At 36.2% G+C, this 139,544-nt stretch overlaps 1 protein-coding gene across 2 annotated transcripts; it reads right to left on the bottom strand.

Moving 5' to 3' along the window:
* Positions 1-35,521: 35,521 nt before the first annotated feature.
* On the bottom strand, positions 35,522-116,273 carry gfra2a (GDNF family receptor alpha 2a). 2 transcript variants are annotated; one of them, XM_052564176.1, is made up of 9 exons: positions 115,711-116,273; positions 113,663-113,968; positions 84,734-84,820; positions 71,340-71,745; positions 53,103-53,212; positions 51,892-52,032; positions 48,451-48,614; positions 38,858-38,902; positions 35,522-38,049 (listed from the first exon to the last, which is right to left on the bottom strand). In XM_052564176.1, the coding sequence occupies exons 1-9, from the start codon at positions 115,802-115,804 to the stop codon at positions 37,936-37,938; spliced, it is 1,467 nt and encodes a 488-aa protein (XP_052420136.1). In that variant the 5' UTR covers positions 115,805-116,273; the 3' UTR covers positions 35,522-37,935. The 2 variants fall into 2 exon arrangements, with proteins under 2 accessions (XP_052420136.1, XP_052420135.1); XM_052564175.1 differs by lacking the exon at positions 38,858-38,902 and having other exon boundaries at positions 115,711-116,272.
* Positions 116,274-139,544: the final 23,271 nt, after the last annotated feature.

The raw sequence follows: 139,544 nt of genomic DNA, 5'->3' as shown, positions 1-139,544 counted from the left end.
TGTGTCGTTAAGCCTTGGATGTATTTTAAAGAGTTGGCAACTTTTAAATGACTCTTAAAGGGATAGTTCAACCAATCGATGGGGTTTATAGCTTTCATTCCATTTGCACATGTGTGTGTTTTTTCATAGAAGAAAGAAAGACAGTAACTATCATTTTTGGGTGAACTATCCCATTTAAGATTGACCTCTAAAACACTGCCCACCATGAGTAAAGCTTATAAAGTTGATTACAATTTCACTCAAGAAAGCACTAAACATTGGATTGGAGGACGTCACATGTCTGTCTAAGAAAAATGATCTCAATTCATAATGACATCAGCTTCTCACACTCATTCCTCCTGTGAGTGTGAGGCTCAAATTGAAGAGCAGCTATATAAAGACATTCACTCACCTTCAATCTGAGTCCTTCATGCAGTCAGCTCTCCACTTTCCACCGCTGGTATCCATCACCTCTGACAGACTCAAACTGGCTTTCTCCTTTGAAAGACACGCCATGCTCTGCTATCCAGCAATGCTGGATCAAAAAAGGTCACTGCAAGGTCGAGCGCAATAGGATAGTTTTGAGTAAACATAAAAGGAATATTCTCTTTTTGTAAACATAGGAATACTCATTAAAAGTAGAAATTAAAAGAAGCTTCAATGTTACAGGAAAAATTTGTTTTACTATTCAGCAGTCCATGATTATTGATCTAAATATCATAAATTAGCTACAGTTATGTACAATAGTTGGTAAAGAATTTACTCTGTTGAACATTTAAAATTTGTATTATAAATTCAGGGTCGCAAAATGCCAAAGCAGGGTTTGTGGTCCAGTAGCAATGGCCTAGTTTACCCATCATAAGCCTTAATTCACTTAAAAAAAAAAAAAAACTGTTTGTGTAACTTTCATGAGTTGTTGTCTTCTAATTCTGCAAAGTTCCTTGGTTTGAAACATTGCAATACTTTTAGAACATTTTCACAAAGTATTATTCTGAGAGCAAAGGGCAACAAAAACCTAACTAAACTACCATTTAAAAGTTTAACGTCAGCGTTATATTAAGCAATAAATTAAGTAAGAAGTGTCAATATAAACATTTGTATTTTTGTAACTGTCAAACTTTTGAACCAACATGCGGCAGCACTGTGAATAATGTCAATAGTCCAGGTGTAATATTTTGCTTCCGATCCAGCTCATAAGTACATAAAACCAGCTGTGTGACCATGAGAAACAACAAGACATAGATTGTCATGCAGATGGCGAGGACTTTGGCATTTCTAATACAAACAACTAACTTAACTTATACTAATTTCTCTTGTTCTTATCTCACAAATGCATAAGGTTCCCAGTGATCCCCTGATTAACACAATTAATGTGGAAATAAAATGGTGCAGCTTGGAGATGAATCCAAACTGAAGGATACGATATTTTAAGATTGTCTTAGTCAACTGACCAGTTCTTAAAGGCCTTGAAAGCCATCATTGTTTTGAATCAGCTTGATATGATTGACCTTACTGTGGTGTAAAACTCTTATAATCACCAATACGCTGCTTGGTTATATTAACTATTAATATCAATGTAACTAATTGGGTCATTGCTAATGTTGTGAAACACATTACATTTTTGTGGAATGTGGGTAGGCTGACCATAAAAAACATACGTTCAGCTGGGATTTCTGAATGCCAGAATGTCCAGGATTCATCTTTCGGTTTCTACAAATGCCATTCTTCGTCTGCATTTTTGTATTAGCCTGGAAGTGAATGTTTCTTTAATCCCACTCCCACTGAACTTCTGACAATTATCGCCCGCTCCAGCGACATGTATGTAATGCTCCCCCTCGATTTTTTTTGTGTCCAGTCCCGCCCACTCCCTCAAACATTCTAATATTGCATATTATGATTTCCATGCATCAGGCAGCTGCCATCAATATTCAAGTATTTATTTCTCTCTTGAATGATCACTCGCTGTTCACTTTCCCTTTTCAATCATGTGTGCTCTGTGTAAAGGAAAGATCAGATACTGTATTTGTCAATGAGCTCAGGATCTGCTGAGCAGCAAATCCTCCAGTATGGTCTGTCAGCCCTCATCTCTCCTCTCAACCCGTGATCATTTCAATCTGACTCCTGCAGATTGTCAAGTCTCCCCATTTTTATTTATTTTTATGGAATTAGGATACTTTTGAACTGTTGTCATATATTGATTTCCCCCCCTGGGTTAAAACAGGGGTGGGGAACGTTGATCCTGGAGTGCCTGTGTCCCTGCAGAGTTTAGCTCCAACCCTAATCAAACACACCCGAACAAGCTAATCAAGTTCTTCAGGATACAGGTGGTTTTTTTTTTTCAGTGTTGGAGCTAAACTTTGCAGGGACACAGGCCCTCCAGGATCATCGTTTCCCACCCCTGGGTTAAAGGTTTGTTGTTGTATGAGTCACAATTGACTGAAAAGCTTGTATTAAAACATTTTGCATTCTATGATAAAACTGTGCTAGATGTTATGTTTTGTTAAGGAGGGCCACTGGTAGCTTTGTTTATGATCAATGTCACACCCAGGGGCGGCTATGCTTTGACTAAGCCACACCCCTTCTCAACTTCCACCTCGAGGAGGTCCCCAAAGCCAACCCAATGGCCAAACAACACGAGAACAAGCAAGTGATAAAACAATCTTTATTTAAATATTTAAAAATAGCTTGGGGAATAGGGAAAGGGCAATTAAAACTAAACTCTGACTCGGCCCTCCCGATGGGCTATGGCCGGGAAGAGGTCAGGGAGCAAGGGGGCCACGGGGATCCGGGGCGTGGGACTCGGGGCCCGGCCAGAGTCTTAGGTATCCGTAGCGCCCTCCTTCTTCCTCCTCTTCGCTGAATACAACTCACGGTAAGTACTGGTTCACACAGTTCGTTCTCGGGGTGCTCACTCTCTTTCTCTTCCTCCACAAGCAACGGCTGGGACGCAAAGGCACAGTTAATTCGGCTTGGTTTTGCTCTCACCTCTTCGCTGATTGCAGCTCACAGTAAGTACTGGTTCACACAGTTCGTTCCTTGGGTGCTCACTCGCTTTCTCTTTCTCCACAGGCAGCGGCGTAAGTACAGGTTTCCTCGGTCTCTCCTCGTGTTACCCACTCTCTCTCCTTTTCTCTCCACAGGTATCAACTTGGGCACAATAGCACAGTTAGTTTGCTTTGAATGGCTCTCACCTCTGGGCTGGACACAGCGTACTGTAAGTACAGGTTTCGCTCTATTTCTCCTCGCGTTATCCACTCTCTCTCCTCCTCTCTACAGGTATCAACTTGGACACAAAACACAGTTACTCTGCTTTGGATGGCTTTCACCTCTGGGCTGGACACAACGTACTGTAAGTACAGGGTTCGCTCTATTCCTCCTCGTGTTATTCACTCTCTCTCCTTTTCTCTCCACAGGTATCAACTTGGGCACAATAGCACAGTTAGTTTGCTTTGAATGACTCTCACCTCTGGGCTGAACACAGCGTACTGTAAGTACAGGTTTCCTCTGTTTCTCCTTGTGTTACTCACTCTCTCTTTCCTTTTCTCTCCACAGGTATCAGATTGGACACAAAGCACAGTTAGTTTGCTTTGAATAGCTCCCACCTCTGGGCTGAACACAGCGTACCGTGCTATCTCCGGAGATCTGAAGCACGCTCACAACATATACTGTACTGAACTAGGCTAGAACCAGCAGTCTCCTTGTCCTCCCGCGACGGAGTGCGTGAAGGCGGGGGTTTATCTGACAGGACACACGGCAATACACAGCAACCCACAGCAATATACAGCACCACGTCAAAATTATAGGTTTTCACAGCACGAAGACTCACCCACCACACTCAGTGTACAAAAAGGACACCCGTCTTCCTTCACTTCGCTTGGTTCGGATCTGGCGATGGAATATGCGGCCTAGCTAGTGATGTCGTCGTTGTGACTACTTCAATAAGTATTCCTTCGGCTCTCCCACCACGCTATATTAGGGGTAGGGCCGCCCTCCTCCTCCTGGGGAGATCTACACAACGCCAGGTCAATATACAGGGCACTTTCTCAATATACAGGGCACTTTCGGCTTGCTCTTAGTACTCACATCAATGCCGCTTCCAATCCCCTTTTTCACGTCGTCTCAATTCGCCGTATAATCCGTTCACTTCTCAACCTTTAAGGTTCGCGATGTCTTCACAATCATACAATTCCAGCCTGAGGGAGGGAGGGGGGGGGGGGGGAAGAGAGAGAGAGAGAGAGAGAGAGAGAGAGAGAGAGAGAGAGAGAGAGAGAGAGAGAGAGAGAGAGAGAGAGAGAGAGAGAGAGAGAGAGAGAGAGAGAGAGAGAGAGAGAGAGAGAGAGAGAGAGAGAGAGAGAGAGAGAGAGAGAGAGAGAGAGAGAGAGAGAGAGAGAGAGAGAGAGAGAGAGAGAGAGAGAGAGAGAGAGAGAGAGAGAGAGAGAGAGAGTTAGACAGCCACCAGCAGCGCACCAAGACGGGCACGACACAGTGCTTCACACACACCAGAAAGAGCTCCCAGACTGTGAAATAACTTGGCCTTAAGTACTGCCTTGTCCAGCGTATCCTCCAATCACCAACCGCTGTCCCTAACTAGGCACAGGTGCATCGAATTCCCTGATTTTCCCTCTTACGGCGCTACCGGAAGTTCCGGTGTTCTGTTTTTCCGGTCCGGGCAGAAACACTTCCGGGTTTTGGTTCCGCCCCTAAAGATCGTCACCTTGTGACATCAATATGCACAAAAGTGATTTTAATATCCATGTTGATAATGAAAAAGATGCATTGGGATCAGCATTTATAGACATTGTGAACTCTATTGGGGTTAGACAACACGTTTCAGGACCTACTCATTGTTGAAATCATACTCTACATTTAATACTGTCACATGGAATTGATGTTGATAGTGTTAACATTATGCAGCCAAGTGATGATATCTCAGATCATTATTTAGTTTTGTGCAAACTTCATATAGCCAAAATTGTAAATTCTACTTCTTGTTACAAGTATGGTAGAACCATCACTTCTAACACAAAAGACTGCTTTTTAAGTTAACTTCCTGATTTATCCAAATTCCTTAGCATATCCAAAACCTCAGAACAACTTGATGATGTAACAGAAACTATGGACTCTCTCTTTTCTAGCACTTTAAATACAGTTGCTCCTATACGCCTAAGGAAGGTTAAGGTAAACAGTTTGACACCATGGTATAATGAGCGTACTCGCACCCTAAAGAGAGCAGCCCGAAAAATGGAGCGCAGCTGGAGGAAAACAAAACTAGAGGTATTTCGTATTGCTTGGCGGGAAAGTAACCTATCCTACAGAAAAGCATTAAAAACTGCTAGATTCGATTACTTTTCTTCTCTTTTAGAAGAAAACAAACATAACCCCAGGTATTTATTCAATACAGTGGCCAAATTAACAAAAAATAAAGCCTCAACAAGTGTTGACATTTCCCAACACCACAGCAGTAATGACTTTATGAACTACTTTACTTCTAAAATCGATACTATTAGAGATAAAATTGCAACCATTCAGCCGTCAGCTACAGTATCGCATCAGACAGTGCACTATAGACCCCCTGAGGAACAGTTCCATTAATTCTCTACTATAGGAGAGGAAGAACCGTGTAAACTTGTTAAATCATCTAAACCAACAACATGTATGTTAGACCCTATACCGTCTAATCTCCTGAAAGAGGTGCTTCCAGAAGTCATAGATCCTCTTCTGACTATTATTAATTCATCATTGTCATTAGGATATGTACCCAAAACCTTCAAATTGTCTGTTATTAAGCCTGTCATCAAAAAACCACAACTTGACCCCAAAGAACTAGTTAATTATAGACCAATCTCGAATCTCCCTTTTCTGTCCAAGATACTAGAAAAGGTGGTGTCCTCACAATTATGTTCCTTCTTAGAGAAAAATGGTATATGTGAGGATTTCATAGTTTCTATACAGAGGTGTTAATTATAGGACCTAAAAAGTCTGCTTGTAATAACCTATAACACTATCTTAGACTTGGCTGCTCTGTCGATTCTTCGTCATCAGTTAGGAACCTAGGTGTGCTATTTGATCACAATCTTTCCTTAGAAAGCCACGTTTCTAGCATTTGTAAAACTGCATTTTTTTATCTCAAAAATATATCTAAATTACGGCCTATGCTCTCAATGTCAAATGCAGAAAAGCTAATCCATGCATTTATGACCTCAAGGTTAGATTATTGTAATGCTTTATTGGGTGGTTGTTCTGCACGCTTAGTAAACAAACTACAGCTAGTCCAAAATGCAGCAGCAAGAGTTCTTACTAGAACCAGGAAATATGACCATATTAGCCCGGTCCTGTCAACACAGCACTGGCTCCCTATCAAACATCGTATAGATTTTAAAATATTGCTTATTACTTATAAAGCCCTGAATGGTTTAACACCTCAGTATTTGAATGAGCTCCTTTTACATTATAATCCTCTATGTCCGCTACGTTCTCAAAACTCAATTTGATAATACCTAGAATATAAAAATCAACTGCGGGCGGCAGATCCTTTTCCTATTTGGCGCCTAAACTCTGAAATAACCTACCTAACATTGTTTGTGAGGCAGACACACTCTTGCAGTTTAAATCTAGATTAAAGACCCATCTCTTTAACCTGGCTTACACATAACATACTAATATGCTTTTGATATCCATAACCGTTGAAGGATTTTTAGGCTGCATTAATTAGGTAAACCGGAACCGGAAACACTTCCCATAACACCCTATGTACTTGCTACATCGTTAGAAGAATGGCATCTACACTAATATTTGTCTGCTTCTCTCTTATTCCAAGGTCACCGTAGCCACCAGATCCAGTCTGTATCCAGATCAGAGGGTCACTGCAGTCACCCGGATCCAGTACGTATCCAGACATGATGTTGGATCAGCACCTAGAAAGGATCTCTACAGCCCTGAAAGACAGTGGAGTCCAGGACAAGACCACAGGAAACAGTTGATTCTTCTGCACAATCTGACTTTGCTGCAGCCTGGAATTGAACTACTGGTTTCGTCTGGTCAGAGGAGAACTGGCCCCCCAACTGAGCCTGGTTTCTCCCAAGGTTTTTTTCTCCATTCTGTCACCGATGGAGTTTCGGTTCCTTGCCGCTGTCGCCTCTGGCTTGCTTAGTTGGGGTCACTTCATCTACAGCCATCATTGACTTGATTGCAAATAACTGCACAGACACTGTTTAACTGAACAGAGATGACATCACTGAATTCAACAATGAACTGCCTTTAACTATTATTTTGCATTATTGACACACTGTTTTCCTAATGAATGTTGTTCAGTTGCTTTGATGCAATGTATTTTGTTTAAAGCGCTATATAAATAAAGGTGACTTGACTTGACTTGAAAAGTGATTGTAAAATATGTATTTTAGGAATGGAAATGACCTATTACGAATCTTATGAGGGGCCGCACAAGCCATGATTCATTCTGGCACTCTCACACACATACATTCTCCATTCACATACATATATTCTTGCTTTCACACACATACATTCTCTATTCACATACATATATTCTTGCTTTCACACACTTACATTCTCTATTCACAAACATATATTCTTGCTTTCACACACTTACATTCTTCTTACACATGCATACATTTCTACTCTCTCTCACGCACATACATTCTCCTTTCACATACATATATTTCTACTCTCACACACATACATTTTCCTTACACATACATACATTTCTACTCTCTCTCACGCACATACATTCTCCTTTCACATACATATATTTCTACTCTCACACACATACATTTTCCTTTCACATACATACATTTCTACTCTTTCTCACACACATACATTCTCCTTACACATACATTTACTTCTATCTTTTTTGGTATCCATTACTTCCTGTTTAAGCAGGAAGTCATTTTCAGACCAGGAAATACATGTGCAAGACCTGATCAGCTCTTCCTCACAATTTTACAGTTATGCTATTCAAAGTCATCCTTTTTTCTTTTCAAGTACATATTTTAAGTTTTTAACTTGAGCATATCATTATGCAACCTATGTGTTTTACAGATCTGTGTACAAGTGTTAAGACACTGATTTTGATTGTATTAACAGGGCTTAATGCTAAATAAGTTTTCTACTGGTCCGGTTTGGCCAGTGGTAATTTTTTTTTTACTTGCCCTGGAAAAAATTTCACAGGACTTGCCACAATCAATCAATCAATCAATAAGACTTATTTAATTGTTGACTGTAACATTGTATTGTAATAAATAATAAAAATTTTGCACAAATACGTACAATAGTTCAAACATAAAACTAAAATAAACCTTATTTTTCAGGCCTAACTATTCCAGTTAAGGATGCACTGATCAGGATTTTATTTATTTTACAATCAAATGAGCCAATTCCCATTCTCATTGCCGATTTATTTAGTTCTTATTCTTTTTCTCCTTTTTTTCGTTTTTACATTTATTAAATGTTTATTTTGCTCTGTTACTGGCCAAACTAACCTTGAGCAAACAAACAAACACTATATGCAACATGAAGCAAGTGCACAAAACAAAAACATCAGATGGGCTGAATTAATATTTTATTATTACTATTTATTATTATTAGTTTTATTTCCTTAATTATATGTGTGTGTGTGTGTCTGCCCTATGTTTGTACTTTCTGTACTGGAAGCTCCTGACGAAATTTCTTCTGTGTAAACACTTGGCAATAAAGCGCTTTCTGATTCCGATGAAAATGCTAATTCAATCTCTGACAGCAGGTGGCGCTTATAGAACACTGGTCTAGCACTGAGTTATTGCTGCATGCAGAGCTGTGCAATTGAATAAATAAGTAAATAAAAATCGAAAAATAAATAAACCGCAATGAGTCTTGGATTATTTAAATAATATAAAGATATTGCTGTCCCTAACTTGCTGCCTCCCACTTAATTCACTTCCTAAATTAAAAAAAAAAAAAAAAAAAAAAAAAAAAAAATCCTTGGACGCTTATAATACATCTATCTGGCAACATGACTGAGGCTAAGCTCGCGTCCTCAATCACAACTCGCTCAAATGACGAGGCCATGCAACTTTTCACGATGATAATATTTATTTATGTATTTTTTAAAACCCAGATAGCTTGCTGAAATACTTCTGCGGCTGCCTCATCTACCTCAGCCATCCTGATCAAGACCTGTCACTGTGAGTCTGATCGCACCTAACCTGCCTTCCGTTTCCACTACACGCCTTCCGTTTCCACTATACTCTCTCTCGCACATACATACTGTACATACTCTCTCTCGCACATACATACATTCTTCTCTTACATACATTCTATATATGTATGTGTGTATATGTATGTGAAAGGAGAATGTATGTGTGTGAGAGTAGAAATATATGTATTTGTAAGGAGAATGTGTGTGTGTGTGAAAGCAAAAATATATGCATATGAAAGGAGAATGTAAGTGTGTGTAAGAGTAGAAATGTATGCATGTGTAAGAAGAATGTAAGTGTGTGAAAGCAAGAATATATGTATGTGAATGGAGAATGTATGTGTGTGAAAGCAAGAATATATGTATGTGAATGGAGAATGTATGTGTGTGAAAGCAAGAATATATGTATGTGAATGGAGAATGTATGTGTGTGAAAGCAAGAATATATGTATGTGAATGGAGAATGTATGTGTGTGAGAGTGCCAGAATGAATTATGGCTTGTACGGCCCCTCATAGAGTCTTGATATTTGGGATACTTTAACCACCAACCAACAACATATGTCCGAAACAGTCACACATTTTTTTTTTCAGTCTGTGTTGTAAAAAATATGATACACCTCTGTTTATGGCTTAAATGTTTTTGTGTATCAACAATAATAAATAGTCGGCATAAAATTATTCAGCACAGCCGATGTATGTTAACTGAATGTGGAGAAAGTTGCATAAAGTTGCAGACCCAGATGTGTTTGGTTAAAGTAATGACGCAACTTCGTGACACCTGCTGTGTGAAGAAGATAAAGCTGCTGACTTAATCCAGGAGAACATGTTTGATCAGGGAAAGCCAAGCCCACAGAATAATAAAGCCCTGGCATATTGTGATCTTTTTAGCTTGTCGTTGCACCTTACCGAATCTATAGTGTATGTCTGTTTAGGCACATGGTTATAAAGAAGTCATAAAGAAGCAATACGAATAATTCTTTTTTCCCCCCACAGTGAATGTCATCTGCATTTGCATTGCATATTTTCCAGGCAATTTGTGTGTCAGCACAAATGTACACAGTCCAGTCAACTGAAATTCCATCCAGACGGACTCATTTTCACTCGTTTTCATTTCTGCTTGCATGTACACACACACACACACACACACAAAAAGATTCCCCTATAGAAAGCTTTCCTAAAGCTTGTGTTTTTTGCAGGAGAGATTGTAGCCTGCACATAAATCATCAACTCAATGCACAGCTATAATGTGTCTCAGTGGAACCGGTCATCTCTGCAAGCACACAAACACACAAACTCGGGTGGGCTGGGGGTCAGAGGTTAGGAGAGTTCTAGATGTACTGAACTCTGAATAAAAGTGAAGAACACACAAACTCTTGCTGGTACATGGTGTGCCAGAATAAATCTAATGTTATATAGTGTGTCCCATTCAATTTTAAAATACATGTTCTTCAGAAAAATTTTAGAAAGGTCACTGGAGCTGCATCGATTAGGAATACTTCAAAAAGACAGACCATACAGGTGCATCTCAATATATTGGAATGTTGAGAATGTCGAGTAAAAGTTAATTTATTTCAGTAATTCAACTCAAATTGTGAAACTTGTGTATTAAATAAATTCAATGCACACAGACCGAAGTAGTTTAAGTCTTTGGTTCTTTAAATTCTGATGATTTTGGGTCACATTTAACTAAAAACACCAATTCACCACCAATCTCAACAAATTAGAATACTTCATACTACTACTGCTACTAGTACTAATAATAATAAGTAAAATAAAATAATAAAAAATAAAATAATAATCATATTTTTTTGGTGAATTGTTGGCCTTCTGGAAAGTATGTTAATTTACAGTACATGTACTCAATACTTGGTAGGGGCTCCTTTTGTTTTAATTACTGCCTCAATTCAGCGTGGCACCGAGGTGATCAGTTTGTGGCACTGCTGAGGTGGTCTGGAAGCCCAGGTTTCTTTGACAGTGGCCTTCAGCTCATCTGAATTTTTTGTTATGGTCTCTTGTTTCTCAATTTCCTCTTCACAATACCCCATAGATTCTCTATGGGGTTTGGGTCTGGTGAGTTTGTTTGCTGGCCAGTCAAGCACACCGACACCATCTTTACCAACTTTTCGTGCTTTTACAGGCCAATGTGGGCAGGTGCCAAATCCTGCTGGATAATGAATTCAGCATCTTCAAAAAGCTGGTCAGCAGAAGAAAGCATGAAGTTCTCCAGCATTTCTTGGCAAACCTGGTGCAGTGACTTTGGTTTTCAAAAAAACACAATGGACCAACACCAGCAGATGACAAATGATGCAAATCATCACAGACTGTGGAAACTTAGCACTGGACTTTAACCAACTCGGGCTACAGGTATGTCAAATTTGCTATGGCGTTTGCAGATGTTTGCTAAAACTTTAGATTTGGGAAACAAATGCCAAATCCCAAATCCAAATCCTTGAACTTTGTCATTAATGATGGAAGTTAAAGAACTTAAAGTTAAAAAAAGAACTTACCAGATTCAGTGTTACTCTTTCACCTCAAATTACAACAAACTAAAATGTATTTGATGTACTGATTTTGATACTGACCTCTTGATCAGATGGGACCTCAGGAAAACTGAAGAGCGAGACATCGCTCCACATAGAGAAAACCTTGGCCATGCCTCTCCTTGTGTCACTGACATTCAACAGATTCTTTGGAAATGACAGAAGTCTGCATTAATACACAAAGCACCCATTGAAATGTGAGGATAAATGATTTCTGCCAGCATCTACTCATGTTGTTCCACACTTGTATGACTTACTTCCTGCCGTGAAACACACAAGAATTTCTAAAATAAGTTTTATACCAGATGCATACTTCAGCTGGAATAAAGACACCTTTAGGTCTCATGGAAACTGACAAAATGACAGATATATCTTTTTGTATTACATTTTTTCATACATTTTATCCCTCTTGAGGCCATGTTTTTATTAATTAAGAAAGTTTCTTTTTGCAGAATATGTAATTATTTGCCTTTCCAAAGATGAATACAAGATATTCATGTAGCCTTATTAAAAGAGCAACAAATTAGTTGTTATTTTCTAATGTTAAGCACTTAAGTGTATAATCCACCGCTGTTCTGTGCCTTCACTAGATCTGATGTTTCTGCAGTATCTCTGCAGGAATCCCCACAACCTATAAATATAATAAACAGATCCCACCAGCCAAGATAAAATATGTCCTTAATCTGAGATCACGATAATGTGTTTTTACGTACGGTATTCTCTGTGGTTTGGTAACTACTCACTTACTGACACGCACATTTTATTGATGGCTGTCTGGTGAAGAGCAATAGGTCAGAACAGTCATGCATTTAAACTGAAGTCATCAATCTACTTGTTTGATGGAGAGGAAAGCCGGACAGTTTGTCATCAGAGGCCTCTGATGAATGCTAAAGCGAGTCTATACAGAAGACAGACGCAAGCGCATATCAATGAGTTTAGCATTCATGAACCTTCGTAAAGCACCTGTTATTCTTCATTTTAGCATCAGGTTTAAACAACTGCCTTCTTATTACATAATGCATTAGTGTGTTGATATCCGCAGGCAATCACACCAGCAACCAATACACTACATGATTTGTTATTGCACATTGCTATTTCAGATTACTTACCAGACAGCAGTGGAAATGAAGCTCGCTGGAATGAAGACTAGATGAATATTTAATATAACAGGTCAGTATCCGGCACACTTTGGCCCCACTGTGTATCAGCTGAAACCTCAAAGACCCTTTTGGATTTAAACGAGAATATCCGTGCCAGTTTCTCTGTCGGTCTTATACATCTGCTGACACGGAAGAGCTGTCTGTTGTTTGGCACTTAGGTAGTGTGCTGGCCACTAACAAATTCAGTCCTTTTAGGTACACACAATCAGAGACTATTCTTTTTTCCTTCTTTTTGCACTTTGAAAGCATTTGGTTATAGAAGTTGAGAGTTTTGCTTTTCCACTATTTCTGTGACAAATTGCAAAATGCTGCCAGTACTCCAAGCCATGTGCATCCGTATGATAATAGACACTTTTAAAAACACTCCATTTCATCCCCAGACTGAGGTTTTGAAGTTCCTGCACATCTCCTACACCTTTCTTTCCATTATTTTAATTGAATTTCATTGCATGGACAAAAGAGCACCTTGTCAGCACTCCTAATTATGTGGATTTTCAAAAAGAAGAATTTATGCTCCAATGATTGCACATATTATTTGTCATCGTATGCAGTTTATTCATGCGTGCTGTATGATACATTTTTTGAGCTAATTTTCTTCTTTCATCCCCTTTCCAGTTTGAATATTTAGTGTCAAAAGTGTCAAGTGAAAATCAGTACTGCACATTTGATAGCTGATGTTCTACAGCACAGCTATGCACATATGTGATTAATTAAAAGAGTAATTAAAGTGTGAATTGAACCCTCGGGGGAACCATTTTTCCAGGCTCTATTGTCACCGTGTTTAAATCACCAGGAAGGGCAGCCCATCATTTAATCTTTCTGATCCCATTTGGGAAATGGTCTAGGATCCTTTGGTCCCAGCTTAGGTAGAACATATCTAATTACATGCTTATGAGAACAGAGATTTCGGCCTTTTAATAATTGTAGAGTTAAATAAAAAATTATCGTATGGTGCAGCATATGTACTCTAATTGTCTAACTGGAATCTGCTATTCATGTGCCCTTTGCAATATACTAAGATAGGCATATCCATAATAAACAAATACAATATATTTTAGTTTAAATATTAAAGGAATACTATAGTTAAACCAAAAATAAAAAAGTAGGAAACTCACCTTCTGGCCATCCAAGATATAGCTTACCAATAGATCCTCTGCAGTGAATGGGTGCCGTCGGAATGAGAGTCCAAACAGTCGATAAAAACATCACAATAATCAACAAATATTCCACACGACTCCAGTCCATCAATTAATGTCTTGTGAAACAAAACGTTGTGCGTTTGTGAGGGACACATCCTCTATTATGGTGTATTAACATTCAATATCCATAATAACTCTTCTTTCAGTGTAAAATCCATGACCAGTTGTTTTCTCTCATCAGTCTGACATAACTGCTTATAATGGTTTTATTAGAACTTTTCACAAACTTTTCACTTGACAAGATGTTAACTGATGGACTGGAGTCATTGGGGTTATTTGTGGATTATGTTTTAATCTGTTTGGACTCTCATTCTGTCGGCACCCATTTACTGCAGAGAATCCATTGATGAGCAAGTGATGTAATGGAAAGTTAATTAAAATCTGTTCAATGAAGAAACAAAGTTATATACATATTGGATGGCCTGAGGGTGAGGGACTTGTTTTCAACAAATGCACCTTCAGCTAAGTTTATTTATTTGTTTATTTTTCTTGCTTAACTGTAAGCATAAATCAAGCCTTATTAAGAAAGGTTTATGTTTATTCAAGATACATTTTCTAAAATAAGTCTCAAATGAATGTACTGTATCTAGTTTTAATGATTTAACTATCTAAAAAATAAAATGCTTATTACATTTTTTTTTTTTTTTTTTTTTGCACTGAATGTTGATGACTAATATTTTAATCATCTGTATCATCTCCTGGAATCACTCAGTTCTCTCATTTAGGCTCTTAAACAGTGTCTCTCTAGATTTTGATCAGTGACAGAGAAATTTCCATTAGCATGATCCTTTATCCTGTCATCTTTTTCATGCTTATTTGATGCTGACCTTTCCAGGCATATTACAGGAAATGATCTGCAAAATCATTAATGCAAGTGCTTTATGTAACATTTCTGGTACTCCTCAGCTGAAATATGCAGAAAAAGAAAGTAACAAGTAATAGAAAAAAGGTTTGTTCTTTTTAATGGGTTGTCTTCCCAGGCTTTTCTTTGAAAAGAGAAGCTGTCTTAAAACATTCTCCTCAGAGCAAATTAACTTGCTTTAGGGTGATGGACTTTACCTTTATTCAGTGGCATTTGAGGAGAACTTTGAGCTACATTTATTTAGATAAGATTTTTCTTTTTAACTAGAGGCAATCTTCATGTTCCTTTTCTTTTTCATCTTCCTTTATACTCTGCTGTTTGAAAATGCCTACAGAGTGAAATGGCAAAGTTAAAAAGTAATGCAAACTAAAATGAATGTTCAATTTAAAAATGAAGCCAGTTGACTTAAGCATTATATTGTTAATAACATTTATGACTCCTTAGACCGAGTAGCATACCGTCAAGAATGTGCTTGGTTTCCATAGGTTTATAGTAATTCATGCAGGTTTGTGATTGTGTCATTGTTAAGAAAGTAAAAATAAATAAATAAAACTATGATTGCCTTTTGCCATCAGTAAAATCAATAAGAAGCGGTGAGAGAGAATTACCACTTTAACATGCATGAAAGAAGGCTGTGAGTGGGAAGACCACAGCAATTTATCAGCAATTAATGACTGGGATGAAAAAGACTCTCCTCTCTGGACTACAGCAGAAAACATTCAGCCTGCAGCTATCCATTCTCATTAGTGCAAGCAGACATTTCTGCACCACCACCTTCGTTTCAAACATGTTTACGACTTTAGCATGTTGTACAAGAGTTTAAAAGAATAGTAAACCCAATAATTAAAATTTACTGAAAATGTACTCACCCTCAGGTCATTCAAGATGCAGATGAGTTTGATTCTTTATCAGAAAAGATTTGTAGAAATGTAGCATTACATCACTTGCTCACCAATGGATGCTCTGCAGTGAATGGGTGCCGTCAGAATGAGAGTCCAAATGGCTGATAAAAACATCACAATAGTCCACAAATGATCCACACGACTCCAGTCCATCAGTTAACATCTTGTGAAGTGAAAAGCTGCAGAAAAGTCTGTAGGCTTCAAGCTCATTCAGAATGATCAGAGCATCCTTAGATTTTTGAGCCAAACTGATTTTGATTGCAACACACAATAAATAAATAAATAAATAAATAATAAATAAGGAAGCAACCTAAAATACTGCATAAAATATTGCTGCTAATTTTCAAAAAATGTTAAATTGTTAATCAACATTAAGAATGTTGAAATCATAAATAAAACATAATTCAATGAGGTTTGCACTTATATATTCATTGAAAGCAAGACTTATTATTTTATATACTTTGTGAGTGAGTGTATTTTTAAGACATTGTTTGCATTGAAATCATTTTAATACTAATTTCTCATCACTAATGTTTTAATTATTATGATTTTAATTAGTAGTGCTGCCTCTAAAAAGCGATGTTGAATACTGAAGGATTAGTAGTTTGATATTTTTGAGAGTTTACTAAGTATATTTTTGGAAGGGAGTTCAAAGCTGCACTGCTGCATCAACAGTTCAGTCTGTGTATTTCCCACATGTACTTTAAATGTGCGAGCAGAGTTGTCAGTGGGTTATCCTAAGGATGAATATTCAACAAAATAACTTCATAAGGAAAATATTAAACTTCCAGTGATTCTCTATAGGAGAAATAACCTGCAGGCAGACAGATAAATACCACCTCTGTATTGGTCTGTATTAGCACAATGTTTAGTAATTACCAATCTCAAGTGTTCTGTAACAAAACAACTTCTCTAATATTTTGTGAATCCATTGCATTAAATAATATAATTTCTATATGATGGATAGCCAAACTCATACAAGTTTTGAAGCAATGCAATATTCCATTATAAATAAATAAAATAAATATATATATTTCCTTTTTTTTTTATGATCTGGCAGTAGTCATCATGGTGAACAGCAACATTCACTGTATGCATGCTTCTTCCAGTGTTGTATCCTACAGTATGAATTTTTTTTTATCAACAAAGAGGATCATTAGCATATATAATTGTTTGTAATTTGAGTACGTGTCAGAATTATGAAACAGCTGCCTTCAAAAATGCATTTAACTTAAGTAATTAGGAAGTGAGACAGAGTCTAGCCCCTTTCTTTAGCTCAAGAAGAGAGATACAGTACTCAGAACGCAGTGCATACTTCTGTTTCGTTCACCAGGAAAGGCCAACTTCTTCCTGGGAAAGAGGCCAGAATATGGAAACACTGGGCAGCAGTCACAAGGTTAGGCCAGATGAGCTTGTAATTTGTGAATTCATTCTTAAAGGGCAAGTGGAAGGTCAGGCAGGAGAGTGAACTAAGACCTGGAGAAATGTTAACTATTCAAAGCACATGTTGCTATTCTTGCCTCTAAATAAGCTTTTTTTTTTGACAGCACTGTACATTGCCCCCAAAATGTATTTGGACACCTAAGCTGTACTTAAAAATGTATGAATGTCATTATATATAACAATAGCAAGTTAACACCCTACAAAAAAAATGTAATAAAAAAAAAAAAATACAGAGGGGCAGGGGCGATTGGGAAGCGTGCATTTTGCGTGCAGTCACTTTCATAATATTATGTGTGCTGTTTTTCCGCATTCAAAATCGATCAGGGGAGGGAAGAGGAGGAGAAGTGAGGCCAAATAACTCATTTGGGGCAAAGCCCACAAATAGCCCCCTCAGGGTCTTCCCTGGATATTATTGACCTAATGCATCATTAATTATGAGGGCTATTTAAAGGTATCAAAAGAGTTAAATCATTTGTTTACCGCATAAATATATACTTTTTATTGGTGCAGTTGATATTAATTTTTGTCTCTCTGATAAAGTTTGCTCATGGGTTATCACTCATAATAATAATAATAATAATAATAATAATAATAATAATAATAATAATAATAATAATAACATCATGATTGTGAGTTTGTGACAATGATTTTATATAAATTAACAAAAAAGGAAGATAAAAGACACAACATTTTCCTCTGTCTGTTCAACAAATCAGCTGAATGAATGATTCAATAAATCACTTACAAAGTCAGCATTTCTTGAATTAATCATTTGAATTAATCTTTCAATAACTCACAGTCAGTCAGTTGTTTAATTCCTGAATAAATCAGTATTTTATTAAGGAATCATTTGAATAAACGTTTCAATAACTCCCTCGTAATCAGTCAATTATTTAGTTGCTTAATAAATCAGTATTTTTTTCAATGAATCATAGTCTGAAGCTTTCTGTGTAATCTGTAAACTCAAATCTGCAGACAGTAAATAAACTAATGTTAAATTTTCCAGAGTGTAGACTGTGGCTAAAAGGTGACTTTGTATCTTCAGTAGAGCACAAATTAAGATTTTAAACTGAAACCGTCGCAGTCTGTCAGTTTTACCGAATAAGGGAGATGAATGGGAATCACGGCTAAAACACAAAAAAAAAAAAAAAACCTTGCGGCTCGTGGCGATACATTGATGTGTAAATGCACAAAATGATCGGTCTGTGCAAGAAACTGAACAATATATATATATATATATATATATATATATATATATATATATATATATATAATGATATATATATATATAATGATATATATATATATATAATGATATATATTATATATATATAACTTTTTTTTTTTTTTTTTACCTCTGATACACTGCAATGCCTGAACTGTATGAGCGCCTCCCCAAAACACAGTCTGTTAATGAGGTGTCTTCTTCTTCTTGCTTTACGGCGGATTGCAGACTTTTGAGTGCATTACCTCGACCAATTTCTCAAATTGACCATTGACAATCTATCTACAATCTCAATTAGGAGTTGTTTTGTGTCTTTACACATCAATGTATTGTGACGGGGTGAAGAAGTGGCGTAATCCAGGATGACCAGGATGTGTTCGTACCCCCGGGTGGATTTTGGCAGCGGCCCTACCAGATCCATCTTGATCCGCTAGAAGGGCACCTCAATGATGGGCAGCGGTATCAGCGGGCTGGAGGTAGGTGAGAGCGGCAACATCCACTGGCAGGTTGGGCAGGCCTGGCAGAAGTGCTTGACCTCTGCCTCCAGGCCTGGCCAGTGAAAACAGTCGCGGATGCGATGGATAGTGTTCTGGGCCCCCAGGTGGCCCTCCATGGGATGTGCATGGGCCAGCTCCATCACCGCTTCTGACTTGGTCCGAGGAACGACCAGCAGGGTCTTTTCCTCCCCCCTACGCTGCGCGACACAGTAAAGCAGGCCATCTTGCACCACAAAGTGAGGGGCTGGATGGGGTGATGACTGGAGCTCTTTTCCTTCAGCGATCCTCACCTGGGACTTGCAGTGTTTCAAGCGGTTGTCCTCGTGTTGCTCTCTTGCGAATGATAGTTTCTGTGGTTTCTGCTCGCGGGGGAAGGAGGTTGGCTTCATAAGGCTGACTGCGCTGAGAGTTCGGGACACGTGTCACAGCATCATTACCAGCCACGAGGTTTAATTTGGTTTTGTTTGTGTATTTTTTTTTTTTTTTTAATTGTATGTTTTAGCCGTGATTCCCATTCACCTCCATTATAAGACTGGCAGATTGCAATGATTTGAGTTCAAAATCTTTGTTTGAGTTCTACTGAAGAAATAAAGTCACCTACATCTTGGATGCCCTGGGGGTAAGCAGATAAACATCACATTTTCATTTTTGGGTGAACTATCCTTTTAACAGTCTACTCTAGTGTGACAAAGGAAAGTAAAACATTTGTACATGATGTTCAGATATTTACCATATAATAAGTATAAAGCACAAGTAAGTGAAATTTCTAAGTACAGCTGCATGCACCAGGAATAGGAAGCCTATGCAGCTGCAGTCGGAAACTGCACTGAGTGCACTTATATGTGTTTAGTAAGTGCAACGTTGTGTAACACAAAGTCATTTAAAGTGCACTCCAGTCAAACAGCAGGGGGGCAAATGAACTGGGATCATAGCTAGAGTCTTAACGTTTATTATTAAGCCACAGGAAGTAATTATGGTCAAACAGACCATCAGTGATTGGCCTGACAGCAGGATTCCATAAAATCTCCAGGCTCTGGAGGTGCTTATACTGTACTCTGGAGCCAGGGCACAGACAAGGGGTGGTGTCATGTGCACTATAACCAGAGAAGGAATTTGAATCCATTAATGTGGCAATACCAAAATAAACCATGTCTGAAAATCTAGACAACTTAATCATGCAGCTTTCTAAGATGCCACTTTTGGCCAAACTCTTTATGGTAAAGGAAATTACAGAAAGCATTGCAAACAAGCAGTAAAAGCAACATACTAATGTCATCTTCACTGAAAACAGATGCATTTGAGTCTCCAGTGCAGAGTGCTATTAGTGATGTGGGCAGAAATACTTCCCAAGAAGAGACTTAATTTATACAGTAGGACTCAAGGACAGTCAGGATACTTAATTTGAAGACTGCTACTGTACATAGGCTATAGACAGCTTTAAACCAGAACCATACAATTATTATAGAAGATTTTGATGAAGATGCTATAAGACTTTCAGTCAACAATGGTGCTAGGAATGTATTAAACTGGATACGTATTTATGTTGAATTTGAAGACCCAACTTGTTTTTTTGTTTTTTTTTTAATCTATTTATGCATTTTATTAAAGTAGAAAAAAATAAAAATGTGAGTGATGGCAAAGCTTTCTATTTCATTTAAAAATATATTTGTGTGTGTGTGCGTGTGTGTGTGCGTGTGTGTGTTTGTGTGTGTGAGAGAGAAAGAGAGAACATTTTCATTTGTCTTAGACACCGTTTTTTTAATACACGAGAGAAGTAACAATGTCTGATTTTCTGCAAATTATTAAAACAAAACTTTTTTTTAAAATCTGTCTGGGGTGGGTTTCCAAAAAGCATCTATGGTAGCAAGTTTCATCATTACCAATAGAGTTCAGTGGAACTAATGACTATAATTAGTTAACGATGGTTTTGGGAATTGCACCTCTGAGATTGATTCACATGTGACCTGATACAGCTCTTCTGTTCAGCTCAATTGCTTAACTCTTTTCAGAGCTAGATTATCAGTGAAAATATATTTACTTTCATGTAAAGAACAGAGCTTAAAGTTATGGCTTCTAAAGATTACAAAGTCTTCAATATCTTATACACAGTGTTCCCCAGAAGAAAGCAAGTCCAACGGGTTTGGAATGACATGAGGGTGAGTAAATGATGGCAGAAGTTTCATTTTATGGAGAGCTATTGCTTTAAACACACTTCCCTTTTCCTTTAAGACATACAAATGACCCGATTCTCTAGTAATTTTCTGATGTTATCTCTTCATTTTTTTTCTCCCTTGGGTGTGATTGTGACACTTTGATTGGTTGGGGGTTTGAGATTTTCTGACAGTCTCCTACATCAGGTGTACCATTTTTATTACAGAGCCCTCGAACCGCAAGCATCAAGTGCTTAAATGCTTAAACATGGCAGTATTTTTAAAGCCAGGCTCTCTCAAACACATTTCTAAGGTCATGTTTCATTTGTCATTCATTGGGAATGTGTCCTTTAAACAGAAAATCATTAGCAGAATGCTGTCAAATCTGAATAGAAACATTGATGCCTTAATTACTAGATATTGAACTCGTCTGTGATAATCACACACAATTGTGCTTCCACACTTCAGCAACACTAAAACATGCTTAGGATCCCCTTCCCTACAACAATCACCGACACTACACTATAATTTCTGAAGAATGCTTGCCCCAATTAATCAGATTTGGTCTATTATGACTCGGATTCATTTTAACTTCCAAGAGGTTTACAATTTATTAGGCCTCTCAAGTATTTGTTCATCACCACCAAGGTTGTTATTTTTATTTTATTTTTTTGTATAGCAACGTGCCTGATAAGGTTCTAGCAGTTTTTTTCCTATCTACTGCACAAATATAGAACAGGTAATGGGTTCCACCCACTTGTTCTGTAAGAGTAAAAATACAGAGCCTTTGTCATGGGGTGGTGAATGTTTTGTCACATTTGGGTAGTTATTAGTGTGTAATTTGCTTTGACCTGTAAATGGGTTGACAGGAACGTTTTATGCTACTCTCTTTCCCCTCCCCTCTGTCATTCATTTCTCAGAGCCATTCATGATTGTGGCTTTTTATATCCCCACAGGAAATAAACGTTTATCAGACTTCCCGAGGCTCTGTGAATTTAATTAGTAAATTAATTTAATTAAGATTACAGTATATATATATATATATATATTTTTATTGTCCATTTATCAGCATTGTTTTATTGTCTCTCATGCATTACTGCATCTATTCCAATACACATTTAGAAAAAGTACTATGGTGTTACCATGGGATCAGATTGTATCTTTACCATTTCCATGGTACTTTTTATAGATGGCCATGCCTTTTTCCAGTTGATGCAAACGCATTGCATGCATTAAAGGCAGCTATATATAATACATTTGAGGACTTTAAAACCGATGGGACTGAGTCCACCAAAACATTGTCACAATGTCAACTAGCTGATAATGAAAGCTCTCGGCACTGCAGACTTCACAGCAGAAATCACTTACCTTAAATGTACCCATGAAAAGCTGAATCATCTTACATTTCCCAGCAGAACTTTTATAAAGAAAATTAAAGCTTGTTATGAAGTAGTTTGCTCTTTTCTGGCCTCAATAATAAAAACCTGACAATTTTGAAAATTAAGTGTAGACAGTGAAAATTAGAGAGAGAGAGAAGAGAGAGAGAGAAGTCTCATTAATTCTTCCATTTATCCTTGTGATCTATCTTTTTGCGTCTTTTATTTATTTATTTTTCTAGTGAATATATTCACATGCATGTGAGGATAGTTATACTGAGATATATTAAGGGTGTTGACCTGTTGGCAAATCATTGCAAAAAAAAAAAATGTGCGTGTGTGTGTGTGTGTGTGTGTGTGTGTGTGTGTGTGTGTGTGTGTGTTCTGTACTAGACTAACTGAGACTTGTCATGGCACTTGTATACTGTTGTTATTCTCTTGTTGGTCTGATTGCTTCTATTGTTCTCATTTGTAAGTCACTTTGGATAAAAGCATCTGCTAAATGATTAAATGTTAATGTTAAATATTTTTGATTGAAATGTGAAATGTGTCACTGATTTCTGTCAGAGGAATCATCACCTTCACAGCCACCTCCATCATCACTGTCACCTGGTCCCAATCACACCCAATCCCAATCGCCGGAGGACTGATCACCTGCCCTTAATATCCTACTCAGTATAAAGTCACCATCATTTCAGTAGGCCTACTTCAGCATTTGGTCTACTTTTCACTACTCTGAACAGTATCCAGACTATTTTTTTTTTTCTTTTTTTTTTATTGCCAGTACCCCAGATGATCCTCCTGATCTCCCCCTCTAATTCCAGACTCCCGTGCCATTGTCAATGCCTGTCTAACTTCCTGGACCAATATATTTTAGCCTGATCATCGCCAGCCTTCCTATGCATTTCCAATTCCTGCAAATAAGTCTGCATTCCTTAACTCAGCCTTTATATTATTTATATTATTACATTATATTTATGCCGTTATTGATTGTTTAAATAAAAATAAAAAATTTAAACCAACAAAAAATAAAACTTTCATAGTTTCCCTTTTCATCTTAAACTATTGCATTTGGACCAATAATTTTATATCATAAAAATATAAATATTACTATGGAAGCTTGCTTCTGCTACTGAATGACTAAATAAGGTAAATGTGACTTTTTTTTTTTTCTCAGTCTCACACAATACTCAATTCACAATTGCAAGACATAAAGTCGCCATTAACTTTTTTTTTTTTTTCTTCCATTAAATTTAATTTAGAATTTTTCTGAATTGCAAAAAAAAAAAAAAAAAAAAAATCTTCTCTATTGTGGCATGTAGACAGCTTTATTGTGAGATAAGAAGTTACGATTACTTTTTTTTTTTTTTTTACTATTATTATTTTTTTATCTTGTGGTGGAGACAAACTTCCAAAGAGCACTACTCTCATCAAATAAACAAATCAATAAAAAATAGTCTATTTAAGAGAGGTAGAATGATCATTTAAAAACAGTTGAAAACAATTCGCCATCACAACATACACCAGTGTGCTATATGATGCTAACCTAATGACTTGCATTACAATGACATTTAATGAGGCATATACCAATGTTATAAATCTACACATCCATATCCTAGAGGTTTCAAAGTAGGCAAATTGCTGTGATTTTCAGCCCGTGAACAGATCATATCTTTCCTCCTTGGAAGCCCAGTGTCTCAGCAGTATCTTACAATCGTTAACACTTTTAATTTACACCATTATCAGCCCTGCCTGTGAGCTTAGATTACCTACAAAGGCACAAAGTAACATCCGTTTGAATTTGTCCTTTAGTGCTGGCCTGCCCCAGAGCTATTCCTTGCATGCTGAGCGTGTAGAAAAAGCCTTGTGGGTCTTGACACTAAGTGTGGGGGAGTGGATTTGGGTGTAGCGCACCTCTAACCCAGAGTTAATGAGGACCCTCTGGGCTTTTCCTTTCATTGGTGTGGAAGTTTCGGCTCCATGCTACCTATAGGGAGGAAGTGCTGGAGTGTAAAGTAGGTTTTGTATTCTTGCGTGGTTCATGAGGTCATTACTGTGCAGGGCATGTTGATGCAGTTGGTGAGAATATAAACAGATGCTTCTTAATATTAGAATAATAGAAAATATGTGACTGTAATACAAAATAAGGAACCCCAAAAAAGGGCAGAATGGCCATGAATTTTTTTTTTTTAACTGAATAAAACTTAAAATATAAGAAATGTTTTCTATTGTGTTTGAAAGTGAATTATGCATGTGGGAATGTAAAGCAAATATTGACACTCAATGCCTTCCCAGTGTTTCATTTGTCACAGATGTAGAGGCACTGGATTAGTCCAGGCAATTACTCCTGGTAGGCTGCGCCCCAGCTTTGCTCGTTAATTTAGCCTAATTACCTAAACATATTTAATGGAGGGATGGGAAAGTGATAGATGGAGTAAGTGGCTTCAGATCAAATGGGTCTCATTAATTGGTCCTTCCTTAGCCTCCTGTTGCATTGAGGGGTCTGCCGAGTCAAAAGCAGACATCTTTCTGAAAGACTTCATTACACAGAGAACAGCAATGGGAATTATTTGTGTACATTGTGTAAAATAATTAGATTTTTCTTCTTCCCAAGTGAGCACAGGAATGAGTGGTTTTATTTCTGCACTTCCAAATAAATAATTCATTTTATGTCCAATTCTTCAGAAAGGCCCATAAGACACTGTTTGATTTGATTTTAAAGCATACTTTCCCTTCCGAGCAAAGCAGAGTTCCCAAACAGCACTAAAACCACCTATAATATTCCTCAGAAGCACACACACACACACACATATATATATTAAGAAAATGCATAGAGGGATTTTATTTTTATTTTTTTTACCAAAATAATATACATTGTATAATAATATAACAATATCATCATTAGTAATATCTTATTCTATATGGTAATCCTTCAAAATAATTTAATATATACAAAAAAATGTTGAAAAAGTTTAAAAAATTTTTACAGTTTTTGCCCGCTGCTTAAACACATTTTGCTAAACTTCGCTCATTGTGCCAAAACTCTACACACAAGTAAACATGACACAACACTGGGAAAAATACCATTCACATCTGTGTCAAATTGAAGCTCTACTATCAAAACCTAAACTCTGCTATCAAAACCTAACATTCCTTTGTCAAAATGTAACTGATGACAAAAGGACACATACTTGCATCTTATGCATACACTATTAGATCAGGGGGAACACACTAGTCTACTTTATATAAAACACTGCAGTCTTTACTGTAATCTTCACTGTTTATTCAGAAGGCATATTTTCAGGAGGCACATTTTCAAACAACCCAAAAAGCAAATAGGCCTGCTCAATATTGTACATTGCAGCACTATACATTGCAGTAACATGAACTCAGATAAAGCAAAAAAAAAAGCAAAAAAAAAAACATGTTTTATATATATATATATATATATATATATATATATATATATATATATATATATATATATATATATAAACACTATACTGTAAACACAGAAAATCATGGCAATTGTGCATTCGTGGGCTCATGGATCTCGCCGTCTGTTGACCTCATCGACATCGCAAGTAATGTCTTCTCCCGCTAGGCACCAGGGAAAATATCCCCTTGCATGTCGAAACCATCCATGGATTGCTGTCACCTGTCACCAGTTCCATGCATTGCCTGCAGAAGAGACATGTGGCGTGTGGGTGGACTCTCTGCCCAGCTTCCCTCACAGTCAGGCCATGGTTGATGACATGGTCCACCAAAGTTGCTCTTATATCATCAGAAATAGGGGTCCGTGCATGGCCTCTTTGACCTCCTTTTCCTACTCTTCCTCCTCCTCATCCTCCTCCTCCTACTCTTCCTCCTCCTCATCATCATCCTCCTCCTCTTCCTCTTCCTCCTCCTCCTCCTCTTCCACTTGCTCTCCCTCCATTCATGCTTGCAAAGTTCTTGAAATGGCTAAACCGAGGGCTTTTTGTAGCTGGCTGATTGGTGTTCAGTTTTGCAAGTAAGTGCCTTCAGTTGTGTATTTGAGTGGTAGCAATTACCCGATGTGTTTTCCAAATGGCACTCTGAGATTTCACTTTTAAACGAAGTGTCTTATGTATGAAATAGAGTGTAGTATGCAGGACCAAGTGTGTTGCATAAAGGAGTAAGTGTGTTTCAGAATTGCAACTAGAGTGCAAAGCAGCACTTTTGTTTAAGGTATGGGTACATGTGTTTGAGGTATGGTAACAAAAGCTTCAAGTTGTAAATGTTTTCAAAGTATCTTATGCTTACTACAGCTGAATTTATTCAATAAAAATACAGTAATATTGTAAAATATTATTACAATTTAAAAATAAAAAAATGTTTCTGTTTTAATATATACTTTTTTTTACATGTATTTTATTCCTTTGATGGCAAAGCAGAGTTTTCAGCATCATTACTCCAGTCTTCAGTGTCACATGATCCTTAAGAAATCATTCTAATATTCTGATTTACTGTTCAAGAAATATTTATAATTATTAACAGTTTTGGAAACAGTTGCTGTTAATATTTTTTTTTTTTTGGTTTTTTTTTTTTGGAAACTGCAGGCTAAATCGGGATTCTGCCTGTCTATCAATCTATCTAATCTATCTATCATCTAGTATGCAGTTTGTATTTATTCCACACACCTTCCTCATTAGTTTAAGCCATATGCCTTACTAATAGAATGTTATTGTTGTTATTGTTTCAAATGACAGAGTTTGATATGCATCCATTTTGCAGGAACAAGAATGTCATCTGTGATTATGTAAATCTATGCAATATCCAATTTAACGTCATATGTTTGATTTAAACATATTTTTTCATCATGCAAATCGGGCAAAGCTGTACAAAAAACTCCTCACAGCAAGATGAGGAACAGTGTTGCGTGAGGAAGTGCAATATTGTGACTATAATCAGTGTTTATGGAAATGTGCTGACAAGTGTGATTAATGTAGTAGTATTGTGGATAGTGAATGCTGCGGACTAGGCATGTTTTATACAGTATATATCTGAAATGAACACTAAGCACTTCACCTGCCCTCTGAGACCGCAGTGAGTGACACCCTTACACTAACACACACATACACACACACAACACACATGAATATGGGTTTTGATTTTGAAGCAGTTTAATGGTGCTGTCAAAACTGATAAAACAGTTCAGGGCAACTTCAGCCCCCCTGCTGTTCAGGCTGTGTTTGATGACTGCATTTTCACTCTGGCTTTCACTCAACTTTGCATGCAAGCATTTATTATATTTTTTTTTTTTACATTGCTACACTCTTCTTAAAAGAATAGTTCACCCCAAAATAAAAACTAGCAAATAAATAAATAAATAAATAAATAAAATAAAATGTCCAAACAAACCACTGATAAAAGCATCACAATAATCCACAATTAATGCCCTGTGAAGTGAAAAACTGCATGTTTTTTAATGAACAAATTAATCATTAAGATGTTTTATCTTTAAACCGCGCCAAAATACCAGTCTAAAATCTGTAATAATGCTTCCTCCATTGAAAAAGTCCATTCCTTGTTCTCTTCTCAAAAACAAAATCCACTGACAGAACTGTTGACAGCTGTTTTCCCATGTAAACGGTGCTTTGATATGTGCATATTTCTCCCCTGGATCAGAGAAGATTACTTTTTACTGGATTAAGCAATATTACAGATTATGGACTGTTGATGTAATTAATTATCAAAAAAGTGCAGTTTTTCTCTGCACAAAATTTTAAATGATGCATTGGAGTCATGTCGAATCCTTATGGATTATTGTTTTTAGCAGCTATTTGGACTCTCATTCTGACGGTACCTATTCACTACAGAGGACCCATCGAGAGCAAGTAGTAAAATGTCTAAATGTCTCCAAATCCGTTTTGATGAAGAAGCAAACTCATTTACATTTTGGAATGCCTGCGGGTGAATAAATGTTCTTTTTTTGGGGGGGGGGGGGTGAACTATTGCATGTAACAATGATAACAGTGCATATAGGTCTTAATCCCAGTGCCAGTAGCTTTCTATAAAAACTGAAAAATAAGTGCAAAAAAATACATTTCTCCTCTATGTACTGTATTTTTTGTACTTATTTTTCTCTTATTGTTTTATAGATCTCGCCTTTCATATAGGCTAAGGTCAGGGATCTTGGGCTTTAAAAGGTTTTCGAACACTGCAGGAATGGTTTGTCTAACTTGTTTAGCAGACTGAAAAGGTTATATGAGTTCTATATATTAAGTGAAATTGAAGAAACTTTAAACCACACTAATCGCTCTAACAGTGAATTTAAACATATTCTATATTCATTAAATTTTGTGTGTAATGCCAACTTTTTCCACACAGTTAAAGCTTTTCAGGATGTGGGATGCACTTAGTATAAACGCTTACTATGATTTAAGGTTCAAAACAAGGGTCTGTTTGTTTGTTTATTTGTGAAATTATTTATAGCTATATAACAACCTTTCTGTGTATATGTTTCATAAATCTAAGTAAATATTTTCAACAGTGGCATAAAATTGAAATATTTTTAAAATGCAAAACTATAATAACCTTGCCGGTCAAGTGAGTGACTTTGTCTTTGCAAGTTGTTAATTCGTGTTGCAGAGGTGTATTATTGACTAGTGCTGTGCTGTCACCTGCGTCTCTCTGATACTGACAAGCAGTGGGTGGCTGTTCTTACGAATCTGACTTCACTGAGATGTATTACCATCCCAGTCAGGCTCTGCCTTTCTGTGCTCCTGCTCAGTGCCAGCTTACAGGCTTTACAAGCCCTTCCTGTGCCTCTGCTCGATAATTTGCACGTCTTCCACGTTCAGCTCAGTGCTGACACACACACACCAAGCACAGCTCCTTGTGCAGTTAAAGCTAAACGCCCTGGCATGACGCCCACACCAAAATGCCATTAATGCCCGTATCCAGTTCACATAATGGACAGCTGTAGACACAAAATGGCCAAAGTAAGTCACAGGTTGAAACCAAGTGGGAAAATGTCCAACAGCGGTTATGGTGCATGTTTTATAAAACCCTACAAAAACGTGTTTGCTCACAAAAGTTCATTGGATACAATAAAAATGTGCCAAAAACTGTAATATTATAAAATATGATTTGAAAGAACTGTTTTCTGTTTTGGTTTAATTGATATATTCTTAAAGCTGATTTTTCAGGGCCATTACACATGATCCTTTAGAAATCATTCTAATATGCTGATTTGCTGCTCAAGAAATATGTATAATTATTAACAAATTTGAAAACAGTTGCTGTTAATATTGCTTTTTTGTGGAAAGCGTGATTCAGGATTCTTTGATTAAGATACAAAGATCTATTTGAAATAGAAAACTTTCGTATCAGTGTCTTTACTGTCACTTTTGATCAATTCATTGTTGCCATTTCATAACAGAAAAGTTAAATATTAAATTATTGATTTTGTTACTTAGTTAATTAGTTAGTTATGCATGCTACATGAAGGGAATGTTATTTTAGGCTGATGCTGATTTCTCTTTTTGGGATACTTGTGTGAAATAGAGTATCACAGTCATTTTCCAAAGATGGCAGATTTCAAATGGCAAATTCAGTTTTTTTTTTTGGTGTGTTTAACTGTGTGTATTTGCTAATTATCTGCTAATGTTTAGGTGTATTTGCGCAGATGGCTTCAAAGCTAACACACATGTGCTAAAAGACATACAACTCAGATTTGTATTTCACAGTTTTTTTATTTTTTTAAACCTTTGTTTACACCAGATTTTTAAACCTTAAAGCAATACATTTAACCATATTTTCAGGGGACAGGTTCGATGTGCATGAGCCTCAGCCTGACATTTGAATTGATTTTCTTTATTATTTTTTTTTTAAAGGTGCAGACCCCACACCCACAAAAAAATAAAAATAAATAATAATAATAACTAACATACACACACAGTCGCACCACTTTATGAGATGCAAGAGAGCATCACTGATGCGGTATGTTGCGGATCTGAGGTATGGGGCTACAAAGGAGACAAGGATAAAGTAAATAAGAGAAAATGTGTTTAGTAAGCGGGACATGATAGGGCTTATCTCCTTGTTTCTGCACTAGATGGCTGACTCTAGTTACACGCTGATGCATTGTACATTCTTCTGACTCACAGAGCTAAAAGAACTCATGACACACACTCCTCCCATGAGGGTTAAACGCAAATCAATTATTCACAACGGAGACCGGAACGCCCTCAGTAAGAGGACTATTGTTTTGCAGATGTCATCAGACATTTATGTGACATTACAGGTGGAGAACCAAGAGGATCTTTTCCTTCCTTCCTCTGGTTGTTACGGACACAAATGGGTGATACCAAGAGACATGTCAGCTGATATCAGCAGTGTAGGTCAGGAGATGAAGCTGTGCAGGATTTTACAGGATACATGCATAAATGAACTCCGGCCATTTTGACCTGAAGAGGATTTGCATTTTCCGGTAAATCATAGTTGATGTTATTGCATTGGACAAAAATTTATAAAAAGTATACTAATAATGTTTGGACATTTTTACGATTGTTTCCCCCTCCTTGTGGAACTTGTAGTGCTTTGGGTTAAAAATGACCTACAGCCTATAAAAAGTGCCTATAAATGTATTATTATGTTATATTATTAACAAATTTTGGATGCAATCTTTTTATCAGCTTGTTTTCTTTCACTTAGCACATTTTGTATTTCTTTTAAATCTAATATTGTGAAATAAGCTCACTCAGTTTGCTTATGAATGTGAAAGGACTACCTGAAAACAGTACTGAGAGGAGCAGCTTTCATTTCTGCTCTGATGGCCGCAAATCTATCCAGAACGCTGTGGGTTTGTATTAGAATCAGGACCGGTAAGAGAACACTGTGATTTTTATATCCCATCTGGCTAGTGTTCTTGAAAAACCGTAATGTTAAGGAATGAGGTCAGTAGGCGGAAAGGAGGTGGTATTATGTGGCTGTTAGAATGCATTCGACCACATGAGCATTTTCACTAAATAGCAGTTTGGTCAAATGTGTTTTCAACTACCTCGAAAGAGGCTAAATAAGGAAAAGATTTAAACCTTTCAGACATCTGAATTTAGCAGTTTCCACTAATGATTGGATTGACAAAAGCATCTTGTAAACAGGGCCTTAGATGAGTGGGGCCTACCAATAAGCTGCAAATTGAAATACAAAACCTGTGCTAATTGAATGAAAACAAGTTGACAAAAAAGACAGAATTCAAAATTTGGTGAACTCTTTGGTGAAGATTTAAAAGTCCTTTGTTTTAGCACAGAAGGGTTAAAATCATGTACTGAATTACAGGGATAGTTCCCCCACAGAAGTCTGTCATTATTTAATCACCCTCTTCACACTATTTCATGTGATTTGTAATGCAATTAAAATGGGCTTTGGCACTGTTGGTCTGTCTGTATTTTAGTGGATTGGTCTGATAGAGAACTGCTGATTTTTGCATATGTGTGTCAATGTAGCTTAGTGATTATGTGTGTGTGTGTTTGTGTTTGTGAATTGCCACATTATCCTGTATCTTGACTGTGTGTATCTGTCTGACTCAGCTCGGTGGTTTCAGAGGGCAGATGAAGTGCTAATTAGTTCAGATAGATACTGGATAAAACATGCCTAGTCCGCACCATTCACTACCCAGAATACCACTCCATTAATCACGTGTGTCAGCACATATTCATAAACACTCATTAAAGCCACAACATTGCACTTCCTCACACAACACTGCTCTCTGTCAACTCTAGACAGTCTTTCAGGTTGTTTTCTGAAAAGAAAGTGCAGTCATCCGAGAAACAAAATTCTGTAGACATTCTGATGAGTTCAGAATAGGAAGCTACGTATTCAAAGTCATGATAATTATTTCTTAAGAATTTGTTTTAATTATCATAATCATACATCATTATATATAAAAATCAGCTTTGATTTACATAAAACCATTTTTATTTGAGTTTTTATAAATACTGTATATGTGCTGTATATGTTTTACACTGTAATAATAATAATAATAATTATTATTATTATTATTATTATTATTATTATTATTGATTATCTGGAAAAAAAAAATATTAGCATTTTTATAAAAGCTTTTAAATCATCACCATCATCATCATCATGTTATGATGTTGTGAAAAACAAGAAAATAAAATAATCTGAATTATTTCGCAGACAATATATATATAAATAAATCATATAAAAATCTGAATAAAAAATACCTCTATTATGAAGATAATGTGTTTTCTGGAGCATGCTGAAGGTTGGTATGTGACTTTGCCAGTGGAACAAATTACCTCAAAGATTGAAGCGCAGGCTTTTCATGAGATTGTAAAAAAAAAAAAAAAAGGCTATTTGGAGGACATAAATTGACTAGCAACATTCTAAGCACTCAAAGAGAGTCGGACCATCAAATTATTCTAGGAGGAACAAAACATGGATTTTAAAAGAAATGTTTAACACTTTCCAAGCAATTACACTTGAACAGAGACATGATTTCTCTTCAGCTCAGCCAATCAGCACCATAATCTTCACCTGTGATTCCACATCACAACAACAAAGATATCTGTATCTGCTTCAATCACATAAAGAAGTGCAAATCTAATAAATATTAGTTAACATAGAAAGCCATATCCAAGTAAATAACCCGTGCAAATTTACACAGTCGTTTCAAAATGAATTGCTCTCACTCCAGAGCATCATTCTGGCAGGTCTGAGAAAAGATGAAACAGACATGAAAATTACAGAGTTTGCAAAGTCTATAAGCTGGCAAAGAGCTAAGGCAGAGACATGCAGAGCTTGGCTTAGATGGTAAGACATCTTAGGAAAGTCTTAAAGCTTGTCGCCAACTCTTGCCAATATCAGAGTCATGACTGGAAAGGTTAAAAACGGTTAAAGCCTTTAACCATTCACTCCTTCACTAAGAATTAGTAACTGGCATTGGAATGTTTTCAGATTCTTGAAACGTCTCTGAACGTATATTCTCTGTGCTTTAAGATCAGATTTGGTGAATGCACAGACATGTTGGATGGAAATGCAAAGTGAAAAATGCAACTGTCACACGTTAAACCAAACACAGCCTCAACAGCAGGGGGTTTGGATTGCTTTGTCTCTTGTTTTATCACTTTTGACAATGCCATCAAACTCAAGCATAGGCAAAATCTCCACTTGTATTCAGATTGGAAGTTTAACATCACGTGCCTCTTGTCTCCTCTCTCCAAGACATATTTAAATGTGACTGATAAAATAAATAAAAGTCTAGATAAGAGCGTAATCTCTTCCTCAATATTGCTGTCTAAAGTATCAACAGGCTGCTTTATAAGGGTGTCACGTACAGTGGGAGAACAGAGTGAATGAATACACTTTGTAAGCTGTAGAAACTAATTAGCCTCTCATTTATGAAAAGGCCTTGAATTTTGCTGGAAATCAAAAAGAGCTTTGTTGATATTCGAGAAGTGTATGAGCCTGAGTCTGGGTGTTTTGCTTGCAGATGTATTTCATTTTGGGGATAAAATAGTGAAATGAAATGACAAAGGATATATAATCATAATGCACTGCACAAGCTATCCATTTTTAGACTTAATTACTGAAAGGTATAGACCCTTCTCGGACCGAGTTTTGTATAATGGGGCTGGATCCCAAATGGATCCTCAACACTATGTCAAATCTGATTTTAACAGTGCCTTGTGCAAAGAAAATAAATAAAAAATTGCCAGTGAAGAAATTGCTCACAAATGAAAATGTCTCTTGAGATGAAGTTTGGACAAAATGACCTGATAACATCTTAATATTGTGCGATAAAGCTTATTGAGCTGGTGGATATAAAGGAAAATGGGATGCAATCTGTTCATTGTTTAACTAGATGGAACTGTCTCAGAGGCATATTACTCTATATCAGTATGATATAAAAAGCTGAGACCAGCAGTCATAAAACATAATTCAGAACTGGTGGTAGACATTTGCGAAGCTAGTAATATATGCCATCATGAACAATTCTACACATCCTGTCAGGCAATTCAAATGATTTGATTGAAAACAGGAACATTGATGATGACAAATTTAATCATTACGTTTATCTAAAATGGTTATTTTTCTGTATTTTAACTCACACACTAAGCTGAAAAAATACTTTCTCGCAGCTTAATATGCAGAGAAAATAAAGTGTCTCTATATTGTGATTCTGTGGTTTTTTCAAAACATTCATCTGTTTGTTTGAAACTGACCTGCCTGACAACAGCAGCAGCTCAACCAATAGACTGAATTTGGGGCGGGGTTATTTGTTGAGTGACCAATGGAATAAAGGAAATGTTTAGAAAGCCTGTTTGAAAAAACAAACAAGAAAATGTATCATTAGAAAATATGCCTCTACCTAGGGTTGGCGGTTAGTACCTATACATTAACTTTACTACAGTCCAAATAAACACCAATCCCAGTAAAACATAAATTACTTTTTCACAAAAATTAACAATTCAATAATTATGGTAATATGGTTCCTTACATATTACTGTCTTATGCATAGTACATGATTGTATACTAATACAGTTTGACGTTCGCATCACATAACCAGCTCCATATATGTGGCTTTTCTGATACCATTAACTTGCTCGGTAGCGCACCTAGTACAACATTGCACTTGTAATGTGTTCAAGGTAGTACGAGTCATAATTAAATAAATCAAAGACTTGAAGAAGCAAACTAAAATTACATGGTTGCTTCAGCAAATGTCTTTTTATTTCGTTTTCTTTTGTTAACATTAGGTTTTAGTATATTTGGTATGGTATTTTCAAACAAAAAAGAGCATTAACCTTTTAGTCCCACTCACCAGACATTTCATTTCCAACCAAAACAATATGTACCAAAACCAATAATAAACCATTGCCAGATTCGCGTTCATCTGTTTTGGATACAACTGAATGTGCGTCTAGAGCCACTCACTGGATTTTAAACTGCAAAATTTACCATGGTGGATGTCTTCAACACACTGAGAAACAAATGTGGAAAGCAGTAAAAATTGAAGTGGCTTTATTGATCAGGAAACAAGCACAGCATTAGCATATCTGGACCTCACAGCAGTCTACAAAGGGAGGTGACCCTTACATCGAAGCGGTGATGAGATGACGTAGAGCTCTGCTAATTCCAGAGGTGATCAAATCACAATGGAGTCATGTGACACAGCAAAAGCATCATTGAATGTCTCTGTGAGGTGCTACTCTTTTTTATAGTTCATTTATTTGCATCTGAAGCTTACATTTGTCATTCAAATGGTCTCTCCCTGATACCAAATCCCCTCCCCGTCCTAACCATAGCTAAAAAAATCAAACAAAAATGAATTGTACATGTAGGCTACACACTCACACACACTTAACAATCACACTCCTGTCACAATATTATCCAAACCCCAGTAAGCCTTTTTGAAATACAGTATCAGCGCTATTTTTGTATAAGTATAAGGTGGATGTTTTCTGCTCAGGTATATTGAGATTCAAATGCACTTTTTTTCACTGAATCTGACAACACATTTTTGAAAATCACTTTAAAGCAAGAATCGCATTGTCAGTGTCTGGTGACAGGATCATTTTTCTTGCCATTTGAATTTGCTCTTGTTCTCACTCAACAATGACAAACCTGCCTTTTGACTTAATAGCCCCCTTAAAATATATATATATATGTATAATTTTCTCCCTCAAAAAGGCAGCATACTTCAAAAATATACTGTTTATATATCTATATTTTCCAGATGTTTCAACAAAAGTACAATTCTAGGAACATTCACACCAAATAAGAAGAGATTACTTTTTGAGCATATGGCAAAATAGAGCTGATTATTACATCACTGGATTCTTAATCTCATAAATCTTGTAGTACTATAAAGTATTGAATCATCTTTTAATGAAAAAAAAGTTTGCCTGTTGACGTTTCAATGTTTTCACAGACAGATCCTCACGACATAACTTAATGAGTTTCCTTTTCCCATCAGTGACATATTTACACAAAGAATGTTTGTATTTATCATTTGCTTTGCAATGGTATGCATGTAACAAGCATAGGACACAATATATAAATCTTTTTAGTTTTGAACTTTACATTTATATATATATTTCGATGTCTGTTTTGTTCGTAACTTCAGTATTTGGAATGTTGATAAAAGAGTCATATGTATCTAGTGCATTTACTGAACCTGTGAATCGGGGTGAGTACATTTTTAGAAACATTCCGAACATCAAAACTCGGCATTGACCTTCTCCACACAGCGGCTAGACGGTAATGAGAAGGAAAACAAAGAGTAAGGCCACATCATAAATTGCACACAATGATACACATGACGATGAACGTCCCAAAATGCTAGCCGTCCTCGGCAGGGTTTTTCTGGTGTAGAACTCCATTTAACTGGAGACAGATTGTGGCGTGACTAATAATGGTTAGTGGTATGAGCACCTCCAGGTCTTCCGCAGTCATGCAGTTCTTGTCACTCCCACTGCTTTCTCTAGAGTCTCATCATCGTTCACTTAAAGACAACACATAATAATTAACAGCTGTACTTTTGGAAAGAAAAACATTCATATTCACAGACAAAATTATACATGTGTGGGCAGCCCATTGACATTGTGAACCCACACGGAAGCCGTTTGAAAAGATCTACTTCTCCACTGGTACATTTTCATCAACTTCATCTCAACGTTCTTTTCTTTTTCAAATCTGTCAAACTAAGTGCAGAATGTGACTAAGAGAGCTGTTGCCTGTGACATCCACCTTGCGCCGTGTCGACAGGGTACAGATTTAAACTTCAAACACTTCACGTTTAAAAAGAACCATGGGAAAGTAATTACTCCTGTTCAACTGGTGGACAAAAGAAGGAAAAATACCGAACCGAAAAGGAATAATCACAATGAGAAAGCTAAAGCAGCTGTCAAAGAAGAGCATGGCAAATCCAATAAATGGGCAGTGGGCCGGGATGGAGAATGCCTCTCAGAGATGGTGTAATCCAGTACCAGACAATGGCTAATTCAGGTCTGATGGGTGCTGTGAGACACCCATTTTATTGGTGGTGTGGGTGGCAGGAAGTAGTACAGTAGACTGGAAAGCTCTGTGCCTGGGTTTTTAGCTGCATGTCCACCAATCAGGCATCAGACTTTGGACTCAAGCGGCTAAGTATGCATTATCTGTTTCTTGGCCGTTTGCTCATTCGGTATGCAATGTTCTGTTTCGGCCATGGGGAGGATGCAGCAGTCTTTTCGATATGTGTCTCTGTGTTTTTTTCTGTTTGGTGTTTGAAAGAAAGAAAGAAAGAAAGAAAGAAAGAAAGAAAGAAAGAAATAAAGAGAAATCTGCAGTAGAGTCATGAGTTTGGTCTGAAGATGATCATGAGGGGGTTTCCATCAGCCTTGTCTCCCTGTGCTGGCTTATGAAGCTCAGGTAGGTCTACATAGCAAGGTTTCCAAGAGCAAACAACAGAGCGAGCATCAAAACATCAGACAGAGCTGGACTTGAACTTCCGGGGACCTCTACTCTTGTGTTAGGTGGACTGTCAGGAACCTGTGAGGAAACAACAACAACAACAACAAACTAATATGATATGGAACACCAGACATTAAACAAACTGGTGAATATCATGAAAATAAGTCCAGGTCATGGTTTAAAAAACATACACAGGGATAACACAAATTTGCAATGTAATTTTAATGTAATACATTATTGTATTCAATTAATTGAATGGGTTTTTGGGATAATAATAATAATAATACATATTTTATAATATTAACAGAATATTAAATGTAATTTTAATAATTTCCATGATAATATGTATAATAGTTGACAAACGGTACCATAATGGGTTCTGAATTTATTGCATTACAGTAATATATTTTTATTATTATTATTATTATTATTATTATTATTATTATTATTATTATTATTATTATTATTGGACATGAAAATAATGTCACAATGCAAAAATATTTAATATGTTATTATTTTGTAACTGACATTATTTTTATGAAACTACATATAGTAGTATACAGTTGACAGATATGACCATATTTCTTTTCAAATGTCTTACAATATTTCTCAGTTTTGGTGTAAAATACAACCTGGAAATATTCTGGACTGGGTTTGTGAGGTTCACCTAAACCCTCTGAAGCTTTTGCAGTACAAGTTGAGCAAGTACGGTAACCATACACAGGATATGGGTGACCACAACACATTTACAATAAAGCCGTGCAGTGGTGCTTGGTCTCTGGACACAATATTCATCAAGACTTTTCCTCTCATGCACAAGCAAGAGATGCTTACACATAATGTTTGAACTCACTGGCTTGGAAAGTTTCATCTTTGCACTTCTTACCTCACTTTCGCAGATGTAGTCTTTTGATGGATAGCAATCAAGTTCCTGCAAGGAAATAAGGTTATCCTTGAGATATGGAAATAAGTATAATACGATGGAGTCTTGTTTGAAAGATCTACTCTGTAATGCATATCTATCTTATCTATCATCAGACAACGAGTCTTATGTGAAGTGCTATCAGGCTCACTGATATGTCTCTTTCTTTTATCGATTTTTTGGGGGGTCAGAACCACCAGAACATAGCAGCCCAGTTGTAACCAGTCTGAGAGAAGAGTTTCTAGACAGAGATTCCAAATTACAATTCCAAAACATTTGATTTATCGTCAGAAATGTGCATATTAAAACATGCAATGCATTGAAATCCTCTAAATGTGTGAGAGTGTTAGTTGCTGTTCTGATGGGGCTCTTCCACAGATATGTGAAGGATAATAAAGGGACAGATGAGGCTCTTGCAGCAGCATGATTTATCTGAACTACAGGAATATCAATCAAAATATGTCACTATGTCACTCAGTTTTTAAGCTTGCACTCAAAGAGATGTCATTTTGTGCAGAGATGAAAAAAAATAGAGGGAAATTTGTTTAAACTAGCTGGAACTTGGATATTCTAATTTGAGAACTACATAGTTATTGACTTTTTGTTTTGTTTTGTTAAAAAATCTTGTTTTAACTTAACTCCATTATATGTTATACTGGTATATTGCATATTGAATTTTTTATAAATTACAGAACGGCCACACAAGTAGTGTCTAAGATGAATGGTAATTAAATAATGCATTTATTAATTTTTACTTCACCCATAATGCACTGGGTTCTATCCAACTCTTTGTGAGCGGGGAAACGATAATGCGAAAATACTGTTTGTACGTTTCAGTGTTCTACTTCCAGGCATTAATGAGAATATATTTATTTTATTATTTTCATTATAACTTCCCTTTTGTCTGTTTTTGTTGTTATTGCAAACATTGAAAAACATGGAAAACATTGAAAAAGCCCTTGAGCTGCCAAAATATTGTATTTCTGCAGTTGTATTTATTATTTATTAATACAAATTGTTCACGTACATATACTATGAAATTGTGACAATACAAAGCTGGTTGGAAAACTGTGCTTTTAAACTTTGCCCTTCACCCTTTAAAAAAACAGGGGGGGGGGGGGGGTGACGGCATCAGCTTTTCAATAGGACACTAACATTTTTCCATTTATATGTCCTGCAATTGTAGTAAAACTGTGGTAGATAAACTGCCAATGGTATAATTGAGACAGACTTCCATATAGCTTGTCTGTACATTTTGTCCAATTCTACATATTCTTGTTTTATTTTAAACCAGCGCTTTTGGCCATCTTCTTTTAATTGGCTAAATTCTCATACTTCCTCATACTTCTGAAGGTCTTTACAAGGAGGTGCAAATCATTCCATTCATATTGACTCATAACCATACATTTGTTCCTGCATCGCGCGCTGTAAAATTCTGTTCCCCCAAACAAGGTCATCAAAGCTTGTTTGTCAAGACGTGGCTGCGGTATTGTTTATGACAAAGAAGGGTGTGATTGAACTAGTGCACTCGCACAGACGCAGACTCACCCTAATCCAATAAATCTGTTTTCAATTATGTTAGAATAAAGACTGAGACCTTTCAGACAGGCCTGGAGTACATCCGCTGGCCAGGTTGGCATTTGCAATAAGACCACTGAGGCTTAGAGGAGATGTAATCATCTCCAGACACCTTCAAGATAGGACAGAAGTATAGTGCGTGGCCAATGCCAGCGCCTGGTTTCTGTGTTGAATTGTTTCTAAAGATATCAAGAACACCTCTCAGCATTTTATAATTACAATCACATTCTTGCGGCAACATCCTGCATCTGTTTGCCTCTCAAAAAGCAGTTGGTTTAATCAGGTGCTGTAGTCCAGAAAACCCAAAGGCCACATGGCACACACAATGGCGGGGAGGCAGAGACTGTATCCCCTGGGGATTTAGTGCCTCAATTTGTGTGCTGCTCCCTTAGTCAGCCTTCTCTCCACACAATGCTATTTACCTGAGACTCAATCGATCTTAATCTATCCTCCTCCGATTAAAAGGTAAAGCATGAAGCACTATTAGAATGAGTGTTTTCAAGATGTTTTGAAGTAAGTGCATTAAATGAGCTGTTAAAGTGTGTGTGGGATTTCACTGCAAACCCCTGTGTCTTATGAACAAACTATTAATCAAGCACAAAATGTTGCCTGGTCATTGTAATTAAGTATTTCATTGAATGTACTTTCCATGCAGATATGCATGGCTCCTTCTATGTAAATTAGCCACATTGTGCCATAATTCTTAAAAATTCGGTGTTATTCATCTATTTCACTGGTGTATTCATCAAATGAGGGTCATATGATGGAGTTACAACCACACGTATTTACAGACGTTTGGTATAGTTGAGTGCACACTTTAATTTTAAAAAGCTGATTTGAGTGGAGATCTAATGAAATTACTCAAAACACTGATTTCTATGTGTCACCAATGAAAATGTTCACTGAAAACATGTATTGAAATGTCTTAATACAAATATATGTTGATTAAAAACCATGTTGATTATTTTAATTTAATTTTATTATTATTTTAATTTCTTATTTTACAAATAACAATGTAGAAAATGTTTAGTCTAGTTTAGTTTAGTTTAGTTTAGTTTAGTTTAGTTTGGTTTAGTTTAGTTTAGTTTAGTTTAGTTTAGTTTAGTTTAGTTTGGTTTAGTTTAGTTTAGAGAAGTCAGAACTGGCTTACTTTGCTAATTGAGTTCAGCATAGATATGTTATTGCACCATTGCCTGATTTGCATAATTATTTTAGTGAATCGGTGCTAAAACTACTCGTGCAAAAAAAACTACTCTATCAGTAGGTGCAATTCAATTTTAGTAAATTTACTCCATTAGGTTTATATCTTCCTGTTCATGCCCATAACCGCAAGTTCAAGTGAGGGAAATACTACTAAAGTTACCAATATCTAATTATTTATCAGTGTTTGTGTATATCACGTCTCTGTCACAGTGTCTGGGTTGTTGTTCCCCGGGGTTCCACTAGATGTCCTCCTTCTCACGGTGCCTGTCCCAGATCACTTCCTGTTCCCTTATATGGTCACCTTCCTCCTTGTTACCTGATTGATTGTTCACCCCACCTGTCTCCTGTTTCCCAATTATCCTTCTGTGTATAAATACCCAGTCTGTCTTAGTCTATGTCACGGAGTCCTTGTCTGATGTCATTGTGTTTCAGGTCCATCAGTCTTGCTTTGTCTTACCCTATGTGTCTCATTCTCTCGTTCCACCAGACTTCCTCTACCTTTCCATTCTTCCGAGTTCCCCGTTTCATCCGGTTCCCTTTTTGTTTGATTTGTCTCTCATGACTGTTTATTTTGTATTTACCCCTCTGTTTAAATAAAACCCTTACCTGCATTTGGATCTACCCTCTCTTTGTGTTTTTCCCCAATACCTATCGTGACAGAAGGACTCCGTCATGCCTAGATCCAGCGGTGTGGGATTTCGAATCGGTTCCCCAGCCACCATGGAGGAACGGAGGGGGAGATACCAGAACTTAATCACCCTTCATCAAGAGGGAAGTGAGGTGGGTGGCCTGGCGCAATTGTTTTGGACTATGGCAGTCGGGCTAGGTTACAATGATGCAGCACTAAAGGATTTATTTAATAATTGCCTGGATGATCCTTTACCTTCATGGGAGATGAAGGGGTTAGAGATACTGGACTTTTGGGGGTTTACCAATTACCTGCACCATCGTGCCCAGTGGAATGCAACAACCACACCAGAGTGTCCAGACAAGGCTGCCAGCTCAGCCCCACAGCACAGGATGGCCGCCAACCCAGCCCCACAACCCAAGATGGCCACCAGCCCAGCCCCACAGCCCAAGATGGCCGCCAACCTAGCGTCACAGCCCAAGATGGCCGCCAGCCCTGCACCACAGCACAAGATGGTCGACTCAACGCCACCGACTCCCCATCGTAGAGGGCGGAGGAGGAGACAGGCAGCTGCTGTTTCCGAGGCGGGGCCCGATGCAGTTCCCGAGGCGGTGCCCGAGGCGGTGCCCGATGCAGTTCCCGAGGCGGTGCCCGATGCAGTTCCCGAGGCGGAGCCCGATGCAGTTCCCGAGGCGGTGCCCGATGCAGTTCCCGAGGCGGTGCCCGATGCTGTTTCCGAGGCGGTGCCCGATGCAGTTCCCGAGGCGGAGCCCGATGCAGTTCCCGAGGCGGTGCCCGATGCAGTTCCCGAGGCGAAGCCCGATGCAGTTCCCGATGCAGTTCCCGAGGCGGTGCCCGATGCTGTTTCCGAGGCGGTGCTCTATGCAGTTCCCGAGGCGGTGCCCGATGCAGTTCCCGAGGCGGTGCCCGATGCAGTTCCCGAGGCGGTGCCCGATACTGTTTCCGAGGCGGTGCCCGATGCAGTTCCCGAGGCGGTGCCCGATGCAGTTCCCGAGGCGAAGCCTGATGCAGTTCCCGATGCAGTTCCCGAGGCGGTGCCCGATGCTGTTTCCGAGGCGGTGCCCTATGCAGTTCCCGAGGCGGTGCTCGATGCAGTTCCCGAGGCGGTGCCCGATGCAGTTCCCGAGGCGGTGCCCGATGCAGTTCCCGAGGCGGTGCCCGAGGCGGAGCCCGATGCTGTTCCCGAGGCGGAGCCCGATGCAGTTCCCGAGGCGGAGCCCGATGCAGTTCCCGAGGCGGTGCTCGATGCTGTTCCCGAGGCGGTGCCCGATGCTGTTTCCGAGGCGGTGCCCGATGCAGTTCCCGAGGCGGAGCCCGATGCAGTTCCCGAGGCGGAGCCCGATGCAGTTCCCGAGGCGGTGCCCGATGCTGTTTCCGAGGCGGTGCCCGATGCAGTTCCCGAGGCGGAGCCCGATGCAGTTCCCGAGGCGGAGCCCGATGCAGTTCCCGAGGCGGTGCCCGATGCAGTTCCCGAGGCGGTGCCCGATGCTGTTTCCGAGGCGGTGCCCGATGCAGTTCCCGAGGCGGTGCCCGATGCAGTTCCCGAGGCGGTGCCCGATGCAGTTCCCGAGGCGGTGCCCGATGCAGTGCCCGATGCAGTTCCCGAGGCGGTGCCCGATGCTGTTTCCGAGGCGGAGCCCGATGCAGTTCCCGAGGCGGTGCTCGATGCAGTTCCCGAGGCGGTGCTCGATGCAGTTCCCGAGGCGGAGCCCGATGCTGTTCCCGAGGCGGAGCCCGATGCTGTTCCCGAGGCGGAGCCCGATGCAGTTCCCGAGGCGGTGCCCGATGCTGTTCCCGAGGCCGAGGTCGTTCCCGAGGCGGTGCCCGATGCAGTTCCCGAGGCGGAGCCCGATGCAGTTCCCGAGGCGGAGCCCGATGCAGTTCCCGAGGCGGAGCCCGATGCTGTTCCCGAGGCGGTGCCCGAGGTTGTTCCCGAGGCGGTGCCCGATGTTGTTCCCGAGGCGGTGTCCGTTACAGTTCCCGAGGCGGTGACCACAAGGCCGTGGTGGTCCTCGGCTCCGCCCTGGGAGACTCTGGCGGTGACCACGAGGACGTGGTGGTCATCCGCTCCGCCCTGGGGGACTCTGGCGGTGACCACAAGGACGTGGTGGTCGTCCGCTCCACCCTGGGGGACTCTGGTGGTGACCACGAGGACGTGGTGGTCATCCGCTCCGCCCTGGGGGACTCTGGCGGTGACCACGAGGACGTGGTGGTCGTCCGCTCCACCCTGGGGGACTCTGGTGATGACCATGAGGACGTGGTGGTTTTCTGCTCCGACCTGGTGGACTCCGGCCTCGACCACAGAGACGTGGTGGTCTTCCGCTCCGCCCTGGAGGGCTCTGGCCTTGACCACACGGCTGTGGTGGTCATCTGCTCCGTCCTAGTGGACACCTCAACATGTCCTTCATGGACTTATGTTTTGTGTTTTTTGAGTTCTGTTTCTGTCTGTTTTCTTTAGTTTAGTCTGGCCCTCCGTCCCTCCCCCTGTACCTCCTCCGGTCCTCCTCCCTCCTGATCTCCCGGTTTTATGTATCATTTCTGGTGTTTGTCCCCCATGTGTTCCTTTTCTGGCCCTCCGTCCCTCCCCCTGAGCCTCCACCTGTCCGCCTCCCTCCTGGTCTCTGTGTCATGTTTTGTCTTTAAGCGTCTGGTAGCCGCTCCGTAGAGGGGGGGTACTGTCACAGTGTCTGGGTTGTTGTTCCCCGGGGTTCCACTAGATGTCCTCCTTCTCACGGTGCCTGTCCCAGATCACTTCCTGTTCCCTTATATGGTCACCTTCCTCCTTGTTACCTGATTGATTGTTCACCCCACCTGTCTCCTGTTTCCCAATTATCCTTCTGTGTATAAATACCCAGTCTGTCTTAGTCTATGTCACGGAGTCCTTGTCTGATGTCATTGTGTTTCAGGTCCATCAGTCTTGCTTTGTCTTACCCTATGTGTCTCATTCTCTCGTTCCACCAGACTTCCTCTACCTTTCCATTCTTCCGAGTTCCCCGTTTCATCCGGTTCCCTTTTTGTTTGATTTGTCTCTCATGACTGTTTATTTTGTATTTACCCCTCTGTTTAAATAAAACCCTTACCTGCATTTGGATCTACCCTCTCTTTGTGTTTTTCCCCAATACCTATCGTGACAGTCTCTTTATTTTGTTTTATGTGTCATTTTACCTGATCTATGAATGTAGTGATTGTGTTGAATTAGCGTTAGCCCATGCAGTGAACTTTCAGCGTCTCCTGTGTAAACATGCATAATTAGATGCAGGCTTAGGCAAAAGCCAGAACTGCAGCTGGCAAAGAGAGCGAGCAAAAGAGAGAGCGAGAGACGGAGGAAGGGCCCAAAATTATGTGTTGACAGGCAGGGATGTGGTGGGGTGGGGGGGTGAGAGAAACAGAGGACAGTGACTAAAAGCCAATTAATTAGCGAGAGCGGTGATGTGTGTCAGCTGCCTGTTGACATCAGCCCAGATCTCTGTTCACGGCTCTACTAATGCCCTCCTCTCTCCTCTTCACTTCTCAACATCTCCCTATATTTCTATTCCACTCATTCACATCTCAGCTCTTTGCTTTAGAACTCTCACACATGCCCTGCTTGTTTACACAGAAACGCCGAGAAAGACACTGATGTGTAGCGTAACATACAACCTTGCTCAACCAAAATCATTCCTCCTGGTTCACAGCTCTTTCACAGGCCTTTGTGAGAGCAAACCATGCTTCATATCAACCTTATTTTTAAAAATCTGGGCATGGCCATTTCCATATTAAATGCGTGAATTATAATGAATGCTTTGGCAAAATAAGATGTAAATGTTATTTGGATTTATTGTCCACAATAGAATTCTTGTTTTTGTTTGCTTTGTTTAGGCAACCTGCACATTATGTTTTTAACCTGAATGTGTGACACGTCGTAATAAAGATAAGAATTTCCCAGGGGCTTTTGAAGGCAGAATCGTTTTGTGATTGTTTCTTTCAATTGGACAACATTAAAACAAATGCTATGAGAATACTTTTTGACGGAAAGATGCGTTACGCAGCTGACACAGAATAACTTACGCTGTTTACGCTCAGTGGATACTCTCCAAAATGGCACTGGGCGACGCGATGGAGATGAATTGTTGAATAAAGTCATTATTTTTGTCTTCTTTGCATACAAAAAGTACTCTCGCAGTTTCCTAAAATTATGGTTGAACCCCTGATGTCACATGGATTATTTTACTGATCTCCTTGCTAGGTTTCTGGACCTCGATCGTGGTAACTACATTGCTGTCTATGGGAGGGTCAGAGTGCTCTTAGAATTCTCAGAAATATCTTAACTTGTGTTCAAAAGATGAACGGAGGTCTTACGGGATTAGAACCACATGAGGTGAGTAATTAATGACAGAATTTTCATTTTTGGGAACTAACCCTTTTAAGTTAGCAGAACGTCTTAAGTGAACTATTGAAATAAAGTGTTATCACTATTATTTTGAAGGAAATCAATAGTTAGAGTTCCATATCAATTAGCCCAATTATCTCAGTTATTTCAAATGTTCTACAAAGACATTAATCAAGCAAATAACAATTTATTTTTCCATGTGCTTCCAATTAAATTACATTTTATTGTCTATTATTAATATGATATAATTTTATTTTATTTTATAATTTAATTATTATTATTTTTTTGCAGCAGGAACAGTATAAATAACTAGTTGAATATCTGATAATTCATACCAGTGGAGCACTGGAAAGGATTTATAGCTTTTGTGCCCATGAGCAAGTCTTGTCACATCTACATGTAGATTCTGTGAAGGTACATTCTTCCTGCCTCAGGCACACTTTAACTGCTATTGGACCTGCTAGATAGAGCAAAGCGCCCCCTTTGAATTTCACCTCCAAAAATCACTGTGATGCCAATCCCTGCCTGGAATTAAAACACGGTAAACAGAGCGAGACGTTGCCCATTTTCTCTCTACCTGTCAGAATGAGAAAAATGGCCCATGGCAAACTATTCATCTTTCATTTGAGATGGACCAGAAGAAATATTTGAGTTTCAGCAATGGGGTGAATCTGTGATGCACATCTGACACGTTTCTGAATTGTTAGAGAATGGTGAAGTTTGACAATGTTTCCCCTCAGGCAGTCTCTAATTATAAACTTCCTGCTTGGGTAATGCACTAATTATCATTTTTACAATAAATTAAGCATTGCTCTACTGGCTCATCACATACAGATACACACACACACACACACACACACACACACACATACAAACGCATGCAGTGCAAATAGTGACATGCAGTTTTGTGGCTCCTGTGGGAAATTGTGAGGACACATTTTTCTTTCTGGTCCATTTGTGCTGTTTTCAGGGGTACATTCAATCATTTTACATTTTCAACTTTAATATGTTAATTATGAGCCTGTCAACATCTCAGGAGAGTATTCTGCACTCAGGTGAAAAACTCTGCAAAGCAGTGTGTGTGTGTGTGCGTGCAATTAGCCAAACAAAGGTACAAATGTCAACTAATTTATTTCTTGTTGTTTGTTTATTCTACAGCTGTTCATAGCCTTCCTATTGTCAACTAGTCCAATCAAATGTTAATTAAATGCAAAGTGGCAGTTAGCATACAATATCCCTATGTGTAAATATGTTGCCATGTTTCACTACAATATGTATGACTAAAATAAATGAGTAAAGTGTGTAATTGATGCCCTGTAAATGCAGCTTTGTAGAGATCTAAATATTTACAAAGCAACATGTTCAGTATTTTAATTCATCCACACAGCTGCTTCTTTTATTTTCTGCTTCTACGACTTGCTAAGACACCTCCATTTCTTTCTAAGCTTATCCTTGTGAAAAAAATAAATACACTTTTTATATATAGAATTAAAAATAGAACATATTGTAATGTTTTCAACACTCACTAGCACGTTAATATCAATTAAATGTAAATGTATCATCATTTTCATCTATTTTAAATGCAGTAGCTGAACTTTAGAGTTTTTAAGAAGAACTTAGGTAGATATACATAATTCCATTATTAATTCTATAAAATGCACCTACAATTAAGGGCAGGTCTTTTTCACCATGGTATTACTGACTTTACAATCTAATATAAAACACTTAAACTACTCGATTGCATAAAATCTGACTTACGTTCAAATTTGCACAAGACGATATGATGCAGGGCTCCTCTCCAGGTTCCATAGTTGTTTTAGGGATGTTGGCAGTGGGCTCAAGGTCAGGTTTCACTGAGCTTGTATTAGGCTGAGGTTCAGGCTTGGGTAGCGACCCATAGCCGAAGGCCTGGATAGCATTTCCTGTGGGAAAAGAGAAGGAAAAACACATTGATTCAAAGCACATTTTCATAAGAGAATGTTTCTGCAGGAAGTCAGAAAGTCAGAGAGACTTTATCTCGGCAGATCCCTTGAGGAGAAAAGTAATGTATGTCGTCTTCTCCAAGTTTATTAGGAATGCGGCATAGTTGACTGTATTTGCGGGGTCAGCAGTTCAGTTAAATGCTAATTCTGCAACGCTTGGCGATTTTGAATCAGTTAATTGTTAGAAAAACAAAACAACACACACACACACACACACACACACACACACACACACACAAATCCACAGGCTATCTTAAAATTGTGTGAGCCGGCTTGCTGTCTACTGCTTCCATGAGCTTGTATCTACTATATAAAACACAAGTTCACTAACAGCCATTTACCAACACCATAAGAATAATTCTGCTAATGTGAAGTAGACTGCTGATTTCGAGTTTCATATTAGTATGTTGCTAACATCAAATCCCAGGACATTCATTGTGTCTGCCAGTTTATTATGGGATTATCATGTTCTCAGTAAGGATAGGTTGTATTTGATGCTACCTTCAAATTCACCTAAACTGAGGTGTTGTTGATTTTTGCAACAATTGTCACATCAAAAGCATGCTTACAAATCCTTAAAAGGCAGTCTGCGAAAGCAGCTCGCTAGGTTTGGATTAGAGAGCCATGATCTACATGAAACCCATGCAAATTATACTGTATCCATGCTTGTTTTGACTCAAGAAATCTCTCTCAGCCTATCTCACAGTTGGATATTGAATGCACTGTCTCCTGAACTAATGCCTGAAGCTCTGTGGCTTATTATCTTTGTGTTTTCAATTTTCCACTTTGTTATTTATTTCACTCTCTGTAAGATATTCCTACCAAGTAATAAAACATTTTGGGGGAATTTATTTATCTTAGATTCTCTTTTATTTGCATCCTGTTAATAATAATTCTATCTGCCTATTCCTAATAATGCAAAAAAAAAAAAAAAAAAAAATTAATAACCATTGATACAGTTGGCTAAGTCTGTTGTCTAACATTATTGGCCAAAAGATGTCCTTTTTTGGTCAATTTATCAGGAAACCACTTCACTGTAATCTACTGATATTTTCTTCGAGCATAACAAATAATCATGTTCATGTACTATGAACTGTGCTTTGAACATCCTGCTAGTTGCTAAGCATTTGCTAGAGAGCATTTGATTGGACAAAATAATTTTGGGCCATTTTTAAAGTACATAAATACTGTAAAATTTAAATGTTTAGGACAACACTAGCATACATATTATCTCAAAGCTAAAGGTGCCCCTAATCAAAAAATAAACATAATAAAATGTATTTGAAATACATCTATTTCATATGATACTCTGAATAAAGTTTTTTTTTTTTTTAGATAAGTAAATCTTGAGTGATATATCAATAAATATGTTAATTGACTTACCCTATGTATTTAACCTAGTATGAAATAACTAAATATAAGCTTTACATTTTTTCTAAGGGCAGTCACGTTAGACAATTTTGTGGACAAAAAAAGGGTCCAAAGTCCATATTTTCAATAGATCATACAAAAGTCTCTTTCAAACCAGCACCAAACATTCATTGCCAAATAAGTTGGCTAGTATCCAAGTATGTTAACAGAAAGTTGAGTGGAAGGAATAAGTGTGGAAGAAAAAGATGCTCAACCAACTGAGAGAACCTCAGCCTTATGAGGATTGTTGTTTCAAGAATTTGAGTGAACTTCACAAGGAATGGACTGAGGCTGTGGTCAAGGCATCAAGAGCCACGACACAACTGTGTGCAGTTGTCGTATTCCTTGTGTTAAGCCACTCCTGAACCACAGACAACATCAGAGGCATCTTACCTGGGCTAGGGAGAAGAAGAACTGGACTGTTGCCGAGTGGTCCAAAGTCCTTTTTCAGATGAGAGCAAGTTTTGTATTTCACTTGGAAAACAAGGTCCTAGAGTCTGGAGCAAGGGTGGAGAAGCTCATAGTCCAAGGTGTTTTAAGTCCAGTGTTAAGTTTCCACAGTCTGTGATGATTTGGGGCGCAATTTCATCTGCTGGTGTTGGTCAATGTTTTTTTTTTTTTTTTTTTTTTTTTTTTTGAAAACCAAAGCCACTGCACAAGTTTACCAAGAAATTTTGGAGCATTTCATGCTTCCTTCTCCTGACCAGCTTTTTGAAGATCCTGCTTTCATTTTGCAGCAGGATTTGGCACCTGCCCACACTGCCAAAAGCACCAAAAGTTGGTTAAATGACCATGGTGTTGGTGTGCTTGACTGGCAAGCAAACTCACCAGAACTGAACCCCACAAAGAATATTGTCAAGAGGAAAATGAGAAACAAGAGACCAAACTATGCAGATGATGAGCTGAAGGCCACTGTCAAAGAAACCTGGGAAGCCCACCTCAGCAGTGCAAGACATTGATCACCTCCATGACAAGCGAATTGAGACAGTAATTAAAGCAATAGGAACCCCTACCAAGTATTGAGTACACGTACAGTAAATAAACATCATTTCCAGTTGACCAACAATTTACGAAAAAAGATTTTTATGAATTTTATGAAGTATTCTAATTTGTTGAGATAGGGAATTGGTGGGTTTTTGTTAAATGTGAGCCAAAATCATCACAATTAAAAGAACCAAAGGCTTAAACTACTTCAGTCTGTGTGCACTGAATTTATTTAATACACAAGTTTCACAATTTGAGTTGAATTACTGAAATAAATGAACTTTTCCACGACATTCTAATTTATTGATGTGCACCTGTATGTAACATGACAGACAAAATGACTAAACTAAAAAATGAACGAATTAATTAATTAGATTATAATTTCAAAATAAACCATAAAATGACTGAACATTATCACAATGAAACGCCAAAAAAGGAATCCAGTAGGGGCACATCATAACAAGTCAGGCTGGAAGCCTTATTTAGCCTCAGCCTACATGTTTACTTTCTGCTAACAAGCATGACATTAGTTTCAAAACAATCAGACATTTAGGATTCTAGAGGTGGGTAGAGCTTCCACACATGGAATTAATTGTGTTATGGAAAGTAAACACAAAGCATGGCAGGTTCCAAACACCTTCACCATATCTGCAGCATTCAGGTTTAAGAAGTAGCAAAGAAACGTATTTCTAAAAATTACTTATCAAATAGCTGGGTATAAATTCTGAATTGAATGAGAATGCTGATAGCTAAGTGCCAACTGAAGCTGCAGAGACAGACTCTACAGAAGAAAAGCTTTAATAACAAAAGAAGAAAGACTTACGGAGACAGGTGTTTTCTCTGAAGTCCTGTAGGAATTTCTCACACTCTTCCTCCTGATTGCCACTGCCTCTGCAGGTACACCAGGGGGAGATGGTGAAGTTTGAGTGACCAGAGTCCATGTAGTTAGGAGTCATGTCTGTACCTATAGGGAGAACAAATCAAACAAAAGAAGTCATTCTAGATTACTGAATAATGTGTATCACAGTAAATTATTAAAGGAATAGGAACATCAGCATTACTTTTGAGGGGTAAATTTTTTTAATATTTTTGTCATTGACTATTTTGTTATTGATGAATGGATGAGTAAAAAAAAAACTAATATTTGTTCAATTTAATTATATTTGATGTGCTCTTAATGTTTACTAAATATGGTGCACAAAAGTTTGATAAAATAATAATATTACTTTTCTCATGTTCTATTGACATTGATTTACATTTTCTATTGTTATGCAATACATTATCGTTCAAAAGGCATTAGAATTATTTTAATGTTTTTTTTTTTTCAAGCCTCTTATGCTCACCAAGCTGTATTTGTTTGACCAAAAGTATTTTAATATTGTGAAGACAATATTTCCTTACAATGTAAAATAACTGTTTTCTTTTTTTATATATATATATATATTTTAAAATGTAATTTATTCCAGTGATGCAAAGTTATTCACAGTTGTTCTATTAAGGTTGAAAACTGTTGTGCTGCTTAATATATATATATATATATATATATATATATATATATATATATATATATATATATTTTTTTTTTTTTTTTTTTTTTTTTTTTTTTTCTTTTTACTTTATTTTTTTTTTTATTATTATTATTATTTTTTTTAATAATGATACATTTCTTTCAGAATTATTTGGTGAATCTTTGATGAATTCTTAGATGAATTGAACTTTTAAAAGAACAGCATTATTTGAACATTTTTAGAAATTAATGGAAACAAGTCTTTACTTTCACTTTTGATCAGTTTAATGTATCCTTGATGAATAAAAGTATTAATTTCTTTCCCCCCAAAAAAAAGAAAAAAAAGAAAAAAATAATAATAATCTCATAGACACTAGCATTTTTAACAGTAGTTTATGTGTAGTAGTATAGTAGTAATAACAATAATAATAATTGAAAAATTATCTAGATAGATGTATTTTTGTTGCATTTATTTTTGTTTTATATCTATATCCCAAACAAAACAATAAAACCATTCTTCAGCTCACCAATGAGTCTGGTGTAAGATGCGAGGCAGGCCTGATAGTCATCGTTGAGGCAGCCGCTGATGGAGTGAGGGGTCATCTGACAGTTTGTGTGGAAATCAGCCAATCGTGACCTTGGCACAAAAACAAAACAGCAGCATGCCAACATGAAACTACTTTCCATGTAAAACAAAATGCAGTCAGTCTATAGTTTTGCCTAGGGGGGAAATTGGGGAAAGTTTTTGCGTATGTGTTTATGCCTGAAGAGGCCAGCTGCAATCCACAAAGGACAGAGTTTGAGTCTGTGCATGTTCAGGGGCATCTTCAGCTTCACACATCACTGCCTTTTCTTCAAGATAAGGCGAAATCATGACCATTTCTCTCTCTTTTGCTGTCTTTCATTCTTTCTTTCTTTTTTTCTCTGTCCATTAGTTAGTCATCGTTGCTGACTGTGACCGCAGCATGTTTGTGGTTCAGAGGCATCCTGAGGGTCAGGCAGACGACAGGACATCCGCTCTGTAGCACGAGAGAGCACAAGAGCTTCCACTGTCTTCTAGAGCTTATCTTTCCAATCTCTGAATGTTTAAGGCAATAAATAAACCACTGGCAATTTGTTGTTGCAGAGAACTTTAAACATTGTAAGACAAGTTTACAGATGCAGTTGATGTGTAGTATTTATGTCCGCCTCCTACAGGAGATTTGGGAGCATTGCTGTGTGGCTCAACATTGAACAGAGACAGCGGATGTTTCTCAACACCTACGGACACCACCGGGCCAACCACACACACAACACAAAGTTTTCTGTCATTTATATTTACAGTCATGTCTTTGCTGTTTGGTTGCTTATCTGAAGAGTTTATAACAGAACTGTGCATGATCTCATTGCTCCAGTCCACAAACATTTCCATACGTTTGCCTAGGGACTAACGTACACTGTATATTATAACATATACACAGCTTCTAAAACAGCATTTTATGTATGAGTGACTTTAGAGATGTCCAGATTTTTATAAAACATTTTAGGTTAATAGAATATTGAATTCATGGAATTAATAGGTTGATTTTATGGTGTTTCATTAATGCGATTAATGAATAAGGATTGACGAAATTGCATAGATGATTTATCAGCCTTGCAATTGCGTCATACATATAGGTAGCGCTACAGAAGAATGGTATCTCAAAAACCATGCTATTAAAATCTGATTACAAAAGTTAGCTTGAATCAAAGTATCATAATTATATTTTATCTCCAGTCTTAAAAAAAGCTCTTTCAGAGACCACTTGGCAAACGTTGTTGTTCAAGTGTCCTTTGTTGCACTTTAAAGTTTGAGTCAGACATAAGTGGGTCTCTGTGGAGTGTAATACTAAACACAGATGCAGTACCAGTGGCATCCGGTGTGTATTTAACTATTTACTATTATACACTCTCCCTCCTTTGTAAATGCACCTTTAAATTAGCATACAGCTAAAGACCCTGCTGTGATTGAAATATCTAATTACATCTGTTCGTGCTGCTGGAATAAAAAAGAGAAGTGCAAAAAATATTGATGTACCAGTTGGGTTCCCAACATGACATAAATACTTAAAAGACTTGGGGCTGGAAGTCATGAAACTTCACAAACTGTCCAAACTCCTTGTTCTAACTTTTTTAACTATTGCGCAATCTAATAAACAGGCGAGATGTTTTAGATTTTGTAATACATTTGCTAAACCATGTCTAATGAATTGTATACTTGACACAATTTTCACACAAAGTTCATTCCAATGCATTCACTTATAAATAATGCAAAAGCCCATATCCTACCTAAATTATTGCAATATGGTACGCAATTTAGAATACACTCTCAGGAAAAAAAAAGAAAAAAAAAGAAAAAAAAAAACTGTAACTGTCACTTTGGTGGTATCCGTAAGGTACAAAAGCTAGGAGATACATTTCTGTACCTTATTTAGCCTACTCCCAAATGCTACCTATTAGTCCCTTAATGTTAGTACCACAATAGTTGTATATATTAGTACTAGTATTTTGTATTTTTTATTAGTATTTTGAAAGCTTACCACCCCAGTGACAATTGTCATTTTTCTTTTCAGAGTGTGCTACAATGGGCAATTAATATTAGAATATTATTACATATTTATATATATTTATATAAAACCTGCAAAAATGGGACAAAATGTACTGTATTCATATATAGCTGTAAGAATATTCCCTTTTTTGTATGTTGATGTTGCATTTTACTTCTGTTGTATTTCAGACATGATGGAAATATCCATAAAAAATAATGGATTCTTCTGCCTCAAAATCAATGTCCTCAACGGAGGCAAAAGAGAAGCATTCTCCGCCTGAAATTTTAGAGAAAAAAGTGGTTTATAGATTATTTGATGTTTTATTTTATAATATTTCTTTTATTTTTTGCATTGTTGATTATTATATCCTTCTGGGAAACAACAATCCTGTTCTTCTTCCACATCTGATGCTCAGAGGCATAATGACAAGTGACAGACACTGTTTTCCCCACTGTTTGTGATCAGGAATTGAAAATTGCTGCCCGTCTTAGACTCAATCAATAGTAATATCTCTTATTCCCTCACCTACAGCTAAAACACTCTCAAACTGGACCTCCTTTAGTTTCTACTGCATTAACCAGCTAATGAAGCAAATAATGCTTGTCTTATTTGTTCTACTTCTTATTTGTTCTCTCTCTCGTACGGTATTAGTTGTAATCTCAGAGCACATTGCGCTTTTCCTTTTTGTTTCAGTGTAATGAGATTTTTTCCTTCTAATTTTAGACAGACTTTTCTCCATCTTCCTGATTGGTCAAGTGAAGTACTCATCCTGCTAATGTGTTTAAGCCAAAGGGGCTGTTTTGTTTTTTATTTAGTTTGGGAGCTGTTGGTAACTGAAATGAATCTTATTAGTAGAGGAGATGCAAGTACCTTCCAAACAGTTTCTTATGGCAAAAGCGAGACAAGATAGACCAAGATAGAAAGGTCGTAGTGGCAAGTCTTGCCTTTGAGGTGAGGACAATATAACTGCTATAATTTACTGCTCACTTGAAGTTTAGAAAAGGCCGTCTAAGATTGTTTGGGCAGAAAGTGCTCTGGCATCAAGATAAAGCACATTTGAGTTCTCACTAGGACTCCTCTATTATACCTGAGCGGACCACTCACTGCTTAAATTACAGCCTTTCTACCTTCGAAGGGTTAGAAAGGTCCTTTTAGATTCTCTATTCTCTGAGAAAACCCCACTATGAGCACTGCTAACAGTTTTTTTTTTTTTCATAAAACAGTTCTTGCTTAAAATACTGTAATTTGGTCAGTATTTGTGATAATGAATTTCAATCCAGTGCTCTTTAGGCAAATGGGTAATTAATATCTTTTTAACAATCATTTTGGTTGCCATGAACAGCAATGAAATAGAGGCTAGAGGATTTATCTCAGAAATTCAATGTGTACAGGAATTAAATGGAGCAGTAGTTTGTAATATATATATATATATATATATATATATATATATATATATATATATATATATATATATATATATATATATTTTTTTTTTTTTTTTTTTTCATTTCTAGAGCATGTATGTCTATTCACTTTACTCTTGTGTGCTTGATGGACCGTTGTTGGACAGCATATTTTACACAAATGTAAATGAGGTTATGAAGGACAGACATAAATTCACACACTGTCCAGTGTTTTGGACCCCATTGACCTCTGTTGTATAGACCAAAACAGTTGAAACTCACCTCAAAATATCTAGCAGCAGTACATCCTATTGAACAGACTGCACATACTGCATGTTAATAGGGTCAAACGGTTCTTATTTATCTAACAGTGAGAATAAAGATTAAAATCTGGTTTCATTGCACATGGAGCGCCTGAAGCTATACCTCTCAGCTGGCAAGTGATGGAGTCACCCTGTACTTGAGAATGAAAGAGCTCTACTGACGCTGGCTTGAAGGACAAAGAGCTGAGCCACTTTGAGACTAATGATTGACACTGACAAACAAAAGAGCCCTGCACCTTTCGCCAAGAAAGCATTTGAAATGGTCCAATCTCTACTGAATTTTAGACATATCGATGTCGAGGGCCATTACTGGGCCTTATAACGTTAGATTCATCTTCCAGCAGAGAGGGGGGCATGTTCAGATTTATTGATTCACCTCAGAGAGAAACATTTCTCCTCATATATTGAATATAGTAAACTTGAAATATTTAACTTAAAATGAGACAGTGCTGCTTTTGCAGGCTAGATTATTGTGGGCTTAAGAAACTTTAGAGTAGACAGCATGTTTAATTTAACAAAAATGAAACGAGGCTATGGAGGATAGGAGTACATTACCTCGGTGTCGATTGTTTCTTTCTCCTTCACAAAAGAAGATATTATGAGTGTTGGGGAAAGTTACTTTTAAAATAATGCATTGCAATACTGCATTACTCCTTCAAAAAAGTAACTAATTACATTACTTAGTTACTTTTTTATGGAAAGTAATGTGATAAGTTACTTTTTTTTTATCTGGTCAGGGCTTTTTTTTTTTTTATATATATAAGTTATTTTATTTATTTATTTTTTTGTACAAGTGTAAAAGCTCTTTAACAATAAAAGTGAACTCAATACACTGCAGGCTTAAGAAAATGTAAATTCACGTCTGTACAGTAGGGGGCGTTGCTCAAACAAATTGCATGAAGAATATGATGCAGAAGAAGGTTCAATACTACTTAGCAATAACACAAATTAAATACAACCACCTCCCTTCCCCACATTCAGAACATTCAGAACCATGAATTTTGTTAGTAAATACATGTTCATGTTTAGTCTAAAACTGGTCTTCAACTGTTTCTGTCCATGACACAGTTACAAGTGAAATAGTTTGAAAATGACAAAAAAAAACTAACCACTGCACATCTCTGAGTAACACAGAGTTTCTGAACGAATCAGTTGAGTAAATAATTCAGTTGCAAACTCATAAAGTCAGTGGCTGCATCTGAAATTACATACTCTTCATTTTATTCTATTCTATTCTATATTCTACTAAAAGCCACAAAACTTTGCAACTAAACAGCTTCAAAATTCAGGTTTTTACTCTACCAAATATATATCTGTGCAACCAACACATTTTACTTAATCCTTTCTCTTTCCATATGAAGTCCTGACTCTTACAAATATCTTGCTCATCCTAGTCAGGGTTAGGTTAGAGCAGAGAATTGGGTCAAGGTAGCTGTGTTAAAATCGATTTCTTTGCTTTTCTCCCTGTGAGAGCCTATCCAAATCTCTCTGACAAATCAGATGCAGTGGAGGAAAAACAACAGTGGGGACTTCAAACATTTTTATATGTCGCATTGATCCAGCTTCAAATCTATGCATGAAGGAGCTTCTGAGCTGAACAAGCCAAATGATTTGATGCTCAAGTGCCTCCTTTGTCTTTTGTGTTTTTAATGGATCTTTTTACTTATCTGTTGTGATACTCTGACAACCTTAATGCACAAGCAGAGGTTTTAGTTAACCACTTAAGCATTTCAGTTACAAGATATGAACATGCCAAACAAACTAAACCTCGACAAGGAAACTTCTCTTTCTACCAAGGGCTTACATTCTCACTGTCTCTCCATCTTTGTAAAGGTATGCAGTAGTAGCCCCCAGGTGTGTAAAATCCCTGTATTATCACAGGTGACCTGGTTCTGTGGAGCAAATAATGACAACAGCTGAATCATGTTGCTTAAACAACAGAAATACCAACAGATCCTTCAATGACAGTATTTTAATTCAGCTCATTGTCCAGACTTTATTATTCTGTGAGTAGTTTAATGCAACTCACTCCTCGCCAACAAAACTGTATTCACTACACAATCCATCAAGTGCATCTAAAACCCTTGACTTTTTTTGACTTAATAACCTCCATTTATTTTCACATTACATCTTTACTCAAGTTTCTGCGCTGGCAGCTGCTGCCAGAATCATATTTAAGACACCGTTTTCAGCCAATGCAGTCACTGGCTTGGTGCCCTTCTACCTGCAATCCATTACTTAACTGTACACCAAACTCAAACTGATGTGACTGGCACATCCAGTTTGGTCGTCTAGGTTTCCTATTACTCCACATAAAAGCTATTTTCACTTGGCCAGGTCAAGGAATCTTTCCATACTTCAGTAGAATGCACTGTGATGTGCTTAGTACATATATAAATCAATCTATTAAGACCGTGTCTGTTCCCCGAATAGTGAGGTCAAAATATAAATATAATGTAGGATCTAGAAAAAAATCTTATCGTAATTAAACCAGAAAAATGTAAAGTAAATGAACAAAAACAATTTTTAAAGTTTGGGCTCATAAATATTAGATCACTCACACCAAAAGCAGTTATTGTAAATGAAATGATCACAGATAATAGTTTTGATTTACACTGCTTGACTGAAACCTGGCTAAAACCAAATGATTATTTTGGTCTAAATGAGTCTACTCCACCAAACTACTGTTATAAGCATGAGCCCCGTCAGACTGGTCGTGGCGGGGGTGTTGCAACAATATATAGTGATATTCTCGATGTTATCCAGAAAACAGGATACAGGTTTAACTCTTTTGAAATACTTCTGCTAAATGTTACTCTGTCAGACATGCAAAAGAAATCTAATGTATCTCTTGCTCTGGCTACTGTGTATAGACCACCAGGGCCGTATACAGAATTCCTAAAATAATTTGCAGATTTCCTCTCAGACCTTCTAGTTACTGTTGATAAGGCGCTAATCATGGGAGATTTTAATATTCACGTTGATAATGCAAATGATACATTAGGACCTTCCATTTATGTCTAAAATTTTAGAAAAAGTTGTGTCTGCTCAATTGAGCACCTTCCTGCATAAAAATGATCTGTATGAAGAATTTCAGTCAGGTTTTAGGCCCCACCATAGCACAGAAACTGCACTTGTTAAAATTACAAATGACCTGCTCCTTGCATCAGACCAAGGCTGCATCTCATTTCTAGTCTTACTTGATCTTAGTGCTGCGCTCGACACCATAGATCATGACATACTCATAGATCGATTACAAAACTATACAGGTATTCAAGGGCAGGCTCTAAGATGGATTAGATCCTACCTGTCCGATCGCTACCATTTTGTTTACTTAAATGGGGAGTCATCTCATTTATCATCAGTAAAATATGGAGTGCCACAAGGATCCGTCCTAGGTCCCCTTCTATTTTCAATATACATGTTGCCCCTTGGTAATATTATTAGAAAATACGGAATTAGCTTCCACTGTTATGCTGATGATACTCAGCTATATATCTCAACGAGAACAGATGAAACTTCCCAATTATCTAAGCTATCAGAGTGTGTTAAAAATGTAAAAGATTGGATGACAAATAATTTTCTCCAATTAAATTCGGATAAGACAGAGATACTAATTATTGGACCAAAAAACACTACACAGAATCTTGTAGATTACAATCTGCAACTAGACGGATGTGCTGTTACTTCCTCTACAGTCAGAAATCTGGGTGTTATATTATACAGCAATTTGTCTTTTGAAAATCATATTTCCAATGTTACAAAAACTGCATTCTTCCATCTTAGAAACATTGCCAAGCTACGAAACATGTTATCTGTTTCTGATGCAGAAAAGCTAGTTCATGCATTCATGACCTCTAGACTGGACTATTGTAATGCACTTCTAGGTGGTTGTCCTGCTTCGTCAATAAACAAGCTACAGGTAGTCCAAAATGCAGCAGCTAGAGTCCTTACCAGGTCAAGAAAATATGATCATATTACCCCAATTTTACAGTCTCTGCACTGGCTACCTATTAAGTTCCGTATCAGTTACAAATTATCATTACTTACCTATAAGGCCCTAAATGGTTTAGCTCCTGCGTACCTAACTAGCCTTCTACCACGTTACAACCCATCACGCACCCTAAGGTCACAAAACGCTGGACTTTTGGTCGTTCCTAGGATAGCAAAGTCCACTAAAGGAGGTAGAGCTTTCTCACATTTGGCTCCCAAACTCTGGAATAGCCTTCCTGATAATGTTCGGGGTTCAGACACACTCTCTCTGTTTAAATCTAGATTAAAAACACATCTCTTTCGCCAAGCATTCAAATAATGTATCTTTTTTAATTGTGAGTGTAGTTGCATCTGATCAAAGGTGCATTTTTATTCATTAGCTTGGGTTAAACTAATTTTACTTTGTTGGATCAGCAGCTATGCTAATGATGTCTGTATTTTGTTTCTATGTTTCGCAACTAGGATTTACACAAGCTCCAGTCTGGTTCCAGAACACCTGAGAAGAGATGATGCTGACCCTCATAGGACCTCAGATGATGCTAACCCTGAATCAACAAACATAACTAACAATTATTGCTAAATGTGTGACTGAATCATATAATAACTTAATTAATAATATTGATAGTTCATCGTCTAGCTGACTACGTCTTGTATTATTATTATTATTTTAATTTTTTTTTAAATCCTGTCAAATGTGCACCAGTGTTAATTTCGTTGACTAAATATTTTCGTCACGAATATATTTTTGCTGACGAAAACGAAACGAAAACTAAAATAGAAGGCACTGATGGAGACTAAAACTATGACTAAATTGATTGACATTATCGTCAACGAATAAAGGACGAGACGAAAATAGACTGTGACGAAAATCAAATCAGCAGACGGGAGAGATGCGAGGAATGAGCAAAAGAACCGGCAAAACAGAACAGACTGCATGAGAGAAGAGAACCAATCAGAGCCTGACTTATTGAGACGTGAAGCGAAGGTTTTCAGTTTTTATGAGCTCCCGGGAAGTCGGCATTCGAAGAGGTGATAGGGACTTTAAGCAACAGCCTCTGGTGGAACGGCAACGCCATTCTGGCGTTGTATTGCGCCTGCGCGAATTTAACTGCTACTTTGTGACGTTCTAATTTAACGGTCTACTGAACAGCTGATTTGCCAGAGTCGCTACAACGTGAGAGGTTAGGTAAATAAATGTTATGTTTTTAGACTTATTTACATCATACAATATTAAAAACTCCTCTTCTGACAAAAGATTGTCATTTAACGCCAAAAGCAATCCTTCTCTTGCTTTTTTAAATTATATATTTTTTTGGATCTCAATAAATGAATTAATGCTGCGTTGCGCTGTTCTGTTTTACCGTTGCTTAGTGACTTTTACGTTCTTGGCTACAGCGGTGTGACGGCAAACTTCCGGTCACTGTAGCCGTTCCATTCGCAGCTGTTGCTTAAAGTCCCTACTGTCTAAAAGAGCGACAAAATGTCCACAGCTCACTTCACGTTTGACGACGAACAAAACAAAACAAAGTGTAAAGCACGCAGAGCGCTCATTCGTGGCAAGAACACAACCAATTTGAAAAGACATTTACAGACGAGCCACCCGGACATTTTCTCAAATGTATTTTACAACGATGTTCTTTTGTTTATTGAGCTAAGCAAAATTGGAATAGTGCAGTGCGTAGATGTTGTAGCATTAAATATTACGAACTGAAAAGTACTGTAAAATAGCCCCTTCTTCAAATTAGATGCGAGCACAATACTAATACGTAATATCATGATAAATACATTTGATTAATACTAATGTTTAGTATATTTTATAATGTTCTACTTGTTGACAATATCACAAATATTTCTATATTAGTCATGTGAAACATGAATGTTCACATCCTATCATTATACATACAAATCTAGCAATATTGTAGTATTTAAAACATACAATATTGCTAGACAAATGAATACCTTATAAAATCTTGTTACTTTTTTATCCACCTAGCTGCCAACTTATTAAATATTTACTTTAAATGTATGCACTTATTGTTCAGCTCAGCTGTAAACTTTAAGGTCCTGGACCTAACATTATTTTTCTTTTATTGATGGTCAATTGGCAGCTAGTTATTGTTTACATTATCATGACAGTGTTTGTTGCTGCATAAAAGCTTTTGAATCGAAATAAAGACACAGTTGTGTTGAAATAAAGTTGAATTTGTGTTTTATATATTTTGGTTAAGTTTGTTTCCTATACCAGCTGTAAAAATTGTCTAGTAAATCTGTTATTGATTTTAGTCTTATTTTAGTCGACTAAAATACCAAGCAATTTTAGTCGACTAAAATACCAAGCAATTTTAGTCGACTAAAATACCAAGCAATTTTAGTCGACTAAAATAAGACTAAAATTAAAACAAATCAGATGACTAAAACTTGACTAAAACTAAAAAGAATTATAGTCAAAAGACTAAGACTAAAACTAAATTAAAATTTTGTGTCAAAATTAACACTGATGTGCACAAACTACTAGCTACTACTAAATATTGTAGAAACATAATTTTCTGTAAAGTTGCTTTGTAACGATTTGTTTTGTAAAAAGCGCTATACAAATAAACTTAAATTGAATTGAATTGAAGTAGAAAAAGCCAGAGAAATGTTGATTATGCATCTTGGTGCTCACGTGAAGGGCAGCGGACTGACCCAGAAGAGAAGAAATTGTTGAAATTGTTTTTTTGCACAGAAAAAAAGTATTCTCATGGCTTCATAAAATGAAGGTTGAACCACTAATGTAACATGGACTATTTCAACAATGTCTTTAAAATCTTTCTGGGACTTGATCTTAGCAGTTCCCTTGGTCAGAAAGCTCTTGGATTTCATCAAAATATCTTAATTTGTGTTCCAAAGATAAACAAAGACCTTATGAGTTTGGAACAACATAAGGGTGAGCAATTAATGTACTACTATTAACTGTACTGTGATACCTCATGTTAATATTTTTATATTGTACCAAAATGCATCATAACCATTGCAAATGTACAATTACAAATATTTTAAATACATTGCATGGAAGTGTAAATAGAAATATTTTAAAGCAGTATTTGGCAGTACCATATCTCAAAGACAAAGTCTTATCGAAGTCCTAACAACAGTAAGTTGCTAAAGTTTAGGTCATTTAATTTAATGTAATTTTAAATAATATTAGCTACATTAATATAATTGCAATTAACATGCATTTAGGTTTCTGAAAAAATACAGTTAGCAAATATAAGCATGAATATTTTTTTATATATATTACTTAAACAGTAATGTTTTGTGAATTATACTAAGGTATGCTTCTTTTTCACAAGGGCTGCGAGAGCATCACAATTTATGTTAAACGGACTAAAATGTCTCAAGAACTTATGTTCCTTTCACATTTATAAACACAAGAAAACATTCTCTCTGAACAGACGCTTATGTAGACAATTTGGCGAACAGCTCAGTTATGCCCTTTTTTCTGAGTCATTGTGGCATTTCAGAGTATCAAGGTACAACACAGAAAATTGACTTTGAAAATGTGTTGATACCTCTGTTATTCACTTATCCCTTGCTGCAACATGCATATTTAAGTCTTTCTCTCACATCTGGCATTACTGCACAAAGATAAATAAACTCAGCAGTGGGACAGACTGCTCATTTGGCATGGTACCCATATTTGGAAAACACACCACATCCTACTGCACGAAAGCTTGTCAGATCCATATACTTCTCCAGCAGAACCCTGACCCGGCTCCTATTGTGGAGGGATCGATAGCTAACCCTGTCAGTCTGTGCTTTATTTGCCTGGGCTGTATGATCCAAACCAGTCTTGACTGCTCCTATATTTGGCCCCCCACCAGTCCCCATTAAACCAGATAAACAACATTCCTATACTATAAATCAGAGCTAAACATTTTTGTGTATATTTGTGGGAGTGAAGTTGGGGGATGACTCAAGCAAGTGCTTCAGTACAAATGTTGCTAGACGGATATCCTTAAACTACATTTATCATTCAAAGAAAAAAAAAAGAAAAAAAAACAATTGGTGTCTGATTTGGCTTGTCACGACCATCAGCATGGTAGCGCCACAATAGACAAAAATTTCAAACATGAAATGACAATGGCAGGCTTGAAATGCTCCCAATCACAACAGCGAAGAGCACAGGCTACAGCAACAATCATCCTGAAAACAGACCTCTGAATCCATCAGAAGTGGAGACTCTGAAACATTTGATCTGACAGAATGACAAAACAAAGAAAAGCTGGTCAGATTGGTCTAGCTAATCTGCTAACACAGTAACAAAATTTGGTCTAAGAACTTTTTTTTTTTTTTTTTACATTCCCATTAATTTCTAAATATTCTATGAATGTTTAAACCATTTTTTGTTTTAAATGTTTTAAATGTTCTAAAAACATGTTTTGAATGTTAAAGAAACATTCCATTTTATCATTTTTCAGACATTATGGGAACGTTAAATTTGAATGTTTTCTGGAGGTTTTGTAACAAGAAGTATAATTAAAAAAAATGTTAGATGTACATGGGGTGGGGGGACGATGAACGATATGTAAGTACTGTTCTTGTGTTAATATTTTGAGAAAATTTTAAGACCTAATAACTTTGATCAAATGTTTTGTTAACATCATTGGAGAAATGTATGTGCATACAGTAACTATCAGAGAACCTTGCCAAAATATTAGCCAAAGTTCTGAGGCTGTTTAGACCAGTTCAAACCAAGACCATTACTCTTATTTTTTTTCTCTCTTAAGCGGGACTGTATGACTACTTTACAGATAATTTGGTCTAAAATGATTAATCATTTTGCAACTTAAAAATCTATTAAGACAGATTTCATCTAAAAATTATACCTGAGGATAATAATGGTAACATTAATCACCAATATGACATTGCAAAGAGTAAGATAAATATGATCTCAGTGAATCTACCTCATGCAATTTCATTTATACCTTGTTCATCCAGCCTCACATTAAAATCAAAAGGCCTGTTCACACTAAGGACAAATGTCTATATTAGTGTCCACACCAACGGATGACATCATGTAAGTTGCAGTTGTGTTTCCTGCCACTTAAATGCTCAATTTTTTCTAAAATCGGGTGGTTTTCATTTTAATAACACCATGAAAACTTGCATTGAATATTGAAGAGACTAACACTAAATAACACAACATTAAGAATAAGTGGAACTGAGGGAGTATGTAAACATTAGAATTCAGTAAACAAATCAAATCAGTAGTCATGCTGTTTATTCAATCTCTGGAAATTAAATATGCCATGAACTTTCACTCGGCTGAACTGCTCAGAATGAAACTCCAAATAAAGAATGGGTTTTGCTAAAAAGCTCAGTTATTCTGCTGCGGAAACTATTACATAAGATGGATAATACCAGGACTAGGATTTGGGTTTAAAAAACAAGTGCATTAATTTGTTGTGTCATATTGACATAAATAGGGCATGGTTAGGGGCAGTCAACTCAAGCTCAACATGCTTTATGAAAGCAAGAAAACAGACTCTAATAAAGAGAGGAAAGACATGTAATGCCATTTAACTTGCTTGGTTGATTCTTATTCTTTTATTTCATTACTTCTTTTGTCACTTTGTTAAATATACTGTATACGCACCATAAAATGGTTATTATAATAACTGCTGTATAAAACAAAATACTGTAAAAAAAAAAAAAAAAAAAAAAACTTTTTGGCGTGTATATTGAAAGTTCTTGACAAAAATTATGATAAACATACAGTGTACATCATTTTTCATTGAACAAATGTATGAGTAATTATAAGATAAGTTTCATTCAGATGTACATGAGGAAGGGAATAAACAAAAATCCAGATCTAGCTTGTTCCGACACAAATTAATCTCTGAGAGAAGACAGAGAATGGAAAAATGAAACCAGATACCAAATTCAAATTCATGTCACCCTAACATAATGTACATACATTCCTGATGCCCCTTGCAAAGGCCTAAAGCCACTGACCTCTAGTGACATTTGAACGGGATGAGATACTGACAGTGAATAAGGCTATTGAGACTGACTCAAACAGTGTTGAATAGTGAGGTTGTGGATCCTCCTGTGGCTTTAAACAGTCAAGCCCTATTTGAGGCCGCAATGTCATTCATTACCCAGTTCATCATGTATTCCTCTGCTCAGACAATGCCATCCCTCACAGCTCCGACCGCAGCCACAGCCAATGAGAGATGATGTGAGGCCAATTTCCACTGCAATAGATTCAAGCCATGAGGCGAGGACGGATGGGGATTGAGGAGATGGATGGGAAGGCAGGCTTATTGTTCCTCAGACCGGTACAGTTGAAGCACTGTATTAAGCTGACTGTGACATTCATGTTTAATAATGCCAGTTCAAACAGTGATCTGTAATACAAGATGGGCGAATTTATAAAAATGGAAAAATGTTAAATTTGATTTTCCAGAATAATCCTGGCTGCTAGTTGCTTTATTTGCACAGTATAGTTTTACAGACCAGGGAATGTGAGCATTTCTGTCCCAAACAGTAAGTTAATTTGATTTCCAGGGAATGCATGAAGTTCTAAAACATATTTATATCATGACAACACTCCAAGAGTTTAGCATACTACTATACATGGCAAAGTTAGTGTGGGTCTTGGTGGAACATATTGGCAATCTTGCAGCAGCAGAGCAAGAACCAATGCTCGCTACTGCCAATACATCCACAGACATGCTGCTGTTATCATGCAGGAAATTCTGCTGATCAACATGTAACATATATATATAAAAAAAAAAAACATACCATATTTTCCGCACTATAAGGCGCACTTAAAAGCCTTTAATTTTCTCAAAAAATGACAGTGTGCTTTATAATCCGGTGGGCCTTAAAATAAAATAAGTGTTTTCTATTCGAATATATTTTAAAATGTAATTCATCCCTGTGATGGCAAATCTGAATTTTCAGGAGTATTTATTCCATTCTCCAGTGTCACGCGTTTGGCTACTCTTTTTCTTCTTCTTCTTCTTTTTTGTTGTGAAGACCATGCTACATTTTATTTTGGGATTCTTTGATGAATAGAAGGTTCAGCAGGGCAGCATTTATTTACAATAGAAATTGCTTGTAAAGTAAATTAATGAAAGTCGCACATATATGTTGTCACATTGTAAAAAAAAAGGCTCCAAACATTTGAACAGTAGTATATATTCCCAGTCAAAGGGAACAGTAATTACCACAATGATGACTTCCAACAAGACCCAGCCATTTACACTCTTACGTGAAAGTGATGTCACATCCAAGTATGGTGACCCACTCTCAGAATTCGTGCTATCCAAATTGCACACAGTAGTGAACACACACACACACACACAGCGAACACACACCCGGAGCAGTGGGCAGCCATTTATGCTGCAGCGCCCAGGTAGCAGTTGGTGGTTCAGTGCCTTGCTCAAGGGCACCTAAGTCGTGAGAGATGCCTTTTCGCCTACATTATCTGTCTTTTTATTTCTCATAAATGCACACCCACATCAATACCTCCACAGACGTGCCTCCACACACAGCAAAGAAGAGATTTATGTCCATCCTTTGCAATCACACAAACATGGAGATTTCATGACTGCTTACATTGGGTGCAGCACAGCTTCATTAACAAAGAGCCTAATGCTAAACATAGCACATTTATGCCACGCAAGAACCAATCAGTCCTTTTAAAATTCATCATTAATGCTGCTTCATATCTCCAATTAACTTATATATCTGATCTCTTCTTCAAAGTACATTCATACACTTCAAAGTCAAAAATCAGCAGGGAAACATGCAGTACAGATGATTCCCAGATTGAGCACTTGAACTATGCATCCACTTATTTAAAAGAAAGAACAGGAACAGTGTGTTCTGTCCTATAAGAAATGTGTGTATGTGTGTTCTTGCATGCTTATTTATTTATTTATTTATTTATTTTCAATCATTCGAGGGAGTCTGCATTAATGCTCCAGTGATCATTTGGCTATGCATATGTGTTCAATGAATCAGTCACCGCTAAATGCACATTACTACCAAAGGCCATGTTAACAAGACCAAATTGTCTCAGAATTTGAAAGACATTAATGTGTATCAAATCGAATGAATAGTTTTCTTTGAAATGCAATATTCTGACATATCAGCTGTTCACACTATGTGGTTATTTCTGCTATATAGCGAAAATTACAGATAACTACTCATCTACCCACATCTCCCAGCATAGCCACAGATTTAGCACCTGGATGCTTCACGGTATCTGTAGACTAAAAGCAAATCCGTGTTTGATGCCGCTTCTGTAATTTGCATATAATATGCATGACCCTTTCAGGTTTGTGAATTATCAAGCTTCTTTTCTTTTGGTGTTTCAGCACCAACGGTTGAACAAAAAGTATTTTAAATAAAATAAAATATTATGACTCTGAAACTAACTAATACATAGAAAAAAAAAAAAAACATATTATCATGGCACAACAAATATGATATATAAACTTTTCAGGAAAAAATTATGGGAAAAAAAGGTTGAATTGCATAATACATGAATTCAGAATTACAATGTCAAATTAGAATAGTATAATCAGAAAAGAAATTCTGATTTTATATCTTGTAAAATATAAAAGATTATAAAAACAAAAACAACAACAACAAAAAACCCTGAACTGTGAAACCTTTTACAATTGTGAAGCATTTAATGGTTTTCAAGCAATGGCCATCCTAATACTAAAACTAAAATACATTTTAAATTGAAATACTGAAATGAGAAAATACACACGACTATAATCATTTGTGTGTGGGCTGATTTCTTGACAGGTATTGATAGAGTAATCCAGCAATGGTCCAGTGGTAAGTGGCAGTGGATAAGCTTGTGTTAATAAAATGGTTGGCTGTTAAATCACAGGGAAACACAGTAAAAGTGATGTACTAATGTTCGGTTCTGCCTAATTGAGCACTGTCTTGTCAATTAAGCAGAAAGTCTCTTCTGTTTAATAGAAGGTTCTTAAAATGTCCGCAATTACTTTCCTGGCAAAGGCTCAAGGCACTAATAGAATACGGTAGAGGGAAAGAGCAGGCCTTTTTTAAAGCAACATTAAATGCATCGTGTTCAACATTAAAATTAAATGGAAAATGAGTGTAAGGTATGCTTAAGCAAACATCAAATATAAACTTAACATTCAATTTAACAGGTATTCAAATGTAGTGTCTGCTTTCTGGGGTGTTGTAATGGTTAAGGTCCAGAGCAGTTAACTGGAAGGTTGCTGGTTCAGCAAAGAGTGAGTCATGAGCCACAGCAACCCTTGAGCACAATGCACATTACTACTAAAGCCCCTGAGCGAAGCACTTAAAGAACCAGTTCATCCACAAGACCTTCCACACCCAAATGGCTTTCTTTCTTCCTTAAAACCTAAGAGGGCAGTTTTTTTTTTTTTTTTTTGCACAACATACTGGACAATCTTTTTAATATCATGAAAGTGAATAAGGAATAGGGATGTCTCTAAAGTGTCTTCACTCCAAATCTTCTAAAGTCAATACAGCTGTTGTGTGTAAAGAAGAGATGTTGATATTTTATAATAATTGTATTGTGCTTTTGTGTCCTTTTGAAGCTTGAAAGAACTAGAGCCTTCGAGCTTCAAGAAGAAAACAAAAGCAAATTGTAAGCCATTTTATGAAGCAATGTTAATATATATATATATATATATATATATATATATATATATATATATATATATATATATATATATATATATATATATATATATATATATATATATAAAATTTTAAGTGAATAAGGACTTCTGGTAACACTTATACTAAGATACTTAATACTTATAATACATAATATCAAATATGGCACGCGAGTTATGCTAGACTGTTAAATATATTTACAGCATAAATACAAAAAAAAATATATATATATTATTGAAGTACAAAAAATACTATTTCAGGTTTCCTGCTTCAAAATGTGTTGCTTAGCATTTTGTAATTGTTTGTGAAATTTACTAGCAATTACTGAGAGAAAATTGTAAATCATTTTCAGTATACTTTTAAAATACATTTAAAAAGTAAATTATATGTTGCTTATATGTTTTTTTCAAGCTTAAAAGCATCTGTCCTCATTCATTGCAAGTAAAAGAGCTCTTCTCTTTTTATGTTCTACAGAAGAAAGAAAGTCATTTGGATTTAGAATGACATTAAGATAAGTCATTTTTGGATGAACTATCCATATAACCCCAGATCCAAGGGAATTTTCTCTGTAATGAGTTTGTCGTTGCTTTTCCATGGCGACTTTGTGGGGAAGCCATGGTTATAAATAAAGATTCAAGAGTTACAGATTTATGGAAACTGTAACTTACTATGTTATGGCCTTCTTAAGATGAATCACTTGTTTTGTAGCTATGGTAATTGGTTTTAGATAAAAGCATCTAGTAAATTAATTAATGTCAATTTAATTCAGAACTACCATGAAATGGCTTTCTTACCTGCAGTGCACGTCAAGACGGCAAGTGCTGCGCAGCTGAAGACAGTTGGGTTTGGTCTTGTCCTGATAGGAACAGGAGGGTACAATGGTCTGTCTCCTTCTTTCAGCACAGGCCTGGTCCTTACAGGAGCAGAAGAGCAGCCCGTAGCTGTATTGAGAGTCAACACGCTCAAAGAACTGACGCAAGGCCTTGTGGCAGCGCTTTCTGTTGCAGCTGTCCTGCGACTGAGGTTGTGAGGGCTGCTGGCCCTGGGTCTGTGCACGGGTGCAGGTGGAGATGTAGTTGGATCGCTGACGCTTGCAGTTTTCATTCAGGTTGCAGGCTTTGGTGGCGTCCAGACAGGGGTTGCATGGGCGGCTGGGATCTGAGCAGTGTGGCTGGCCTTTACTTGTGCCAGAATGTATGCCTACGAGAGGAGAGCAGGAAAAGATAAGTGAGATCGAACGCAAGGGTGTTTGTGAGAATGATATAAAGAGAGCAAGAGGGGAATTGAGAGTGGGTGTGCAAAGGGAAAAAAGAGACCATGAGTTGCAATGTCCCACATACTCTCCTTGACAGATGAATAGGACAACTCCAGCACAACAATGAACTCTTTAGATCTGTTTCCAAGTCAGTGGGACGCTTTTGGAATACGCACACACAGATGTTGGTACATGTATAATTATGAGGATTTTCCATAAGTGTAATGGGTTTTTTTTAATATACTGAGCAAATTATATTTTATATCCTCTAACCATAACTCCACCCTTAACATTTATACATTTTTAATAATAATAATAAAAAAAAAAATGTTTATTTAGCGGTTTGAATGATGGGAGAGCTGGATGTCCTCATAATCTAGGGCAGCTAACTTGAAACCTGAATACATGCTACATTGTATTCACTGGCCCCTTATAATGTAGGTCACACACACATACTGTACACACACACATTGGGACTCTCCATAGACATTATGGTTTTAATACTGTAAAAAAACATATTTTCTATAGCCCTACACCTAAACCTACCTCTTACAGGAAACTTTGTGCATTTAGAGATAAAAATAAAAATAAATACATAAAAACACAATTCTGTATGATTTATAAGCCTTTTGATTTACGGGGAAACCGAAAGTGTCTCCATAAATCACCTTCATGTTGTAATACCTATGTTATACCCATGTCATTATACAAATTTGTGTCCTCAAAAACCACATTAACATGCACACATACACACAGACAAATTGCATTTTTTATCTCTAATGCCCAACAAGGCTGCATTTATTTGATAAAAAATATAGTAAAACACTAAAACGCTATGAAATTTTAGAGTTAAGCTGCAGTGTTTCTGCACATTTTTTCTTGAAGAACTCGTACACAAAAGCAGTATGCATTCAGAGCCCCGCAAATATGTTCATGTGCATTCGGACCCTTTTTGTAAATAGCCTATAATTCTTAATATTAACATTATGATGTATACATAATGAAGCGTATTCTATATGAAATTATGAGTTGAATCCCATTGATTAAAAACTTGCTATCAAATGCATCACTCTACTGGTCATCTTCAGCGGGTGCAGCTCAAAACAGAAATGCAGAACATTAACTGCTAAAGTTTTAGGCTAACGTTATAATGAGAACACTATTGTAAAAACAAACAAATAAATAAATAAATAAATGTTACAAGTTATAATTTCGTCGACGTTAAGTGTTAGCTATCTGTTCATCAAAACATAAAACATTATTTACCCCGTTTATATCTGCAAGGTGCCCGTTACACATTTTCTCTGTGAGTTAACATCAGTAATTATGTTAATTAAATGTCTGACTTGACTCTTGTTACAGTTTTTCTCAGTCACTTTGGTACATTTCTCAGATCAGAATGGAAGTTGTCAAAACTACCTGTTCAATTCTCACATCATTGTGTCACTTGTGCACATCAAAAAAGCAGTTTCTCATTTCTTTGAACAAGTTGCAAATGCTTTGGTACATCCATGCAAATGATTATGTGCAATTGCTAATGTCATGTTGCTCAAAATTTATTTTATACTTTTCTGTGCAACAGTCTTACCCCCCAAAACATCGGTTCTTTAGTTCATCGTATAAGTCATTAAATGCAAAATGGTTAATCTAGTTGTCATAAACTGCCAAGCACATTTGATTGTCGTATCCATAAACTATGACACAAGGACTTGTCATTCTGATGGCACTGACATGCTCATTGACACAGATATTTATTTTTGAGCGATTAACTAAGGACTTTGAGCAGGAGACTGGCTTTGCAGGTAATCCATGGTGTTTTGCTATTTGTACGAGTTGTTTTGAGAAATGCACTTACTGTTTTGCAAATTGTGAGTTTTATTCGAGAAATGTACCAAAGCGACTGAGAAAAACTGTAATGTATTTTGCCCCGCCCCCAAACATATGATTCGACTATCAGTCGAATAATGGCAAGATTCGAAAATTCTGAATCGACTATGAAAATCCTTAGTCAGGGACACCCCTACTCTAGTCTTCAATGTCACGCAAAATTACTAATGGTTCTTATTATTATAAATGCTGAAACGTGTTCACAGCTTAAAAGCCATGATACTGTTTTTACAGGACGAATGTTGAACTTTTGAAGAGAAGGTTCAAAAGAACATTGTTTATTTGAAATATAATTGTTTTGTAACATTATGAATATCTGTACTGCCTTTATTTTTGTTTTGTTTTTATTCAATTAAATGCATCCTTGTTGAATGATTATTTTATTATAATTTTATCCCAGATTTTATGCATGCATATCACGATTTCCACATCAACATTAGCAGCATTTTTTTTTTTAAATAAATGAATCCAATTAGTTTTAAAATATATTAAAAAGCAATTTAAACATAATAATATTTCACAGTGTTACTGTTTTTATGGCGTTCTCATTCAGAAATCTTCCTAATGTGCTCATCTGTCAACCTCGGTGTGTATGTATACATAAAAAGAAAATAATAATAATTGCCAAAATTCCTCTGGCTCAGAAATGTGCAAATTCATCCTGAGTTTGCATGGGCACAGCACTTTTGCTGTGGATAATCTCGCGTAATCCTGACCTTTCACAGAACAAGGTCGTGACAAAAGAATGGATATGAATCATTGGCTGTACCCTTGCTAAAACTTAAAGATGTTTAAATGTATTATCTAAAACCCAACTAAACTGATTACTGATCCCTCAAGTGGTGTGTATACTGTATATACTGTAATAGTGTACAGTGCAAACGACTGATAACCACATTCAAGATAAAGAAAAGTGAGAAATGGGAAACAAGGGCATGTATCCAGTTGTGCAACGTCTATAAGTGTTGCATTATAGGCAGCTGAATGAAGTGTTCAGAGGATTGGGGAACTATCAGCTGGAGACTGTGGGGAAGTTCTGGACCTCTAAAAGTGTATGAAGGTCGGCATTGATATGTTGCCCTAATAGTGTCTCCAGACTCAGCTCTGGTGATTGGAGAGAGAGAGGAAGCGAGAGAAACTAATAAAACCCAGTGGGTGCTGGTATAACTTTGAGAACAGATGGTTTATCAGACCCCTTGTGGAGACTAAAAGATTAATTTCATTCCAAACATGGTTTTGTTACTTATGAATAAAGTGCTAATTATCTAAATGTCGAAACTGTTTACTCTAAATGAGTGGAAATATAATATTTATGTAAATAAAATCGGAGCAGGCATATAAATTACCTTGTGTTATGGCATCTAAGGACTAAGAGAAACATTAGGGATTTGTATGATGTCCTTTGAAGATATTTTGAGACTGATTGATATTAATAAATATCTTGATGTTTGAAGGGGTTATCTTGGTTTCAAAGACATCATCGCTCAGAGGTTGTGTATTTACAAAGTAATGATTAATAACGCATGTTCAGATTCTTATCATTAATAAGACATGGAAATTTACATTTATATCAAACACATCCTTCCTCATTAAAGACAGGCCTCATCTGTGTTACAGATTTATACACTTTATGGAGATCTGGACTCGTGATTTCACCTTCGGCATCCCAGCTTGATACTAATAAAAGGATCTGTCAGATATTTTATCATGAAATAACACAGATTGCCTCCAAGCTTAAGTATCACTACAGTTAAATAAAGGAGGGACTCCTCCATGCAATCAATACAATTCAGAACGAGTGAAGCATCTCTTCCTGGTAACCTCGCTCCCTAAGCTTTTTTAGGCTTAAAAAGTTTAGCTCCCTGAGGACCAAAAACTTCAGAAGTAGATCTACTGATTTACTCTGAATTTGAATTTGAAATGTGAAAATACAGCCACCACCAAATACCTCAAAAGTAACAGCAATATATATATATATATATATATATATATATATATATATATATATATATATATATATACTTTTTTTTTAAGGGCACCTTTTATGCCCCTAAAATATATAATAAGTCTCAGGTGTCCCCAGAATGTGTCTGTGAAGTTTCAGCTCAAAATACCCCAAAGCTCATCTATTATATCATTTTGAAAATGCCTATTATGAGTTGAAGCAGAAACATGTCTCTTTAAATGCAAATGAGTGCTACTCCCGGCCCCCTTTTCCAGAATAGAGCTGTGCCTTTACAGCTTGTACCACAGATATACAATTAATAAAATAAAAATAAAAATAAAAACATCTGTTTGGTTTAGATGATCATGTCTATTGCACTGAAATCATGCGTATCATGCTGGTCAATGTCCGTCAACAGTCGCAGGATTGTAAAATGTGACATTAAATGTTATTGATTATGTGATTGCCTGAGACACTACTTATTATTTATGAGGATAAAAAAAAAAAAAAAAAAAAAGGGTGTATTTTTATCATCATAGGGTGGTTGTGTGCACACAGTGCCAAAACAAATTTATGTTCAAATGTAAAAGTGAATTTTGCATAATAGGTGCTCTTTTTATATATTTTTCCCAGAAGACAATACAATAAAAATTTCAACTAAGAACATTATTTTGCAATGCAATCTGTGGCTATTTAGAGTGAGATGACAATGTTGTAAAAGCATCCTGTAATTGGTGCAATCTTATGTTTCCATAATAATAAATTTAAAAGTTCTTGCTCTCAGTCGACAAAAGCCATTTGCAACGATCTGAATGCATGGCAAGCAAAGGTTACCCGGATCTAAAAATACTGTGTGGTTTTAGAGTGTTTCTAAATTTGATTCAGTAGTCCTCATGCTCTTTTGTCCTGTATGTGTGAGTCTGTGTGTGTGTGTTGTAAGAGAGCAATTTTAGGTGTGTATCACAGTGGAGGAAGAAGCCGTAAATGAGGTATGAAATTGGTTGGTGAGAATGTACATAAAAAAAAATAAAAAAAAATCCGTCCAGCGTCTGGAGGTCAGAGGATGCTGCAGCACAGACTGCACTCTGCATGCACAAACATTTGCTTGGCTAAAGAAGGAATAGGAACTAAACAGAAGCAAACAGAACAAGATACTGGGAGATGTTCAGATATTTTGCAATATTATAGACAGGGATTTGCAGTGGCCCAGAGTCCAAAACAATAGTGGTGCAAGTGTGAATTCAACCAAAAGGTTTTAGAAATTCAAATCAAATAAGACACTGAATTTGAAAGAAATAGAGAACCATAAACCTGTTCTTGACATCTGCAGAGGACCATTTGGGTCACAAAAACTCCACAGTCAGATAAACAAAAAGTGAAAGTGACAAAGGAATAAAAAGGATTTACAGTTTTTTTTTTCTTTCTTTTCTTCCTTTTCAGCAAGAATTCTGGATGAAGCACAGCCTGTAAAACAAATTGTTACCAGTATACCCTGCTGGTAGCTCACAGTACACAATTTCTATCTAATATAACCAGTACAATAGCGATAGTCTGAGTTTTTAAGGTATCATATGGGTGTATTTAATGTGCCAAGCAAATAGTATCTAATAGACATGTGCCCGTATTCGATAATGCGATATTTCACGGTAATGAATATGCATGGTATTGTAATCGTGGGCACTTCTAAATACTTTAAATAATTATACATTACAAATTATTCAGAATTTGGAATGCATTTTAAAAATACTTTTTTCTTTGCCATCAACTGGTAAAATGCACAACAATGTTGTATGCTGCTTAAAAGACGTGTTTGTGCTCTGATGCAAACAAGCACGCATGAGACGCATAAGGGGGAACATGTGAGAGACGCGCTTAATGAAAGCTCATTTACTCTCTGACAGCAGATGACGCTAAATTGCAGAAAAAGCAGCCACTACCCTGGAAACCCAATAAATAAAGCAGCTGCCCTACTTTCTAAAACGTATTTAAATAGCCTTTTTTTTTTTTTTTTTTTTACATTTTAATCTGGATTACAACATACCCTAGATATTGTTTATTATATTGTTGATATTGTGAAAGTGTTTTGATCATTTATTATTCGTTCACACTTTACATTAGGGCTTCATTAGTTAACAATAGTTAATTCATTAGTTAACATAAACTGCCAATGAAAAATTCTTCTGAACATTTATTAATCTTAAGTATTCCAATATATAACACTTTGTTAAAATCAAAAATTGCAACTCTGTTATTTAATGAGCTAACATGAACTAAGAGTTGTATTTTTTAACAAAGTTTAATAACTTCTGTAGCAAATGTAACTATTTCTCATAGTGAATGCATTATTAACTAAAGTTAACTAATGAGATCTTATTGTAAAGTGATACCGATTGGTCTTTATAGTTCTTTGGCACTTTAATCTGTGTAACTTTAACAATATATATTTTTCTGTATTGTTTTATCGTATAGTTATTTTTGTTATAAGAAAAAAAGTTATTAAACCTGTTATACTGTATTATGACTACTTTTATAAACTAAATTTCAATATTGCAATAATACCGTATACCTTTATAAATACATTAGAAATTAATATCAACATGAAAATTTGATATCGGCCTATCCCTAGTATCTACTACTGTAGGTGCTTCATGATGCCATAGAATAACCTTTTTGTCAAAATGGTTCCATAAAGAACCTTTAACATCTGAAGAACCTTTAGATTTTTATGTTCTTTAGATTATAAAAAAATAATGTGAATAATATACTGTTTTGTGTAATGGACGGCTGAAGGGACAGCAGGTTCAGTCTGGGTTATTCACTGCTCTTGGCACTGCCTGTGTTGATTGCAATTAGGACAAGTGCCACAGTTTAGATGTAATCTACTCTGAGGTGCGTGAGCTCGTTAGAAAGTCTTTAGCTTCTACTGTTGCTGCGAGGAGAATGGGAGACCTTTCTTTACTTCTCATTAATCATTATCTCCTTCTGTTATAATACTTATTGGGAGAGAGAGGAAGAGAGAGATGAAGCGATAGAAAGAGAGATCCAAACTTTTTCAGTCTGCTGTACAGAATGAGTCCCCGAGGTTCACTTATAATATTAGTAAAACAACTCTGTAACAAAAAACTCATAATATGCTTTTTATGACCATTTTATTCCATCTTTTTGACCTGAGGAATTTAATAGCTTTTATTATTTTTTATCCAATTCGAAAAATGCATGATCACCACTTTATAATAAGGTCCAATTGTTTAACTTTAGGCAATGCTTTAAGGGAACAGGGAATTTTTAGGCCATCAAAGAGTTTGTTTATTTATTTGGGAACGGTGCGAGGCCGGTGGAGTGATTGGGAAATGAGTGACACCTGCTCGACCCACCGGTCTCGAGTCCCACAGAGGAGATTGGAAGGATACAAAAGAGGAGTGACGACAGTGAAGGACAAGAGAGAACCAGGCCTGAACTTTATTTTGTGTTTTGGTTTTGTTTGTGCATGACAGTCGTCCATGAGGGGCTGTCGCGCTGTTTTGTGTTTATTTTGGTATTAAAAGTTTGATTTGAATGTTCAACGGTTCCCGCCTCCTTCTTCGCGTGATTAGGAGGTTTGTACTCCGTTACAGTAACAAATATATGTCAATATGTGCTACACTAAAAAAGTTTAAGGTCTTAAGTGGTTTTGCATTTAAATGGATTCATCTGTTGCAGAAGTACAGAATGAGTTGCTTTTGCTGTGAATTTTTTTTTTTTTTTTTTTTTTTTTTTTTTTTTTACTGGAGAGGAGTTTCTGACTGCTGAAAGTTACAGTAATGATCTCTTTTATCCCTAAACATCTAGGAAAATTTCATTTCTCATTATGTGGCTCATCTGATTCTGTGTGGACACTTCTGAAGTCTAAAACTGTTTACTTTCTAACTTTAGCCATCAACACGGATCGCAAAGGCACCGTCTTGTTGTGGGTTTAATAATCAGCGGCTATGACCGCTTGTTTGTTTAACGCCGACCATATCTCATTCCCTACTGACAGGGATGTCACATGGTAAACAAAGTCTCATTACATTTCTCCCTTGAAGGGGCACAAAGGCAACAGTGAAGTATGAATTTCAAATGTGCTTGTACAGTTAATATAGCCAGCAGTAAAGGGAAAAGAAACAATATATGCGTAAGGTAATAGGAAGAAGGAAGATAACAATGTCTTGAACTAAGGTTGCATTGGGTGTGTTTCCTTTGAACGGAATGAAGGGGGCGAGAAAGAAGGAATTGGTCTCAGTGGCTGAAGGTTATGTTTTACACTCTAACTTGTAAAAATCTTTACAGTTTTGCACAAGTTTGTCAGAACGCTTTTGCTCTCATAAAATGCAATGTTCTGTAGCAATATATGCATGAATTGTAATACACATTTCTTCAGTTTTTTGAAGAGGTCATCAAAATATTGACTTTTCAGTCATGAAATATTAATTATTTAAATGTACATTTAATATGGTAGTCAAGAACTCCATTTAAAAGACATAATTTTTGAGAGTAGAACCCCCTTAATGTATACTATACTATTTAAAATGTTTATTAAATTATTAAATTTCAATATTATTGTTTTTTACTGTATTTTTGATCAAATGCATGTAGCCTATGTGAGCATGGTGAGAAAATTGTCTTTTTTTTAAAATAGGATAATAATAATATTAAAATTAAAAAGGGATTTTTTTAATTGTAATAATATTATTGTAATAATTGTAATAATGGTTTATTATGGTTATAAAAAAAATGCATGGCAATTTTCTAACCATGTCGAAAAAGTTTTTAATTTACTTAAAATTATTTGGTGTTATAATATGATTATAGTCTGATCAGATCAGATGCATATATTATATATATATATATATATATATATATATATATATATATATATATATATATATATATATATATATATATATATATATATATATATATATATACAAAAATCTTCATTGCTCATATTGTCACTGATATTACTGATGTTTTTAATGGTTTCTTAATTATACATTTAAATATATGTATATACTGAATTTCAAATCAACCTTTTGTAGGCTGGATAGTCAGCATTGTTTGAGCTGCAGGAACTGAACATATAGTCTTTTCTAATTTCAGCCAGAAATCTCTAGAAAGCTTTCACTGCCAGGTGTGAGGAACTCAGTGCTATCATTGGCTCTGCATGCTGTCTCAGAGCATCGCTGCATGTAGCTATCGCTTCATCTCCCCTAAGGACTTAGCCTGGCAAATACACCCAATCATTTCCAGTGTTGAACTCAGAATAGAAAAATGCTTGGGGCGATATGGACAAAGTGTATCCCAAAAATGATAAGGTGCATTTAACATGTAAATTGTATCAAATATCCAATTGCAACACAAACTTAACAACAAACAGTAATATCGAAATTTCTTTATATTTTTCATATCATGAAATCATCAATCTCACTCATGCATTGCTCCAATTCCCTTTACACACACACACAGTATGTGTGTGTGTGTGTGTGTGTGTGTGTGTATTTGTGTGCACTTAGTAACTGCATGTTCTGAATATGAGCAGAAAGCTCATAAAGTCTCGCTTTTATTACTCGTACTATTATTGCCTAATTCTTCGGCCTGTTGTGACAGTAATGGTTGGCAGTGACTATAAGAGTGGACCTCCATTATAACACAGAGCAGCAAATAAACACTACACTGAGCCACTAAATGCAAGGAATGGTTATGAAAGAGACTGCCATCATTCAATCTGTCAGTCCAAACACTGTTTTATTGACACAGAAGATCTGATCCGGAGCTAGTGTAAATCTAGAAGCCACTATCAGTATAATAAAACTCAACCTGCAGAGATTATACTCTCATGCCACCATAATCTCTTTTCCGCTATTTTGCAAATACCCTTTCAGACTCAGTCACTGAAATTCTTTCAAACATTCAATGTTATGGGGTTGAATGGGTAGCAAGCCGTCAAACTAAAATCCATGATGTAGGATTTGATTATGCAGGCGTTTTTGAAGTAGTTTCTTAGTCTAAAACACTACATTTGCTATATTTTGTGCACTGACTGAAATTTCTTTCAAATGTATTGTTAAATATAAATTAGACATGTTTGACTATGCTAATGTTGATCAAACACAGAATACTTGCCAACATTTTGCATTATGATTTGGTTTTTCTTTTATGTCCACAGTGGTTGTTATCCAAAACCACCTAATTTCTCAAAAAAAAAAAAAAAAAAAAAAAAAATTTGCAAAATTTTATCATTGTCTTTATCGATTCTGATTGCTCAACAAAGTTTTCATTAATAACACATACATAAATAGTTTATTTATTTATTTCTTTTTCAGAAGCTCAAAGAGGCTGTGTGTGCCCAACTTAAGAGAAACTAAATGTCACAAAATATAAAGTTTCCTACTTTAAACTCTAAAGATAAAAAATAACAAGCGATTTCTCACAGACCACTGTGCCTAAAAGGGTTCAGTTAATTTATATTCTGCTTTTTTTTCTATTCTTCTGTTTATCTGCTTTTCTTTTTCTAGTGGCTGATTCTGTCTGAAAGTGTTTCTGCTTGCCAAGCTTGAGGGATTTGTCAAAAGAAATGAAAAAGAAAGTGAACAAGCTGGAGAGAAGATTCTCCTGTTAATAGAGTCCTCATCGCCACCTGAAATGACCCATGAAGAGAGTCTTATGTCATGTCATAAAAAGCTGTGTCATATTTCAGGCAGACAAATATTTTACACCCTCGCCAGATATCTATCACATTGAACACAGAATGTGAACCACAACGTGAAGAGGCGCTCTGAGATCCTGAACTGTTGGCCTTTGCGGAAGGAATGTTTACAGGTGTATTCCACACAGCAAATCTGTATAATTCAAAGCATTATGGGACATTCAACTGAACATTTGTCTTTTGATATGATTTGTTTAGTAGTATTTCACTGTACGGAAGTCCGATTCTGCTAGCTGACAAATAAATAAATACATAGCTAAATTAATAAGGTAATGGCAATATTAGATCTATGTATCATTTCTTTATATTTCAATGTGCATTCCCAAAATTCACAATTATTTTTTCTTCCTTGTAATTTCTCAATATTAATTGACTTTTATTTATATTTAACAATTTAGAATTTAATTAGTGTAATTTGACTTAATATATCAAAATGTGATTAACAAACCAATGTGTAAAATCGCAATGTGTCTTTTAAATTATTATTATTATTATTTTATTTTTCATGTAATTGTGACTATAAATCCCAATGTAACCTTATTGGCTCTATCAGTGTCTTTTTCTAGTTTCAGCCTAATGCAGTTATCATTTTCATGTCCAGTGCCACGGTGTTTAAATGGCAAACGCACTTGTGCCCATCTGTTCACCCATGGGCATGCTGGTTTGAAAATGAGGTTTGTTCAGGTGCATTGTTGGCAAGTTGCTATTTTGAGGCAATTGAAAACAACTGCACCATTGACAAACTAAAACCTGGTCTAAATTCAAAGACAGTGTTTTTTTTATTTATTTAAAGGGTGCATTAGTAATATGCACTAGGTGGGTGCACAACATGCGTACACTCCTAATTCTCCTAATTGTGAAATCGTAGTATAACTACATCTTGCAATTGTCTCTTGTAATTTGACTTTGTATCTCAGAATGTTAACTTTAACAAAATTCTTATTGAAATCTCCATGTGTGTTTAAGGTTTTTTCTTTGCCAATACTATCAACTTTCTAACTACAGAGACACATCAGTAGCTCCCCCCATGTTATGAATCCAAGAATTTGTATCGCAGCAGCCGGACCACAGAGGGATGGTAATTAATGTTGTCTGATCCTAAATATGGCACACAGGGCTGTTCCACTTCTTGGGAGAGATCGGGAGAGATTCCCGCCAGGGAACGGATACGGGCTGAGAGGGTCCGTCAGCTTCACCCTCAATTTGTCAGTGTTAGTGCTGCGGTCCACTTGTTCCTCTCACCCTCTGCAGTAAATGAACAGACACAGCCGGTCTGGAATAATGACTTGGGCTGTCACATCAAATCAAATGGTGCCATCTCAATCTGAGAGGGCTGTCAGTGAAACGTAATGAGACGTATCTCTGACCTCCTTTAAAAAAAAAGGATTTTAAAGGTTTAATTACAAAGAAGCCACAGCATTTGGACACTGTCTTGATTTGATATGAAGAAATAGTTAATCCAAAAATGTTTTGGAAAAGTGTAATGGTGAGTAAATGATAATACATTGTTCACTTTTGGGTGAACTGTATACTAACTACTAGTCTCCATTTAATCCAAAACTCATTTTCCCCCTTTATGTTGTCATATTTAATCAAGTGAAGATTGAACAACCATAACAATACATACAAATATGCAACAGACATAAAATGCTACATAACTCACTTCTTAGTGGAATTACACGGTCACCTAATGTTTACACCAGCAGCTAACGGAGGTTGTTTGTGTGTCCACATTTCCCAGCTGCGATGTTTTTATTTTGTATACAGAAAGGAGGAAAATATGCAAACTCTAAACCTCAGCTGCTACTCAGAGCAGGCCTTTCAAGAGACAAAAGTGGCATTATGTAACAAATTGGCAAAAAGATTGATCTGACAACCCTGTTGAATCCACTGCTTTCTGTTGTGCACATGAGATTTATCATTCTGAATAAAAATGAGTTATTTTGGTTGTCCCAGGCTCTGTGAGGCTCTGATAATGGATTGGAGGCAATATTTCTGTCCTCTACTGTCTGTAATGACTGCTGTCGGTGAATTAAACATTAAACTCATGGCAAGGTGACAAATGCCGAAAGTGGTTTTTATTTTACTGGAATAATCACTTGCTCCTGTTTCTTTTTCCTAGAAAGGAAAAAGACTAATTTATCTTCATTTCACCTTGTACATAGTTTGGATTGAGCTAAAAGAACTTATGAGAGAAAAAAAAAAAAATTTTTAGTGGTCTTAGAACATAATTCATTTAGGGCTGGATTTTCATAGAAGAGAGGACAATGTAAAAAAAAGCCAATATCAATTACAAACAGTGGAGTGTATTGCAAGAATGTACAGGGCTGTTCCACATAATACAAAAAAAGATTGTAATGAAAATGTTGGTGTTTACCTGAGATGATCGACGCCAGGCGAAATGCATCTGAATGTCGGTGAGGCGTCATGGGTTCGTAAGGAGATGGCTCATAAAAATCCTCACCTAAAAAAAAAAACAAAAACAATCAGGCTATTAAAATCATGTTTAGCATTATACATTCGGTATGACCTCTGACCTTTAACCTCTTTACACATTAATTTGCAATGAAAATAAATGCTACATGGCATTTGCATGCTACATTGTTGTCACATGACCTCATTATGCTGTATGTTTAGTGCAGTGATTGGCATCCTATTATCAGCGGGGGGAGTTTTGCATTTTAATTCAATTTAACAATGCTGTCAGATAAAATAATGAGCAAAAAACACAATAATCTCAACTAGTATCGCTCACAATTTATTCATCACATTGAAAATGGAAGGTCAAGTAGAGTGCATTGTATTGTGGGTTACATAATTAGACTTTATACATTTTAGAGGATAGTGTCATACCAAATTGAGAACTTAATTTTTTACTTCACAAAAGCAGTTGCCTTTTTCCATCTGCAAGAAAAGGTGTTTCAAATGCACCTCATGTTTTTCTGGTAGCTTTAGCCAGTTAGCTAAACTACTATTGGGTGCTCGACATTTCACATTTTGTTTTAAAAAGTTATAAAATGTCCCTTGTGAAAAAGAAGTACATTTTATACTTAAAAGGAGTACTTTAAATATTCTTCCAAAAGTATATACTTAAGTGTGAAACAGATGTAATGTTTTCAGATACTTCACTGTTAAATGTTCCTTAAATACAATTAAATAAAAACATAGTAGTTTCAATTTATTAAATGCAATTAATTGAACTTTTTATCCCAATTAATTAAGGCTTAAAGGGATAGTTCACCCAAAATTTTAAATTAAGTCATTAATGACTCACCCTCATGTCGTTCCAAACTCGTAAGACCTCTGTTCATCTTCAGAACACAGTTTAAGATATTTTAGATTTAGTCCGAGAGCTCTCTGTCCCTCCATTGAAAGTGTGTGTACGGTATACTGTCCATGTCCAGAAAGGTAATAAAAACATCTTCAAAGTAGTCCATGTGACATCATGGCGTCAGTTAGAATTTCTTGAAGCATCGAAAATAGACTTTATTCAGCATTGTCTCCTCTTCCGGGTCTATTGTGTCTATAGTGCGTTCATTGCAGTGTAGTGATATCCAGTTTGCGAACAAATAATTTGATTTAACCAGTTCTTCTTAGTGAACCAGTTGAACCAGTTCACCAAACCGAACTTAATCGTTTGAAACGGTCCGCGTCTCCAATAGGCGTCAATCCACAAATGACTTAAGCCGTTAACTTTTTTAACATGGCTGACACTCCCTCTGGGTCAAAATAAACTAATATCCCAGAGCAATTAATTTACTCAACAGTACACTGACTGAACTGCCGTGAAGAGAGAACTGAAGATGAACACCGAGCCGAGCCAAATAACGGACGAAAGATTGACTCATTTTCGAGTCATGAACCATTTCTGTCGGACGCGTCCGATTGAAGAACTGAGGAGCTGTTCTCATACTGCGCATGTGTGATTCAGCATGAAGCAGACTGACACACAGCGGTTCTGAACCGAACTGGTTCTTTTGGTGATTGATTCTGAACTGATTCTGTGCTAATGTTTTGAGCCCAGGTAAACCAAAGGCTTGAGTCAAGGGCAATCATCGCAAATGATGCCATACGTTGAGCACAAAAGAACCGGTGAACAGTTGTTTTTTTGTTTTTTTTCAACCAGTTTATTGAATCGAACTGTCCAAAAGAACTGGTTCACCGAAAAGAACCGAACTTCCCATCACTACTGGTGATACCAAAACTGATGCAACCGGTTCTTTACTTGTTATTTGGCTCGGCTCTGTGTTCATCTTCAGTTCTCTCTTCACAGCAGTCAGTGTACTGTTTGAGTAAATTAATTATTTCGGGAAATTGGTTTATTTTCACTCCGAGGGAGTGTCAGGCTAATTCATTTTTTTTTAAGTAAATTGTGGATTAATGCTTATTGGAGACGCAAACCGTTTCAAACGATTCAGTTCGTTTTGGTGAATTGGTTCAACCGGTTCACTAAGAAGAACCGGTTAAATCGAATAATTTGTTCGCGTACCAGATATCACTACACTGCAGTGAACACGCTCACAACAGACCCCGGAAGAGAAGACAATGCTGAATAAAGTAGTAGTTTTTGTTATTTTTGGATCAAAATGTATTTTCGAAGCTTTAAGAAATTCTAACTGACGCTATGAAATCACATGGACTACTTTGAAGATGTTTTTCTAACCTTTCTGGACATGGACAGTAGACCGTACACACACTTTCAATGGAGGGACAGAAAGCTCTTGGACTAAATCTACAATATCTAAAACTGTGTTCCGAAGATGAACAGAGGTCTTACGGGTTTGGAACAACATGAGGGTAAGTCATTAATGACATAATTTTCATTTTTGAGTGAACTATACCTTTAAATGCATCTTTTCATGCAATTTCATAATGACTTCGCTAGTCTTTGAAATTTAGCCCAAAGTGTTCTACTGAATGTGCTGACAAAAATCTAGCTAAACTAAAATATACTTTAATTTAATTTGTTTTCAAACATATTTCATGTATTTAAATTAGAGCGGTCAATAAATTTAAACAAAAATCTGTAATTAATCATGATTATTATTATTTGTTTTTACTAAATTTGAGATATTAACAGCAATTCAAAATAACTGAATAATTGAAAGCCATTATTTTTAACATTTAATGAGCTTTGAAATATAACTTTTCATTTGTGAACTTCTTCACAAGCTGTAAATTGAATATAGATTAGTTTTTATTCAAGCTAAAAAATTAATCAGCAAAGAGCAGAGATTGATTTCTCTTTTTCTTTTGTTCTTTGATGACAGAGTATGCAGCAGGTTTCAATTTAAAAGCATTTATTATGCAATTATGTAAAAGTCATTTCATGGTTACTGTTTGCTCTCAAATGTAGCCATTCATCTCAAAAGAACCATATCTCAAAAACCGCATAAACTGCAGATTAAACTGAACCCAGTGCAATCAAACTTTTTCTGTTTTACTGGAAGTTTTGTGAATACAAGCTGTCAAAGCACTCTTGAACTGAATTAGAGAGACAGAAAAAAAAAACTCAGCAATGAGTGCATGAAGCTTTCTCTTGTCAAAATTGAAAATTAGCCAGCCTCTCCCTGTGGTTCTCCCTTCAAACTGTCTCTGTCGGGAGCTTTAATCCAGAATTAAAAATTCTCAATCATTCCATGTGATTCACACACCTGCATACTAGCGGGGGGCACCAAGTCCTCTTTTCTGTTGGGGAATGTGGATCATTGGAGTATTTAAGCTGTGTCAGTCTGATTTTTATCATACCATGAGCTCCACTGTCACACAGTGGTTTCTGAGGCGGATGGGTTATGTGTGGACATGTGCACATGTGGAGATGTGATGCAAGATGGCATATGTCTTCAGACAGTCCCTAAATCACATTAGATCACTAACATGGAACAGTGCATGTTAAACATCACTCCACCTGCTGACCAAGTGTCAAGGACTCTCTCTACAGTTAGACGGACATATAGCACGGCGTGAATTATCCTAACTAAAATGAACAGACCACAGAAACAAAAAAAAAAAAAAAATGTCTGAAGTCAAAAAGCAAATGAAGTTAGTTATACATTTAAAGACATTTGCAAAGGACTGGAAACCTAATCAGATTTATCATTCCAGTTACTCATTTAAAGTCACAAGAAAGTACTGCAGACAGACTGAAAATGTGAAATATTAAAGGGCCAATGACATAAAACATGTCGATTTTTTTCAATTTAATGACTCAAAAAATGTCACGTTATGTTGCCACATATTACTCATTATTTTTTGAAAATACATATCAGTCATATATATATATATATATATATAATTAATTAACATATCCAGACAAATAGGCGTCAAATTATTGACCCTACAACTTAATATACAATTGGCGTACCAACAACTTTCAAAATCCTTCGGATAACTGTAATTAAACGTGATCTGCAGGGTCTCTGTCATGGCATTATTTAAAAATGGTGTCTAAAGATGGAAAATCAGTTACTTTTAGCCAAATTATAATAGACATGAAAGGTCATAAAAAGTCATAAAAATCAGCAGAGCATGGATGACTGATGACCTTTTATAATTTGTGTCTGTGATGCCAATAATGATTTTAACACTCCAGAAACCACAAGAGTAAGCGGCATCCCACGGGGAAGAAAAATCACAAATATCATCTCCTTAATATCCCAATTGTTTCTCAAATGGAGACATCTGCTCTCTCTGATGTTTCTCCTAAATAAATAAAAAATAAAATAAATTTAAAAAATGAAATTTTACAAGTGTCTAGAGTTTCTGAAGAAAACTTCAACGTTTTAACCAAACAACAGACTTAACATATACAAAAAAAAAGAATGCTATTATACTTTCCGCATTCATTTTGTATCTGTTTACTCTTACTGCATGTCAACTATGGTCTCATTTGTGTCTATTTCGATTTCTCCCCATAATTTTACGAGACGCATTGGAGAAGCTGATACTCCAGTGTTACATGAGAACTCCATTATATATCCAGAGCTGTGAAAAAGCAAACTCCACGCGATCAGCTTTTCCTCTGGGACTCTTTTTTTTTTCTTTGTTGTGACTGCATAGTTATGTTTGAACTTGACAACACAAAGCACAGTGTGAAGCTGTTTTAAATAGCACTTACTAAATGCACAAAACATCTGAATTAGCATATGTCCTTTCCCGAGTGACATTTCAATCTGAATAAGAGCTCCATCTTTCCCTCGCTCTCTCTTTGCCGATCCTTCACCTGCAATCATCACAATGTGAAGTGAACTCTGATGGTCATTTGGAGAGACAGCCTATTACCTGAGTCCACAGGGAGTCTGTCTCTGTTTTTCCCCTCGTGTCTTTCTCCCTCTTGTGCTTTCTTGTGTTCTGTCTCTTTGTCTCTGTTATGTGTCTGTCTCTTTTTGTCAGTAAGCCCAGCTCAGGAATGCCGAGGTGACAGCTAAGCAGCCAAACGTTGTCTGACAGTTTTCTACTCTCTGCATCTCACTGTAGCATCAGGTGAGAGATGCCAAACTGCTCTCGGTTTCCACAGCTGCACGCGGCCAATCTTGGCAGGAGTTTTAACATGCATTCCACTACAGATTTGGATTTCTTCTTCAACACTGCTAGTGGACATAAAAGAGCGATTGGGGCAAATATAGCAGTTGTTTCTCAAGGTTTCTTGCTCAACATTAGCTAATCATTCTCACATAATTCTACACTTATCCATCTTCGCCCTAGTATCAATTTTATTTGTATTTTCCCCTTTTAAGAAGACATTGTCTTTTAAAAAGAACTGATCATAAAGTATAAATCACTTGGTTGCACAGATAGTATTTTAGCTTTGCATAATAGCTATATGTTTACATGACATTTTGCATAATAAAAACTACTTCAGATTAATTAACCAGCACATCACATCATTAATGTTTCACATATTGTCTGCAAAATCACACCTAACACCCCAAATTATAAATTATAACCATTGCAAATCTAGGTAAGAACATAATTTTGAAAACTGATATGTACTTGCACAATAACCAATTTTTTATCAATTTTCAACCAAAACAAGTATTTTTATTAACACTTGCATGCTGTGCATTTAAATGTATTTGTATGTACACATTTTTAATGATGGCATTTCAATTTAAAACATTTAATATACATACAATATAATATTGAACAACACACTGTTTATAATAAAACCACTGCAGTAACAGTATTTTCTGCAAGTACATTTAATAGCAAGGACAGTTTATATATATACTTTTAAGATTTGAAGTACACTACAAATGCACTTTCAATACAATTGAGCGCATCTATTTTTTCACAAGGCCAGAAAGGCAAGAAAACGTGAAACAGAAACCCATTTTTTCTCTAGAGAGGATGTGTAGTCTTCAACATATTGAACAGCTGTTTACTGTACTTCATTTATATATATATATATATATATATATATATATATATATATATATATATATATATATATGTATATATTAGGGGTGTAACGGTATGCAAAAATCACGGTTTGGTACGTACCTCGGTTTTAAAGTCACGGTTCGGTTCATTTTCGGTACAGTAAGGGAAAGAAATGGACACATTAAACTGCAGGTTGTTCATTACTATAAAATTTTTTTAACAATTTGTTTGCTTTTTAATAAAATATATATAAAATAAAAAAGAATAAGAAATAAAATACTGCTGCAAAGTTCTCCCCTAAATAAAATGCTGTCAGTCTCAAACCAATATCATATAATAAAATATAATGAAAAATATAAATAAATAACTATGATAACAGTGCAGCATTACCAATCCCAGCTTGTAGGCCTGCTCATATTTAATATATAAAAAAACATTTCCAAAGTGTAAAGTGCAGCATCGACAATTTCAGTTTTTAGACCTGCTCAGATTTCGTCAGATTGCCTTGGACCGATCGGAATTAAGAGCAAAGGTCTGTTTAAATGCCGTAATGCCGTAAATGCGTTTGAATTACGATCGTTTTTTCCTAGTTGTAGTGATGTTCACACTCGTGTGATGCCTTTTGAAAACCTTAGGCCGGTGACAGATTGGCTGGCATATTGCACCAGTCAAACATAGTCTATTTTGCCGTCAATACTGTTGACGGTGTTTTTTATCAGTAGGCTTGTGTCGCCGGCCTTAGAATCAGCTCCAGGGCGGGATTTTCGCTAAATAAGGAGACTTCCGCCACTTAATATGTTAGTTTGGAAACACGAAATGTACCTATGTTCTGCACACAAAACGTGCACTCTACCGAAAGCCCTGTACCGTAATGGTCCATACCGTTAAACCCGTTTCGGTACAGGGCTTTTGGTACGGTGCACGTGTGTACCGAATGACGGAATGCAATATTTTGTGCGCGGAACATAAGTAAATTTTCGTGTTTCCAAATGAACATATTAAGTGGCGGAAGTCTCCACGTTCAGCACAAATCCCGCCCTGTAGCTGATTCTAAGGCCAGTGACACACTGGATGCGTGGCATGTCTGTTTTTAATTCAGCTCCCATGTTAACAGGTTAGAGCTTGCAGACTGCCTGCTTGAGACAAGAACCTCAGGCGCGCGGAAAACGTGTGCATGCTAGAAATAGAACCGACGCCTATTTTTCACGCAACAAGCGCACGTGTTAGAAGCGTTTCCAGACAAAATAGAATAGGAAAATATGTTTTCATGTCATTTTGTACACAAATACATATTAATTCATGACACTTTGATGTTTGAAAGTCTATAGGTTGACATACATTTCTGATATAAATGTAATTTAAAAAATAAATTAATAATTATCAATTTTCAAATATTGCACCTGTCAAACATAGTCTATTTTGCCGTCAATACTGTTGACGCTGTCCTTTATCAGTAGGCTTTATATTTATGCTTGACATGAAGTATAGATATTGTTGTCGTGAAGACAAGAGCCTGGTCTGTCGGCAGCTTCCCTCTATGTCACCTACAGTAGCAGCAACGCGCCAACACCGCGTCAGGCACGATTCTGGTGAGGCGGGCCTACAAGCTGAGATTGGTAATGCTGCACTGTAATCATAGTTATTTATTATATTTTTTATTATATTTTATTATATGATATTGGTTTGAGACTGAGAGTATTTTATTTAGTGGAGAACTTTGCAGAATTATTTTATTTCCTATTCTTTTATTATATATATATATATATATATATATATATATATATATATATATATATATATATATATATATATATATATATATATATATATATATTATTTATTTTAATTTTTTTAAGTGTATAGTAATAAACAACCTGCAGTTTAATGTTTGCATTTATTTCCCTTACTGTACCGAAAATGAACCGAACCGTGACTTTAAAACCGAGGTACGTACCGAACCGTGATTTTTGCATACCGTTACACCCCTAATATACTCATATTCATCGTATATATGTATGATTTAACAGGTGAGGTTCATCCTGTGCTTTGGTTTCCCAGTACTGTTTTGCTTAAACTGTAAACCATTCAAAAATTGCTAACATCCTGAGGTGATGAAGATGAATATTATAAAATCTCTCCAGTACAGGGAGTAACCACTTTGATGGATGTTTGTTGGAAGACCATAACCATAAAGAATCATTCCTCCAAAGTATGTCCTATCCCAGTCTGTTCGCTGTGAAAAATAAACACATAATCGATAAGCACAGTATAATGAAGGAAGTACGCTCAAGAATCGGCTGCTCTGTTGAAAGAGGACTCATCACAAAAATGAATATTTGAAGTCAGGCTTCAACTACAGGGTGATTTACCTGTGTAGTTAGTCGTAAAAAATATGGAGAGCAAAATTTTTTGAACGGAAAAAAAATGATGATAGCAGCAGAGCTCCCAATCTGCAGCTAAATCACAGTGTGATACGCTTCGCTGATGAATGCTGGATAATTGCCTTTGTATAACTGTTTGTGAAGGAACAGAGAATGAGGATTTCGCACCATTATCCTTAGACATTCAAAACATGTGTGACCTCTATGACATCTCCTGACAACATTTTTAAATAATGTCTCACCAATAGACTCTGCTGACCTTTTTCATACAAACACTGTAATGAGTTTATACTTAAACAACAGATTTGCTTGGTTCCTTGTATGTTTAGCTGTAATCTATTTCTTTTTTTCTACTTCACTGGCATAAATATGTAGTTAACACTCCCACCGCCGTCCTTAAGCAACACATTTCTCTTCAGTGCTGTCACCACCGGCTTTCTCCACAACACTGATGTTTGGAGCACAAACTGTGTCTAATAAGCCTTGGCTATCCTGTTAATACTCCATTAGGTCAGCAGGAAACAAGTAATTCAAGCAAAGCAAGCACTAATGTCTCTAAAACATCAGCCAAGACATTCAATATCAACCTGACTGAATAAGGCCTTTGATCCAGTTCCAGTACAGACACAAGATACAGAAACAGACTGAGATTTAAGCCACAATGTCCAATGGTTTATTTTAGAGACATCCTGTTAGGATACTTACAAAGTTCCTGAATTTACATAACCTGTGTGTGCGTGTGTGTGTGCGTGTGTGTGTGTGTGTGTGAGACATATCATGACACAACTCTGTATAATGACATAGGTATGACACAGGTATTACATGGAGAGGGTGACTTATGAGGACATAACCCATGTTCCCATTTTTCAAAACGCTTATAAACCATACAGAATGAGTTTTTCTGAGAAAGTAAAAATGCACAAAGTTTCCTGTGAGGGTTAGGGTTAGGTGTAGGGTTGGTGAAGGGCGATAGAATATGCAGTTTGTTCAGTATAAAAAACTTTACGCCTATGGGATGTCCCCACTTTTCACAAAAACAAACATGTGTGTGTGTGTTTGCTCCCCTAAAATAAGCTGTAACTGGCAAAGCAGTCCCTTTAGTGTCATTTTTGATGTTCAGGGTCCTCCGTTGCTTCAAATAAGAAATCTTTGGCATCAATATGCAGACACGAAAGGCACTGGAAAGTCATGATTAAATTATATATTGGGTATTAATACTTCCATTATTGCATATTTTGGGGTGTGATTTTCAATGTAAACAGCCACAACATTTTTATTTACATTACACTACTTACACATTCATGAGCACATAACCCAACTCCTACTTCTAAACCTAAACATTTGTCAATTTAAATCACAGGACATAACAGGCAGATACAACTACAGTGTCAATTCATTCAAAAATATTCCATATACTGTATGGCTTCAGAGGACTTGGAATGCAACAAGACTTGTTTGAATTGCTTTTATACTACTTTTTATATGGTCAGTTTTTTTCAATAAATACATGTGATTGTATTTTATTTGCCTGTTACTTGCTTTATATTGTTCAGAAGTAGGTAAGGGGTGCGGTTAGGTGCTCCAAAAATATCAAGTATAAAATGTCTATTTTTGTGTCTCGGTCTGACGCATAAGGCAAACAACTAAAAGCAATGGAGTTCCCTGCAAGTCGAAAAGTGAAGCTAAAAGGGTACCCTTGTGCACATAAAAAGTGACGCTAAAGGGAGTACACTAAGCATCAAAAAGTAATGCCAAGGGGTCATGACCAAGAGTCAGTATGTGAGAGCGTGTTGTGCAGGGACTTACAAAGACGTCATCAACTGGAATATGCTATAAAGATTATCAATTATTCTCAAATACAATAATTATTATTATTATTATTATTATTATTATTATTATTATTATTATTATTATTATTATTATTATTGGAAGGCAAAAAGTATTAATTACACTTACGATAATTAAAGTAAAAAATATGTAGCTTTGTATATAGCAATTGAAGTCTATATTATGTCTTCATTTTTTTAAACCAATTTTAAATGCAAATAACAACATTCACCAGTACACAATATATATATATATATATATATATATATATATATATATATATATATATATATATATATATATATATATATATATATATATATATATATATATATATAAACTTATACTATATACACTTTTGAAATGAATGTTTGTTTGTTTTTTATCAAATTTTAGAATATTATGGTGCAAATGCATCTAAATGAATAAAAAAGTATCCAACTTCCAAGATGTACAGATTGCATGACATCCTCTCAATCAATCATGAGCAAAATTCTGGAAAAACATAAAAATAAAATCCCAGACTGCACTGTATAGATTAAAGGTAAAATCTGAAGCAACTGAAATGATCTGACTAAATATACAATACAAGGCAGAGTTCCCTCTAATTTGCTCTTGTAAGATACTTGTAAGCTTATATTAATACAGACATCAGAAACATCCAGTGAGATGATCGAAAGAACCACTGTTACAGGTGCATTAATGCCTATTGTGTGTTCTAAAAATCTGCACATTAATTAAAAAAACAAACCTCTGTTTATCAAAAGCATTTAGGCACTTCAGCCGAGGCTCCTCTAGGGAAATCAAGATGGTAATTAAGAGGTAAAGATCAGAGAGTTCTTGAGGAATAGTGCATCTGCAACATTTCCACTGCAACACACAGTACAGAGCGACACTAAAGACCTGCATCGATAAACACAGCTGAAAGTACTTTCATATTATCTGTGTGATTGATTCATACTCAATAGTTCTTAACCATATTATGCACTGCCTCTTGAGACAAGTATTCATGAATCAGAGCTATACTTCACCATGATTAAGGCATTGCAGTGACTTTTCAAAGAACTGCATAGTATTGTCAGGTTATCAGAGTTTTGTGAATATGAGTAAACAAATGTATATATATATATATATATATATATATATATATATATATATATATATATATATATATATATATATATATATATATATATATATATAATTTATTAGTTATTGTGTATAAGTACTTAAAAAGTGTATTCATCAACCTACTTTCAAAATTATGCCATTGTGTCGGTTTGTATCGGAAATTTATATGCATTACCTTTGATTAGCTAAACCTCATTAAAGGTGCAGCTGCATTATTTTCAGTAAAAAAAAAAAAAAAAAAAGATAGTTTTGTGATTTATCCAATACAATATTAGTGCCTTTATATTATTCCAAAGAAATGAGGATTAAAATGGAATGTAATAACTACACATAATGTAAAAACTGCATGTAATGTAATAAGTATTACATTATTATTGTAATAAAATGTTCATAATGTAATAATTATTAAATGAAATAAAAAATGCTTGCATAATGTAATAAGTTATTGTATGAGTAATGTATTACATACATATATTATATATATATATATATATATATATATATATATATATATATATATATATATATATATATAGCTTACTAACTTTGTGATTGTGACATGCTCATTTTAGATATAGGCCTGATTTCACAGACAGGGCTTAGACTAAGCCAGGATTAGGCCATAGTTCAATTAGGACATTTAAGTAATTTTTATAAACGTGCCTTAGAAAAAACATAACTGGTGTGCTTTTAGAGACAAAATAAGGGTACCAATATACAGGTGAATCTCAAAAAATTTGCATGTTGTGGAAAAGTTTATTTATTTCAGTTGCTTGTAGTCCAGTGTTAAGTTTCCACAGTCTGTCCATTGTGTTTTTTGTCACTGCACCTGTTTACCAAAATATTTTGGAGCACTTCATGCTTCCTTCTGCTGACCAGCTTTTTGAAGATCCTGATTTCATTTTCCAGCAGGATTTGGCACCTGCCCACACTGCCAAAATCACCAAAAGTTGTTTAAATGACCATGGTGCTGATGTGCTTGATTGGCCAGCAAACTCACCTGAGCTGAACCCCAGAGAGAATCTATGGGGTATAGTCAAGAGGAAAATGGGAAACAAGAGACTAACAAATGCAGATGATGAGCATGATGTTGAGCATGATGTTGATGAGCAGAAGGCCATGGGTTTTTGTCAATTTTTTGTTAGATTTTAGTTTGTGATTAGGCTTAAGCCTTGTCTGAATGCAGGGCGACAGTCATTTAAATGGTTGTTATAAAAACTTGTTTATATTCTACACAAATGTATAGGCCTTATGTGTTTATAATTTTGACAATATGACAAGACGGTTTTATCCTCCTGAGGTAAATGTCACATAACTGACACATTCTTCACAGGCTGTTATTCTGATGATTTCCCTGGTTGAAACCGCTTCTAGGCACAGAAATGATGCGTGATTGTAAGTTGTGCTTTATTTTTCTACATATCCTCTGATGTACATTCACGTTAAAATTTGTGTTAAAGTGAATAATTGTTCATTTAACTTCTGTGCTGCCGTTGCCTGAGGCAGACAACGCATTTTATCCCATTATACTTTGGAAACTTTTATTTGTTTTTTTCCAAATTTGTTCATAAAAAATGCCTTCAATTCAAGGACGTAGAATTTAGAAGGAGCACAACTGAATTGTTCCTAGCAACAATTTTGATCAATTAAAATATATTTATATGTAACCACTGTCATTGTCATCATACCACGGACATTACCCAAGATGTTAAAATCCACATGAAATTAAAATTTACAATATTTATTTTGTTAGTGCACATTGTTTGTCTTAAGGTCAACAAATAATCTTTGCAAGTTAATCTTCAGAAGAAAAAAATAATAATAAATTGTTTGTTTTGGTAATCTTTAATCAAAACCTGATCATTTGCTTTGCTTTGGAATTGGATGCCTTTCTGATGACGTCAGTATGACGGCTTGGGCAGAATATGCTTAGCCCCACCATTAGTCTGCTGTGAGTGAGAGATGAGAGGAAGCACAAAAAAGAAACCCCGCCATCTACTCAATATTCCATTTCAGTTGGAAATACGCCACCACCATGAAATCCAGTCAGCAGCAACTTCTGGTTCACGCAGACTTCTAAATAAATATGTCACCAAACTGCGCTCTTTAAAGGATGTGCATTTAATGCATGGGCAAAGTAAAATCATAATCTAAGTGTTTAAAACATGCAAAGTATGATTGCCAACTGTTTTCATATTTAATCAACATTCCATATTAAATCCATCCAGAAAGCAGTTTATCATTTCATGCCCAGTTTAGGGCGCCTATCACTCTCACACAAAAATAAATAAATAAATAAATAAAAATGTAAAAAGAAAAAACCAAGACCCTTAAATTAAACTGTAATAATAACATATTTGGAAAACTCTTCTGTGTATATTTGCATTTGAGCTCTGGAGAGCATCAGATGTTTCTATCTACAATGTTTGCAGCGTTGAGCAGTTTAGTTAATCACAGACACGTCCATTGAAACGATGAACTGATATGACTGACAAGCTCAGTGCATTTGAAATTATAAAGGGAGCACTCTTTACACCCATACTAGACTAATGCATTCAGAATTTTAATAAAAGGGGTCATATAATGCAACATGCACTTTTACAAGTTGTTTGAATGTTGTGTTGGCAGTCTGTGTACACATCCACCTTATAATGATACAAATCCACCAAGTGTTTTTTTTTTTTTTTTTTTTTTTTTTTTTTTATCTCGTCAGATGTGACATCATACGGTTGGAGGCCCCTCCCATGATTGTTTGATTGACAGCAGCGATTCAGCACAGACTCCACTTATGTGTCTTACCTCAGCCCCGCCCTGAGTGAGCCGTCATCAGTCCGGGGTCAGGGTCAGCAGAGCTCATTAGCATTAAAGGAGAATTCCACAAACCAGCGTGTTTTGAAAAGAGCTGTTTTTGACTGGGTAAAAAAAAAAAAAAAAATACACTACAATTGAGAAATTTTAAACAAACTGTAACAGACTTTTCATTAAGACCCTAAAGAATCATATCAACTTGTGGAAAATGGGCATTATATGACCCCTTTAAAGAGTTCTGTTTGTTTGTTTTTCATGATGCTAACACAATGTCCCCTCGCTAAAGTTCAGCTGTAGCTTAGTTATTCTATATAAATGCTAAAATGAATCTCAGACGTGAACATATTTGCTTTGCTTAATCCATTCATGTACAAATTAATTCTAAAAAGAAAAAGCAAAGCAAATAATATGTTCACGTCTGAGCCATTTATCTCTATATATCTATCTCATATATATATATATATATATATATATATATATATATATATATATATATATATATATATATATGTATGTGTGTGTGTGTGTGTGTGTGTGTGTGTGTGTGTGTGTCTGTGTATTTATAATACATAGGCTAAATAACAGCACAGATATTTTGACTGTCCCTTATACCATGCTGCTTACACTTTATTAAAAGTATAATTATATGATTATGACAATATAACAATATTTTTGGTCAGTTTATTATGTAATACATTTCTTATAATGTCATAATTGTTATTACTTTATGAGCTCAATATTTTATTACATATTGAGAAAATTATTACATTATGAACATTTTATTAGAATATTACAATATGTGTCGTTTTTACATTGCGTGCAGTTATTACATTATGAGTTGCTACACACCCCATTGTCCCTTTTTCTGTTTGCAGCAAACAGAGGCAAATGAGAGATTTGTGAGCTGGGTGAGGACAATAATCAGTCTCTGTGTGGCTGACATGTGTGAGTTAATTTAATTTCACCGGACCGACCCAGAGATCATTTTTTCTCCACCCCGATTCATTCACAGCTGGGGTATTAATCAGGCTCAAGTCAGGATTTACCGAAGATATGTCTTAGCTCACTGTAGAGACCAGGAATACAACAAAACGAAGAAGCTATTTGATCACGGGAACAAAACAAAAAAGTCTCTAATTGAGATGCTCACTGTTTATGTGGCTTTCCCTTCCTGTCTTCTTTTCATGCTATTAAAGTCTTTCAAAATGACACGCTGCAGTTGGCAAATATGCATTCTCTTAATTAGGTGTCCACTTTAGTTTAGTGTTTTAGTTTCTCTCTTTGGTTACACTTTAGGAACCAATTCTTACTATTAACTAGTTGTTTATTATTTGCATGTTAATTACTAGCATATTGGCTGTTTATTAGTACTTGACCACATTGAGGTTTAGGAACATCATGACCATCTTGATTAACATGCTTTATTCATTTTCATTTCATAATAGTATGCAACTCTTGGACATATTTAATCATGCTCTATTTGCAATACTGTGAATAATATTGTGAAAGCACACAAACAATTATTAGAAGAATAAAATAATAATAATAATAATAATAATAATAATAAATAATTATATATCATAAATAATGTTTTACTTCAACAGTGCTGTAGATAGTGTTTACATGAGTTGCTCTTGTATTAACTGCATTGCAGGTATTTCCTTAGAGGGTTACTTTAAAACTGAAATCTAAAACAAGACACACAATGTGCAATTGATTTTACATGGTTCTTTTGGAAAGAGTAAATAATGGATTTGGCTGCATTCGCTGTTGTTTTTAAAGACTCAAAACAGTTGTTACACCGTGAGACCAAGAATTTTCAGACCTTTAATATTGACAGCCAGTGTTCAACATTGTTACCTGCCAAAATATAAACACTACAACTGCATAACCTCATGATTGAGACTTTTATAATGGGGCCACATAAATAAAAGAAAAAAGAAAAAAAAAAACATTTCAGCTATCATAATTTGGCCACCTACTAGCATTTACATTTGGCCAGCAGGTATAATTCAGTTGGGTTTCAATGCTCCTTTCAGAGCAGCATGTTCGTGCACTGATTTCTCATTTGTTTACTGAACATTTCCGGCTTTTTTCCACATTCTTTTTGGAGAAAAAAAAAAAAAAACACTTGCTCAAATGGGAGTTGCATAGTGAGGTGAAGAATAACCCTCAAAATATTGCAGAATAATTGCCTTTTTCTTTCATTACAATTTCTAAGAGCACATCCATTTCCAGTTTAATGGAGCTAAAACAATCCTCTACCTGTGAGCCTATATTCCTCCCAGCAAGATTGCTTGTCCTTTTTGCCTGGCAACCATGTTCACTCGTGTTGTTGTGGCATTTGTTCCTCAAACTACATCATTCCAGATGAGTGGGACTATTGAACAGCAGGAGGGTGACTCTCTGAAATGGAAAGTGCCAAAAGGCATAACTGAAACAGGAAATCTTAACTGGCAAACAAGAAGAGTTCCCATCTCATCTCTATGTTGAGGTCACGGGTGGGTATATATTATTGTCGTTGGTTGTTTTGTTCACTCAGTCGTGTCCAACTCTTGGGGATTTGATGGATAAAGTTCTTCCAGTTGTCATTAAATACACCACTAGTGTACATTTGTTTTGCAGCTGCCTTTAAGGTAGTTCCTTAAACTGCTTTACACCAAACGGCATAAAGGTTCATGAATGGTGTGTGAGATTTGACTCTGTCCAACCCTGCTGAAAAGACCAGGGGCCTGTTCTTTTTATGTAACACATCAATGATAATATGACATAGCCTGCTGCAGATTGTATAACTGTGCTAATCAATCTCTAGATAAGTTAGATTTTGATTATAGTATCTGGATTGAGTAACACACATGTTTAGGCTGAGTGTGAGATAAAGACATGTTCCTGTGTTTATTGTAACAAGTACTCGAAACCATGATCACAAATGCAGCAATTGCACCACATCAATATAATGACAATAAAATTCAGATTGCATCTCTTGAATAAATTGTATTACTGTTGCATGACTGTTACCTACTATGTATATACGTACATGTATTACACACATAAATGATCAGTTTTAATATTGAACAAGTAGTCTGTATAATGATGTTGGTCTAAGCTGGCCTTTTCAGCAGGGAATATAATGTGTTTTCTATCTTTGTCTGTAGTTTTGCAACAGTTGCTGGATTTGGATGCACAGTGCTGCACAGTCACAAGGTATTTCCCCTGTCTAAAGCCTGGCATTTTCACTCCAGCTGCTCTGAGTCCCAGCCCAGCGCCCAGACTGTTTTAACATTACACCTAGAGCCTCATCAATCTTACAGTACTGTCCCGCTGCATCTCTACTTACAGTAATGGAAATCATTAAAAAGGGATTCGCAAGAAGATACAAGTGCTGTGCCTGTCATCGTATTTTTTCTATGTTGTAGACACACAAACACACACACTGAAATGTTTGTAGGGAAAATGTGGCAGTGTGTGTGTGTGTGGATATGGGTCCACCTGGCTGGTTGGCAGTTTTAGAAACCGTCTGTGATCCAGTGTAGAGCTATTGAGCTGCCTTAGGGCCAGAGCTGATGATTTAGTGGCTGTGGATGAGGGAGAGGGGGAGCGGGGGGGGGGGGGGGGGCAGAGGACAAATAGAGCAGGTGGGGGTGAGGCGTCCTATCGCCTCCCTGTGGCCAGCCTCTCCTTATGAAAGTGGATGACTGAGGTAATAGACTTTGACTGCTACTATCGGTCATAGAGTTAATAGCTAGATTCTGGGGAAAGATACTTTGTGCTTGGCGTAGGTATCATAGCTCTAGAGAGACTGCATGCAGAGAGAGAAAAAATGCCAGAAAGCTATACAGTGTACATTTTTTTTTTTTTTACTATGGTACGATTGGGAAAACCACATACCCTCCAGGGTTTGAACTCACAAGTCTATAGAAGTCAGGGTTTCCATACATTTTAATCAATAATTTTCCATTATTTATTTATTTTATTTTTATTTTTTTGTGGATCATGATGGATAAGGATATTTAATAATAATTTTTTTAGAGTCTGCACTCATACAGAGCAATTTCTAGCCTGTTAAATATTTTAGAGCTCAGCAAAACTAGAAAAAAAAAATATGTTAATTACAGTAATTATAGAGATCTTGTTTTAATTGTTATTATTCTTATTTAAAGGGGGTCATATGATGCGACTTAAAACACTCCTTTCTCTTTGGAGTGTTACAAGCTCTTGCTGCATAAAGAAGATCTGTAAAGTTGCAAAGACTCTGAAAGTCATAAAGACTGTAAAGCCTCAAATCCAAAGAGATATTTTTTTATAAAAGTTAAGAGTCTTCCACACCCTCCTAAAACGGCTCATTCGGCTAAACCAGCTGTGTCTACGTCACAATGTGGGAAGATTAGCATAACGCCGCCCAAATGTTCAAGCAAAGAAAAGAAGGATTAACTTTTATTCTTGCTGTGGCCACTAACGCCATGTTGTTCAGATGTGTGCAACGGATGTTAAGTACTGTAGGATGAGGAGCACTGAGACTTCCACTGAGAGTAGCCTACAATGCCGGTGTCTGTTTCTATAGAGTGGTCAGTCTGGAACTTCTGACTCACAGCCTGTGAGTACGTTTACTTACATATGTAAAGGATTTGTCACTGGTGACTTAAAAGCGAGTTTTGAGCAGAGTAGAGTAGCGCTTGTAGTTTGTCATTTCTCCGATCACAAATGCAGACATGGTTTTATGTTTACGTAGCATATAACCAGTAATTTTGTCACCACTGGATGCAACAAATGCCTCGTTTATAATGGGTTTATTTTTTTTATTTTTTATTTTTATGTTTATTTAAGATCTATTTTCTATAAAAGCGCCCATTTCCACCACAAATGAAAAAAAGTAAAAATGACTTTTTACCTATTACTTTTTGCAATTATGAATTTATATCTCACAATTTTCAGAATTGCGAGTTTAAACACAGTGTTAAAAAAAAAATACTTTTAATTTTCTGTCAGGACAAAAGTCTTTAATATATGAAGAGTTCAGATGCAATAGCCTCTAAGTGCCATCTGAAATTTTCATCTAAAATTAGGATTTTTATCAAGCTCCTATGCTTAGGTTGAGTCATTTTACTTTAATGGCAATGTGCAGGTCCTTTTCCAGGTTATTTAAGTGAAATAACTGAACATAAATATAGGAGCCTGATATAAATCCTAATATTAGATGAACATTACTTACTTAGATGAACGCACTTAGAGGCTTTTGCATCTGAACTCTTCACGTGTATTTATTACATTTTATTTAATTTATATCTTATTATTATTTGTTATTATTATAATGTATTATTATTATTATTATTATTATTATTATTATTATTATTATTATTATTACATTTGCATACTTTATTACATTTTCTTTTACTCTGTGGCAGAAACAGCCTTCCATAATGTTCTATAAATAGTTCTTAATATCTTAATACATATTGATTTTGTTTAAATGATTTTTAAATACTTATACTCAAAACAAGACCAAGACTGCTGATAAAATAAATAAATAAATAAATGCAGTGTGATTGTGGGAACCCTATGCCATTACATTTCCAATGCAATCCAGTATCCTTGACCTTGAATGTGCGCTCAATACTTGTGGCTGAACCTTGCTGCTAAACTCACATTCACCTGCTCAGGTACCTGTCAAACTCTCAATACAGTGACCTTGAAGCAAAAGTCATTCATCTTTCACTTTCAAATTGAAATTTAAAATGAACTAGAACGTAGCTAAGTCTCATAAACAATATTTAGGAAGACATGAGATGTCATTCCATCTAGTCCTGTATGTCCCCTGTGGTGACGGATCCATTACTCTGGGCCAGCGGGTTATAGGAAATTAAAGACATTGCATTTACAAGATGTGATGCCGCCTTCTCGGGTTTTTATTACGTACAGAGAGAATCCAGAGTGTCCATGGGAACCAGGATAAAATAAAGTCTAAGGCTGACATTTAAACTGAACAGAAGTCAACATTCATAACAAGGAATGTAATTATGAAATTTTGAACATGGTCATGTAATTCTTCCAGAACTGTACAGTATATGTCATTTGAATTATGCATATTATGTTCATGTCATAGATTTTAGCCTTTGAGGCTCTCTGGAATTGCAAAATCCAAAAATATATTTTTAGCTTTTCTTATAAATCTAGTTCCCTAAAACTGAAATGCATTTTGTTTTATCTTAATAAAGGCAAGGTGTTTTTTTTATCTATTTGGCCAAACAATGGAAGACTGTTAGACTGAAAATCCAGTTATACATGATCAAATATTATCCTTACATTGAAATCATAAGCACAAACTGTTACACTCTTGTTGTGTTTGCTTAATTGACATGACATTAACTTAACACATATTATCTTAGAGTATATTATTGCTAAATTACACTCATCTAAAGCTAATGACACAATATATTTTTAGATTGTAACATTGAAACAAGCATTTTCAACACTATCTCACAGCTAATTCGTACGTTTTTTACGATTTGGCTAAATCGTACAAATTTGTACGACCTCACTCATACTATTTTGTAACATTTATCTACATACATAAATTTAGGAGCAGGGTTAGGAATTTGCCACCTCATAAAATAGATATGTTTTTTTTTTTTTTTTTTTTTTTTTTCACATATTGTATGAATTCATAAGAGTGAGGACTTACATATTAGTACAAATTAGCCACCTTGACAAAAAATGTTAACAGGTTGGCATTTTCTGTAAATCTGCAAAAAAAAAAAAAATGTACTTGATTTTAATCTAACTTTAAATCTTCACTGTTTCTTCAGCTCTCTATAGCTTCCTAGCATCTGTAAGATTGTCACCATATATAATGATATATAATGTAACATTTAGCAGAGTCTTTCTTAAGTTCTCAAATTTAAAGAACAGTACTACTATCTTAGTAACTCCCTCAACCCCATTCATCTGTATCTCATGACTGAATCTCCTTTAGGTATAAACTCAGATCACAAGGCTTTTCTTCCGCTAACTGGCTTTCTTTATTTTTCCCTATAGTAAAATTACTTACAAAGTGTTTGTCCTTGGTAAGACAACCGAGGGAACTTGTGTCATAATCAATTAGCATTCAAGCTGGCGGATTTTAAGCCTTTTATTAAGAAACCACAACTAGATCCTAGTAAACTGGCAAGTTACAGGCCCATTTCAAATATTCCATTTACGTCTACAATTTTAGAAAAAATTGTGTCTGCTCAACTGTGCTCTTTACTGCAAAATCTCTATGAAGAATTTCAGTCAGGTTTCAGGCCCCACCATAGCACAGAAACTGCACTTGGTGACACACATGATACCTCATGCGATTGGCCCTACAGCGCCATCTTTAAAAGCACATATGCTGCTGACGGGGTCGGTTGTGATTTCTATCGCTCTTAAAATGAGAGTTCTGGTAAGGACATTCCTCCAAGTGTAAATGATGTCATCAATTAATTACATGAGATAAATAATGTTTAAGGATAATGTAAGACTGTGATGTCATGAAATGTAATGCAATGAATTACATTTTGAACATTTTACCGAGATTGGTTTTGCTTACTAGCTTTCTCCATGCTGTACGAGCAGACTGAAGGGGAGAGAGGTGTATCCCAAAAAAAGTTTAATTGTGTTATGTGTGTCTCTGCAGACCTTTCATTTGCAGAATAAAACATCCTGAGACCTCCTCCAGCCGCATTTTCTTCATTGAGAAGAACAAAACACAGTCTCCACTAATGAGCTGATGAGTTGAATCAGGTGTGATAGATGAGGGAGACATACAAAATGTCAAAATTATCACTAGTAAAGTATGGAGTGCCACAATGATCTATTCTAGGTCCTCTGCTATTTTCAATATACTGTACATGTTGCCACTTGATAATTTTATTAGAAAATATGGGATTATGCTGATGATACTCAACTACATATCTCAACAAGACCAGATTAAACTTTTAAATTATCTAATCTAACAGAGTGTGTAAAAATGTAAAAGACTGAATGGCCAATAGTTTTCTCCTATTAAATTAGGATTAGGCAGATGGTCCAAAAATTAGTACACAGAATATCTTGAATTAAAATTTAAAACTAGACTATGCGCTGTTACTTCCTCTACAGTAAAAAATCTGGGTGTTATTTTAGACTGCTAATTATCTTTTGAAATTCATGTTTCCCGTGTTACAAAAACAGCTACGAAACATGTTACCTGTTTCTGATTGAGAAAACCTAGTTCATGCATTCATGAACTCTAGACTGGACTATTGTAATGCTCTGCTAGGTGGTTGTCCTGCATCCTCAATAAACAAGCTACATGTAGTCCAAAATGAAGTGGATAGAGTTCTTACAAGGTAAAGAAAATATGATCATATTGCCTTGATTTTACAATCTCTTCACTGGCTATCTATTAAGTTCTGTATCAGTTTACAAAATATTATTACTTGCCTATAAGGCCCTTAATTGGTTAGCTCCTGCATACCTAACTATTGTAGTCTTCTTCCATGCTACAATCCTTGATACTATCTAATTTCACAAAACTCTGGACTTCTAGTAGTATATAACGTTACCAGATCTCTCTTTTTTTCCTTTTCTTGAGTAAAGAAAATGTTGTACTTTATTATTATTAGGCAAATTAAAGGGCAAAGAAAATTGTTTTCAAAAAATAATGTTATTAACCGGTATTTATTCCACCCGAACCAGTTTCGGAACGGTAATAATATCAGAGGAATGACGCAGGAACAGAAACGCTAAAAAAGAAATTCTGCTCGGATTGAACCGATTGAATTTATTTATGTTTTTCGTTTTCAAACCCTGGTATGCATGTGACGTTGTTGTCAGCTGGAGTGACTACTGAGTAGCAAAAATACTGAATGACAGCAATGGTTTTCGGCATGTATGCAGTGACAGTGTATGCTTTGCAATTGACTGTACAAATAGATTTGACAAGAAATCTGAATATATATTTTTTACAGATTGCGGAAAGCAACAGAAAAGAAAAACAAATGGATCCCTTCAATTCAAAGAAACAAATGGACTCCAATCAGTGAAACACAGATTTGTAGTTATAATTTTAAAGTAATATGTTGAATTTTGTGCTAAAATCATGCCCTATACGTATACCGTATTGTTATATATTGTTTCAACAACTCATCCATTAAATATTTACCATTGTATATTCTGCATAACTGGATGATTTTAAATAAACACTGACAAAAAAGTTTAACATTATTGACAACATCTGAAGTGTCATTTATTTACTTGATAGGAATGCATCTTACAAGACAAGTAGAAGCTTTAAAAAAATCACAAGGGAGTATTACTGATGTATTTTATGTCATAGAACAAAGCATGAGCATATCGTATGCTTGTATTAACCATTCAGCCATTTAACCTGCTAAAAGTACTAAAATGCTAACTCATTTTTGTGTTTTGGCTTACAAAAATACATCACCCAATCAGCACTCTAATAAGATAATGAACATAAATATTAATATGCTTTAAATTGATCTTTGTGACTGCTTCTCAAAAATCCTTCACTATACACTTGAACATGCTATAACTACATTCTGGGGCAAAAAAATATATATAGAATTTTAATTGTGGTCCCATCAATTAATCAACATTGTCATTACGCCATTTTCCTGGTTCAGAGTAATTAGCCTCATAAAGTTTCATGCCTATGAGCGAAAAATTTTCAAATTCATGTTTACTACCATCGCTGAGATTAATGGGAATGCTGGCAGACAACTTTCACTTGACTGAGTAGTTATGTGATGCCATTTAGAGACAGTTAGACCAGCTTGTTCTGTATGCAAACACCACACTCCCTTGTGTTGAAATTCAAGGTATTCATAAACCGCAGACAGGCAGAAAACAGAGCTTGCATAACCTTACATAGCAACAGGGAGCTTTTTGCCAGTACCATTGAACTGCTCACACATGTTCATCCTACAATGGATAGGCAGCCTTGAAACACTGGAGCCTTTAAATTAAATCTTATACCATTCCTATATCAGGTCATGCCTCTGTACTGCTTTTCCTCCTCACAGTTGCACACATACCGCAGAAAGCAATTACTCTTTGTCAACTATCTAATCTATTGTTATGATGTTGGTGGAGAATCAAATTAATTTGGCTCTTCAGGACCCAAAGGTAAACAGTACACTTCCTTTTTATGCCAGCACAAAGTCTTTTCATGCTTATTTAGGCTTAGCCGATACAATAATGGATGGATGAATGGATGGATGGCTGTAAAGACTACATGGAGAGTGAGAAAAACAAATAATGAGTGGAACGTGACAAATGTGCACATATTCTTTCCAGCACTATATTCTATGCAGGTAACTTATTTGACTTCAGCAATCAAATCTGATCAATCATGCAAAGTGTCAATATCTCTCTGATTATGTTTTTTTTTCTACAAGTGGTCCATTTCCTCCCTTTATAATGACTCTTGTTTAGACTACATTTATTCACCCCTGTGCATAATGCTGCACCTGACTGCATTTTCAGCATGTTTCACTTGCTTTGCCCTGCTGGGAAATGTGCCTGCGAAGTCATGGCAAAAAAAAATAAGATTTATAAAATACATTCAGCAGAAAATCAGCTGCTGTAATGATAACTCTCAGCGACTGAAGTTCTTAAGTGGAACAACAAAACTGTTTATCTAAATAATTCCAAACTATCATGGGAAATCTACAGATAAAAGTTAAAATACATTTTATTTTTACATTTCAAATAAATGTGGTTCTTTAGATCTTGCTTTTTATAAAACTATCCTAAATCTAAAAAAAAAAAAAAAAAAAAAAAGAAATCTGTTTTCAACCCTAATAATAAGAATTTAAGAAAATGATTTCTGAATATCATGTTACATTGAAGACTGGTGTGATGGCTGCTGAAATTTTTTTCAGTAATAAGAAAATGTATAACACACTTGTTTGAAATTTTAATAATACTTCACAATCAAATTAATTAAATAAATGCAGTCTTGGTGAGCATACGAGACTTCATTCAAAAATAAAATATATTTTTATAATATTTTATCATTTTATAATTTTTAAATACTTGTATTTATTGTAGGAATAAAAACAACATTTAATTTTGAAGTGATTCCAGATGACAAAACATTTAGGTAATTTTACAAATATTTTTTATTGTACTAATGTAATATGTTCGTATCCCCATCAAAAAGAAGTATAGATTTGTATTGTAAACTTGCATTGGGATATGATCTCTGATGTAATAGAATAGGACAAGAACAGGGCACAACAAAGCAATAAGGGATGCATCTTCATCTCATAAACAGTCTATAACAACATCTTGTTAACAGTATTGACAAAGTAAAGCCAATAAGCTTGGAACGATCTGCTCACATTGGGGTTGGTACTGTATGCACGACTGCTCAAAAGGAGGTCAGTCAATCGGTTTGACTCGGCACGGTTCAGTTTGCATCTGCTTGATCAGTGCAGACATAAAGAATATTCCAGAATCACAGAGCACATGAGCTATACTACCAGAACAGAATGCCTTTTTTTTTTCTGTAAAAGTGCCGGTAACTGCATATCTACTCAGAGTGGCTGCAGTGTTTCTTGAAATGCAGCTTTAGATCAAATGCAGTAGATCTATTGGTGTTTCTGCATTTCACGTAACCAGAGGGAACAGCACATTGTGGATTCATCACAGCAAATGTGTGCTCAGCCTACTGTGAGTTGAGTCAAGACTGCTACACCCTTACATTGAATGACTCCTCTGTTTAGGCCCAAAACGATTTCCAAGCAGTCTTACTCCAGTGCTGTCTAATGTTAGTTTGACAGTGAACAAAAAAAGAAAAGAAAATGAATTTGTGAAATCAGAATCTATTCATGACAAAATGCATTAGTGAGAATATTGGAAACACTCTCATGCATCAAAATCTAGCTTTTGACTACAAGTCATAAATTACATTCCAGCATAAAAAAAAAAAAAAAAAAATGATGTGACGAAGACAAGACGCTGATGAGCTAAAACTAATTTATGATGATAAAAACTATGAAAATTTAAATTTACGCTTCATCTTTGTTAACAAGACGAGACGGGACTAATGTTTTTTTTTAGGAGTAACGAACATTCAAAATACATATTATAGGCTACTGTATTGTCCTTTAAAATGTGTGTCTCTGTTATTGGATTGCAATCGGATAAGGCACGTTCGCATATCTAGTCTCAGTATGGCAGCCGCAGTGGTTGGTTAGACTACCAAAATGCGAACAAGCGATCTGAAACAATGGCATAAGCAACCGAGCGACCTCCTCAATTAGTCACAATTAGCTGTCGATTAACTAAAATGAGTGAAGGAAGAATCGCGCTGATAGAAGTGCTCTATCTCGCGCACACTTCACTTCTTCAGTTCTCATATACAGCGTGGTCAGTTCTCAGTGATCAAATATACACATAGCAATCCAAATATCTATAGTGTAGAGCAGGGTTCGAAATAGTAAGTTTGGCATCGGGCGAAAAATAATTTTTGCCACTAGATGGTGGGCCAGTACATAGTCAAAGGATAATTAAATTCGCTTGTTACACAATGTAGCCTAACTTATTGTAATAATTATTTGACCTAGCCTACTTTATTCCTTGGCATCCTCACATACTAAATTGCATTTTTTTTTTTTTTAGATATGTTTGCGTGCTGGAGGTATGCTATTCTGTCGTGTGCTTAGTGATGTTAACAAATAGTGATGTTAGTGATGTTAACATAAGATGAAAGTTGACAGCGAAATATAGCATACAAAGAAGAACAGAAAGACAACTATGAAGTTGTCACTACTTGCAAAGAATATAATATAAGACGCTGTTTCATTGAGAAAGCTAAGCTACTTTGTTTGGCCTTCTGAAAGAGGATACGACGAGAATTCATGTTTATTTCATGTTTATAATGTCTCGTCACTCCGGCCGGACAGGGCATCACAACATTTTAAGTGGCATAACATTTTCGTCACACGCTTGAGGTATTCAGCCAATCACAACGCACTGGATAGATGGCCAATCACAGCATACCTCACTTTTCAAACCAATGAGCCTTGTAAAAATCAATGCGTTTCAGAAGGTGGGGTATAAAGGGGAAAAAAATAATGTACAGTATATAAAAAAAATAACCTTAAACTGCATAAACACATTATGTTAATTTCACCAAATACACCAAATAATTTTATTTTTAGAAGCATAATTTTACCCCTTTAATTTGTCTTTTTTTCAATATTTCATATTGTCTTATTCTGCTTCTCTTTAAAAAATTATAAACTATATATATATATATATATATATATATATATATATATATATATATATATGAACAACTAAAATTTGTATAAGTTGCTTCCTTTTTACTACTGTTAAAGGGTAAGTTCAACCCTTTGTGAAAATTGTCATCATTTATTCAAGTTTTTCCAAATTCAATCCTTGATTCAAATTTCTCATGAACTGAATTGTTTTGGTCTAAAGGAGAGAAAAATTAATGACTATTTTTGTTTGAAGACTACATTTAAAATAGCTACAAAAACAAATGTTGGTAACAGCAGCTTGTCTAAAAGTGATGACTGAGTGCAAAGTTGACAAAAGTGCAATGACTTTCTGTTGACAAAAAATAGACTAAAACTATTGTGCAATTTCCTTTTAAGATAAAGACTAAGACTAAATCAAAAATGCCTGTCAAAATGAACACTGGTTGCGTGAATATCAAAACTAAAAAAATATGGTATCAGATGGTATCGCAAAATGGATTGTGTTTGCTTTAGTACTGAATAATGAGCATCATGGCGGCATCACACTGAGGAGTTAAGCCAAAGCTGATCAAGTCATATATATTCAGCTCATGCCAACATGACATCACGATGCTGCGTCCTCACGCTCCTTCCGTGTCTGCCCGCTTGCGCTGCATTACTTCTGGCTGTTACCCCAGCGAGGAGTAATGTCAGTACACAAGGACAGTTTTTTCTCCTTCATGGGCCTGACAGCACTACCAGCTAATGCACATCCCATTGACTGCCGCTGGATTCTGTTTTCTCAAATTGCACTGTATATATGAATAGTGATGTGCATTCTGTGACAGAGGGGAGACTGGGGTTGGTTGTCATATGGGTAACTTCTTAGTAACTTCACAAATGTGCTTTCTCTAGCAATGCATTCAGAAAGCTAGCTTAAAATCTTGAGAATGGGAACAATTTTACAATTCCAAATACAATACAATAAATATTGTATTTCAAAATGTATTTTATTTTCATGATAGCATGAACATATTAAGATGTATTTCTTGTTATTATCAATGTTCGTTCATTCGTCTGTTAATTCATTCATTCACAAATGTATTCATTCATTAATTTCCTCCACATTATATTTTCAGGGTTGCAGTTGTCAGGATTGCAAAAATTATATGAATGAAAATGATTGATTGATTGTATTAATGAATAAAAAAATAAAAAAAATAAAAGAATATAGGAATGAATGAACAAGTCAGCATTTATTTATGGATTTAATTATGTATTTAACGATTTATTTAAAACCCTGTAACAGGCTACTAACTGACAACATGCCCTGTCTGTTAAAGTAGGATGAATAATAAAATTGGAAATTGGAAGTTGGAAAACCATTCTTTGGAGACTTTGGTGTCTATACAGAAAATAACCATAAAATAAACCTATTCTGAGAAATCTTAATGTGTGACTACTAGCTTCAATGTCCCCCACTGTCTTTCCGGGATCAGTGCTGTGTATCTTCCAGACTATTTATCCATGGAGAGTGCTTACCTTCAGTCAGGCCTATGTTGATGCTCCAGTAACTCTGCAGACACTGCATTTCCTTCTTCATTCCCCTCTTGCAGCGGCAGTCGAACAGAGCCATCTCCTGCAACACTTCCAAGGCTACCTGGCAATCCCTACTGGCCAACATGGTGTTCCTGTCCTTGCCTGCCAGACACTGCCTCATGATCCTGAAGCGATGGCTGCACTTTTGGTCCTGGTTACACTTCTCAGTGGCTCTTAAACAGTCCATTGACTCTTGGTGCCCAGACTCAGATAGAGCGGAAGAGCCCGACATGGAGAACACAAGCTCATCTACGAAGGAGGGTGGAGAGGAATGGAGGTTCAGGTATTAATTCATTTATTTATTTATGTTACATTCTGTATTGACTGATGTCTTCAACAGAATAACGGGATGAAAGTTTAACAAATCTTTATCTCTGACAAATGAATCAAACAAATGAAAGTCATCAGTGACTGCATCCGCTCATTTTCTCATTATAAAATATTATTTTAGTTGATGACTAATACAGCCAAAGAGTGCAATTTAAAGACCATTAAGCCAGTGGCAATGACCAGATGATTGTGAAACCATTTTAATGACTCACGAGGATCACTTGACAGCTCAGAATGGTGTCAAAGTATGAAAAAAAAACATGCCTTGAAAAGTAAAATATCATATACATCACACAAAAGACTTTTAATTAGCATGACATGAGTCACCAGTATATAACAGTTTTTTAGTAGCTATTTGTTAAAAATTTATTTAATTAGCAACTGACAAATGCTCTTTATAATTTCCTCACACTAATGCTTTATTATTGCCTTCACAATATTAATATTGTACACTTATTTATATGTGCTTTGATAGCAACAGAGAATGTTTTGTGCATGTATGCAAAATTATTATTATTTTTTTTTTTTTTTTTTTTTTTTTTTTGGTCATGGGATCATTATAACGGAGGTGCAACCCACCAGTGACACCTACAGGTGTAAATGCATCAGCATACTTACCCATCTCTCTTTCTTTTTTTTTCTTTTTTTAAACTGTTCAGAGCACACCAGAACCAAACTGAAAGACTCAGACACACCCTTGGACAACGAATCACTGACGAATGTTTTACATATTTTTAAGAAATAAAACCACTGATAAAAACTGCAAGATGCTCTAAGAATGCAAATGTGAAAAGAACAAAAATCTGGAAAGTAGTTAGATAGATAACACTTTACATATTATATATATATATATATATATATATATATATATATATATATATATATATATATATATATATATATATATAAGACCTACTGTAGTAAGGAAATTTCACATCCTCATATAATTACACTGCAACATTAAAATGTATTTAAAGCATAACTGGTGGTTGAATATCTATATCCTATCAGAATGTCTGAATGGTCAATATGTTCTGCAGACTCTTTAAATATTCAGCTTAAGTTTCATCATATGGTGCGCAGAAAGCATCAAGTCTTTTCAGCGTGCAATGGTCAGTGATAAATCTACAAAGTGACCTTGATATATCTCACCTTTTCTATACGGTGATTGATTTTATATTCACTGACTCTTAATGAATGGGATTTAAACTAGGCCTATATGATACTAATTAGATAACAATTAGCCGTCATGCAAAACTATAACATTACGTGATCAGTTACCTTCAGAAGGAATAAAACGCAGCTCATGTTACTTGCATTAATTACCATACATTTAAATATGCTTGTTTCATAAAGTGATAAGTTCATATGCCTTTAATTCCCATCTCCATAAATGAAAACGTGAAATGTAATGAATGAATATCGTTGTTTTTTTTTTTTTTTTTTCGTTATCGAACTTGCCCTCGCCATGATTTCACACTTATCATGGTATCAGATATAAAGTAATTCCCTAATTTCATGATCGTATTCGCTGGAGGAAAGTACATTAACTTAACCTAAAGATTAAATTAAATTAAATAGCATGAGGAGATTTTGCTTTTAGTTCGTCTAAAAAAAGGCTTAATATCAGAAAAAGGCTGTTAATGTAAACACAAACTTACCTAAAAAGAGCAGAAAGCCGTAGATGTAGATATACATGTTTCTGTTTCTGTTAGAGAGTCCGCGTGCGTTAAAAGGTGCCGTTCGTGCTGTCATATGTTCCCTCCAAACGACTGTATCTTGCTTACTCCTCTAAAAATACCGATGCTGCTCTAAACGCTCTATGACCTTAAAAATCCCAAATTGTATCCAGCGTTTGTCGGACCATGATTCTTTTTCCCGTCTAAATAATCCAAAGCCTCATTTAAAGAGGGAAAAGTTCTCTATTCCGCTCAGGAGGGGAACTAAACCCCAGATTTCCGTGGGAACCGTTTATTCGTGGTGGTTTCGTGTGGACAGACGCATATTTCCCAATGCTGATGTTCTACTATCGCAAAGGACGCGAAATTGAAACGTCTGGCTCTCTAAACCAACGCTCCTCTATAAGATATTTCAGCTCCCGTTTATCTCCGAGATTGAATTCCCAAGCAACGGCAGTGAGAAACTTCAGACGGCGGAGCTCTGCGGATAGACTTCTGGCTCTGGCGGAGGCAGTGCGCTCCTGAGAAGAGAGGCATAAGCGAGCGCACGTGCCCCCCGTTACGCGCTCCAGCCCACATGTTAAATGATCCGGCGACGGATGAGTTAATCAAAGCGCGCATAAACAAGCAGTCGAGCTGACTCAACACACTATGGCTAATTAATAAGTTTTAGGGCAAAGGATAAGTGCAACTTTTGACAAGAGGCCAGTAACTGCTCTTGCAATTTTGTAACTACAATACAAATGGAAAGATACCTAGCTGTGAGCATTCAAGAAGGGCTTGTGGTCTCTTCGCCTGGCTAGGCTGATCTGTGGCTGATTTTAAATGGGTTTGGGGCAATTTTCAGCTCCTCAGGCTGGATTAAAATGTACTGTTAAGATAAGTTATATTTAGGAAAAGATCCTTATGTCATGAGTTTGAAGATTCACAGGTTAAGAGATGTCATATCATCATCATCATCATCATCACCACAAGTTAATGCATGTAATCATCGGATATAATTAGTCACACAGCGTGGGAAAACATTATAATTAGGCTTTCTGCAAGTCTGATGTAAATATTGCAGGGGGGCGAGAACCTGATATCAACATACCTGAATTTCTAGAAACAGGTGTTTATTGGATCTGGTTACACTTATATGGATTTCTCACGCCGGTGAACCCTGGCCAAAGACAAGAGTATAGTTTGTTATTCCTTGGATGACTTTGCAGTGTTTGATTACAAGGAGTCAAGGTTTTGCCGCTTAACATGGCCCGGTTAAATGGCTGATAATTAATCATCTTTAATAATGTGAAATGGACATTGATTTAATTTATTTTTGGAAATAATTTATTTATAACATTCTTGGTGCCATCAACCAATCACAGTAGTCATGCTGGCATTATCCTGTATCTCTTTTGATTAGATTCATTTGTCAGGGAGCATTTTCTGTATGGTTCAGATGACGGGACAGATTTTTTGGCTCAAAAAAATAAAAAAATAAATATAAAACAACCTGGCAAAAATTAGTGCCTAGGAGAAAATATGCCATATTTCAAGCCGCATACTGTACGTCTGGAGGGCCATAGACCAGTTGAGCTGGTGCCATTGAGATAAATGTGAGTATTAATGGATGGCTTTCAACAGGTCTTACTGACCTCCTTGAGTTCTAAGTCACTTACAGGGTTATAAGAGCTTTTCAAATTTCGATTGATTCTTTCTATGACATTTAAGGCTGGTAAACAAAGATGAAAGAGAGTAGAGGAGAAAAGTCAGTTTTAGTCTAAGAGTCCATGTAAGTGACCCCATTACCCAATTTTATTGGACCAAACTGGCAAAAATTCAGTGCAAAACTTTATACCTTTGTTGTCTTGCATAAAAAAAATACTAAAGAAAGTATAAAGTATAAGAAAAAAAAAACTTTGTAAAGTAGTATTATAATTCTTTTTATATGCGTTTAGATAAAATACTAAGAAATCTGTATTTATTATAAGTGTAAATCCCATTTTTGTCTCTCAGATCCAGGTTAGCTCCTAAGGCAAGTGTCACTCTCGCAACTTTTATCCTGTGCTACCGAAATGTCAATGTTGTGACATTTTCCCCTTCAGAGGATTCCACTTAAACTCTCACAAATCTTCAGATACTTTTACAAGTCTGAAAGAGACAAAACACTAAAGTGAGTTTAGCTTCATCAAAGGTTTTATTTTTATTATTATTATTTTATATATCAAATACATTGCACATATAGCAGTTATAGGATATTTTTATGCATTTTTCTACATTTTAGAGCCTTAGTTTGGGCATTCAACTCCTTTTAGGGGCCACAAACACCAAAATGTGATTCATTAAAGAACTGTCATTAATTTCATTCTAACATTTTAAAGTTTATGTTGGATAAAGTGATTAGACAAGTTCGAAATGATAACTAGAGCAATGTTTTAGTGGTGCAGAGTAAAAACCAGTAGTGAGCAGTTTCTTTAGAGAGAGTGTGCTCAGATTAACATCTCCAGCAGCAGGCAGCATATGCAGTGTACTGTTAAAGTTATAGTTAATTGCCTGTTCAATTACTCCCATCACAGAAAAGAGAAGTTCACAAGAACAAACATTGGCTGAAGGATTAGATAATAATGCTAAAATACCCTCTTAATGTCCTAAAATGTTATAAGATAAGATGGAATTTCCCAGTGTTGTGGGAGGAAAGGCTGCTCATCAAAGACCGTATAGATTACTTGGCATAATAGTCTGACTGTATGTCACTGGCTGAACACATTCCAGACCGCTCATTAATCACAGAGCAGCTCTATTGAAAGACAAGACAACGGACTGGTGAAAAATGACCCGACTATAAGTTGATGATGAAGACATGTACATGTTGCTGTCAAACCCCTTTTTCCAATACTTGAGTTGTCTTCCGAGTTCACTTGTAAAAGTGCCACGGGTTCAGCCTGACTGATGGGCCGGCTGTCACTCTGGGATTTTGCTCTTTTCACAGATTCTAGCAATGAGAAGCTAAAGCTGGCATGGCCGGTTCTGGGTTTGGACATGCTGCATCATCTTTCGTCTGGTTTTTGATGTTAATTAGTGTCTCTTTTCAATCCCTCTGGTGTCTAATCTGTCAATCTGTCTAATCTGCCAATGTCCTTCATTTCAGCATGGTAAGAATCCCACCAATTTGGTGCCATTAAGCCTCTGTTGGGTCTAGAGAGCCACCGAGCCAAATTTAGACCACGCCAGCAGACTCACAAGGAGATTACACACAGCCAAGAGGGAAAGTAGATGTTCTTTGATGTTGCAGAAAACACCTTCTGGCTGTATTGCAGAATTTGTGGCGAATCAGTTTTATTATATTTCTATGGTGTGTTTTTGGGTGCAAGTGGACTTTCAGCTTAATGGCAAAGCTTGTTTACAGGCAGGCACGCTCAGTGAGAATTTCCCAAAATGTAGTCGGTGGACTGGGAATAATCTGTTGTATATTAATGTTGGAACAGCTGCTAGCAGGCTAGAAACGTTAGCGATGCTAGCGGCATCCCAGTCAGTGGGTTAGTTTAATCTGCAGATAAGTAGGAATGTTTTCAAAATGCCTTTGGTTTGATATCAAATCTGTGTTACACAAGCTTCTGAAAGCAGATAAAAATAGACAGCGTGTAAACAGACACCCATATTCCTATGTGTATCATATTTCTTTGAAATATAATCATGTCTAAGCTGTAGACCTGCCATCATCCCAAAGTAATTTATAGAGGCCTTGTCAGCTATCCATTTATGGGTTAATGAAGTCCCCAAAAAATAATCTAGTTTAAAACTAGTTCCAAGTTATTAGAAGTGTACAATTTATTGTCGTGTTGGATTCATGTGGTTTTCAAACACCTTTATACCATTTTCAAGAAAAAAATGAACTAAATGATTTAAATCGCATGTGATGTAACCAAGTAAAAAACATGTACAGTACTTCTCATGAATTATTTATTTATAAAAAAAAAGAACAATTACAGAAGATGTCTATTTGTATACATTTTGCTCTCTTGAAATTTCTACTCATCAGAGAACCTTAAAAAGAAAATTTATTTTAATGGTTTCCACAATAATACGAAGCAGCACAACTGTTTACAGTTTTGATAATCATAAATAATGTTTCCTGAGCAAAAAATCAGCACATTGTAGTGAATTCTGAAGGATAATGTGACACTAAAGACTGGAGTAATGGTGCTAAAAAATTCAGCTTTGCTTCACAGAAACAAATTCCATTTTAAAACATATCACAATAGCAAATTTGGAATTATAGTGTATGCTGTTTTTATCAAAGCCCCAAAGAGCTAATAAATAATAATAATAATAATACAAATATAATTATTAATCATTATTATTTCCAACCCCAAACTTTTGAATTGTAGAGTATGTTAAAATAATGTCCTGAATTCATTCATAAATATATTAATATATATATAATTTAAATATATAAGTCATGCCACATAACATTTTACAATCTGAGCTAACATTTCCTTGTCAAAGTATTGTATAGTATATGATGTTTTAAGAAACACAGTCATGAGCATCTACACGGGTCCATTCAGTTATTTCATTTACAATAATAACAACAGTAATAAAATAGTATGCCAAAATTTTCTTGAATAAATTTACAGACAGAACAAAAAATGACTTGAGCCTTAAGCTAATCTTATGTTTAACTGCTTGGAATTTTTGGACTGCAGAATGAACTCCTCTTAACCAGTCCTGCACCAGACCAATATAATCATTTAGCATTTTCAGAAAGGCAAAATCCAATCAGGTTTACTTAAATAAGAGGAATTTGTTTTAGTAGGAGACCATGATGATGGTGGTTTAAACCAGGTTCTGCTACTGTAAATGATCTAACGTGAACATCAGGCAGCATTGTAACTAGAGAAGAGAGAGCATATGTCCTCAAGCTGTGCTAAGCTCATTCAGAGAGATATCCGGGTTTAATGCTCATGGCTGCACTGGAGCAAAGGAAAGAATAAGTCAAATGTCCAAATGAGAAACTGAGAAAACTCTCCTTCTGCAACTCTTTTGAATTGTAATTTCCAATTGTAACCTTGCACTATTCTCCCTTATTTAGAAGTGCTCTCACTTTATACGGAGGTTTAAACTTCAAGACTCCTTGTAAATGTCCCAATCATGCAACCTACTGTAACACCCACCCTCTCTCCTCGTTGGATAAAGAACTGTGATCCTCTCTTGAACTGTCCTCCTCTGCAGGACTGCACACGGCAGAGGAGATCCAGACAAGGTCATGTCAGGTACACAGTTGCTGCTGCATGTGCTCCTACATGGAGGAGCTCTGTGATCCTGCCTCTCTCTCTTTGTGTATGTAGAAGGGCTCTGATGAATTCCAATTTACAGTCTCTGACCTTCTTGTTATCTCTGGGAGTAAAATGAATGCACAGTTCATCTGACAGCCAGAGGGAAAATGGAGAGTCACAAACATTGTTGTTTGATCTTAGATTTTCTCGAGTCAAACAGTTTCAGTTGTTAATAAAAAGCACACGGTGAAGGCAGATCAGTGCTAGGTAGTAACTGGCCATATATGATCTGAATTGTGCAAAAACAGTGTGCTTGATATTAAAATATGCTGGCTATACTGAAAAACTAATTTAACATTGAAACAATTCATAAACTGCTAGTAAATTTCTGAAACAAAGTCATGACACAGCAAGTTCATATATATATATACATATATTACAGCGTAAATTGTAAAAGATTGCACATATTTTATATGCCTTATGTAATTACAAAGTCATTGTTTTTTTGTATTAATAAAAAAAAAAACTTTTTATTTATTCACTGTTTTATTAAATGTTAAAAGAATGAGTCAGAGCCTGAAATACAAGGAATATGTCTTTGTGATTTTTTTTTCAGTTGTTCTCTATCCATTGAAAACATTTGTAATTTAATTAATTGAAACTTTAATATTTTAATGTTTAATAAATTGATATTTAAATTAATATTTGAATCAAATCATTCAATTGATATTATGGAAATAAAAATTGTTATGTAGGATTTTATCAAGGTAATCCAAATGAAATGTAATTACATGTAAGGAAGTAAGTATGATTCTATGGGAATGTAATTTAAAGTGTACAATAAAGACAACTTTGAATATAAAATGCTTTATTCACAGCAAATATAACTCTGATTTGATATCACTGAATCACTGACTTCATTAATTACGAACATCAAACATTATGTTTACGGGTCACATGTGCCATAAATAGTTCCCTGTTATCAGTTTTACTGTGCAATTCTAGAGTATCTTTTGATTGTGTTTGCTTTGAAGTGAAATATACTCAGATGATGGTTTCATCACCACGTTGACAAATCACACTGGAATGCAGGTGTTGTTGTTTGTTTTACCCGCATACAAGGTTTGATCTGTAAAGTAATTCAACAAATATTCAGTCATCACATAACCATGGTATGAGACGCTTTGCAGCTTGTGTTACTTTGATCCAATGAACTGCCCAGACCTTGAATCTAAATAATCCATCATACACACATCAAGAAGAGTAAAATGTTTATATTCAGAGATTAACAGACAAAACATGTGAAATGTTCAACTGACAAAAAAAAAGAAAATGTCTCCAAATTGAAGCAAAGTGTGATCAGCTAAACTCAGCCTTCCGATCAGAAGCTACATAAACACATTCAGATGTTTTTTTTTTTTATATAATGTCAAAACTATGCAAGCTGTAGTCAAACCATCTGACAGAATTTAGTAGAGCAGGATTGCCGTCTTGCCTCTTTTTTATTTATTTTTTTGAAGAACACATTTTACACATATCACACCTTCACAGGTGTTCGCTGTCTATATTCTGTCTGCCGCAGTTTACACAGTCTGTCTATGACTCACAGCCTCTTTCCTGGTTGAATCCACATCATGGCATAAACCGAATAGACCATCTGAGGCACTCAGAGTGGCTCCCTACACAGATAATGATATCTTCTACTGTGCCTTTAGTTCAGTCCACATCAGCACAGTTCAAGTGCTCCAAATAGTTTGTGACAAGCATGAGTCCCCCTGCACAAAGACCCATCACATACCACCCAATCCAGACCCTGTCTGTTTGCTTAATCTGTGCAGAAACCCACACTGCCTTAAGTAGACACCTTAGGAAAACCAAACTGTTTTTGCCTGATTGTATGAGCCTTTTACAGTGTGGTCGGGGCTCTCATTTGTTCAGTTGCACCTGCACTTTTATTGGTTTGATGTTTGGCACTCAAGCAGAGAACATGTATGAAAGGTTACTGAATCAGATTGGCATGGATGAGTTGGCTTTATATAAACTCACACGTGTGTGTCACCTTCTTCCTATTTGAGGAGCCATTGGAAGCAGTAAGAATAATTTGGTTTATTTGACAAGATAAGAAACAAAGAATTAAAAAACAGTAATTCATCATATACATGTAAGATATGTTTGAATACTAGTACAGTTTTAAATTAGCTAGCAAGAAAAATCTTAAACTAAAACATGCATGCAAATATTAGTGATCACCATGCGTTTTTGTTACATGGAAAAAAACAACAACTGTGAAGTTACTTAATTGGGCTTACCAAATTTACACATTCAAATTTTAGACAAACAGATGAATGTGAATCTGACTTTTTAGGAATTGAAAATTGGATCAAACATCTGAGCAGGCACCCATCCTCTTGGTTCAAGTGGACATAGTGATTTTTAATAATAATGTGTTAAATAGGGCAAAACTTTAAAAAAAAAAAAAAAAAAAAAACTCCAGTGAGAACACACAGTGTCATGAGGAAAAGCACACAATTCCCTTGCTTGTATGACAGATGCTTAAGCTCAGGGCCTTTGTTCTAGGTCTAGCTGCAGCCAAGCCAATGCCCCCAGATCTAGAGTTAAAAAAGCAGCCAAGGTCTAATTCTGTCCACAACCTCAGGATACATTTCAAACACATATGCACAAACACAAACACACACACACACACACACACACACACAATAATTACACAATGGTGGGTAAAACTCCAATGTACGAATGAAATACTTGCAGTTGGTCTACCATTTACAGGACAGGTGACAACAGTGATATTGCTTTAACCAGGGTCACAGCTTCACATTTCAACAATACACTTGAGTAGAACAGAAACTGTCTATGAATTTACACCGAATAGCATATACCGCTTATTGCGCTGTAGAAAGAAGACATGTACTTTACACATCTCAGATCTTTAAAGGCCAAGTGTAAGTCATGTCTTTTGTCAAGTGCCTCAAATCCTTTTAGTAAGATTTTCAAATGTCAGGGTTGTATCTGCGCCATTCGGAAATTAACCGAATATGCATTTAACAGAAATAGAATTAAAATCAAGGAAAACTCAAAGAAAGTAATCTACTGCAAATGGAAGTTTTAACTATAAATGCATAGATTTCCAAGGCAATTTTTGAAAAACTTAGAAAAACGCTTTAAAAACTTGGAATATAGTCCCTCCAGAACAGTCTCTTCTAGGATTGCCCACACCATATATCAAACCTCAAAGAACAAAGGTCAATTACTGTACCTTTAACCTTACTGTATATGAGTATTTCCTGTAACGGCTTCTACAGATACTTTATTAAATGTTTTCTATATCACCAAATAAATAGATCTGTGGATTAGGCCTACCGTAAGAAGCACTTTATTTATCTAAATACAAAAAAAAAAAAAAGGGTTTGGTGATGTAGACATTCCTAGTTTTATCTGGATGAGATATGAGTTATCCAGTTATAAAAATGAATGCATGGTTTATGTCAACTCCATTTGCGGCATCTCAGACAGCTGCATTAGTTTTATCTTTAGATTTATGTGCTTGTTCAGATGAACCTCAAATGACCCACTGAGTTATTGCTCATTCAGAGTGGTGACTGGGTTTAAATGTTTCAGCATGTTTGTGCTAAAAGCGGCCTACCTTTCCCGTGCCATACCAGTTGATTTGCCTCCATTAGAAAATCCAGATATGATTGTTACAAGAGCATCACTATGACTCACATAATGCTTGAGAGTGAGGACACGAAATGCAGTGTACAATTCAGGCTGGCAATTTGCCTTTCATGTTCTCCATTGCAGTACATTGATCACTTCCTAACTGTATAAGAGAGTGTTAAAAGGCGTTATGTTTGCGATCACATTACCCACAGACATTATCTATGACCAAAAAATGCAATTCAGCAAATTCAGCTCTGCGGGCATGAGGACTTTCACCTGAAAAGTCTCAGCAGTAGACAAAAGTCATCTATCTTCCCAAATGAGCCAGGGAGTGCATCTCTACAGCTATGATGTCCCTCATGCGGGAGAGAACACTTTCATTTTTCCAAGGCATCCTTGCCCTGAATTACATGTCACTTTAAATAGGTTGTTTGGCTGAGATGATGAGATGTTGGCTCAGGTGATAGAGAGAGAGAGAGAGAGAGAGAGAGAGAGAGAGAGAGAGAAAGAGAAAGTTTAGGGGGAAATAGGTAGCACCAGCAGATGGTTGAGACTGTGTATAATGTCATATATTACTGACACAAGCAGAAGGTCTGAGCTGAGGCTATACTCCCAGATAAACTGACATTCGGTGTGTGGGTATGTGTGTGTTTGCATGTACGCAATGGAATAAGAGGGTTATTATAGATCATAAGATGAATGAACAATGCTATCTATCTATCTATCTATCTATCTATCTATCTATCTATCTATCTATCTATCTATCTATCTATCGAGCACTTAAAATTGTAATGCAACTAATAAACCTAATAAATAACAATATAATAATATAACACTACCAGCAAGTATGTTCTCAAACACAAAGCTAGCATTAATTATAAGTCTAGCAATAAGATATCTGGAGTAGTGAGCACCCAGCACCACTGTTCATCAAAACAAATTGCTGCTTAACCTTCCTTGCCACAAATATTATTTCACTTTGCAGGTTGTCTTGAATTCAAGGTAAAATCAGAAAAATTTTTTAGGACATATCCAGCCAGGCAGAGGAATACAAAACAAAATCTACTCAGCTTTATTCTTTGAAATCATCCTTTTCCTTTTATTGTACAAGGAAATGTATTTAGCTTTGGAAGCCCATTTCCGCCTCTGAAAAAAAAAAAAAAAAAAAAAAAAAAAAAAAAAAAAACTAATTGAGAAAGTTAATCTTCATGAAAGTTTTTCCGCATGAATGCATGATACAAACTCCAAATTCTGACTTTTTATTATGAATTGTTTGACAAATTCTGTCTTTATTCACCTCTGAATTAGCCTCTATAACTCGCAATTGTTTGTCTGAAAATGTCTCACAATTATAAGGGAAAAAGTAAAAAAAATTTGAAAAACTTTTGTGAAAGAAAAAGTTGCAATTACCCTTTATTTTGTCCAGGCTTATTTTTATATTCTAGCTGGTGACCAAGAACAAAAATCTTATACACTCACTGGCCACTTTATTAGGTACACCTTGCTAGTGCTGGGTTGGACCCACTTTTGCCTTCAGAACTGCCTTAATTCTTCATGGCTTAATTCTTCACAAAGTGTGCCAAGAAAATATCCCCCACAGCATTACACCACCAGCCTGAACCGTTGAGACCGGATGCAGGATGGATCCATCCTTTTCATGTTCTTTGCGCCAAATTCTGACCCTACCATCTGAATGTCCCAGCAGCAATATCGAGACTCATCAGGCCAGGCATCATTTTTCTAATCTTCTATTGTCCGATTTTTGTGAGCGAATTGTAACTTCTGTTTCCTGTTCTTAGCCGACAGGAGCGGCACCTGGTGTAGTTTTCTGCTGCTGTAGCCCATCTGCTTCAGGGTCAACGTTTGTGTGTTCAGAGATGTTATTCTGCATACCTTGGTTGTAACGAGTGTTTATTTGAGTAATTGTTTCCTTTCGATCTTCTCAAACCAGCATGCCCATTCTCCTCTGACCTCTGACATCAACAAGGCATTTTCGTCCACACAACTGCCGCTCACTGGATGTTTTCTCTTTTTCGGACCATTCTTTGTAAACCCTAGAGATGGTTGTGTGTGAAAATCCCAGTAGATCAGCACTTTTTGAAATACTCAGACCAGACCTTCTGGCACCAACAACCATTCCACGTTCATAGTCACTTAAATCCCCTTTCTTGCTCATTCTGAAGCTCAGTTTGAACTTCAGCAAGTTGTCTTCTCCACATCTAGATGCCTAAATGTACTGAGTTGCTGCCATGTGATTGGCTGATTAGCAATTTGTGTTACCAAGCAATTGAACAGGTGTACCTAATAAAGTGGCCACTGAGCGTGTATTTTAGGTTTGAAAACCATTCCTCAGAGAAAAAGTGCGGCTTAGATATTCTGCTAAAGATCTCCTTTCATGTATAACATCATGAGGTTGATTAGATGACTAAATCATTTTCATTTTTGGATGAACTCTCACTCAAATATTTGCAGATGAATGTTTCTAGCAGGTGTTACCCAACATTCCTGTATCATGTCAAATGTATAATTTAGCAGCATATTCATTTCAACACTGTTCTCTCAATTGACAATCTGGGTGTTTCTTTGCATGTCAGTGTAATAATGATTTCTTTAATATCACCGGTGTTGTACAGATCCAGAGTGAGGGTGAGGTCAGCAGCAGGTGGTCTCTCTTTCTCTCTCCTCTGTGCCTGTCATGCCACACAATGACCTGGTCCCAGGTTGCATTTGAGTTGTCTCGTATCAGGCAGCTGATCAAAGCCCCTCTCTCTGCAGAAGCAACCAGCACCCGTCCACCTCCCATGGATCTATATTACTCAGATAAGCCATTAATAAAACACTATCAGAATCAACAGCCCTTTGATTAATGATCTAAAGCTTGGTGCTGCGTGATCTGATAGTGAATGTTCATCCAAACTCCTCCCACCCGCTGTGCGAAGCAGCTGTTTGACCTCTGTGACATACAGTAGGCAGAACATTTCCTTATTTTAAGGATAGTTCAGCTCAAATTTTAACTCTATCAGATCTGCATTTAATTTCTTTTTTTTTTAAGTTTCGTGTTCCATGAAAAAAGTAATAGCACACAGGTTTGGAACAATATGAAGGAGAGTAAATATGACGCTATGAATATACTCTTCCTTTAAGAGCAAAGAATGTAGACTGTGCAATTTCGTTTGGACCACCAAATCTGAGTTAATCACATTTTAGATCACAGGAGGGGGCTTTTCATCTCATAAAGATCCTTTCTTTGCACATCAAGCATATGTTTAAGATGAAAAAGGAAGGCGCCTGTCAAATTGTGTATGGTTTAGGACACACGTGCGTGCTAAGGATAACATATTGTTGTGCTTACAGTGTGCATGAGATTCACTCAACACTTTTTGAGCTCAAACATAAACACAGCCTTTAAATAACCTTTTTTAACACAGCCAGTTATATAGCTTTTGAATAATTGCGATACATACGTACATTATTCAGTGTAAAAGCATAAAAAATAAATGTTATTAAGTGTAAAATGAGAAAGCCTCTTTAAAGAAGTAATAACTAAAGAGTAAAGTAAAGAATAATGAGTTGCATTACAAGATATAAAAAAAATAAAAAATGAAAAGTTGCGAGAAACAAAGTCACTAAAATTAGAAACAAATATTTAAAGTCACACCAGACATACTGTACAGTGCCCTCCATAAGAATTGGAACAGTAAAGATAAAATTTCGTTCTTTGCTGTGGGGTCAAGACATTGGCAAATATTATTAAAAGATGAATATTCGACAAAACTAAAGAAAGGCACATTTTATTATTAGGTTTTTCGACACACACGTTTTACCAAATAAACATGTCAGCACTTGTAGAGTTCATCCCATTATTTAATGTGAGCATAAGTATTGAAACACATCAGTTGAAGGCAAATGTAAAAGATTAAAAGCTAATATTTAGTTGCAGATCCCTTGCATGCAATCAGAGCAGTGCTTCTGCAACCCATAGACATCAAGCGTTGAAATGCTTTCCCCCAGCCTTTAATGCAGCCAATTCCAGTTTTGAGGAGTTTCTGTCTTTAGTCTCCTCTTCAGCTGGTGAAATTAACGTTCAATCTGATTTTAATCTGGAGATTGATTTAGGCAGTCTAAGACCTTACATTTATTTGCCCTGATAAAGTCATTGACTGAACTGGCAGGGTGTTTTGGGTCATTGTCCTGATCCAAAATGAAGTGCTTTCTAATGAGTTTGGTGGCATTTTCTTGAATATTGGTAGCCAAGATTAGTCTTACCCTTCCAAATTCAATCTGCTATTGTCATCATACATTAAGAAATCATTCAAATTAAGAGGTCCTGTTCAGAGGGCTGTTTGGATGATGGTGTTGAAAGCCGAACTGAAGTCCACAAACAGGATCCTCACATAAGTCCCTGTTTTGTCCAGATGTTGCAGGATGAAGTGCAATCCCATGTTGACTGCATCATCCACAGACCTGTTTGCTCGGTAAGCAAACTGCAGGGGGTCCAGTAAGGGTCCAGTGATGTCCTTCAGATAAGCCAGAACCAGTTTTTCAAACAACTTCATGACAACAGTTCATGTTAGAACCACAGGTCTGTAGTCGTTAAGTCCTGTTATCTTGGGTTTCTTTGGAACTTGGATGATGGTGGAGCATTTGAAGCAGAAAGGCATTTAACACAACTCCAGATATCTATTGACGATCTAAGAAAAATGGGGGCCAGCTGGTCAGCACAGGTTTTCAGACAGGATGGTGTAACACCATCTGGGCCTGGTGCTTTTCTTCTTTTGTTCTTCCTGAAAACCTGGCACACATCATCCTCACAGATTTGAAGTACAGGAGAGGGGGAGAGGGAAACTGAAGGATGTGTTAACAGTTGTGTAGAGAGATGGTCAGATAGGTGTTGGGGGTTTCAAATCTACGATAAAACTCATTCAGGTCATTAGCAAGTCGTTGATTTGCCTCAGTTCAGGGGGATGATGTCTTGTAGTTTGTGATGGCTCTCAGCCCTTTCCACACTGAAGTTGAGTCGTAGGTCCTTTTAGCCACTCTGATCTCTTTGTTCAGTGTGTTCCTGGCATGATTGTACAAGACTCTGTCCCCATTTCTGTAGGCATCCTCTTTGGCCTGACGAAGATGTCTGAATTTTGCTGTTAACCATGGCTTATCATTGTTGAATGTTAAATAAGTCCTGGTAGGAATGCATATATCCTCACAAAAACTAATATAGGATGTCACAGTCTCTGCTGAATTCGTCCAGATCGGGGGTAGCAGCTTCAAACACACTCCAATCAGTGAGGTCAAAACAAGCTTGTAAATCCTGCTCTGTTTCGCTGGTCCATCTCTTCACAGTCTTTAGTACAGGTTTAGCAGATTTAAGTTTCTGCTTGTAGGTCGGTATAAGATGAACCAGGCAGTGATCAGAGAGACCCAAAGCTGCTTGTGGAACAGAGTGATAAGCATCCTTTATTGTGGTGTAACAGTGATCCAATATATTACCGTCTCTGGTGGGACATGTAACATGCTGTCTGTATTTTGGCAGTTCATGTGAGAGATTGGCTTTATTAAAGTACCCAAGAATGATTAAAACAGAGTCATGTGTTGTTGTTCTGTCTCTGTGACCTGATCAGCCAGTTTCTGTAAAGCCAGGCTTACGTGCACTTGCGGAGGAATGTAAACACTCATCAGAATGAACAAGTGAATAGAACGACTTGCGACTTGATCTTCTTTAACACAGTCACTGGGTCTCTGGGTCACCAGATCTCTCCGACCAATGGCATGCATCTTATCCACTGCGCCTTCACCACCACCACAAACTACTTACTCACTACTTGTTCCAAAAAGTTAGTAACTGAATTAATCTATAATAAAAGTAACTCGTTACCAGGGAAAGTAACTATTTGCGTTACTGTAAAAAAATAAAAATAAAAAAAATAAGTTTTTTTTTTTACAGTTTTCACAAGTCAGTTAAAATGAGTAGAACAGACAGGTGTTCGTACATTACTTTCGATATTTATTGCACATCACCTGTACACCACCGTTCATTGATGTAAATGCATGTCCCGCCGCCGCGCGGTTTCCTTGTTGTTTCTGCATCGCATCCTGCTCTAAACAGCGGAAAGTCTGGCAGATGGAGCATGCCACTGCTCTGCCGACAACAACGTTCATTAAAACGTCCAAATAATTGAAATCTGGTAAAAGATTTTGTGATGTGTTCTGCCAAATGTTCAGCAGTTCATCCCTGGTAAAATTGATCGTGTTTGTTAAACAAATAACAGGAAAAACTAACAAAAAAGTACAAACACTGGAAAGCCAAGCACTGAAGCAGCTGTGTGTGGCGCCATCGAGAGGATATTGTTATAATATGTCTCTACTTTGTCTCTATGTCTACTATGTCTCTTACTACTGTTTTTTGTACTGTTTTATTGTAATAATAAAAGTCTAATAACAAGCTTTTTTTTTTAAATGTGCATGATAACGGTTTAAATGCATGACAATAAAAAAAAGTGTAGAATATGGTAACATAACAATCAGCTTCCAATTTCAATTAAACTCAGAAATCCAAAGTCACTGCACCCGTTTACCAATACATTTTGGAGCACTTCATTCTTCCTTCTGCTGACCAGCATTTTAAAGATGCTGATTTCATTTCCCAGCAGGATTTGGCACTTGCCCACCTGCCCTGTCCATTATTTATTTATTTATTTATTTATTTATTTATTTATTTATTTATTTATTTATTTATTTATTTATGTTTTTACTGGTATTATGAAGTATTCTAATTTGTTGAGAGAGTGAATTGGTGGGTTTTTGTTAAATGTGAGCCAAAATCATCACAATTAAAAGAACCAAATACTTAAACTACTTCAGTCTGTGTGTATTCAATTGATTTAATACACGAGTTTCACAATTTGAGTTGAATTACTGAAATAAATTAACTCTCACATGACATTCTAAATTATTGCGATGCACCTGTATAAAGTCACAAATACTAATCACAGTTGGAATGACAAGTCTGACATTGTGAAATATCAAAAATATCTTTTCAGGTGTGTTTTCTTTTTTTTACTCTAAGACAGAACCAAATACCATCTTGCCTTACAAACATTGCATATTGTTGCATTATACCGTATGCAATTTATATTATACTCTTGAGTCACACAAGATGAAAACATGCTTCTAAGCCAATAACTCATAATAAATGGGACTAGTAACCTCTTAATTATTTTTCCCCCAGATATAATCAACAGCCATGGCAAATGTATTTTAATAAAAATACTTTTCAACTCATTCTCAGCCCTCTGATCTCAGCCAAATCCGAGCAGCAAGACCCATCATGTCAGGACATGAAGACATGATAGCAGTTAACAAAACCAACCAAAGGACTGTGATTATGGTGGTGATAGGAGCAGAGAGTGTCACTCCACACAACTCCACGTGTATGGAGCTTACACAAACATGACAGTATGATAGAAGCTGAGGGGGAGTATTTGCCTCCAGGGTCCTATTGACTTTCAATGCGCCATATGTCACATGGAGAGAACTGTGAGAGATAATTTATCACAACAAAAGACAAATCAATGGACTTTGCAGGACTCTGGCTAATTATGTGCTCTATTGAAATTTTTCCAATGATGGAATGCGTGCATGCGTGCGTGCGTGTGTGTGTGTGTTTGTGTGTGTCAGGGTTTGCCTATATTGTGGGGACCAAATGTACCTTCGAGCATAATAAAATCTTAAATCAAACAACAATTCTCAACCAGGAAAAATATAGAATGCCATGGTTAGAGCAACAGTTCAAGGGGGGAAAAAAAACCTTTATGACTTGTTCTTTACATTCATTCATTAAGTCGTTCAAAGTTCCAAAAAAAAAAAAAAGTAGCATAGTTTCCACAAAAACATGAAGCACCACAACTGTTTTCAACGAGCCTAATAATAAGAAATGTTCCTTATTAGAATGATTTATGAAGGATTATGTGACACTGAAGGCTGGACTATCTATGCTGAAAAGTCAGCTTTCTATAATAGTAATAAATTACGTTTTAACATACTAAAACAGAAAACAGTTATTTTACTGTAAATTGTAATAATATTTCAGATTATTACTGTTTTACTGTACTTTGATCACATAAATGCAGTCTTGGTGAGCACTAGATTTCTTTCAGAAACTTTACAAAATCTTACAGAGTCTTAACTTTTAAATAGAATGCATTCTGATGTGAAAAACAATATATAATTTAGGGGTAGTTATGAACATTATAATTGCTCATTGTATTCATCATATTCTCATCAAGAATTAATAAATACCTTATGACAAAAGCTTTAAAAATCCATACAGTTATTGTTGCACCACCCTTATAATTTTACACATTAGTTGTGCCATTAGTGTCAGCAGCATTGTTACTTCGCCCTAACTCTGAATTCAACATAAATCCACTCATGTCAAAACGAACAGATTAATTGATGGCTCTTGTAAATATCTGTTCTCTTTCATCACAAAAAAAAAGCTAGCTGATCTAACGTTTTAATCATATGAAACTCCTTTTTTTCCCTCTCTGTCTGCAAAGATGATAAATTGTGACCATTATTTTCTATAATGGAGCCTGTAATTGCTTGCAATTATGCCCCATTATGTGAGAGGCATATGACCTGGCTACGGATAGACTATACAGCCTGAAAATTTCTGGAAAAAAATCTCTTATAAGGAGTATTTTTGCAGCTCTCTGTGAATGATCATAATTTGTATATTTTATCGCCATGCACTTTAGCACCAGCCGTCAATTCAGTGTGTTTAGATGAAGGATCACTAGATAAGCACATGAAGGAAAGATCTCTGTCTCTACGTACATGCTCGCTTATATTCTGCATTCCACAAAGACAGTTTTACATCTGCTAAAAATATTAGCTGGATGATACGGTTAATAGAGAATTTTCTTAAAAACTAAAGCAAAGAAGTGTAATGTATGGATATCTTTCTGTAAGATCCATTGCACAATATAGGCTCTGTTCATCTTTCCATGAACTGAACAGATAAATGCTCTTAGCACAGAAATACATAAAGTAATAATAATGACAAAAAAATAAAAAAGAAGAACCCAAATGGGTCTGAGAAATATTCTGAGAAAGAGATCTTGATCCGAGATGATGAGATATGTAAGCTAATAGTTTATTTTATTTTTCATTTAATCTGTTTTGCATTGAGCACATGCTGTCCTTCATCTCTTGAAAGTGATTTCAGATGTTTATTTTTTTGTAGATATGCTTTCTATATTCATTAGACTGACAATATGGGAATATATTATGTAAAATTGATTGCCACTTTTTGCAACTTCCCCAGGCTATATATTTTAACTCCTTCATTATATTATATTTGTTCACAGCAACATATTCTGTTCTCTTGAAGAAACACATATTCGCCACAGGCCAAGTAATTCAAATTTTAAAAGCAATATAGAGAAAGCTTTTGAGCTTAGCACAAATATTACTCTATATTTTTCATTAACATATGTGTGTTTTCATGTCTCAAGAAGACTTACATCGGTGTAGGCTGCATTATTTGTAAAAAAATAAATAAAAATAAAAAATAAATTAAAAAAAGGTTATTTTAACAAATATAGTAAAATAATTTTAAATATATTTCAAATATTGTAACTTATTAGTTTATTTAACATTAGTAGAAGCAGTACATTGCTGTTACTTTGAATTTTTTTTTTTACAATAATACTAGTGTTGTTTTGTATTATATCTATTTTTTATTATTGTACATACAACTGAGATGTGTTGCACACAACAGAAAAGATCTAAGATCTTCAGAGTGCATGAAGACGATATATGCATTTAATCTATATGTTTCCCTTAGGAGACTTTTAGTTTGTTTACAAAACTGAATCTTTTAACAGTCAAAGAAATAAAAACTGTGCCAAGGGAACTCTTACGCAAGCTAAATTCAAAGCATACTTTCTTCAAAACATCTGATGGCTGTATTCTACTGTCATCTTGCTTTTTACCTCCAAATAGCCAATAACACAAGAGTATTGATTTTTAACTACTGAAATATCAAAAGCTTCATGATCACACATCATTACATCTGTTCTGCTCAAAAGAAGCCTCTCATTGACCCAGTGATTGATCTGAATGTTCACGGTCAGCTAAATTCAATAGAATAAAAATCTTCATGAATTCTTGTCCACAACAGACAGCTAAACAGATTCTTGAGAGTACACCATCTAATGATTATATAATGAGACACTTATCAGTAAGGAACAATTGACATTTTTTTTTTTTTATGTTTGAATCTTCTTACCTTTACTTTTAGGGCCGGCCCTGACCAATTTGCTGCCCTAGGCAAAATTTTACCTGGTGCCCCATGCATCACAGCCCATTTCACCCTGTCATTGTGTTCATGATTTAGCATATTATATATATATATTACAGCAGAACTGTTTCCATCACTCATAATAAATCATCATCTTAGAATGATTTCTAAAGGATCATGTGATAGACTGGATGTCACATGTGACACTGAAGAATGGAGTAATGATGCTGAAAATTCAGCTTTGTATCACAGATATAAATGATAATTTAAAGTATAATAAATTTAAAACAAATTATTTTAAATTGTAATAATATATCACAATATTGAATTTTTTTCTGTATTTTTGATCAAATAAATGCAACAAATTACCAGGGGGCAAGGAAGTCGACCGGAAGTTGAAGTCGGTTGGGGGCTGCCATCTTTTAGCAGAACTTCACTTGCGTTAGCATTCCCATTGACTCCATTTATTTTGGCGTCACTTTGACAGCGAATAACTTTACATCTGAGGCTTTTAAAGACTCCGTTTGTCCATTATTTATTTCTAAAGATACACGACAATGTATAAAGGGCTCCATTACCTTCTATGTTACATTATGGCCCCGTATAAACAGTCTTTGTAAAAAATAGGCTAACGATTGCGTCATAACCACTCGTCTCTCTGTCGCATTACCGTACAGACAGGAGGAGAAGCTCGCAGGCAATTAACTTAATATGGCGTACTGGTGTTACATTTTAAAATACTATACAAAATAATTAATCAGAATACTCACTCCTGCTCACTCACGCCAAAGAACTCCCCGCTCAAGCTCGCCGTCTCTGCAAGATTAACGATGGCAGTTTGCACGCACAGCCCCTAGAACCCCCTTACTCAAATCTTACCCTGGAGGTCCAATGCATTGCAGAGTTTAGCTCCAACCCTGATTAAAGTCACCTGTCGGCCATTTTCAAATGATCCCAAAGACATTGATTGACACTGATTAGCATGCTCAGGTGGCATTAGGGTTGGCAGGATAGGGTTAGCACTAATCTCTGCAGGAAAGTGGATTTCGAGGTCCAGATTTGAGTATCCCTGCCCTAGAAGATTTACATCTGTCAGACAGGCTGCTGACGTCGTCAAGCTTCGTTTGAGTCTGCGCGTCAGAAACGGAAGTGCTAAAAAAACGCTAAAAATGGGCTTCACTTGTCTCAATTGAGTTCCAATGGGGTCGCTGTGTCCATTTCTTTTACTGTTTATGCAAATTACCAACAACTGATCGTGCGCGCCATAGACATGCGCGCGCTCTGTTTCTGACAAAAGACCGCTCTGTTATACAAAAGACCGCTGGGTCACATTGTAATAGGACACCGGGGCTAGTTGTCACAGACATTGCACAGTATGTCAGTAACTATGAGGTATTAAGCCAAAACATAATTACTTATCGTATAAGTGTTTTCTCTAGCAGCTTTCTCTAGGAAGCTTATTTATTTCCACCATGGATTTTAAATAAAAAAATAAGAAAAGGGGCTATTAAAAAGAAAAAAGGGATTTGACTTTTTCTCACAATTCTAAGTTTATATTTCAGAATTCAGACTTTTCTGATCTCGGTCCAAATAACTTCCTCATTATTCCATCCATTACAAAAAAAATAAAAAATAAAAAAATCTCAATCTAATCAGATCGCAAGCCAAAAGGCTGCAGGAGTTGTCATCTGTCAGAAAGTGGGAAACGTTACATCCTCCATAAATAAAATATGCAAGACGACAGGTCCAGGCAATCAATCAGTGTGACATTGTAACACCAACATCACATAACTTGTATTTCTCTTCCACCTGACATTTTCTGCAGCTAATTTGCTCAACCGATTGGCAGTTTTTTCTCTTCTCATTTTCTTTATCTGCCCTTGTGGAAAAAGTATCTGTTTCTTCCCATAGTAGTTAGATAGTCTCCATTCCCTAGTGTGCTCGGTGATAAATGACATGTCTGCTGCCGTTTATCAGGCAGATCTTGTGATCTAACGTATGAATTCTCATCTCACACCTTCTTTTCCCTCTTCCACTTTCATCCCCACAGCCTCCAAACATAGGAGAGGGAGGAATGTAAAGTATCTGTGAGGTAATGTTCCACTTATGAGAGAAGAGAAGTAAAAAGGGAGAGAAGCACACAAGCAGAGTGAGTAGAGCGAAAGAGACAGTAAGGACGACTGAGAAAAAAAAAAAGAATATGTTGTCTACCATAGTGCTTCTCAACTGGTTTCATTTCAAGACCCTGATTTTAGGCTGGGCAAAAAAACAAAAAAACATTGCACTTCAAGAATATTACCCTCAAATGTCTCTCATGTTTTATTCAAATCAAAAACGTGATTTAAAGGGGTCACGTGATGCAAATGCAATATTTCCTTTCTCTTTGGGGTGTGAGAAGCTCTTGGTGCATAATGAAGATCTGTGAAGTTGCAAAGACTAAAGTTTCAAATCCAAAGTGATATTCTTCATAAAAGTTAAGAGTCAACCATACCCTCCTAAAATGCTTCGTTTAAACACGCCCCCACATGTCTACATCACAATGTGGGAAGATGTGCATAACGCCGCCCAAATGTTCACACAAAGATAGAAGGCGTAACATTTATTCTCACTGTTGCTGCCGCCACCATGTAGTGAAGATGCCGTGTTTCGATGTGAAAGCGAAAATACTTTGTTTGGTCTTCCAAAAGGGGAAACAACTAGAAATCAGTGGTTAAGTTGTATTTAAAACACTGTTCTAGAACAGTTCAACTCAAATATTCAGATGTGTGCAACACATTTTATGGAGGACGAGGACTGTTTCATGAACCAGTAGTGTACAATGCTTCTGTGCACAAAGGCTGTTTCTATAAACTGGGCAGTTCCAACTTTGCGAGGACAGTCTGGTACTTCTGACTCACAGTCTGTAAGTATGTTAAAGGCTTTGTCACTGATGAATCATATGCAAGTTTTAAGCATTGTAGTGTAGCACTTGTTGTTTGTCGTTTCTCCGATCACAAATGAAAAGATGGTTTTCTGTTTACAAAGCACGATACATAAAGGACAGTATAATTCATTATAATCACTGATTATTTCCCTACTGGATGCAACAATTGCCTAGTTTGTAATGGGTTTTATTGGTTTTGTCTCATTGTCCCAGGAAATGGCATCACAGTATTCGTCACATGCTTGAGGTATTCAGCCAATCACAACGCATTGGATAGCTGGCCAATCAACACACAACTCAATTTTCAGAACGATAAGCTTTGTAAAAATGTATGCATTTCAGAAAGGCAGAAAGGAACAGAGGAGAAACAATAATGTACATTATGTGGAAAATAATGTGTGTTTTTACCTTAAACTGCATAAGCACATTTCATTACACCAAATACACAAAATAATGTTATTTTTAGCAGCATCATATGCACCTTAAATGTCACTGAATTGACTACATAAGTTACATGAACAAAAGTTATTTTGACAGGGTTAGATAAGGTAACAGCTATAATTTACACTGTTGGCTGAAAAGGAAAATGTAAAATTTGCACCTTAAGTGTGTATTGAATTTCTTTCACTTTTTTATTTTTTTTATTTTTATTGTTTCATGCTCCCAGGAGCCAATAATTATCTACATAGAACACTTTTAGTGCAAACAAATGTATGCATGTTTAGGTAAGCCTGAATTCTATTTTATTTTATTTTATTTTACAGGCCATGAAGCTCATTTTGGATACCAAACTCAAACAACAGGTGTATTTACCTCCATTTTGAAAGGAGGTGTTATTGACTATATTTTTGACTTCCATTCCATTAGTAGCTTTGTGTGTAAAAGTTGTTAGTGCATACTATATATTTAAACATAAAAAGCAGACTTATATGTGTGTGTGACCATATCTGTGACCCATTTTTAAATAGTGACCCAGCAGTCGAGAACAGCTAATCTAGATGGAAAGAACAGACATCCATGCTCAGCTGAAATAGGGCGTGTTTTTGCTACACCCTGATGTCTGAGGGAAATGAGCACACAGTAAATGTGCCACAGCAAACTCCATACTCATCCACCCACCACTTACTGCTGGCCTTGGGAAGGCAGAAAAATGGAAAAGTTTGCCATGTTATTGCTTGTTTTTGTTTGAAGGAAGGCTAATGGGTTTTGGATGTCAACAAAACAAATCGTTTTGTCCAAATGGATAAATCAGATTTAAAACATTTTAGCCAACCTAAAGTCTGGTTTCAATACTGTGGTAATTGATACTTTAGCTGAACAACGAGACATTTCAACAACAACCATTATTGTTTCACTCTTCTGTTGAATCTACAATCTCCAGCAAGAGCCATATGTATGTTATGTTTCCTCACATGTTTATTCTGGAGTTATCAACTGATTCAAATGTTTAATGACATGACATACCAATTAATTTGTGAACTAACTGGCACTAGATGTTTAGGTGTCTTTAACTTTAGGCGCTTTCATGTCTTTTGAGTTGGTTTTTATATGTGCATGTTTTATTTTATTCTTTCGATTTGCTAACATTATTGTTTTTGTTATATGAAGGTCACATAAAGCAGTTTTACAATGTGTTTATAATTTATGTCTGCTT

Source organism: Carassius gibelio, chromosome B8, assembly GCF_023724105.1.
Source record: "Carassius gibelio isolate Cgi1373 ecotype wild population from Czech Republic chromosome B8, carGib1.2-hapl.c, whole genome shotgun sequence".
NCBI classification, from domain to species: Eukaryota; Metazoa; Chordata; class Actinopteri; order Cypriniformes; family Cyprinidae; genus Carassius; species Carassius gibelio.
Note: the sequence above shows the minus strand (reverse complement) of the source record. Positions and strands in the feature narration are given on the sequence as shown.

Coding starts and splice junctions, on each gene's coding strand:
- gfra2a (XM_052564176.1), bottom strand. CDS start 115,804: ATGACAGCACGAACGGCACCTTTTAACGCACGCGGACTCTCTAACAGA. Junction 84,821..113,662: donor CAACATAGGCCTGACTGAAG/GTAAGCACTCTC, acceptor TTTTTTTTTTAG/GTGAGGATTTTTATGAGCCA. Junction 71,746..84,733: donor CCTGGCGTCGATCATCTCAG/GTAAACACCAAC, acceptor CTCCTCTCGTAG/GCATACATTCTGGCACAAGT.